Here is a 111,934-nt window from a genome sequence, read left to right as displayed (position 1 = left end):
ATGTTGAGTTCTGTTCTGGAATGCAGTTAATATACTTGGAAACATTTTGATCTTTTCAAGGCTTGTTTTCAAGCTTTGTTAGGCAGGATAAGAGTAGCTTTAGATCTTAGGCTGATTTTTTCCCCTCTACTGAGTACTTTACCTGGAAACCCTGCTTATTCTGGGTTTCCCACTCTGGCTAGTGAAAATGCAAACTATTCTCGACTCCAGTGATTGTTCTCCCTGTCCTCTCTGGTGACTCTCTCCCTGCCTCCTTAGTTCCTCACACACAGGCACTTACATTACTCGGTTGAAGACTTGAGAAAAGCCCTCTGCAGAGCTCTGGCGCTCTCTCTGCCAAGTTCTCTTTTCTCCATTCAGCTCTCTTCTCTCCTGTACTCCTGCCTTATGCATTCCACTTGCATTGGTCTCCCAAAGCTTTCATACCTGTCTCTTCAGCTCAGGGAGATCACCTGTTTGAGTTTCCCTTCTCTGGTTGTGGCCTGAAATTTTATACCAGGAGTAAGTGGGGCTAGTCGTAGCACTCACCTCATTTGTTCCACTTATTTTAGGGATCAGTGTCCTATACTGCTTGTTGTCCAGTGTCTAAAAAATATTGTTTCACATATTTTCTCTAGTTTTTTTAGATATTTAACATGAGAGGGTAAATCTAGTCCCTGTTACTCCATGTAGGCTGGAAGCCATAGTCCTTAAGGAAAGGTTTACCCCATTCTCTGGACTCCCTGGTTTCATCATTGGGAATAGACTGGGTTAGGTAAACAATAGATTGTCTTATAAATTGGACTTGGGGTATCAGACAAAAAGGAGTCAAGAAGTTTCTAAGTTTTTGACTTGAGCACCTGGAAGATAGGAATTAAGTTGTCAGTTATTGAGATACAGAAGGCTGAAAGGAGCAGGGTTTGAGAGAGAAAGTAAGTTTACTTTTCAACATGTTAAGTTGGAGATGCCTATTGGACACACCTAAAGCAAACAAACACATAGTAGAAAAGAAATAAAGAACTCCTAATGGCATTACTACTTGGACAGTCACCTAATCCATTTTACATTCTCTCTAGACAGTATGGGAATACACTGGACCAATGGGACATCTTATGGCCCCTGTAGATAAACAATTGTGAACATCTTTCTCATCTTTCCCTTTATTCAACCTTGTGTTTTGCATGGAATGGCCACATTCTTTCCTCTTGCTTTAAAAGAATCCCGTTTGGGAAACCAGCAAATGGGTTTGATTGGCATTCAAGGTTGATGTATAGTCTTGGCAGAGGTTTAGTGAGAAGCTCCTGTCACAGACAAACGTAATGTACTCATCTCGAAAACGAAGAGTTATAGGACTTACTACTGTTGTGAAGATTAAACAAATAGATACCTATAAAAAACCTCAGACTAACACCTGGACATAAAGAAAATGCTCAATAAATGTTAGCAGCTATTAATCAGTTTTTCCCTCCTATAAAATTTATTCTTCAGTCGTTTTGACATGAGTTGGTTTCCCCTAAATAGGGCCTTTTGATAAAGGCCCGATATCTTGTCTTGAACTAAATCGTTCTTCAAATCATCCTAATGCTTTGCCCAGCGTCTGGCCTTAAATGGTAGCGTAAAACGGAAACTCAACATATTTGCATTTAATTAAATTACTCTTCCCTTATGGATAAAGATCCAAGAATATGAAGATCCCAGCATGGGGACCCATGGCCCACCTCCACCCTCCAGGGCTGGGAGGTGGGCGGGGAGACCAAGCAGGCTACCGGCTCTAATTCACATCACCAGCCCACCGTTCCACTTAACACCTCCCTTTCCTAATATAAGGGGATCTTGGAATGGGGGCCCGAGAAGTCGCTGTTAAGTCTGAAGTAGAGGGAATCTTGAACTAGAAAGACTAACCGTCGTAAATCGTGGGTGGGATTTGGTAGTTCGGAAAAGGAGGTACCAAACCAAGAATGGGGGTGGGGTCATCTGGTTTGGGACGGACCAGAAGCTACGAGAAGGGGTCAAAAAAGACCTGTTGTTGGGATGGTGCGGGGCTGGGGGATCCAAGGTCGCAGAGGGGGATGAGCGAGGAAAAGAGGGAGTCGCGCGGAGGGTCGTCTGCGAAGGGATGGGGGCAAAAGCAGGCGATTGGACGAGGGAGAAGATAGAGTCCCGTTGCCAAGGCAGCGCTGGAGGAGAAGGCCTCCGGAAGGAGGTGGGAGCGCGGGTCCTCCTCCTCCAGGACCCCCTCCATCCCCATCCCGAGGCTGTGCTGACGTGTCGGCCGGGTGCTCCTCCAACCCCCGCGGGCGACGCCCCTCCCCGCCGCGCATCCCCCCGCCCCCCGCGCTCCGCCCCCCGCCCCGCCCGCCGGCGCCCGCCCCGGCTGCCTCCTCCGCGTCACCGGCTCCGCGAGGTGACCACAACATGGCTGCGGCGCCGGGGCTGCTCTTCTGGCTGCTCCTGCTCGGGCCGCCCTGGCGGCTGCCGGGCCAGCCGGACCCGGGCGCCGGTCGGCGCTTCTCGCAGCACAAACTCTGCGCGGACGACGAATGCAGCAGTGAGTGCCCGGCGGGCGGCGGTGGCGGCGGCGGCGCCGGGGCAGTGCGGGGGCGGGAGCTCGGCCGCCGTTCTTGCCGGCCGGGGGTCGCAGGCTGGCCGGGCGGAGCGCCGAGGCGGGAGAGTCCCGGGTCCCTGCGTCTGTCCCCTCCCGCCCTGCCGGCGCCCGGGCCAGCCGGCCCCGGCCGTGGGGAGCTGCACCTCCCACTTGTTGCCAGCGTTTTATTTTTCCTTCGCGGACGGAGGCGGGGGTTGGGGGGTCGGAGGTGGCCCCGGTTTTCCCGGGGGCCGCTCACATCTTCCCCTCCCCCGGCCTGCCCGGGCTCCGTGGGGAGATGGGGTTGCGCGCCGCGCGCCCTGGGCTCCCCAAGCTGCATCCGAGCGCTTTCCTGCCCGCGCCGCGGGGACCTGGGTGGGTGCAGTCCGGGGGCAGATGCGCTAAGGGCTCGGCTGGCGTATTCCTTGCCGCAGGTTGATGGTGGGGCTCGGGAAAGGCTCCCTGGAGCTGCCTCTTCGCCATTCGGTTTCACTCGGATTTGGGGCTCAGACCGCCTTTTGAACAGGGGTTGGAGTTTAGGTTTGGGACGAGCCTGGAGTCCAGGCATGCAGCGTATTCCAAGGTTTCCGCCCCGGCTCTGCCTCAGTCCTGTCATTTCTGTGCTTTGAAGGCTTCTGCAAAAAGCCAGGCAGGGAGGGCACCAGGAAGGCCAAAATCTTTCGCTCTCGAAAGAGATCGAGAATCTGCATCGGCCACCTGGGACCTGCAGCCTCTGCGCAGGAAGCGAAATTGTTCCCCTGCCGCGGATTGGGTGGGCTGTGGACGGTAAGGAGGGCAGAGATCCCCAGACTCAGATGAAGAGGACTGATAAACTAAAAATAATAATCCCAGGGTTTTATAAACCCAGCAAGATCTAGCCTTAGTCGCTTGTGTTGTTGGGCTCTCTTCCTGTGTGTTTGCTGGACCAGTATCGTCCTCCCCGGGCGGTCTCAGATAACCTTGTAACTTACTGATAACCACTTCGGAAAACGGTTGTTCATATATTGTAATCACTTTATGTAGAAAAATATTCTGCAAAAGCCAAAGCCTGCAGCTTAGCTATTTATGTTCAAATTGGAGTTATTAGAAAACAAACTTCATAATTTGTAGCACTGCAATACCATAAAAGGAAACAAAAGAGGGAATCTTTGGTCTGTGTGAAGCCATTCCTAGAGGTAACCCTACGGCAGATGTAAATAAACACTACAAAAGTGGAGCACCTTCCATGATTTTTTCCTTCAGTTTTCTTAGAGTAAATCCGGGTTAATAACAAGCAGGATTGGATATGGCAAAGTGTTTGCTATGCTTTGCTTTCAAGCGCTCTCCTACTTGGGTTCCTCAAAATCAGTTACCTGGAGAATCACATCTCTGATGCATCCTCAGTATGGAGACATCGTGTTAGAAGGGCCTGTGGTTGTCACATAACTTAAGAAATGGCATGTGTCCTAACAGGTGTAACCAAATACAACACCCCGCAGCTGGAGCAGGGTCTGGGTCTGTGTTGTGGTGCATAAAGTATTTATTTAGTAATGTGTATGCGTGTCCTTGTGTGCTTTTTTGATAGCTGTTCCACAGTCTGCATTATGTTGTCATCTGACTTATTATAAATTTGCAGTGATCTCTTCTAAGAGATAATGAGCGAAACATTACCATTTCCAATTCTGATAGAATCCCCAGTCTTAAATTGTCCACCTTCCACTTGGCCTCTCATCTAATTATATCTGACTTAGGATGCTGACAAATATTAAAATAATCAGATTTTAGCTTCAAAATACAAATAATTGCCTTCAGATATGTATGTTTGTCCCTCAAATACGTATTTAAACATCCGTTTTAATGTACTTATTGCTAATTGGCTTTCAGAAAAAGTCTTATTTCCATTTCATACTTCTTTTTCTCTGCTATTTAATTGCATTTACTGTCCATTTCATCTTACATTAGAAACTATATTTGGCCAACGAAAAGAAAAATACTGCTTCTACCAGTCTCTAGATTGCGTGTGCCTTAAGTCCTCCATTTTAAGACTGAAGGTAACTACTGAACAACTCTGATTGTTTTGCTTGTCCCTGCCACACCTGAGGTCCACTTTTGACTTTGTTTATGAAATAAATAAGCCTTAATGTTGGGTGTAGTTAACATTATGTACTTTGAGAAAATTTTACCCTGTCGTGATTGGATCCATGGGAGAGTTTAATTTGTTCAAATGCTTTACAGAGAGAGCAACTTGGCTGCAAATGAAATTGACAGTGTTTACTGTTGCATGGTAGCAGTTACAGCCACTTAAAGGTAGGGCCTTTTAGTAGTTAGTTCAAGTTAATTGACTCCTTGGGGGTTCTTGAGTGCATTCCCCAGTTACCTATTACCTGTACGTGGAGCCATGCTTACACCAGTCAGCATCTGCGCTCAAAATTTACCCAGTTGCAAAATGTAGCTTTTCATGATTATGAAACAGCAAAGATTGAGGATTAGACGTTTGAAGAGGGAACCAAGAGTTTCACTTGAGACCAGCCATGTGCAGTGGTGGACATGTTGCTTTTTGTGTTTTCAACATTATGCATAGAGAAAAACAGGGAAAGTTTCCCTCCCTCCTGTCCACTTGCAGGGGATGTCATGATTTATAAGGATAAAGCTCTGTAGGTGCTTTGAGCACGAGAATTGAAAGTGATTCCGGAGAGTACAGGAGAAACCTGATTGTTGTTTATAGTGGATTCTTACATTTCCTGATAAATCAATATGGACTGTGACAGTTGGATCCTGATGTCTGCTTATTTTTTTCTCTCTCTCTTTATGTACAGTGTTAATGTACCGGGCTGAGGCTCTGGAAGATTTTACAGGCCCGGACTGTCGTTTTGTGAATTTTAAAATTGGTGACCCTGTGTACGTCTACTATAAACTGGCAGGGGGATCGCCCGAGGTTTGGGCTGGAAGTGTAAGTAAAAACTTGACGTACTGTATTTTCTTCCTTTTTATTGGCTTGTTTAACACTCTAGATTTAAATGTTTTCTTGGGGTCTTCGGTAGAGTTAACCTGTCCTCCCTGCTGGACTGTGGGAAGAGAGGGTGGTTCTGTGTTCCTGGCCCGCATCAGGCTTGGCGCAGAGGAGGGGCTCAATAGGGGTTTCTTCAGCAGAACTGACCCGCTTCTGGCCATGCGTCTCAGCACCAGGATCTAGGCCTTACCAGCTACAGATGCTCCACACCTAGTAAAGGCTGAGATGGTGAAACCTGGAGATTCTTAACTTCATTATTTCAAAAAGGAAGGATTCAGGCACATAAGATTTAATCCTGTAAAATATGGGTGAGATAGTGTTTCAGGCGTTCACATTTAAAGTTGATTTTATGTGTATTTCTTTTCTTCTGAATTATTAATATTTGTGAAAAACTCGCAGCTCTGGGAACAGTTCCCTAATCATGGGTGCTGTTTCTGTTAAGAAAGCAAAATGTCATTTTCACCGTGTGCTTTCTGGTTTGTTTGCTTGTTTTGTTTGCACCTTCTGGGGCACCCTTTTCCTGCTTTTCAGACACTTGCCCCGTAGGTTCCCCCAAGCAGCTCTATTCCCAGCCAGTTCTGTGGGTGCCTGGACATCAGACATGGTAATCAATGACCATGTCACAATTTGATGTTTTTAATGGGGAGATGTACCAGGAGTGACCTGATTCAGAGGCGTATGAGCTATTGCCCTTTTGAAAAAGTGTGTTGTGTGGACTGGTTATTTACTGAAAGCAGTAAGAGGCCTGAATGCCCTTAGGATTGTCCAAAGTTAGAGAAATGCCCAGCCCCAAATGTGAAAATGTTCACTCAATAAAACACCAAACAACAAAAAAGAAGGCTTGAGAATCCCCCATCGGGAAAAATGGATTCATTTTGTTGGTGGTCCAGATTCCTAGGGAGGAATCTTGAAAGACCAGCTGGTCACCTACAGCCTTGTATTTATCCCAGTTGAATCACTATGTACAAAGAAGAATCTTTTCATGTCTACTGCATGAGATTTCTTGATAGTCTTGATACTCTTTTGAAACATTTTTTCCAAGTCCCTAGGCTGCATTTTTAATACAGTGGTAAAGCTGGAGCATTTGGATCAGTGAACTTCTTTGCATTTTCCCTCCCCCACACCTTTGCTCATGGCCATATTCACCTCCAGAAAGCCTGCCAGTCTTCCTGGTTCCCAGCTCATCCTGCCTTCATAGGGAAGCACTGTCCTCAGCTACCAGCCTGGAGGGATCTCTGATGTCTGATGATTGTTTAGGTGGCGCTTTGTTTGCACTGCTCACGTGGCATTCCTTTTACTGCTTTATACTGTAGTTGCTGTGTGCACTGCCCCAGCTCCTATAAAGTCAAAAGCTCTGTAAACGCAGGGCCGGCGTCTTACTCATTTTTCTTGTGAATATTTCCTTTCAGGGCAGCAGCACTTAACTTACATTTGTCCTGATCGTAGCTTATGCAGAATTTGTTCTCTAGAAACAATATACTTTTCTTTTCTTTTCTTTTCTTTTTCCTCCTCCAAATCAAATCTACAGTTCCTTGGCAGAGATGATCAATGGAAGCAAAATTAGATATAAAGATTATTTCCAGTCATGAGGGCCCGCGATTTTGCATCTTTTTGTCAGATCGTAAGAAACAGATACCACCTGGCATAAAAATAATGGAGTTGTTTTTATTTTTAATGACCTATGGTCTAATTGACAAAGATTACACAAAGATAAATGTATTTCCTTTCTCCACATGTCTCTGATTTCTTTTTTCCTTTTCCAGATTCTTTTCATAAAATACAATTTTCCTGAGAAGGAATAAAAGGATACTGCCTCCCTTCTCATTTCACGAACCTTATAAAATTAAGGAAACTAAAAACCTTCTCTCCTTAGCTTTCAAAATCGTTCTTACTTCTGGTTCTTAGTTTTCATCCAACAGCTATTTTTGGTTACTTAGAGTTTCAGGCTTTAACTGCCAATGTAGCAATTTTTAATTGCTTTTTCTTATCTAATCTTCACGGCAGTATTCTCCTACAACTGGCTTTCAGATAGTTGCCAGATATAACAAGCACACTCATAATGGGGATATTTTAGGAGTTAGCGATAAGATAGCCTTTTTTTTTTAATTCTTGTGCATTTGATCTGCTTGTCAGTCTCTTTAATGATTGGAATGAAATCTGCTGTTCCCTTTCAGACTGTAGCTGGTAAAAGACAGTGTCTGTTTCTCAAGGGGACACACTTAATACCTTTTAGCTGTTAGTGCTGTGGATAAATGGTGTTTTCTTCTACAGAAGTTTACTTTGCATGAAAATAAAGCTTGCTATGTAGGTTAGTGTGATCGTCCCAAATACTTGAAAATCTAGTTCCTGAAAGAGCCAGCACAGCCCATGATACCAATAAATACCAAATACTGCTGTAGTGGTCATACATTTCAGAGAATTTGTATTCTTTTTACTTATTAATTTTCATGGCTATTGTTTTGGTTTAAGAAAGACTTACAATAACTGGTTCATGAGCAATGCTGTGAGATGTGCAGTAAATTCTTGTCAGAGGTTATTTGGAAGTGTTCCTAACCAGCTTTGATTTGCATAGTTTTAATCGTATAATACACAATAACTTTCTATTATGCAGCTTTTCTGTCTACTTCAGAAATCTAACTCCGTGTGTCATGTGTTTAGAATTAAGCTGAATGTTAAAAGAAAACTTTAGTGGTTTTAGAAAAAGTGGCCTATATAATATTCTTTACTTAATTTTTATTGGAATAATAATCTCTGTAATCGTAACAATAACTATCTCTTGTGGTTGTATCTACCTATCTGTATGTTTCCTGTCACTACAAGGAAGCCTCTCATTTATATATCTCGTACAGAATTTTGATTGGTAACCATTTCTTTTGCTCATTCTTTCGCATAGGTTGGGCGTACTTTTGGATATTTTCCAAAGGATTTAGTCCAGGTAGTCCATGAATATACTAAAGAAGAGTTACAAGTTCCAGCAGATGTAAGTTGTGGATTTTTTGTGGTTGCTCTGTTATGAATCGGCTTATAAATTCATCAGTTGCATTCAATTAACTGGTTTTGAAAGTCTTCGAATGTGTTTCAATTCGAAAAAAACAACTGTGTATCAGATTTTAACTTAGAATCAAACTACCTTGAAAAATGAAATAAAGAAAGAAAAGTTTGAAAAGGATTTATGGGAGACTTTGTATCATAATCTGATAGCTGTACATTGAAGGAGCTGTTCTTATACAAGGCTGTGTAGGCATAGTTAGAGTTTTCCTTTGCTACTTTATGAGAAAAAGAATTCAATAACTTTATATTTAGCTATTAAACTTAAAAGCTAAATAATTTTTTTATAAGCAAAATGAGAAGGTGTTTCAGTCTGAAAACTACTCATTGAATAGCTTTTAGACATTTTAAGTATACAGAAATCAGGTTAAATTAAGCAAACCCTAAATTATATACTAGGCTGTAAGGTTTTCTTACTGACTCTTTAATGATGTAAGGGATTATAGTTACGTGATAGATTTTGGAAAAGGGAACCTGAGTGTTTCAGATGAGGTCCAGCCTCAAATCTGCAAGGTACTGGCTGTCCAGTCTATAAAGCAGTCATCCAGGGTACACTAACTTAAAATAGCTTTGTGATGACAAGGATTTTGTGTTGCGACCCTCGTTCCAGCTCATGATTTTCTGGAGTTTTAAAATTTATAGGAATTGATGTTCACCTTCACTCAGAAATCTTTGAGCAACTCTTTGGAATTGCTGCAGGGCATGCCAGCTGCTGGCCTGGGGCACTTGTCAGCTGAGCTTGGCAGAATGAAGTCTTCAAGCCATGGCTAGTCTTGAAATTTCCTGATACTCTTGAGGGTCATAAAATCAGCCCTACTGCCTGTTAGGTCTCACTCCTAATGAAGATACTGCTGGAGGAGATACACGTGTGAGACAGCAGGTTGTTGGTCACAGAGATGTCACCTGTCAGGGATTCTGCCTTCTCTTTGCACCTCTCCCTGCATGCTTCCCTCAGCATGAAGATTCGGCTTAGAAATGCCTGTGATGAAAAGCGGAAGCCGTTCATCCCTACTACGCTTGTCAGTGTTAGGAGAGCTTAGTTATTAGAAGGAAATTATCTTGGTTGGGTTTTTAACTTTTTCCTCTGTTTATGGTCACTTTCATGTCAATTTTTTTTTAATTTTTATGTAGGTACTGGGGATCGAACCCAGGACCTTGTGCATGCTAAGCATGCACTCTACCCCTGAGCTATACCCACCCCTCCACGTCAGTTTATTTAGTAGCAGAGGAAAGGAAGAATATAAGTTTATGGATAGTCCAAAAGCAGATCTTAATGACACCCAGAACCCTGATCTCAAGTAAAGGATATCCCTTACTGAATCTTGTTTTCAAGCTCTACTTGTGATAATAGTTATTGGGGGGCCCTTTGACACCATGCTTTGTCCCTTAAAATTTTTACTTCCCATGCACCTGTATTTCAGTAAGATGCTTCTTAAGCTGATTTATCTTTCCTGATCCAAGGAAAACATGAGCCCCAAGTCTGCGGTAGACTTAGAGCCTGTCAGCAAGGTGATTCTGCCTGTTTAAAGCCAGTAAGCAGAGAAGGGCAGCCTAGAGGATAGGATGATAGAGAAATCCAGCTTCTCCTGGACAAATTATTATGAGGTTAAATTCCTAGAACATCAGGCGTAGATACTGGAAGTTGGGGGACCCGATAAATAATACCCTATTTTTCTGTACTTGTGCTCAGAACAAGTTGAGAAATCTAGGAGTCAGGCAGATGGAGACCAAAATGTCACCATTACTTACTGATACAGCTTTTTAGAGAACTTGGCTTAAATGTGCAGAAATAATGGGCTTTTGAACATTGCCGACTAGAATAAGACAGACTTACCCAGCCACAGGCAGAGCTAGGCACCTGGGGGGCCTCCCCAAGGGGGACTGTCCCAATAAAACTGCCAGCGGGGAGAAGAGAGGATGTGTGTTCCCTCCGGCCAGTCCCAAGCAGAAAACAGGGGTGGTGCAGAGCAGACTCACCAGGCACATGAATCATTCCTCGCGTGGGGAAAAGAGAATGAAAGGAAGCCAGGAGCAGGAGTCCTTCCTTACGGAAGCAGGAAGCCAAGGAAAAATGGGTTCCATCCCATCTCCTCACTCCCCATGCTTGGCATGAAAGCCGCTCCAGAGCCAAACATGAATTTGAGATCATCTCTGTCACTACCCCTGGGTAAGGGTTTGCTCTTGTTGACGCTTGGTTAGTGACACACTAATGTTTTCCTTTCCCTTGCAGGAGACAGATTTTGTTTGTTTTGATGGGGGAAGAGATGATTTTGATAATTATAATGTCGAAGAACTTTTAGGATTTTTGGAATTGTATAATTCTGCCCCTGGAGATTCTGAGGAAGTTAAAGACAAAACTTCTCAGCATGTGGAGGAGCCTCCTGAAGTGCCTGAGGACAGCACCCCTGAACCTGGCCCAGGAGAACCCACCTCAGAGGAAGGTGAAAGCGTATCCTCAGAAAACACCGAGGAACTCGGGGAAGGCTTCGAGGCTGAGAGCAGCCACCCCCGTGTGGACAGTCAAGCAGATCGTGCTCGGGGAGAGCCACCTTCATCGGAACCTTTTGGAGAAATGCTGCAAGAGAAGTTAAAAGTGCCAGAAAGTGAAGACAACAGAACCAGCAATGGTTCGCAGGTTGCACACGAACAGGAGACAATTGATGCTTATAAACTTTTGAAAACAGAAATGACTCTGGACTTGAAAACCAAGTTCGGCTCAACTGCTGATGCGCTTGTTTCTGACGACGAGACGACCAGACTCGTGACTTCTTTAGAGGATGATTTTGAGGAGGAATTGGATGCTGACTATTACACAGTTGGGAAGGAAGAAGAGGAGAATGAAGAAGACTTTGATGAGCTCCCACTACTAACCTTTACAGACGGAGAAGACATGGAGGCTCCAGTGAAGTCTGGAGTTGAGACACATTCAACAGAGAAAGAGCAGAATTCACACAAAGAGCATAAGGTTGAGGAAACTCAGCCCCCTGACATCCAAAACGATGATGAAAACATGCTAACAGCCTGGGAAGATGCTATCTTGTCTGCTGTTGCAGAAGGAAAAGAAAACAGAGGCATGGATTTAGAGAGTTCTGATTCAAAGGAGGAAAAGGAAGGTGATGATGTTTTAGTCCTTGATAGCAAACTGGGGACACCACGAGCAGCAACAGGTTATATTGACCCGGAAAAGGCAGAAGATGGTCTTTTGAATGTAGACGTTCCCAAAACAAGACCTGGCAAAGACCCAGACGTGGACTCAGAACTTCACAGTAAAGGAAAAGAAAAGAAGGTCGAGGAATCCCAGGGGGACCTGGTGCAGCATGAGGTGGGACTGGAGGATGAGGAGCAAGGAGGCACGGCCGTGCACGGGTCTCCTCAGAGCAGTCCCCCCAGTTCTTCGCCATCTCCTGCAAAGGGTAAAGAGACATTAAAATCAGCCTTTGGTAACAAGGAGAGTGACCTAAAAGGAGCCGCTGTCCATATCTCAAAAAGAATGCTCCATGAAGAAAATCCTGGTGAGATTTTGGAAGATGGTGCAGAGAGTGAATCGGTACCTAAAGCCACAAGGAATCCAGTGGACGAAGAAGAGATTAAACAGGAGTCCAGGGGCACCACACCACTGCTGGGAGAGCATCAGCATAACGCTTCCAGGGGTGCCGTGGAGGAAGCAGATGTTTCAGTAAATGGACCAAAACCACACATGCTTTCCAGGGAGCATCCAAGTGAAGAACTTCAAGAGGAACAGCTTCTTAAAACTCAGAATCAGACTAGATTCTCTTCTCCAGAGGAAATTGCTCTTCCAGGAAAACTCGAAGAAGAGGGTCCTATTCTGGGAAGAAATTTTACCTGGCAACAAGAAAGAGCTGTTTCTGCCGCAGTCAGTAAGCAAGAGAATGAGAATAGAAGGGTCCCTGGGGAAGAGGTCAGAGAGGACGCCTCCGACGAGGGGTCTGCCCATCACCAGCCTGTGCCGACCGCACAGAAGGGAGGAGAAACGGGCCAAACTGATAGCACAGAAGCACCAGGTTTCCACACTGAAGAACCAGAAGCAGAAGATGACGATGACACCCCTGAAGAACTGCTAGAGGATGAAAATGCTGTGAGTGCAAGACAGTCTAAAGAAAAAAGACCTGAGATTGAGGACAGATGGTTAGATGCTAGCCCGCAGGTCCCTGAAAGAGCTATTTTAGGTGCCATTAATACTGATCCAGAGAGTAAAGACAACAAAGAGAAGACTAATAATATTTTGGAAATTGAAAGAAAAAGTGAAACCGTGGGTAAAGGGGTAGACACACTAGGCGGGGAACCAGGTCGTCTGGTGGAGGAAAAAGAAGAAAGCTCTCTCCTGGTTAAGAAAGCGCAGAAACCCTCTGAAGACAGTGACTCTCCTGCCAAGAAAGAAAATCAGACTCCAGAGTTAGGTGAAGTGTCTCAGAATAAAGATCCTGATTACATTAAGGAAGACGACCTTGAGGAACATCTGAAGACAGGGCTCTCAGGGAAGGCTTGGGTAGAACTCTCAAAAGAGGACATAGAGAAACTCACAGACGCGGGAAGCCAGGGGTCTGCTTCTGAGGACCGCGAAGATGACCTGTTCCCCTGGGCTCCACATGCACCTGTCCAGCCGAAGCACAGCGACCGTATGAAGGACCTGCCCATAATAAGCAGCTTCTTTAAAGAGCAGCAGTCTTTGCAGCGGTTCCAGAAGTACTTTGATGTCCACAAGCTGGAAGCCATGTTCCAAGAAATGTCATCCAAGCTGAAGTCGGCACAGCGGGAGAGCCTGCCCTATAACGTGGAGAAAGTCCTAGATAAGGTCTTTCGCGCTTCAGAGTCACACATTCTGAGCATGGCAGAGAGGATGCTCGATACTCGCGTGACCGAAAACCGGGACCTGGGAATGAAGGACAGCAGCATCTTTGAAGAGGCCGCAGTGCTCGATGATATTCAAGACCTGATCTACTTTGTCAGGTACAAACACGCCACGGTGGAGGAGCCCGCACCCCCGGCAGTGGCACCGCCGGCAGAGGAAGGCTGGGGCGGACCAGAGGAAGGTGAAGTACCTGCCTGTGGCCTTGTTGGGCTGGGCTGGAGAAACAGGCACGGGGGGGGGGGGTTGGGGCAGGGTAAGGTGGGCAGAGGAGGTCCCCGCGGAAGTGCCTCGTGCTTAATTTGTAAAGCTCTGTCCGCAGTTCACAGTGTGCCCAAAGGGAGGGACAGCACAGTGACGTCCACATGCCCCTTCCTGCCTTCTTCCTTGTAGGCTGGAGCGTAGATAAGGATTTCATGCCCTGCTTTTTCCCTTAGGACAGTTGAGACTGGTAGCATTCTCAAAAGGAAACTTTAAAGATAAAGATATAAATAAGAAAAATGACTTACAGAGTAGACTTGTTAACAAAGCACAAGTTTCATGTAAAATTATGAAAGGGCTTTTTAAAAAATTTTTTTATTGCAATGTTGCTTTACAGTATTAGTTTTAGGTGTACAACAAAGCAATTCAATTATACATATACATATATATATGTTTTCTTTTCAGATTCTTTTCCATTATATGTTATTACAAGAAATTGAATATAGTTCCCTGTGCTATACAGTAGGTCCTTGTTGTTTATCTATTTTATATGTAGTAGTGTGTATCTGTTAATCCCCAGCCCCTAATTTATCTACTCCCCTAAAAAGGGCTCTTTTTGTCTTGAAAGGATTTTTTTTTAAAAACGTATTTTCTTAATCATAAAGTCACTGCTGTCTGTCCAGGAATTGACTGGCATGACTTTTAAATCAATGCTTGGCCCGAGTTTCTTCATTTCCCTCGTAATTTTCATCTTTTGTGGATGCCATGTTCTTTCCTGCCTCTTTAGGGCAGCCACTTAGGTACAAATTCTTCTGGGCCCCAGGGTTTTTGCATTCACATTAACCAAGGATTGAGCCAGGCTGCAGAGCCTTCTAACACAGCACTTGACATAAAAGCTATTCAGTAAATAGTGATTGAATGGACCCCGAGCCAGCATCCTGTATAAGCCGATTCCTAGCTCTGTGCTCTTTCCTCTGCCCCCATGCTTTTCAAACGGAGGTCTCTGAACTGGGGGTTCATGGTAGACTACCAGGGGGGCAAAAAGCCAAAGAAAAAATGTATCGTCCCAAGAATGCCAATTTTTTCTAAGAGTTTGAAGATGGGAACATTTTCACATTTAATCAAAGCAGCTATATTTTGAATGAGAATGCAAAACTCAAATGAATTTTCAGGGTAAACTATGAGGTTCCAAAGAAATTCATCTTTGCTGTGGGTCCCATTGGGTTATACCCTGAGCCTCTTAGGGACAGCAATATGTTCACTCCTTCTGACTCTTAGAAATACTTCAAAAGTACTCTAAAAGGCACTTCAGCAAGTCGCCTGTGTGTGTACTGCCCTTCTCCACACTGGCTCTGTGACACAAGCATGCTAGTGTGTGAAGGCGCTCTGTTATTTCTGTGTAGAATAGATGTTTCCTATTTCTGCTTTTGCACATTTACCTGTGTGGGCGTATGTTGGTTTACCAAGGGAAGTTAATTTTATTGAAGCCCCTACCATAAATATATTTATTTATGAAATATTTTGGGGTGAGGGTGTCTTTGTAAATTTTACTGTGTAGATAAGTCATCTGTGAAGTGAGATGAAGGCAATTGGAACTCTTCTTTCTTGGAGCAGTTGTGCCCCATGGGGAGCTAGCACACGGAGGAAGGGCAGGGGTGACGTGGCCTGGAGCCATCTGGGGAGGGGGTGACGAAGTGGGGAGTGTTATCAGGCTTTGCCAGCCCTGTGCGTTCTTCCTGCAGACATACAGCCACCGCTGGAGGAGAACTTCCCACAGGAGGACACAGAAGTCCTTAACTCTCAGGTTCCTGAAGAGCCCAGCCCCTCAGATCAACCCATGACCAGTGACATGGGTACCTCAGAAGTGTCCCAGGAGCCAAATACTGAGAAAGACAGAGACCCAGGTAAAGCTTGCTAATTTTTCTCTACAAAGTAGAGGGCTGTCCTAAAGAAGGCCTTCTAGGAGATTTGTTGTTCAAGGAACGGAACTGAGGGAAGAATAACATAGGTGTGCATGCACTTAAAAAATGAGAAGTCCCAGAATTGACAGAGGCAGAAGGTCAGAGACTGACTGCCCTACCAACCAGCGCTCGGCTAGCGGTAGCTGATGTGAGTAATTTAAATCTAAAATACTAAATTTTTGAAAAGCCTTATGCTCAAAAACAGTACTTTTTAGCAAGACCAACAGCATCAGAAACTCTGGGGGTTGGAGACAAGCAATCTGTGTTTAACAAGCCCTCCAGGGAATTCTGATCTGTGAGAAGTTAAAAGTTTGAGAACCACTGCTCTGAAACTCGCACGTTCGGTGCCCCTACCCCCCCCAATAGAGTACATTTTATAGCTCAGTTCTTTTTTTAATTTGCTGCCTGCACATGGTAGAATTTTTTTTTTTTTAAACAGTAAAGGGGCTGTTTATGTCTAGGTGTCCTTATACTATGAGATTAGAGGAAACAGCACAGCACTTTGCAGTGTGTAATAGTCCAGTGTAGATGGACTCCGGTGAATCGTTCTTAATCCCAGAGCACAGTAGACATCCAGTGAGCACAGCAGTTCATTCCATGTGAATTGAGAAAGTTGTTTTAAATACAAAGTTTAGAAAAATGCAACCCCAGTAATAGTATCCACAGCTTTCTAATGTTTGTGCGGCTCATTCATTTTACCAGTGAATCAGAACAGCTGATCGTGTTATTGTGCCCGTCCACATGGTGATGTGACGTTTTGTGGTCTCTAACCATAGGCACAGCATTGCCCTATGACACCACAGGCCTAGTGGCCCTGGGCCACACCCTGCCCCCACCCCCTTCGAAGTATAGGAGAGATCACAGCAGGGAGAGGAATTCAGCTAATTGAGAAACGGCATGTCAGAGGTCTCCCATGTTCCAGGGGATATTGTGTTCATAAACAATATCCTTCGCTTCTGAATTCTCGTAACTCAGAAGGGTTGTGTGTGTTGAAAATGGGTCATATACCAGTAACACTTACTCCTCTCTTGCTCAGAAACTTTCAGGGTTAGGAAAACTCTTGCTTGCAGAATTAAAAACAGATGTTCTGCCATGTCCTTTAAGTTCCACACAAAATGCCATCAACCACCTTTAGAGGCTGGTCTTCCCGGATGTCTGTTCCTGCATCTCAGGTGTTGAGGTGCTGACCTGACCGGGAGGACTTCCCGGGTGGTCAGATTCATAGATAAGCAACGAATGGAGTCTCAGGACCCGAAGAGAGCTGAGCGGCAACTGGTCCAGCTTCTCACTAAATTGCTTCTTGGACTCCTAGCTGTTTATGAGAAGTGCCCCAGAGCCAAATAACTCATACTGAAAAGCCCCTTCCTACCCGCCTGCCCTCCTGTGGAAATCCTCTCAGGAATAGCTGGAATTCTGTCACAGAGCTGTCAGCCAGGCCCCCGCCCTGTAAGTAGTTCCCTTTAGTCTCTCTGGGTGTTTACTGTATTCTCTCTTGTGTAGCTGTAGTTCATCTGTTCAGTAAGCAGTTATCGAGTGCTTGCCAGGTGCCAGATGCCGTGCTAAGGACTGGTGCAAGTCTGCAAAGTGACACTTTTCTACTCATTCTTTGCCTGAAGTTTCTAATACAGTACTTCACCAGCAATAAGTAAATGTTTGTTAAATGTGACCGTGTGTATATGGAAAAAGCATAACATTCTGTTTTTCTCAATTCCCATGAGGCTGCATTGTTCAGAGGACAGCTGCATCTCCAGGGAGGTGGTGGAGGGACTGGGGTAGGTAGCGTGGTTGGAGATGCGTTCATTTTGTAACTGAAGGATGTGATGGCTCTCATGTGGGTTCTGAAATTTTTTTATGTAATTGTTTTCAGGAGAACCAGATATCCAGGCACCGTGACTAATATTTAGTGGGCACTCATAAATATTTAAAATGAAGAGAAACAATTCTTATTCCAAAGCATAAATAAAATATTGCTTTTCTGCCTCAACTTTAGGGCTAATTACAAACGAAGGCACTCCTATGGATGCTGTTGATGCAAAAAAGCAGCTAGAAACATACGCTGAAGAACCAGCAAGTGTCACACCTTTGGAAAACGCAATTCTTTTCATATATTCATTGGTGTTTTATTTAACTAAGACGGTAAGTTTGGCATGTATGGCTTCTTCAAGTAGAATGTTGATGATTAGTTTTTAAGTTGATTTTAAGCAAGAGGTGAAGAACTTTTAAAATGTCTTTATGACGGTTACTCCTGAGCCTTTGAAGAGAGTAGCGTCTGAAACAAGCCATAGGTGTGATTTTGATGGGTTCAATTCAGCACTTGGAGAGGACTTGCTGCCTGCTGAAGCTGGGCATATGCACACCTGTGAAGCATGGTTCCTGTTCTTGGGGACCTTTCAGTCTAGCAGGGAGATAACGACATTCACTTGAAACGTGATATGATACAGGAAGGGAGAGAAGTATTTACCTGATGGTAGAGCAGTATGTTGAATAAATTGTGTCGGGGAGGGATGGTCAGAGAAGGTCAGGAATTAGCTGAGGCATGTTTTGAGCAGAGTGGAAGGACCCATGTGAGTTTGATGTGCAGTTTGTTGCTGAATAGGGCTCGGGGAAGTGGACACATGTAAAAGAAGTTGTATATCATGGTAATTGATGTTATGGATGGAGATCCTTTGAAGGTTTTAAGCAGGAAGTATGGTCATACTTGTTCTTAGAAACAGTCACTTATGGCAGAATATTTATTCAAATTTATCTTTCTAAAGGGAGTCCTGATCCAAATGAGATGTTTAATCTCTCCAGAAGCTGATCTAAGCTTTTTAGGACTTAGTGCCCCCTTGTGGTGTATGTTGAAATTGGATCTTTTCTTGGTAAATTACTAGAATGAGCAAGCTGTCATAATAATTCGGAGGCCAAATTGCCCTTGGAGCTACAGAGAATATATTCCCCTTCAACAGAAATATCTTTCCTCTAGGTTCTATTATTTCAAGGCTTTTGTAGAAAAAATGGTTATTTTTTGTAATGTAAAACATAGAGGTTTTGAGTGAGGATGATCTGTTTCAAATTGCAGGTTGATCATTTAGAAGCTTGGGCACATTACTGAAGTTTGAACCTCAGCTTCCTCGTCTTTAAAATGCATATAGTGCCCACTTCAGTTGTTGTAAGAATTAAATGAATTGATAATGTCAAAAGCCTAGTGCCTGGCATCTTATAGGAACTCATCCCCTGTCTGCTTCTCATTTGGATGGTCAGAGGGCAATATAAAGGCATTAAATACCTTTATACTCAGGAGAAAGGTCACTAGGATGAGAAAGATGGAAGAAAACCAAACCATGTTTCAGTTTTCTCCATGGTAGTGGTAGTGGCAGCCACCCCAGTGAAGGTGTGTATGACCTGTGCAGTTAGAGTAATGAAAATTTCAGTAATTAAGGCAGTCTTAGAATTAGAATTTGGTTATCAGCATGAATCATCATTTCTAAAATGTAACAGCCTCCAGATGTGGGAGGAATTCTTTATTCATGTTATTTGTGGATACGCACAGAGCCCTGTTCTAGGCCTGGGTTGGGGGACACAGTCTCTGGGTAGAGGATGCAGTCTCTGCTTGAGAGATGATGGGAGAAGATGCTGACATAAATGGCAAAAGAAAAGGTCGCATGTTACCAAGTAGCAATGATTTAAAAGATACTGTCGAGAAAGTGTTCTGATGGCCCAATGGGTACAGAGTGTTGTGCTAGGAATAAAAGAGTCTAAGAGGTATAAAGCATAATTCTGATTTCTGAAAGGCTTAATTTAAAAAGGGCATATCAAATACATATGAAAATTGGAAAAACAAAAAACATGACATAGCTTTTGTGAAATATCAAATAAGTAGTATAGATAATTATTTGATAGAGCTGGGGAATAATGGGGTGCTGACTTGTTGGGGAAAACTGGACCAGAAGTCAGATACATAGACTGACAGTTATTGGAATCTCAGGGCTGGAAGAGATCTGAGAGGGCAACTAGTCCAGCTTCTCACTAATTGTAGTCATTTTCTCCACTGCAGCCCTGACTAGTAGTTACCAGGTCTGGGCATCAGCAGTTCCTTGCATGAGCAACCTGCCTTATGAGGCTACACGTTGCTTTGTTGGCTGGTTCATTCTTATATTGACTCCAGGTTTTCCTCCATATGGTTTTTCTCCTAGAATCTAATTGTTTTCTACGTAGTGATCCTTTAAATATTTGACGTTGTGCTTAAATTTTTTTTAGTGTTTTAAAATGGAAAATTTCAAAGTGGTAATAGTAAAGAGAGAGAACAGTAAAGCAGAAAGAATAGTAAAATGAACTCATGGGCCCATCACCCAGCTTAATGGTAATTCCTCATTGTCACCCATTATTTGACACATTCAGAATCCCCTCCCCCCTTTTAAAATTGTTCTTACTCAAATCAGGATCTTGTTGAGGTCCAGAAGTTATGAGGAGTTGATATAAGCCTTAAATTAGCTTTAATCAGATATAAACTACATGTAACAAAGTGTACCCATTTTAGGAATGTGACTCAGGGAGTGTTGACAAATGTATACACCTGTGTAAAAACGACCATAACCAAGCTTGGAACATTCCCTTCATTTGAAAAAGCTCTGTCTGGTACCTCCCCAGTGTATCCCCCTCACCCCATCTCCAGGCAACCACTGACAATACTTTTTCTCACTACAGATTAGTTTTTCCTGTTGTAGAATTATTATTATTATAAATGGACTTATACCTAGGAGTGAAAATGCCTAGTCATATGGTAAGTTTATTTTATCTTAGAAATTGCCAAACAGTGCTTGAAAGTGACTTCCACCAACAACTGTAACACTTCCAGTTGGTCACATATTTGTTAACATCTGGTATTATTAGTGTTAAATTGTAGCCATTCTAGAGGGCATGTCTTTGAGGTTTGAATTGTATTTCCTGGTGCTTTATGGTGTTGAGCCATGTTTCATGTGGCCATACTTTTACGTGTGAGACAGCTCTTCAAATCTTTTGCCCTTTTTGAAGCTGGAGTTTTTTCCTTCTAAATGTTAAGATGTAAGAGTTCTTCATGTTCATGTATCTTAGATACAGCTCCTTTGTCAGGTACGTATTGCAGATAATTTCTTCCAGACTCTGGCTTGGCCTTTCAATCTTAACGTTGTCTTTTGAAGAGCAAATTTTTAACCTTGATGAACACCATTTTATTAACGCTTACTTTTATGGTAAGTGCTTTTTGTTTCCTGCTTAAGGACTCTTAGGCAATTCCAACAATGTGAATATTTTTTCATGTTTTCTTCTAGAAGTTTTATAGTTATGCCTTTCATGGTTAAGTCTGTGTTCCATTTTGAGTTAATGTTTGTGAATGGTGTGAGGTAAAAGGTCAAAAGCTTCGTATTTTCCCCCGTAGGGATATCCATTTGCTCCCATACCATTTCTTTTCTCTTCAGATTACCTCGGCACCTTGAGTTGAAATCATTTGACTATATATGTATCTCTCTTTCTGGACTCTATTCTGTTCCACTGATCTCTATCTCTATCCTAAGACATGACCACACTTTTTGGATTACTATAGCTTTATAGTAGGTCCTGCAGTCAGGTAGTTCTTTTGTGAAATTGTTTTAGCTATTGCAGTTTCTTTGCATTTTCATATAAATTTTAGAATCACCTTATCAGTTTCTACCAAAAAAGTTTCCTGAGAGGTTTATTGCTATTATATTGAATCTATAGATGAGTTTGGGAAGAACTGATAACAGCAAATACTGAAGCTTCTAAGACCCAAGAACTAAGTTCATGTCTACATTCATTTAGTTCTTTAATTTCTCTTAACAGTGTTTTGTAGTTTTCAGGGTACAGGTTTCACACATATTTTGTTCATGTATGCCAGTGTATTTCATGGATTTTGATGTTGTAAATGGTGTCTTTTTAACATGTTGTTTATAATTATTTTTTTTGCTGATATATAGAAATACAATTGATTTTTGTGTATTGACCTTTATATCTTACTAAATTTACTTATTATTTACTTATTATCTTACTAAATTATTGTTTCTAGGAGGTGCTGTAGATTTCATAGGCTTCTCTGTGTAGATAATCACGTCACCTGTGAGTAAACCCACCTTTTAAAAAAGTCAGAAGTAATTAAAGCATAATTTACATCTAGTGCAATTCACCCTTTCTGGGTCTAGTTTTCACATTACTTTTTCAAAACATTTTTGTGTACGCCTTCTCTTGTCTCTCCTTCCAGGACTCTTATGTTAGGTCACCTTATATGGCTCCACAGGTCACTGAGGCTCTGTTCTTTTTTGTTGTTTTTTAGTGTTTTTATGTTTTTGTTTCAGTTTAAGTACTTCCTGTTACTGTCTTCAAGTTCACTGATCTTTTCTTTTATAGTATATAATCTGCTGTTAAGCCCATCAGTTGAATTTTTCATTTCTGATACTTTGCTTTTTAGCTCTAAAAGTTCCACTTAGTCCTATTTTATATCTTCCATTTCTCTCCTCAGTATGGCTATTTAAAAAAATTCTTAAGTATAGTTTAAAATTGTTCTTTTAAAGCCCTTTAAGGTGGTTCTGTTATCTCTTGTAATTTCTCAGTTTTTATAGGTTGATTTACCTCTTAGTTATGGGATACATTTTTCCTGCTTTTTCTTCTTTTTTTTTTTCTTCTTTTTTTGGATGAGAGGCACTGTGAATGTGGTTGAGTGCCTGGATTTTTGTGGCTTCCTTTAAAAAATGTTGAAGTTTGTTTTGCTAGGCTGTTAAGTTACTTGTTAATCAGCTTGATCCTTTCTAGTCTTATTTTTAAGACTTGTTAGGGAGGTGTTGTATATATAGAAGTCTTTAGGGCTAGTGTTGCCCCACTACTGCAGTGTGATTTTTCTGGAATTTACTAAATGCCTTGAGCATTCATTAAGGTCAATTCCTGCTGAGTGGCTGGAATACAAATGTCTCCCAGCCCTGTGTTAACTGGGAGTTGTTCAGCTTCCGGTTCCCATATAGTTGTTCTTTTTGCTTGGAGTTGTTCTTTGTCCATCCTCAAGGAGTCTTACACAGGTGCTGCTTTGAAATCAGCACAAGACTGAAGGAGACATTCTTGCAGATTTCTGGAACTCTTTTTTTTTTCTTTTCTCCCCCTCATCTTTCTGGTAACATTCCTTGCATATTTCAAGCACCTCAGTCTCCCTAAACTCTGATCATTGCCTCCTCGGTGAGATTGGTGTACTGTGCTGGGGTTCTCCCTCCCATTACTGAGGTCTAGAAAGTGCCTCCAGGTAGACAGCTGGGAGATCACAGCGCTCACCTCATTTGTTTCCCTCTGTCAAGAGTCACAGTTGTATGCTGCCTAGTGTTCTCTATCTGAAAAACAGTTTTTTTGTATATTTTGTCCAGCTTTCTATTTATTTTCAGTGGAGGGCAATCACCATACCAATTACTCTCTCTACCGCTGTCTCCTTTTGTTTGTTTGCTGTTGCAGTGTATTCATTGAAGAAACAGGTTTGTTTGGCTTCTAGAGGGTATCAGGGTGTGGATTTTGCTAACTGCATTCCCCTGGTATAACTGAATATGCTTCCCTGGTTCTTTATATTTCTTGGGAGTTGGTTAATCAGAGTGGTAGTCAGATTGAGGTTCAGTTTTGTTTGGCAAGAACACTTAATAGGAGATGTTGTATACTTCTGTCTGATATCTAGGTGTTCTTTTTTTTTTTTTTTTTTTTTGATGTTTACTAGTCATTGGTAACATTGACTACATCTGTATTATAAGCTGCAAAATGGTAATTGTCTGACTATATTGTTCCTACTTCATTTGAAGGCTAGGATACTTCTACAAAGAGAAACTTATTGTCAACTATTCTCTACACTGAGATTTGGTTTGAAACGTTAAAGCAGTATAAACTTTTGATTCTGTTTAAATAGTTTTCAAAGTAATGAGTTGTCTTCCCAGCATTATCCAAAGATGCCCAAAGGGTTTTTTGTGTGTATGTGTGTGTGCATTTCTCCTCTTTTCTAAGAATCATTATAATGTCATGAATTTTAAAATATCTGGTATGTTACAACCCACTTTAGTTATTATTACTATCAGTGCTCAATTTCTCCCATTTTTGGTTAATGGAAGCCTCTTCAGCTTGGCTCCTGGGCCCTTTTGACCCCACCTTGTAGGCATCGACACCTTCCTTGCCTTCTAGTGTAACATGATGTTCCAAGCTCATTTTGTACATTTCCTGCAGATCTTGAAGGAGCTATTTCTCTGAAGAGCCCTGGTTCCTTTTAGTGGGAAATGGTACTCAGAGGCAACATTCTGGGTGCTGAGATTGCTTATTGCTTTTGAGTTGGCAGTCATTTCTAGGCCTTTTCAGAAGACAAAGTGAGGAAATCTGTGGGGATTTTTTATGTGAATATTCATCGTGATGCCATATGGCTACTCCCAATCACAATTCAGCATGCTAGTGGAATTTTACTTAAGCACATCTATCTGACATTGTATTTTCTTTCTCCAGTGTTGGGAATCTCAGTTTTTTCATGACATCAGCATAATGATTTAGTTGCCTTATTTTACAGTATTCACACAATAGTATTAATAATGCCAAAATCAACACTACCACCACCAATATGTTATTGAAAATATTTCAGGGATGTTTTGGAGTTCTTTTTGTCTTTCACTTATATCACACTATGGTATGCTTGAAATAATTCCTTTATGTTGTCCTGCCACCAAGTTGATACACAGTTAGGTTGTTTCATTTTTTGCTTTCAGTTTTTAGGGATTGCTTTTTAAGATTTTGTTGTTTTATAATTATTTACAAGAGCCAAAGTTAATTTGTAAAATAAGGTCTAGTCAGAGAAGCCTAGATTTTGTCCTAGTTCTGTCCAACATATTGATACTCTCTATAAGTAATTTAAAATTAATTTCATTATGTACTCTACCATTAAACACTATTCCTATCTGAAAAATAGATTCATAGGTACCAGCTTTACTTCCTAACTGAAACAGCTGAAAAGAAAAAAATCAGATATAATAAATGAAACAACAGTTTTTAAGTCAGGCAACAAAGGACAGTAACTCCTGAAAGAGAACCGATGCCATGCAGTCTGCAATTGTCACATGTTACGGCACTGAGAGAGTTCCCAGGCTGTGACACAGAAAGGAGGAGCCCTGAGTTGAGGACATGGAGCTCAAAGTCCAGGGAAGGCAAAGCAGCTAGAATTCACAGGGTGGAGTACCGAGAGGAGAGAGCTACAGAGAGAGAACCCTGGGGATCTTTGAAAGGTCCCCTTTGAGTTTTCTTCAGAGTATTGATCAGCACGTGAGTGTGACAAAACTATTCCAGGTCAGAGAAACCATCTAAGTGAGTAGAGGGACAGTTGCTGACACAGGGCCAGGAAGGAAATTGCCAGGAATTCCTAGGGAAGTACTCAGAAGGGGCTTGCCTCAGATTAACGCTGCTCATGTCTTACTTAACGAATCTTAAAAGCAAGACCCAAAAGAATCAAAGTGTTTCCCAGCAATTTACTTGCAGCCCAGAACAAAGCTGAAGAATGTTTGTTGTATTAGTTAGGATTCTCTAGAGAAACAGAACCAATAGGATATACATATAGGTAGAGATTTATTACAAAGAATTGACTTATGCACAAATGGAGGCTGAGAAGTCCCACAGTCTGCAGTCTGCAAGCTGGAGAGCCAGGAAAGCTGGTGGTGTTATCAGTCCAAGTCCAAAGGCTTGAGAAACATGAGCACCAAGAGCAGAAGACTCATGTTCCAGCTCAAGCCATCAGGAAGGAAGGGACAAATTCCTTCTTCTGCATTTTGTCCTATTCAGGCCCTCAATAGATTGGATGATGCCCACCCACACAGGGGAGGGCAATCTGCTTGATTGATTCCATCAATACAAATGCTAATCTTATCTAGAAACACACAGACACATACTCCAAAATAACATTTAATCTAGGTACCCCATGATCAGTCAAACTGACATAAAAATTTCACCATCATATTTATTCATAATGTATGCCATCCAATCAAAGATTATCAGGCATGCAAAGAGGCAAGAATAGACAGCCCATGATGAGGAGAAAAATCAGCCAATCAAACCAACCAAGAACTGCCAGAGATGATAGAATTAGGCAAGGGTATTAAACAGTTATTATTACCATATTTCGGATGTTTAAAAAGTTAAGTAGAGACATGAAAGCTATTTTTTAAAAAAGACCCAAATCAGACTTCTAGAGATGAAGTGTCTGAGGTGATAAATACACTGGTTGGGGTTAATGCTAAACTGGACTTTGCGGATGAAAAGATTTGTGAACTTGAAGACAGCAATAGAAGCTATTCAAAATGAAACCTATAGGAGAAAAAAATTCAAGAAACATGAACAGATCATCAGTGAGCAGTGGGGGCACCTTCAAGCAGTCTAATAAATGTATAACTGGAATCCCTGGAGGAAAGGATGGAAGAGATATTCAGAAAGTTATTTGAAGAAATAATGGGTGAAAAATTTCCAAAATTTGTGAACACTATGGACCCAGAAATCCAAGAAGTTCAAAGAAACCCAAGTATAAGAAACATGAATGAAACTACACCAAGGCATATCAAATCAAAATAAGTGATAAAGAGCAATCTTAAGAGCAGCCAGAGAAAAGAGACATTTTAGGAACTAAGATAAGGTTGACATCTGCTTTCTTGTTGGAAACAAGGCATGGAAGAATACAGTAGAATAATATCTTTTAATATATTTGAAGAAAAATACCATTGATCTACAATATACCCCCCAAAATATTTTTCAAAAACAAAGAATAAATGAGTTTTTTTCCAACATGAAAGAGCTGAAAGAATTCACCAGCATACCTACACCTTAAGAAATGTTAAAGGAAGATCTTTAAGCATAAGGAAGATGACAACAGATGGAAATAATGGAGCTACACAAAAGAGTGAAGAGTACCAGAAATGATAGCCATATGGGTAAATATATAAAACCATTATCTCATTATTTAAATATCTTTAAAAGTGAATTTACTGTTTAAAGAAAAATATTATCAGTGTACTATGAGGTTTAGAAAATATGTAAAAATAAAATATATGATAATATATAGTATAATGGCACAATACATGAAGTAGTATTGTATCATTAATAAGTTAAAGACGTATAGTATAAACTCTAAAGCAACCACTAAAATAATAAAACAAGGAGGTATAGCTAATAAGCCAACAAAAGAGATAAATTAGAATCATTAAAAAGACTTGATCCAAAAGAAGGCAGAGTAAGGGGGAAAAGGGAACAGAGAACAAATGGGACAAATAGGGAAGAAAAAATAGATTCTAGGCTTAAACTTAACCATTATCAAGCCACAGACTAGGAGGGAATCATTGCAAAGTATATATCTGATAAAGGACTTATATCCCAAATACATAAAGAACTCTCAAAACTCATTAATAAGAGAACAAATAGCCCTTTGAAGTAACAGTTTACCAAAGAAGATATGTGGATAGCAAATAAGTACATTTATAGAAAGCTCAACATTATTAATTATGAGGAAAATGCAAATTTAAACCACTACACACTTAATACATTTAATAGAATGACTAAAATTACAAAGACCAAGTGTTGGAGAAGATGTAGGGGAACTGGAAATACACACCGTTGGTGAGGATGTAAAAGTATAACCACCTTAGAAAACAATTTGTCAGTTTCTTAAAAAGATAAACATACACTTGTTAAATGATCCAGCCATCCCTCTGCTAACATTTATCCCAAAGAAAATAAATTATACATCCATAGAAGGCCTTGTATATCAATGTTCATAGCAACTTAATTTGTAAAGTCAAAAACTGGAAACAACCCAAATGCCCATCAGCAGAGGAATAAGTAAGTAAATTGTGGTATATCCATATAATGAAATGCTGCTGAGTAATAAAAATTAATGATCTATTGATGCATGCAGCAACATGGATGAATCTCAAGTTATACTGAGTGAGAGAAGCCAGAGAAAATAGAATACATAATGAATTATTCCATATACGTTAAAGCTTTTACGAAATGCAAATCCATTATGACAGAAATTCTGCCTGGGGCAGGAAGAGGTGACAAGTGGTGGAAGGTAGGATTACCAAAGCAATCAGGAAACTTTTCAAGGTGAAAGATATGTTCATTATCTTGAGTGGGATGATGGTTTCACAGATGTATTCATCTGTCAAAACTTACCAGAATGTTCACTTTAAATATGTGTGGTTTATTGCATGTCAGTTTCACCTCAAAACTGTAAAAAAAATTTCATCTGTCCTTATTTTCTTAGATAAAAATATCTATACTTTTCTCCACCCACTTTAAATACATATATATATATACACACACACACACACATATATATATATATATACACACACATAGATATATATATATATATATATATATATGTATGTATTCTGGAAATCATACCCTAGCAGTATATAGAATTAATTTGATTTCTTTTTTCCCCATTTCATAGTACAGTTGACTGTTAAACAGTATGAGTTTGAATAGCTTGGATCCCTAATTATATGTGGATTTTTCCTCACTTAACGTATACTACAGTACTACACACTCCACAGTTGGTTGAATCCTCATATGTGGAAGGAGGATACTGAGGAACCTCGGATAAGGAGGGCCTATGGACTATAAATTATACAGGGATTTTTGACTGTGCAGAGGATTTGTACCCCTAACCTCCATGTTGTTAGGTGGTCAGTTGTACATTTTAGTGTACTCAACAGCTCTTCCATCGATGGACAGTTTGGTTATTTCTAGTCTTTTATTACTATAAATAGCACTGGAATAACATGGTTTTGTGTATATATCTTTCCAACATTTGTTGTTATATTTTTAGTATCTTTGAGATAGATCTTTAGAAGTGGCATTGTTGGATCAGTAGTAATTACACAGGTAATTTTGGGAGGTGTTGCCAAACTCCCGTTCATAAGAGTTGTATCATTTTGTATAATGATCAGCAACATATGAGAGTACCCGTCTCCTCTGCATTCTTTCACTAGGAGAGTTATGTTGTCAAATGTTTGGATCTTGCCAATGTGAGAAATGGTATCTCAGTATAGGTTTAATTCTTTTATTATGAATGAGACAGAGCATCTTTCCCTGTATTTATGAGCTATTTCTTCTCTACTTCTCTTCCTGAGGACTATCTTTTTTTTTTTTTTTTTTTTTTGAGCAGAGAAAGGTTTATTTGCAGGGCCAAGCAAAGAGGACGGGTGGCTTACGCTGAAAAAACCGGAACTCTCCCTGTTTTTTTGGAAGAACTGTCCCTTTTTTTTCAACCCATTTTTCTGTAGGTTTGCTGGCCATTTTCTTCTCTATCTGTAAAGTTCTTTAAATTTTAGGAATATTAACCATCTGTAATACATTACAAATATTTTTTTCCTCGGGTTTTCATTATCACGTTTTGCTTATTTTGTATTTTTGTGGATGCTGGACAAGTTTCTTTATTTCTCAGTAATCAAGTTTACAAATCTTTTTGGATTTTGAGAGAATTATGAAGGTTTTGCTTACTCATAAGACATCAGGAAATTCAGCCGTATTTTTTCTAGTACTTGTTCGTTCTTTTTTTACATTCAGGTGTCTAATCCATTTGGAATTCATCCTTGTGAACAGTGAAAAAAGGTCCAATTTTTATCATTTTCCATTTGGTTATCTAGTTAAGCCAACACCACCTATTTAAAAGTCAGTTTTTCCTCGAGCTGACTTTTACTGTACCTTAAATTGCCAAAGCAGTTGGGTCTATTTCTAGATTTTCTATTACGTTCCCTGGTCTGTATTCTTGGGTGAGTACCATACTGTGAATTACAGAGCCTTAACCTCCCTCCGCGCCCCCTACCCAGTTGCTCTTTTTCAGGCTTTCCCTGCTTGACTGTTCTTCTGAATTGACTTTATATTCAACTTGTAGACATACCTTTAAAGACCTGCAAACTTTGTTTTTTTTCCCCAGGCTAAACGGCCCAGTTTCCTCAACTTTTGAAGTGATTTCCAGGTTATTTCTTGTTCTTTCCCACAAGTCATAACCATAAAATGCAGGACCCAGAACTGATTCTTTTGGCATAGGTGTGGTAATGCTAGATGCCCTAGAATTAGACTTTTTAAAGGGGCATCAGCAAGAATGTAGGACAGTGTGGACGTCTGGACGCCAGGAAGGGAGAAAGTAAGCGGGGGCGCTGGAGAGGCCCGGGAGGGAACGTGGAGACTGTGGCCGAGGCGAAGGGTGGTCCTTCTGCGGGAGCGGCTTCTCCTCTCTTCTGGGCATTTAGGGCAGGTGCCAGGTGTCTCAGCACGTGGTGACAAAAGGGTCCAGCTCTGGAAAGCTTTGAGTGGCCGGCTTTCCCCCCGCCCCCGCCCATTCTCGAAGCTCCCGGGCCTTCGAATCCCACTTTCCCAGCTCCTGCCGCTGGTGAACCCTTTCATCTCGGCCTCCCGTTACTTGGTTTCTTCCGCGCAGGTCTCGCCCCCGCCCCGCTCGGCTGTTGGTTTTTTCCGCTGAGGCCCCGCCCACCGCAGCCCAGGCGCTTGTAGGCACGTGTACTTCCGCCCGGCGGCCGCGTCTGATGACGTGTTTCACAGGCTGCGTAGGGCGAAAGTGCCAGCGGCGGGGGAAGGCGAAGTTCAGTCTCAGTTTCCGCCCCCTGAGCCGCCGGGTCCCTTCCGAAAGAGGAAACGTTGACAGAGAAGGGGTCCGGTGCCATCCCACGGGGAAGCGTCGCCTCTGCTCCGGTGGCCCCTCGCGATGGACTCAGTGCCTGCCACTGTGCCTTGTGTCACCCCTTCCCCGGGGGACCCGGAGCTTCTGGGACCCCTGTCGGTGCTCTACGCGGCCCTTATAGCCAAGCTCCTGGAGGTGACGTTCCCCCACCCCCAGCTCTGGGAGGAGGGTAGACGAGTTCTGAGCGGAGTGGGTGTTCCCTACTGACGGGGCGACGGAGAAATAGAGCGCGTCAGGCGGGCAGGACGTTTTGGTGCTGTTTTAAGGAGATAGTGGGAGTGTATCTGAGAAGATTTTGTCGTGTGTTCATTTTTTGAGTACTTACGATGTGCCAGGCACTGTGTTACTTTTTGATAGTCACGGTCAAACCAAGTGAGCGTCACGTCCCTGCGAGTCCTTTTCACTTGACTCGGCGCTGTTGGCGGCTGGGGCAGTGAAAACTGCGTAGAAACAGGCAGGTGTTTGATGCACTGTCTTAGAGAAAACATGTACAATGAAAGCATTGAGTTTATAGAAGACAGTTAAATTCAGAGAAGTCTGTCTAGACAAGTTGCCGGGAACTGTTTGAACTTTCTCAGTGTTTGTCTTTAAGTAGAAAACAATTAAAATTTCAGATCTTAGAGGAAAAGCTGATTGTGTTGTCCATTATCACATTTGGAGCCAAAAAACTTATATATAAAATGTTTCAGTTTTTTTGTTTTATGTAATGTGCTAACTCATAAAAATCAACTAAGAAAAATATGATCCAGAGGGATTCTAGATGTGTATGAACATGATGTGGTAAGACCTACTTACTGCAAAATGAAAATACATGCTCAGCTTAAAGGCATTGAGATTCATAATGTTTAAAAACACTCCAAGCCAAACAAGAGCTATGAAGCTGCTAGTATCCTCTGTTTATTGAAGCAGTGGAAACTGTTGAAGAACTTTGAGGGGATAGTTATCTAATGGAGATTGATTTAGGTTTGTGTGTATGATTCTTTGTGACTAAGGCTTTGTTGTAGATTTCTTTCAGGTTTCCCACTATTTCTGATATCTCTATTTCAGCTAGTTGCTACGTTGCCTGATGATGTTCAGCCTGGGCCTGATTTTTATGGACTGCCGTGGAAGCCTGTACTTATCACTGCCTTCTTAGGAATTGTTTCATTTGCCATTTTCTTCTGGAGAACTGTCCTTGTTGTGAGTAAATTAAATTAACTTATACCTTTAGATTCATAAATACAGAAATATTTAAAAAAAATACAGAAACATTTTATGATCGCTGGCCCTTTTGTTTCTTTTTTAGTTGCTAACGTGAACACAAATTAAAGCTTATAATCCAAGCTATCATTGTAAAATAATTCTGTGTAATCTTTGTTGGTAAAGACTTAGGTGAACGAGACGTGTATAATCTCGACGGGAAAATTTCAGTTTCTAAATCAGAAGTCTTAAAAACATTCATTTCCTTTTATATAATATAATACCATGTCTACTAATCTATCCTAAAGAAATAACCAATCATGCGTTAAAGATTATTGTATAGGGTGTTAAAAATGGAAGTGTTTACTAGAGGGAAAATCTGGGAAAACCTAAATGATCCACAGTAGGGAATTGTTAAATTATTGTACATCCACGTAATGGGATATGAGGCAGCTCTTAAAATTCATGTATTCCAAAGACATTGGGGCACAGAAAATGCTCACAATTTAGTATTAAGTGGAGAAAAGTGGAAACCAAGACTTTGTAGATAAATTGTGTATTATATAAATGTATATACACATATAGGAGAAATGCTGCCGGGAAAGACAACAAAATGGTAAAAGTACTTCTCGAGAGGTAATTTTTCAGTCTTTTTTTTAATATATGCATATAAACACACATATATATATATATGTATGTGTGTGTGTGTTTCACAGATTTTCTAATTTGATCATGTACTATTGTGTTCAGAAAATTTCCTTTTATTTGGAAATTCAGATTACGTAGTGTCCAAAGACACACTATCAAAATTTTTATTCTTTAGAGTCTTTTACTGTGCATAAGTTGTCTTTCATGCTTATGTATGTATGGATTCTCATACATAAACATACTGAGGATTGCACTTCATAGTTAACAATTGGGGGAAGAAAATTATTCCGTGTAAATGAGCTTTGCAGATGAAAAGCTTTCAGCTTCTGTTGAAGCTTAACAGTTAAAGTGGCCAGAATCATTGGATACATACCTTTTTTAAATTGAATATTCTGATTTTTAACTTTATCAGATGTATCATTAATAAGCTTTCTCTCCTTAAACAAGTGATTGTAACATCACTTAAAAAGAAGGATCTTTCGCCTGGATTCTTGTGAAGACTCCTATAACCTCATGAGGCTTTTCTTCAGATACAAGGAAAAAAAAAAATAGAAGGGTGAACAGAAGGGGAAAAAGTGAAAACCTTTCCATTTCCCGCTCTTATTTCTCCCATCTCAAAATCCCTGACACAGTTAGATTTTTACAAGGTTATGTAGGCTTTACGTTCTAACTGCTTTCCCACAGCCACAACATTTGGGACCTTGGTCCCTACTCTCATTGCCTCCTCCTTGCTTCTTCCTGATTTCTCTTGCCTGTTGATTTGGGTGAAAGGAGGGTAAAAGAAGCTTACTCTCTGATTAGCAAGGCTGAGGCACTAGAGGAATTGTCATTTCTTTCTGTGTTGGAAGTCTGAAAGTATGTTTCTGTAACAGCATCATTTAAAATGGTGTTAGATACTGTAATAATACTGGGATGTCTGAATAATTTGTGGACTGGTCTGAGTATCTCATTACCATTTATGACATTTGACAAGGGAAATAAGTTCTGGATTACAGAGACATTTAGTAACACTTTTTAAAAAAACTGAGTACTGCTTAGATTTTATTATCCTGTTATTAGTGCTGTTTTTAGGAGATGATTTAGATGTTAGCTGTTGTTTCTCTTGTTGCTTGTGTATTTCCTTTAGCAGTCTTCTTTTCCCTTTTAGATTTATGACCACTATTTTTAGGAGTTTGGGAAAAATCAGATGACTTAGTTGATTAGGTTTCTAAATTCACCCAATAGCCAACTTTGAAATAGGGTTTCTGAGACGTTTTCTGATGAAAGAGGCATACGTTAGTACAATGATTATGCCTTTGATTATGTTTCCTCAGAGTCCTTTTCAATTATCATTGTTTCTAGTTCTCATTCTGGCTATTTGGGGTTGTCAAATAAATGATTTCAGGTAAATGGACTATTAGAATATTATTAATAAGATTATTAATATAAAATATGTGTTTTCTTTTTTTAAATTGAGGTATAATTGACGAGTAACATTAATTTCAGCTGTACAACATAATGATTTGATATCTGTGTGTGTGTGTGTGTGTATGTATTGCAAAATGATTGTCACAGTAAATCTAGTTAACATCCATCACCAGTACATAGTTACAAGATTTTTTTTCTTTTGTGATGAGAACTTTTAAGATCTATTCTCTTAACAACTTTCAAATATGTTATAATCCCTTTCCGTTATGAAAGTTAAATGCCCTTTTAATAAGATTGGTGCTCATTTAAGATACATGAATGTGTCTTTAGTTGCAAAAATAAGATATTTACCTTAGTGCTTTTATCTGTCAGAAACTATTAATGAAGTATCACTACCAATTAAACTTGAAATGCTTTTAGGCCTTTTCTTATTCTTTAATCCTGTGGATCCTTATGCTGAACCAAACCATTATTAAATTCTCATTTGGTTATGATTTGACCGCTGTGCTAAGAACTATAATATTTCTATTAATAAGGTGTCTTGACATCAAATTTAATTTTATTTTTCTCTCTTGTAGGTAAAGGATAGATCATATCAAGGTAAATACTTAGGCTTGCTTTGTTATTTGTACTATTCCCTTGGCATTGGTGTTTGATGCGAGTTTTTGGTAACCTAAAAGTGGATGCAGTGACTTCTGATGTCTGATTGACTTATTAACTCCTGAACATTTCACTAACCCTAGCTTGCTAGAATTGATGGTGATGCTAGCAAATGAGATGGGAGATGAGGTGGAACAAATTGTGGGAGCAGGGAGAAGAGGATTGGTTTTGGGCAGATTGACTTCGAATGTTGATCAGTGTAATTTATTACCTGTGAACAGGGCACCTATGCTAATGTTTTATTCAATACAGTAAAATTTATGTAATTAGGTAATTTAAGGAATAGGGATGTAAGTCAGTAGCTTGAATTTTCTGTTTGTTTCTGTTTACAAGTGACATATATTTGAAGTGATCGTATTTTCTGAGAAGAAAGGTGCCCATGAAGGGAAAAGATACCAAGCTAAAGCATTTCATTGTATTTCCTATCTTTGAAATGAATTTAAATTGGAAATTCATTTACATACAGGTTCTTATATATTTTCTTAAATTTTAATATTTTATATCCTTTTTGCCACTAATTACAGATTGCTTTTTAAAGGCATAATAGTTATGCTAAGTGCATTTCCCTCATGGTGCCGATACATTGGGTAATTCAGCTTTTAGTGATCCAAATAATTTTATGAATTTCCTCTCCCCCCTTTTTAGTCACTGAACAGCAGATTTCTGAGAAAGTGAAGAATATCATGAAAGAAAATGCAGAACTTGTTCAAAAATTGTCAAATTATGAACAGAAGGTATTAATTATTCTTTTAGTTTTTCACCTATAGTTCCAGCTTGAATTATTTCCTCCTGTCTTATAGTTTAGTTATTACGGCATTTTTAAACCGTATTTTTAAATTTCAGTATTTCCTAAAAGCCACCCATGTATGAAGCAATTGTTATATATGTCAAGTACTGTTGTCTCCTCTGAGGGATCTCCTACTGGGAGATAAGTTTTGATGGCACTCTAATTTATATTTCTAAATTCTGAATGCTTTATTTTATATAGATCAAGGAATCAAAGAAACATGCTCAAGAAACCAAGAAACAAAACATGATTCTCTCTGATGAAGCAATTAAATTTAAGGTGAAAAATCCCTTCTCTTTTTGAGATTACATTTTAAAAACAAAAGGAAAATAATGAGTAACTTTTATTAATACCTTTTTTTTGTAGGATAAAATCAAGTCTCTTGAAGAGACTAATGAAATTCTGGATGACACAGCTAAAAGTCTGCGTGCTATGTTAGAATCTGAGAGAGAACAGAATGCCAAGAATGAGGACTTGGTAAGAGTTTTGCTGTTAAGCATTGCTGTCATTTGGCTTTCAGACTATTTTGTAGATTGGGTGAGTTGAACTCTGCGTTTTCTCATGCTGTAACTAGAGTAATATTGGGAGTCAAGGAAGTCAGACCTACTTCTGTGAATTTGGGGGAAATTTTAAATGCTGATACCCCAAGCTATTTTTATGGGCCTCAGAAGTATTTTTGTTCTCAGCCCTGGGTAATTTTCACATTGCTTGGCCCTGCCCTCTGAAACATGTAGAGCAACTACGAAATAGTTGCCCCTTTGGTCTAGTACTTTGTTTTGGTTTATTTTGCATGATTCTCTTTTAAAAAAAAAAACTTTAAATGCCAGAAGAGTTTTCGAATTACACAAAAGTTGCAAAGATGGTAGAAAGGGTTCCCCCGTATTGCACGCCTGGGTAAGCTTGATCACCTGGCTGAAGTAGTATTTGCCAGGTTTATATAAAGTTACCCTTTTCGCAGCCTTTGCATACTGTACTCCGTGGAAGGTAGTTACTATGCACAACCCATAGCTAAAGAGTGAAGAGTTATGCTCCATCTCCTTGAGAAGGCAGAATATCTTCATATATTTTTGGAATTCCATGTGTTAGATGTGGCTCTTCTCCCTCAAGTCCAACCATTTTTAGTCTAGCAAGAGAATTTTTAAGTGATCTTGGAGATTTTTTTCTCTACCACTAGGAAGAATCATTGATTTGAACTGGTTTACTTGATTTTTTTTTTTAATTTGCTTTGAGCTTTTTGTTTGGTCAGTTACCACGTTATCTCATAATTAGGGAAGTTGGAGATGGATGAAATATTTGTGCCTTAAACTATTTTCTTTCCTTGTGTTGTTAATTCTTGACTTCTCTCTAGGCCAAAACTAGATCATCTGCTTTTACCTGATTACCTGGGGGATGGCTCTGGGATGTGTTTTGTTTAATGTTCCTTTTGTTTATCATATATCCCGGTGTTTCTCCTGAAATCTTAATACATTTTTGTGTTCTTTTTCCCCATGGCAGATATCAGAAAACAAGAAATCTATAGAGAAGTTAAAGGATGTTATTTCAATGAATGCCTCAGAATTTTCAGAGGTAAAGATGTCTACCATTCCTGCAAGATACAAATGTGACGTCTTAGTTTTGTTGAGGAGCAAAAACATTGATGTGAGCTAGAAAATGCAAAAAATGAGAGCTATGTGATGTCTGATTGGGAAAGTGTAACTATTTGGGGTTTTTCTTTGATATTTCTGCACTAATAGGAGTGTTTTGCATTAGGTTCAGATTGCCCTTAATGAAGCTAAACTTAGTGAAGAGAAGGTGAAGTCTGAATGCCATCGGGTTCAGGAAGAAAATGCTAGACTTAAGAAGAAGAAAGAGCAGGTAAAGGAAAGTTAACATCATAGACTGTGTACACTAGAAAGCCAAATATCATTACCGCTTGAATATCTTTTCTCAGATCTGTTTTTAAGGAAATGAAGTGTGTATTTCAGGATTCTCTTTTTAGAAGGCACAATTTAAACTGTGCTTCCCACATTGTGTGCATGTAGACATTCTCCATCTGCCCTGGATTTTCTGGTCGTCTGTACAATTCCTTGTAGTTCTCAGGGTGTTCTTAGTTTTTTTTTCCTTGTCCAGAACCAACCAGTTATTAGCTTAAATAGCTTAAAGAGGGCAATGGATTTGCTTCCTTGACAAAAGAATTAGGTATTTATTACCTTCTTTTGAACAATTACTGCTTCTCTGACCAAGTAAGGGTTGCATGATCTGGAGTCTGGACTTGGTAGGCAGTGAGATGTGCCCTTCTATTCCTACTGGAAGTGAATTATTTGAAGTGGCTGTAATTTTCTGATGGAGGCAATACACTGGCTCAACTTCCTTGATAGCTCTTATGTTCTCACTGCAGTGCTGAGGGCTGGAGCCCCTCTCCCCTTTCCCTTAACCAAGGCCGTAGCCCATAGTGACAGGCCAGAGAGGAACATGGCTCTCCTTTCCTGTCTCATTCTGTCTCATAAGCATGCTAATGTCTCTAGTGCAAAACGTAACACTTGGAAACTCACCTGTTTTAACTTTTCAGTTACAACAAGAAATCAAAGACTGGAGTAAATCACATGCTGAGCTCAGTGAACAAATCAAATCATTTGAGAAGTCACAAAAAGATCTGGAATTAGCTCTTACTCACAAAGATGATAATATTAACGTGAGTTCGTTCTCTTGAATACATGCTTAAGTCTCATGAATTCTCGTGAAATCTACTTAATTCAAATTGAGAGGCTCTTTCTAATGTCCTTTTGCTTCTTTTCTAGGCTTTGAGTAACTGCATTACACAGTTGAATCGGTTAGATTGTGAATCTGAGTCTGAGGGTCAAAATAAAGGAGGAAATGAATCAGATGAATTAGCAAATGGAGAAGTGGGAGGTAAGATTGGTTTCAGGGAGGTTGGACCTCTTTTTTGCCATGTCTTTTTGTACACTGCAACTGCTTTTAGCTGACTGAATTTCCTCTTAAGGGTTAGAGTTGTAGACACCTATCACTGGATTTGTACAGTTGACCGTCCGAATCTATGGGTTCACGTCTGTGGATTCAAACAGTTATATATCAAAAATATATGGGGAAAAAAAGTCCAGAAAGTTCAACTGCTTACATAGCATTTGCACTGTATGAGGTATTGTAAGTAAGCTGGAGATGAAGTATGTGGGAGGGTGTGTGTAGGTTATATGCAGATGCTTTGCCATTCTCTGTAACGGACTTGAGCATCTGGATTTTGGTTTCCTGCAGACGGGGGTTGGGGAGGGAGTCGTGGAACCAGTCTCCTGTGGATACCGAGGGACGACTGTACACTTCTGTGTGCATTGGGCAGAGGTGGGCTGCTGGGTTGTGGTATAGCAGTGGGCACGCAGTGAGCCCTGACGTGGCTTTCCCGTTCCATTGAGGGCGAGGTGTGTGCACTGGAGCCGGAGCAGCGGAAGCCCTGTCTCACGCCTCTGAGGACGGGGCACTATTCAGTGGGAGAAACTTACTTCGTAGCTTCATGCTCATCATCAGTGCAGCTCTGGTTTTGAGGGCCACACCAGTTTTAACAGTACTGAGGTGGTGGGAGCCATAAACTAACTAGGCAGTGAGACTGGAGGCTCAAGGGAACAGTGTTTACTGAGGAGGGAAATGTTTCTAGACACTGCATCCTAAATTGGATAATGCTCACAAATAGGGTGTTTTCAACCACACCTGGTTGCACGTTCAAGGGGAGCACAGAAGAATGAATCTTTCTAGATGTGATACTTGACTGGGAGCAGGTAGAAAGGATCTGAGAGAGAAGAAAGAGCTTTACCTCGCATATTCCATCGTGCTCAAGAAAAGCATGGTTGACATTTTTATTGTCCAAACCGGGAATTCATTTTGTCATCTAAATTTGCAATTCTCTTAAAAGCCAAGTAGCTTAGTCAGTTCTTTTGGTTAGTTTGTTTTTTCTTTGAATCTTTGAACATGATAATTGTTTAGTTTGGGGGAAATTAAGAAAATATAGTTGAATAGCAAGAGACGAGGAAACAATGAAATCCTTTCATTTTTTAGGTGACCGGAATGAGAAGGTGAAAAATCAGATTAAGCAGATGATGGACATTTCTCGGGTATAATCCTTTTTATAGAGTACCGTAAGTGCCTGTGAATTCTTACTGTGCCTCACTTTTAAGAATACTTCTCTCTTCTGCAATTTTTAGACACAAACTGCAATATCGGTAGTTGAAGAGGATCTAAAACTTTTACAGTTTAAGCTTAGAGCCTCGATGTCCACTAAGTGTAACCTGGAAGGTAGGTAGTTTCTTGAAAAGAAATTGCCTTTGGAAAGATAAAGAATGCTTTCCTGTTTCCATGTTTCTCACCTCTCTTGGCCCTGCCCCCTCAACAAGTTCTCAGATTCTTGTGCACACACACATGAAGCTCATGTGTTTTATCCCTTACAGACCAGATAAAGAAATTAGAAGAGGATCGCAATTCACTGCAGTCTGCCAAAGCCGAGCTGGAAGATGAGTGCAAAACCCTGCGGCAGAAAGTGGAGATTCTGAATGAGCTCTATCAGCAGAAGGAGATGGCTCTGCAAAAGTAGGATTTCCATGGTTCATTGTTAACAGTATAGCCGTCTAACTAAATGTCTGTACTACTGTAGACACGTTTGTCTTTTTTAAAGATTGTTTATAGTTTTTTCCGTCTGTAATCAATATAGATTTGTCTTTCTTCCTTTCTGCCTTGTTTTGCATAACTTGCATTTTTTTCCCATGTTAACCAGTTGTCAGAAATTGCTGCCTGTAATTTATGTGAGGGATAGTAGTCATTGGTACCAACAGTTGCTGCTCTAGAAGTGCTTCTGTTGACGGTGCTGCCGCTTCCATGGCTCCACCGCCTATTCCACTTTTCTTTCGTTTTTGTCAGTTACGTCATTCTTTCTTGTCTTGCATTTGTTCTACTGGTTCTTAATACGGCCTTTAGAAGTCCTGAGTGATTTGTATGATTTGATTTCTTAACAGAGTAAACACTTCAAAAGGAGTATCTAGATATTGATAGCATCATAAATTTTGGACTTAATGTAGTCAGATATTCAGACTAAACATATAATGGAATTGTGGCAAGGATGTTGGGAGTTTTGAATATAGAAATAGCTATTTGATGTGTATACTTTGAAATTAATCTTTGAAATATACATCTCAAATTTGGAGTTAGGTATCTTTTGAAGGATACGCTTTTGTAGTTCATTTTAAGTTTTCTTCTCTACAGAAATAACTGAATGTGAGTGTTTGGGGTTTTTGTTTGTCTTCTCCTTCCCCTCCCCTTTTTTGCATTTGTGCTGTTTGAGTTTATCAGCACCTCCTGAATTTTGGGGTCATTCTTTGTATATTGATGCTGCTTCATTCTCTCTTTCTCTGAGATTCCATTTAAACCTTTTTTTATTATTTCCCCTATGTTTCCTTCATTCTTACCTTTATTTGCTTCATTCTGGATGCTTTTTTTTTCTGACCTGGCTTCCAGTGTGCTAAAATCTCACTTCAGTTATCAAATCTGCTACTAAAATCATTCACTGAGTTCTTAATTTCCGTTACTGTGTTTCAGTTTTACAGTTTCTAATCCTTTGCTGAAATTCAAAATCTTGACTTTTACTTTCATGAATATATAAGGCACAGCTATTTTAAAGTCTGTGTGATTATTCCATTATATGACCCCTTGGTGGGTCATTTCTCTTGTCGTATAGATTTTAATCACAGTGTCTCATGGGGTGCCTGATCAGTTTTGATTGAGTGGCAAACATTGTAGAGGAACTTGGAAGCCTAGGATGATGTTATTTTCATACAGAAAAGATTTGAGTTTATTTCTAGCAGGTGATCATTACTTTAATCCAGTTAGCAATTTAAATCATTCAGAAATGGCTTAGTTCCTTCAAAGGACACTGCATTGCCTGTTTGGTATTCTGAGTGCATCGCTCTTTCTAGTCTCAACTTAAGGCCCAGGGTTTTTACTGGGGTCCCCCTCATTGGCAGCCCTGAACTCCACTTTGTTTTTCTGTGAACCCAGGAATCTGCTGAAAGCTCTGCTCAGCCTCCTGATATCTCTACACTGTCTTCAGCACATTGGTAAACCTAGGGGAGAAGTGGCTTGAGATGCCAGACTTCCTTGTAATTCTGAGGTTTCCTTTTTTTAACTGGATCTTGGCCTCATATATTAGCTTATTAGCTAATATTAGCTCTCTGATGCATTCAAGCACATTCTTTATATTTTTGTCCAATGTTCTATTTGTTCTCAGACTAACTCATCCATTCCTGGAAACAAAATTCTCTCTGATCTTTATTCAAGACCCAGTTTTCTCACATTTCTTCCTAAGCTAGAGTCAGGATTGTTCTGTGCATCTTTTGTACATTAAACTGTGAACTCTGCAGGGATAGCACTTTTGTTCATATTTTTATCTTCAGCATCTTACTAGGTATATTACAGCCATTTATAAGATACATGCTGGAGTAGTATAAATGGGCAGGTACAAAAGAACACACAAACCTTTTTCTCTCTGATTACTAACTCTTTTTACTGTAGCTCTTCTAATTTTGCTTCTCATTCATAGAAATTAAGTTTCAAGTTTCTTTTGAATCAGAACTGTGCGTAAAGAAGTACAAAGGTAACAAGAAAATAGAATTTTAAAACCATTATCACATGCGCTACCATTGCAGTCTTTGTTATAGTGGATGGATATTTTGAGCTCGAAGGTTAGTAGATTAAAGTCAGTTTCCGGTAGATGATATGCTAATCATGGGACAGTTCAGATTTCTGTCCAACAGACATTGCCAACTGTAGGATTTTTCTCTTTCCTTAGTCGCAATTCTATTGCAATAGGTAGTAGGAGTTCCATATCTGACGTGTGGAGGTGTTCTGTGGTTAACTGCACAATTAGAAGACATGTTCTTAAAGGCTTTTATCATGGTACCAGTCTTGGATTGAGAAACAGTCCTTCTAAGATAGAAATAAGAGAAGTAACTATAGGTCTTTCCATGGTAGAAATAAGAGCAGAAATTACTCCCTGGCTTTCCACATTAAAATAAAGTGAGCTCTCCTCGTCTCAGACACAGGAAACTTGCACACAGTGCCCATGGGCCCGTAGTGTTTTTCCCATTTGTTTCATTTACTCTTGAGAATTATGAGAAGTTAGAAAATGTAGGTGATCTGCCAACAGGCCAAAGTTTGATTTTTTTATCGCTAAATGGCAGGTTTGAATTCCTCCCTATGACTTTGTATGTCTGCATTGTAGAGAGGATGGGGAGTGGTGGCATAGAGACATTCAGACAGACTGCTGGCAGGAAGGAGAAACTTTCATTTGACAACTTTTATTTTAGGAAATTGAGTCAAGAGGAGTATGAGCGGCAAGAAAGAGAGCAGCGGCTGTCAGCTGCAGATGAAAAGGCAGTTTTGGCGGCAGAGGAAGTAAAAACTTACAAGTGAGTTCAGCTTCTAAGGAGCATGTCAGTGGCTGATGAAACTGTTGGGTTGTTTTTTTTTTTTTTTAAACCTGTTTTTACACTGTGTAGAACAAAGTAGCACAGAAGCATAAATAAATGATTAAAACATTTAATTAACGTGAGAAGAAAAAAATTTTAAGTTAACAAAGGGAAAAAAATGTTAAAAATTTCTTTACACCCAAAACTGGTAGGACTGTAGAGAACTTAGCTCATGCCAACATTTCTGAGTGATTTTACATATTGGAGAAGTTCTTTTCAGAAGGCAGTTTACTGTGTGATGTATTTAAAAACCATTTAAATGATTATGCCATTTGGTAGACCCAGTAGTCATAGCTCTGGGAAATTTTCTGCGGATATAATTAAAGGAAGTAAAAGCCTTATGGAGAAAGATATTTATAAAAAGATTATTTGAGAACACATTGAAGAATAGTTAAGGAAATTACAATGTATCAACTCAGAATCTCCAGCTATTAAATAATAAAGAAGAAAATTACTAGCTTTGATCCCGTTGTACTCATTATAACCACGTAAAATATGTTTTTATATGTATGGATGAAGTCTGTAATGGTACAGTTGTTAGAGTAAAAGGAACATGATGAGATTGTTTAAACTTTTATTCAGTTGTACTTTAAGTGATAAAGCAAGTTTAATTCTTAGGCGGAGAATTGAAGAAATGGAGGATGAATTACAGAAAACAGAGCGCTCATTTAAAAACCAGGTAATAATTACACTGTCCTACAGCTGCAGAATTCTTTGCTAACACAGATTATAATAAATCACTCAGTATATTTTTTAATGTGGTGTTTTTCAGATTGCTACTCATGAGAAGAAAGCTCATGATAACTGGGTAAGTTTTTTTTTTCTCTTCTTTATTTTGTGCATAATCTACCACAATTTATTTTGGTTTTTTTTTTTTTCTCCAATAGCTCAAAGCTCGTGCTGCAGAAAGAGCTATAGCTGAAGAGAAAAGAGAAGCTGCCAATTTGAGACACAAGTATGTGATTTTGAAACTTATGTCTTCAGTGTTTTAGGGTTTTTTTTAAGGCTGTGCTGTGTGGTATCTAATAAGGAATCGATTTTCTGTTTCACATTTAAGTCCCTTCTTTCTCTGTATTCAAGATTATTGGAACTAACCCAAAAGATGGCGATGCTGCAAGAAGAGCCTGTGATTGTGAAACCAATGCCAGGAAGACCCAGTGCACAAAACCCTCCGCGGAGAGGTAAGGAGCACTTTTTAAAAGACAGCAATCTAGTTTATGGTGAAAAATGTGTTTAATTACTTTTTAATTCTGTAATACGTGTGTAACATTTATGATGCCCTAGAAATAATTTCAAGAGTTTACTTAAGAAAAAAAACGATTGACAGTGTGGTGACAATTCACCATTGTATTCAGGTCCTCTGAGCCAGAATGGCTCCTTTGGCCCATCTCCTGTGAGTGGCGGAGAATGCTCCCCGCCACCGACGGCAGACCCACCCACAAGACCTCTCTCTGCTACACTCAGTCGAAGAGAGATGCCTCGAAGTGAATATGGTGAGCACTGACATATTACCTTGCAGGAAGCTGTTTCAGAGTTTTTTTCCTCTTTGAGAATTCTAACACAATCAACATTTTTAGAATTTGGGTCTGTCCAGTGTAGAGAAGAAAATTTCTTAGTTTGTCTTGATGAATAAGTAGTCTACTGCAAGATCGAACAAAAAGCACTTATTTATTATTATAACAATACTATTTACCATATATAAACATGTATGTAAAACAAATACTGTAAACATATTTATATATAGTAAACATATAAATATTACTTATTTTTGTTTGTTTCTTTTTAGATTTTTTGCTGTGACGTATAAGCCTTTATCTTTAGACTTCTGTGGATTTCTTTGTGGTTTTTTTTGTATATATATTTTTTTATTGAAGTCTAGTCAGTTTAAATGTGTCAATTTCTGGTATACAGCATAATACTTCAGTCATACATGAACATACGTATGTTCATTTTCATATTCTTTTTCATCATAAGTTATGACAAGATATTGAATACAGTTCCATGTGCTGTACAGTATAAACTTTATCTATTTTATATATATTAGTATTTGCAAATCTTGAACTCCCATTTTATCCTTCCCCACTTCCTTCTCCTGCTGGTAACCATAAGTTTGTTTTCTATGAGTCTGTTTCTGTTTTGTAAATAAGTTTGTCTTTTTTTTTTTTTAATTCCATGTATAAGTGATATCATATGGTATTTTTCTTTTTCTTTTTGGCTTACTTCACTTAGAATGACAATCTCCAGGTCTATCCATGTTGCTGCAGATGGCATTATTTTATTATTTTTTATGGCCGAGTAGTATTCCATTGTATAAATACACCACAGCTTCTTTTTTTCGGTATTTTTTTCTCTTTTGAATATTATAAAAGTATCCTTAACACTTTATTTATGCAGTGTACATCTATTTTTCATTACTATAATATGAAATGCTGTTGTCTATTTCTAAATATAAATATGTTTGTAATGCTTGGTAAGATATGAAAGTCAAATTACATATAGATAGAAAAAAATCAGTTTATTCAATGTATCAAGCCTGTAGCTTGAAGCACCTGACTAGTGCTATTAATGTGCGGGTTTTATTGCTGTTCTTTCAATCCAAGATAGTTCTTATTTTAATTCTTTAAGTCTGTGCATAAATTATAAGTATTTCTTCTCATGTATGGGGAGACCCATTTTAAATCTTGCTTTTTGGGTAGAGTTGAATCCTGACCTGTCCACAATCGGTTTGTTCTGAAAAATTCATGCAAGAGCTTTGTTATTTCTTTTTCAAGGGTCAATGGACGGGCCTCTGCCTCGTCCTCGATGGTCGTCTGAGGCATCTAACAAGCCCCCTGCCTCAGGTAAGGGACCTAAGTGTCATCAAAGGGTCTCCAAGTGTGGAGGAGGTGGGTGAAGGATTTCGTATTCTTCTTCAAAGGGAATACAAGTCAGAATAAGTCTAAATCACGTTCCTGGCCTCCCACAGATCCAGAGTCTGGTGCAGCTCCCATGATGAACAGCAGCTCAAGGAGCTCTTCCCCCTCAAAGGTGACGGATGAGGGCAAGGTAAATTCTGCAGTCGTTTTGAGTTGTAATTAGGTATTTCAGGAAACATTTCGCTTTTTCTACACCACTCTCTTTTTGCCTCATCCATCTCCCTTTCATGTGTTCTGTTATATCTGTACTATCTCATTTATTTTTTGAAAAAGCCAACTGTTCCTCACGAGCCTGAAGGCCCTTCAGTTCCCAGCAGTACATCTTTCGCTGAGCATCCAGTAGCAGTAAGTACTTAAGAGGCTGAGACCTGAACTGGGCTTTTTACTTGGTGTATTTTTGGAAGGATTTGAGGAGCATGACACTAACCTGCTTTGCTTTAAGTTGCATGGCAATACTGATCTTATTATTGACTTGGAAGTGTTGCTGAAGTCTGACTGGTTGCTTGGTTGGTTTTTTTCTCCTTTTTCCTGTTTTGGTTAGGTGACTAATCTGTTTAGAGCATCTGTTGTAATTAACCATAAAATGTGGAAAGTCATCACTCCAAGGTGGTATTCTGTGCTTCAGTGTTGAGTGCTCTGAGGCAAATCAGTTCATTCCATATTGCATACATCCATCATTATTATGTATTTGTTTGAAGCATGCTGTGTAAGAATATCTCCAGGGGTAGACCAGGCCAGCCCTATTTTGAATAATCTGAAGTTACAGGTTGGTAACAGGATGTGTGCTGGAAGTGAAACACTGAGTAGTGGAAATCTGTAATTACTGTTGTGCCAGTTCCCAGCAGGAGCCTTATATTATGTTCACATAAGTGTCTGTTCTTGTGACTTGTGTAGCTGCTGTCACCGGTGAGTCCTCTGATCATACCTTAGTGCTTTACCGTGTAGAAGTCAAAATACACATTTTAATTATTTAGAATTTCCAACCCAATTTGTCATAGGAAAACATAGTCACTATCTCACAATATGAAGGACAGCGTTGCTGGTGAATGAAGGTAGGTACTAGAGCTGTGCCTGCCAACTTGGACACATAACCTTGTTTCTGTCGGGAAGTACCCCTGAGTCCCAGTGCGGGGGCCGGGAGTACACATCTCTTGAGAGCTCTTTTTATCCCAGGGCAGCCTGGGTAAGACCCAAGACTTCTCTGAAGTAGGCACAGGTGGCAGAACACGGGCCTGGGGTCAGACGGAGAGTGAATCCTGGCTCGGCCTCTTCCATGCTGTGTGACCGTTAGCAGGCTGTCTAGTACTCTCTGTACCTCTGTTCCCTCTTATTTAAAACAAGATGAAATCTTATAACATATGGGAGTAAATTGAAGGTACTCTGAATAGTAGCTATTATTACATGTGTAGAAAATGAGTTTTTCATTCCCTTTTGTTCTCTCCATTCCTAATATGAAAATGGCGAGCTGTTGTGATGGGGGCGGGGGGGGGGGGCCTAGAAGTAGATTACAGTGTGTGTGGTTTGGTTTTGGGAATCGCTTCTGTTAATGATAGCCTTTGACAGTCCTCCTGCTTTCCTGTCTGTTTGCACATGCAAGCAATAATACGATTACAGTGAAACTGTTCACTCCTCAGACATTCTGTTTACCCACCTGAGCTGTCAGTGGGAACAGATGGGCGGGGCAGAGTTCGGGCGCACTGTGTGCTCTTTGGACAAGGGCCTGACATCGGCTTCATTGGGTTTTAGCTTTTACTGGTGTTGGTGCTTTTGTCTGTCTTACCAAGTATTTCAAAACTTTCACTACTTCTGCTTTTCAGGTTAATGTGGCTGCAAAAGGGCCCCCTCCTTTTCCAGGGGCGCCCTTCATGAGCCCCCCTGTGGGAGGCCCTCTACCACCAGCCATTCGATATGGACCACCTCCTCAGCTCTGCGGGCCTTTCGGGCCTCGGCCACTGCCGCCACCCTTTGGTACGATAATTAAATGGTAGTAATGGACTTGTAGTGTATTCATCTTTTCACTCTAATCCTCGCTAAGATTTTAACAGTTGCTATTGCAGGGCTGTGCAGTGAAAGGGTAAAGCTGGCTGACCACACTTGAACTTTTCCTCAGGTTTCTTCGGATACTTGGGCGCTGCATAATCTCGCTGTGCTGAGATGGGCAGTAGGTATCTCTTATAGACAAGGAGAAAGGGGCTGTTCTAGAAAGCCAGAAACACTGCTTCTGCCCATGTTTCTTGAACATCTCTGGCTACGTCCCGTGCTCTGTAATGGACAGAACTAACTGTCCTAACTCCGAGAGCTTAAGGTGTCCTGTAGGACACAGATACATACATTATGTAGCATAAAACTTGTCATTACCATAATGGAACCATAAGCATTGGGTCACAGAGTAGAAAAGGAGCAAAGATTAAACCATCATTCCCCACCTTGGGAGTAAATGGGAAGGAAGTGTTAAAGAGAAGGTAGAATTTAATGGCTACTAATGAATGTTGCTGAATCTAATTAGGTGGGGCTGGAGGGCCTTTCCCAGCAGGGCAGACACGTTGATTTTGATGGCATGTGTAGGTCCATGCTGAGCCACTGCATGAATTTTTAACCAATAACAGTGTAACAATGGAATTTCCCTTATCAAAATTTCTTTGTTGCAGTGAAGCCTTTATTTCATAATCTATCATCTTAGTATGATGTATGGTACTTCCAAGTACAAATCAAGCTCTTGTGAGATGGATGGCAGAACTGTGTAGTAGGAAAAAAAAAACCACGAGCTCAGTAGAGCCATGTTTAAATCCTGCCTGTGTTGCTTCATGGCTGGCTGGCTTTAGGCATGTAACACACTTGCTAAGCATTAGTTTGCCTCATCTGTAGAGTGGGGATGCCATCACCTGACTTCCAAGGGTATGAGAAATTAAAGATGAACATGCCTGGAATCATCTACATTTAGATATGTTCGTATGTATTTACATGACTTTAATTTTTCCAGGTCCTGTTTTGCGTCCACCACTAGGCTTAAGGGAATATGCACCAGGAATTCCACCAGGAAAACGGGACCTGCCTCTCGACCCTCGAGAATTTTTACCAGGACACGCACCTTTTAGACCTTTAGGCCCTCTTGGCCCAAGAGAGTACTTTATCCCTGGTACCCGATTACCACCCCCAGCCCACGGCCCCCAGGATTTTCCACCTGCACCAAGAGACTTACCGCCTTCTGGCTCTAGAGATGAGCCCCCACCTGCCTCGCAGAGCACCAGCCAGGACTGTTCACAGGCTTTAAAACAGAGCCCGTAACTATGACCTTGGACATTTTAGTCTGAGAGAAAGTGGACTGTGCACTATTCATTACAGTAAAGGATTTCATTGGCTTCAGAATCCAAAAGCTTATTTTAAAAAGGTTTGTTTTTAGAACTAAGCTGCCCTGGCAGTGTACATTTTTGAGCCAAGCAATTAAAAAAATCACTCCCCCCAAATAAAATTCACCTTGTAAGCTAGAGCCTCCTTACAACTTTGAAATGTGCAATAAAGAATACCTGTGTTTTAGTTGATGTAGCATATGTAACTGTTAAATGATTTAGAATGTCATGAAAAATATGAACATTTCCTGTGGAAATGCTATAAGAACGTGTATTTCCATTTATTATCCTATTTTTAGTGTGTACCAGTTGAATACAGAGCAATGGTATTTATAAGCTTGATTTTTAAAAAAATAATCTGGTCACAAAGACAGTTATGCTAAAAATGTTTACTAAAAGATCACTAAACTTTATCTCCCCTCTTGCTGAAGTCCTTTGTAGTAATAGTTCATAAAAATTTGGTTATTAGTATTTCCCAAGTGTCTGTTGATTCATTGGATTGTTTTCTCATGAGACTTGTACCATTTTGGAAACATGTAAACTCAAGCTCCCAGAACTGCTTGAAGCGGGTGGCCGGGCAGCACGCTCCCCTGGCTCACCGACGTCTTCCTCCCGTGTCACAGAATCTGTCAGCGGGCCGCTCTGCACAGTGTTCCCGGGCTCTCCTGTGACTTCCAGTGACCGAGTATGAGTTTACATGTAGCAAGAGTTGTTTGACTTGATGTTCCATTGCTTTTACCATTCTTGCATTAAGGGTGCATCACAGAAAAATGAAAATGATGTGTTATGACAATGAAAATAAGAAAATTTCTTTAAAAAAATGTTGAGTATTATTTCTCCCGTACCTTGCCAGTGGTTTTCAAGGAAATGTGGCAAAAAAGATCAAAAGAGTCTATGATACTATGAGAAAAAATGATTTAGGATTGTAAGGTGCCCTCAGTCAGCAACATTGAGCTGAACTCACTTCTTTTTGTTGATTAATTACTCCAAAATTAGTATTTGAATGCTAGCACTTATATTAAAAACTCAGTAAATTTGAGAATCTGGGATTGTACCATGCTTATAGCCATTACTACACCATGTCTTTTAAACAGTGTGTCTAAGAACTAACTCATCACATTATAGTAACTTCATAGCATATTTCAAGAAGCTTAAGATTTAGATTAAATCAAAATTACAAAAGGCTGATATTCCTGTTCACGGCTAGATGATACGCTCCCAATGAAGTTCTGTGATACATAGTGATATTACTGAAATCTGGACCACGACATCACTGTCAGGATATTTACCCACTAAAAATACCTTACAAAGAAGCTAACGCTTCACTGTGAAGCAATTTTTTCTTTATACTGAACTACTGAAAGATACCACTTTAGAAAGATACGGCCCTTTGACAGAAGACAACTTGTCCAAAATTCGTAACAAGTATATAAGGAGTTTCTTAAGAAAAGAGAATTCCATCTACATGTCCTAGTTAATACCAAGAATAGAAGAAATGTAAGAGGGAAAACTCCATATCAATAGCATGGGTTATTTTTAACCATGTAAAATAAAAAGCTTGATACACTCAGAAGTTGTATGTGAGACATGAAATAATGGTGAATTTAAGATAACTTTGAATTTTAAATAGTATTTAAATATAGGTTATAGCAGTTAGGAAGATAATGAAGTAGGAAAGGTAAATATTTTAAAAACCAAATCTAGAGCCTCTTTTTTTTTTTTTTTTCAACTTCTCAAGCCTTTTTTGGTGTTTCTCTATTTCATATTATTGAAAAACGAGTAAACTGTAGAGAAATTCCATTGTGGCTTATCTAAGCAGTTCTGAACCCGCCACCATCGCTGCCTCCCAGGGCCCTCTGTCTGCACCACTTCTGCAGCAGAGCCCAGGCAGGCTGCCACTTTGGAGGGGGAGGAGGCTATCACCCCTCAGTTACATCAGACTCAGCCATCTCAAAAATTGTATCATCTATTTCAGAAGGCATCCCAGCTGTGTTTCTGGGCTTGTTCTAAAATCATCTCATTTACAGAGCAGCAATGTTTCAGCCTGAAAGCATTTCTACTATACTCATGGTTATTGTCCAATAACTGACTTTTTCCATTGGAAAGTACATTTAAGTAATTTGTGGGATGTGGAGTATTCTGTGTCTACTGCTTCGAGACAGTCACTTGTTTTGTCATCTCATTCAGGGCTGAATTAAAGCTAAGCAATTCACACTGTTCAATTTAAGCTTCTTTATAATGATGAGAGGCATTTGTAGTTCATCAAAATCTACTTTTGAATGGTAGCAGATGCTTCTTCATGTAAGTTACCACTTTGATATACATGTCTTACGGTCTATGACAAAAAAGAAAACAATATCTCAGTTTTGCTACATTTTAATAGTAGGTTTTTTAAGGGATTATTTTTTCGGTCTTGTCAGCAACATCAAACAAAAGGTACTGAGTACTCCACAGGGTACAGAGTGCTGCCAAGCACCTCAGGAAATGTACATGACAGGAGAAAATGTGCTTCTTGCCCCCTGGGGAGCTCACAGGCTGGGGGTGGAGTGGGTGGGTGCTGACAACTCACAGTCTACGAGTTGAGTGAACAACAAAGAAATTTATTAAGGCAAATTCTTCATCCCCTCAAGCTACTGTGAATGGAATAATTTTGGGATTAATCTAACCAAGGTGGGAGACAAGACTAAATTTGGTTGAGAATTCTTCAGGCTCATACAGTTTTTAACATCCAACATAGTAAAAAGAATTGACCTAACAGACAACTGAAGGTGGAGACTAGATCTTGAAGTGCAAGGGCTAGAACTTAACTGTGGTTATGTATTTTCAAAAGCAAACATACTGAACGGTATGACTAGGCTTAATTACACTAGTTTTAAAAAAAAGGCCAAGTACTGGCACCGCGCTCCCCTCATGCTAGCACTGGTCATTTAAAACAGTGAATATTCAATATGTGGGTTCTACATCTAACCCACAGAAAGCCCACCCCAAATCTTAATGGTCTGTGTATCAAATATTCACCTTCTGTGTACTATGAAAGTTTTATTTATGCCCCATTATTAAGTCAAAAGAATGTAAATAGTCAAATTATAATAAGCTAATGACCTGCATAATTCCATATGGATGAATGTCAATATATCTAAATAGGAAATAAATGGTATCCTATCTACCTATATAAAAAAAAATAGAGTATCTCCAGATTTGCATACTCATCACTGTAAGAAGAGGTGTGCAGGTTTTAAGGTTTCACAATCAGTTGTCAGAAAAACAGCAGTTACTCCTGCAGTATCTTGTTAGCATCTGACTCAAATTATTTTTAGATTACAAGATTTAGAAGACATAAACCCATCAAAAATTTTATGATTATTCTGAGATGGTTGTTCCATCCTTAACCCTAGAATCACTACCAGAAAGACTAACAGTGAGATGTAGAAAAAAGCTAATCAACATGACTGAAAATATGCTCACTTTCAGAAAAACGATCTGGTATTCCGGAAAAATCACAGCTACAACCTGGGAAGAATCCCATGTGGGATACTGATCTGGCCAAGGCACACTCTCTAAGCAGGAAAACCATGAGATCAGGGTGAATTTAGGCCATCTCTGAGGAGCAGCCTATAAATTTCCAGACTGACCTTGGGCAACATAATCGGTCCAATTCCTCTCAAAGCTGTTTCATGCTGTCCTCCCCACATCAACCCAAAGTTTGACATTAACAAAAAACCAAAGAGCATGTTGGAGCAGAAGTGAATGGATGTGTAAACTAGCACATTCTTATTGCTGTATTAAGTTTGAAGACGAGCACATCCCACCCACAACAGTGTTCCAGGAAGCAGGGCAGGAGTAGTGGTCAATTAGAAAAGAGAATCGATTGCACAATTAATAGAAAAGTGGAAAATGTTTCAAGATCTACAATAAGCCTGTATCCAAAGGAGTCTTTTACGTCAGTGATGTGCTGGACTCTGAATTCTGCGGTACAGCTTTGTAATGGGCTCACTCTGGCCTGCTGGCCTGGGGCCGGCTTGCTTCCTGCCTGTTGAAGGGTGAATATGCTACACAGAGCTATGATGGTTTCTACTGAGTGGTAAGATTCACAGAAGTTCCAGGTTATTCATGTCAGGATCACTCCTTGTGCAAAGTTTGATGTAGATGAAGATAAAGTGGTTTCTTGGTCAATAATTGCAATTTCTTTCTTTTAAAGTCAGTGGGTTTCTTGTATCTGTAACCACAACAGAAAAGCCATTGATAATTGATCTATTCGAAGGTCACATACTAAGAAGAGATACTAGTCACCATTTAATTAGCACTAAATCTCTATGCGCATCACTTACAGTTCTATTACAATTGGCCCAGGCTTAATTTCATCCATCTCCATGAAAGCAAAACACTTGGTGCTGGTAAACCTTTTTTTAGGCTTGTAGTGTTTGAATTCAAAGAAAATAGCTGCACCTAAGGAATTAAAACAAAGCACATCAGCCAGACAGCATGTTTACAGTCAATACATTTTCTTTGATCACTGGAAGCCTATGAACAAAGCAACAATGATCATAATTTTACAAAGTACCCTTTGTCAAACAAGCTCTCTGATGATACAAATGGCTGTGGTTGTCACCCCAAACTTCTCTGTACCTGAATGGAGGGGTATGTCTCCGTATCACCCAGTTCTACAAGGCAGAGCAAAACTTCCTGAGCCAGAATGGCTCTGAATGTAAATAAGTTCATATACAGAGTTATAAACTATTGAGAATAGAAAATAATAAATATTACAAAAAAGAACAAAAGATACTTGTTAAGTATTAACATTACTCATAGAAACTCATTAAATAAAAAGACACGTAAAAGAGTTCATCAAAAAATCCAAGCTTAAATCATTTCTCCCCTTGAAAACAATTAACTCAAAAATTCAATTTTGGGGTGTTTTTGAGTTCAAACAGTATGAATCATGTGCTGGTTCAGTTTTTAAATGCTATCTATTCCCTAATACCTTTTTCAGTGCCCAAAGCAGGGTTTTGTTTTTCCTGGAATGACACATGATTTGCGTAAAGACAGCACCATAGAAGACAAGGGTTTAAAGCCTGCCACCCCTCCCTCTCCCCCAGTGAGCAAGTGGTAATGAAAACCTTAGATTTCTCTCCTCAAAGCCCAACAGAGAAGCTCTCTCCATCTCCCCACAGAAAACAGCTAAAAGAACAATAAACTGCCTCATCAACGTTGCCAAGAACAATTCATTTCTAAAGGAGGCCAGGAAAGAGATGCAAGGAAGCCAGGGTCTCACTCTTAACTGGCTACTTACTAACACGGCCTCAACCAGAAGGCTGCTGGGTCTTGCCTTGCTTTTATAATCAATCAACGTACATCTGATACTTTCACTGATGACAAAAGTCACAAGTGACTAAGAGTTTCACAATGTTCAGAAATGTGTGTGCAGTCCTGGCACCTCGGTCCCCACGAGCGCTTCACATGTCAAGGGTGGAAAGAGAATACAATGGCTCAGGAGACAGGGGGGTGTGGGTGAGGGACAGGTGGGCATGTTTGGTATCTACTACACAGACAAAGGGATTACAATTGTTAGGTGACTGGTGACCTCCCGTCCCCAGGTGTATGGCCCTGCCACGTCCACAAAGGGGGAGCTTCTCCACTCACATGGCAACAGCAGAAGCATTTGTTTATTAAAAAACCTCACAGATTTTTTTAAGACAGCAGATCACGTTTCTTAGCCTCTCCAGCTATGGAACCTGTCTCCTTGTCGTCATGACTATTGGAGGTCTGAATAAATGTGAAAATAAAGTCACACTGGAAAACAAGATTAAAGTCCAAATATGATACCATCACTTTAAGGAAGTTAAAAAAGATTATTCATCTGCAGCATTAGTAGGCAATGCATTTCCTGCATTCCTGGTATGCGTAGCTCTGGGCCTTATGGCATTTAGGAGAGCAAAATGTAAAATGAGAACAGCCTGGGCAGATTAACTGAAATGCTTACAAACATGAAGTATACTCCTTAGCGTCAGTCTCAGGTAAAACACAGTTACTGTACATAACACATTCACGGCTGGAGAAAATGAAGAGTCAGATTCTAAATATAGTTCTACTTTTCGCATCACAAACCTTTGGTTAACTTTTCAACATGCTTCTGGAGCTCAATGTCCACGTTAAAATGAACATACGTATCTTCTTTTCTTGAAGCCACAGGAGTATCTTGCACGGGAGTTAAATCTATGCCGTTCAGATCTAGAGTGGAAAAAACAGTGTCTGCCTAGAGCCTCCAAACACAAGAGGCTTAAACCTGCAAAGGAACTGCAGAGGGCTGTGTTTCCTGAAGGGGCAAAAGCTGAGAGGAGACACTCAGGCTGATAGAAACTCACATCTGGTGTGAGCAGGTACCGGAAGGGGCTGGTTTCCAGAGACCACGTGGAGGGAGCCGAGCGGATGGGAGGGGGAAGCCTCCGTACAGACAACAAAGTTGGATCCTCATCGTCAGGAGGTGTCTTCCGAGGGGGTAGGCCAGTACATTTTTGTGAATTGCATTTTGGAATGTGAGTAACAATATCCACAATGGTGCCCCTACCGCTGTTTCCCAAACTTCACAACGACCAGATGGTGTACCATGTGTGATACATGGCTGTAATTTCTGGAGCCAGGAATTATCCAATTTAATCAAATTCAACAGACTCATTTGATGACTGCTCAGTGTTTATGTATTATTCAACAGACCCATCCTAGGGACCTTAAAACAAACTAGAACATTTGATTTTTCAGTTTCTGAAGATATTTACATAAAACATGTTTCAGTTCAAAGTGCATGCAAAGGTAACATAACATCTACCACATTATCACTGCATTTTTTGTATTTTATAGTGTTCATTCCCTAATGAGAGATGCAGTTTTGTGAATGGCCTATCAAACAATGCAGGCTATAAACACTGTCCTGTAGACCATGGATTTGAGAACCAATTAACATCAGAAGTTAAAGTATCCCGGCACTGGTGCTGTGCATCACAATCTCTCCATGTCAAAATTCTTCTCTGTGGCTGAAATCCTTTTTTATTTAAAAAGAAACCCTTTTTATTCATTATTACTAATGAACCCATGGGTCTGAATGTTTCTATGATTGGTAGTTCCCTCCATTTAATTTCAGTCCACATCTGTTTCTTTGATTTGTCTCAAATTGCAGGTTATTAATTGTACATTGGGTTAACTGTGCAGTTACTTCTGAATAATAAATAGTAGGACAACTTCATCCTCAGTCACACAGTGATTATTTTTAAAAGACTGTTGAACGCTTTACAAACAAAATCCTGTATAAAATGCACGGCAACAACAAAAGAATTCAACCACTGTGGTTTCCCTCTCTTAAACCAATGACCAAAAAGGTCATTTTCAAGGAGTAAGCGTTCTGCCACCTTGGATAGTAGAAAATAACAAATCCTAAGTGTAATCCTGCTTAATAATGATGGTAACATAGTTAAGGGTAAGAAATACATTACCTGCCTAATGTCCCACAGGATTACGTTCAGGGTGTGGATGTTTATGGATGCATGCTATTTCCCTGTCTCCACCTGTGGTTCATCAAAGGCCCGATGCTCACCCACCTCTGCAGGGCTCCCCTATGTACAAACCTCTCCTGGTCAGGAACTGGAGGGCCCAAAAGTAGAGGCATGGGGAAACAGGAGGGCTTTGCAAAGAAAACCACACACCCTTGGCAGGTGGGGACATTTTTCCAACCTGTTTCCTGAAGGATGTATCTGCTGCTAAAGTGTGTCTGTCTAGTCAGCACCCTTGATGGAATATTAAGAATAAAAAGACATACTCAGAGAAAAGCCCGAAAGCAAACACAAGTGTAAGTTATAGACAGGAAAATACTGTCAGTAAATCCTCAGAAATGTTCAGTGAAGGAATAACACAGCCTCTTCCCAGGGGTTCGGCCTCACTGTAGAATGAACTAAAATGAGCTGTCACATACAAAACGGCCCCCACTCCCACCAAGAAAAAGTGCCAGATGCGAAGCGACGTAAAATTCGCTAGAAGGAAGACAGGCAGACACAGTGCTTTACCTTTTACACTGACTGTGATGTAGGGATCAATGCACTGCCCGGCGTCTTTCAGGCCGATTTTCTCAATTCTGATAGTGAGTAACGTCATTCCTGGTTCTGACGGCAACCTTGGTAGTAAAGTACCTGGCAACAGAGAAACGACAATAAAAATGAGCTTCACCAGTAAGTCCAGAGCAAATGTTTCAACAACATGGAGAGATACAGCTTTGCTCTTAACCGGCTTAGTAGCTAGCCAGGCATTATTTTGGTTTCCAAAAGTCCCAAACACTTGATGTCATTCTTTTCAGACAAATATTTAATTAGACACACGATACATCTACACTTTCATACTTCATATTCAACACTAAGGCATAAATGACTAATTCAAGTGTGTTAAAAATTTGTGACATGATCCTAAAGTTTGAGAAATTTAATACCAGAATCAATTGACAAATCTTTTAGTTACTATTGATGGGGGAAAACTTATAATTTGATATTTTAATGGAATAATTTTCAGCCTAATTTTCTACTCCTTTCTTTATCCTGTTTTGTATGATCTATTCTCTCAGAAATCAGTCCTGAGAATGCCACATGAAACAACATGGGCAATTATGTTTGAAATCTGTTCCATATAGCAAGTAAATTTTTTAAAACTGAAAACCACCACCCAGACCCACACAAGAGCATCCTCACCAAGAAAATGACATGGAGAATCAATTGTACAGTTTGTTCATTTATATCAAATAATCTATGGAGAACAGATACAAAAACAAGTTGATTTTAATTTAATATGTATATGGTACCACAAACTATAGAGCCTGACATTTATAAAGAACTTTGGTTGACCTTCTTCAAGTTTGTATCCAACACTGTGTTGTCCTACTTTTAATGATGAAGTATTTGAAGTACGTGAATCGACTGACCACGTTCAAAATTGATTACATCTAACTGACTGCCAATCTGCTTGAGGGAAATTCAGAGGGTGATGAAAATGTTTTCAAACTGGATCAAACTGATAGATGCCACAACACTACAGATTTATCAGAAGTCACTGAGTCGTACACTTACAAAGAGTGAGTTTTATGACATGAAAACTAGAAAATCACTTAAGAAATCCAAGAGGCTTAACTAGAGATACTTATCAAAGAAAAGGTAGGCGTATAAAATGTAGAAAAACTAATATGTGGCATTCAAAGCAGTATTCAATACGATTTCAAAAATAAAATTTGAATTTTACACCCAGCACAATTCCCATTGCTCCACATCCTCACTAGCTCTTGGGGTTGCCAAGTTCTTTTTAGCCAATTTAGGTGTGGAGAAATGCCAATCTAGTTTTAAGTGCATTTCTCCAGTGATTAATGAGGCTGAACACCTTTTCATTTTAAAATGAGCATTTGGATTTCCCTTTTTCTGAAGGGTGTGTTCAATTATTTTGCCCATTTTGCTATTGAAATGTTCACCTTTTATCTTACTGATTTGTAAGAGCTCTCTAGTATTTTGAAATAAGCTTTTTGTAGGATAACATGTTCTACAAGTAAGTTTCTCAGCGGCTTTCCTTTTTTAAAAAAATCTTTATATTGAAGGGTAACATTAAAAAGTATACAAATTCTAAGTACAGCTTAATGAATTTTCACAAAACGAACACATCTGTGTGACTACCGCCATATGCAGGAAAGACATTACCAGCATCCTAGGAGCCTGACTTGTGACCCCAACACACACCCAAATCACTCTCTCCCCCAAGAGATAAGAACTATTCTTGACTTTTAACACCAAGATTAGTTTTGCACGTTCAGAATGTCTTTGCTCTGTTTATGGTGTCTTCTGATTTTGATAAAGTCTTAATATATTCAAATTTCTTAATCCACGTAGAATTAATTTTTGGCTGTGTGGTAGGAGTCATTCTTTTTCCACATGGATACTCAGTTGTCCCAGAGCTACTGTTTAATAGACTGTCATTTCACCCATTGATCTGCAGCGCCACCCTGATCGTAAGCCAAGTGTGGGTCTGTCTCTCAGCTCCCTATTCTCTCTCACTGGACTCTATCTTATCCCTGCACCACCACCACAAGTGTCTGGGTTACCAGAGCTTTATAAACAGTCTTCACATTTGGTTACGCAAACTCTCCCGCCTCGACGTTATTCTTCAAGAGTCTTAACTATGTTTAGCCCTTTGCATTTCCATGTTATAACACAACAGCTGTCGAGATGCTACAGCTAATTGTGTAAACCAGGATTTCTCAACCAGGGTTCTGTAAAATCCTAGGGGTGTGCTTGACCAGTGGCTAGGAGCTCCACAAAAGAGGGTGATTCAGAAAGAATAAATGCTGCCTGAGCTTTGTGCACTGAGCAATGCACGTTCCCTGTGATGGACAGAGCCTGGCAGTCCCTACGGCAATTCCGTTCCAGGTCTTTGAGCCTCGTACGGCAGTGGGCAGTAGGACCGTGTTCATTTGGTTGGATCCATTCCTAGTTTTCTAGGTGAGAAAGACACAGCCATTGGTCGCTGGTGAGCTCAACAATGCACAGAGGAAGGCAGCCTAATGATGATGCCAGCATCTCCGATTTAGCTGCCCAACCTCCCCTTTGCACCATCAACAGGAGCAAACATGTCCTACTGCTGTCAAAGAAAACCAGAAGGAATTATTTATTCACTGTGGCTCTTGAAGAACAGGTCTGAGCCAGGAGAGGAGGATTCCAAGCCTAAGTCTCCAGACAATTCTGATTAGGTAACAGCAATGACTCTTAAGCTCCAGGGTCATTTTACTGCACTAGTGCAAAGGGGACAAACCAAAGTCCATCTGGATGATGAAAACTATTTACCAATAGGTTGTATTTGGAGTGGCAATCCAAGTTCTCCTATTCCACAGTGCGTCTACTGTGCAAAACAACGTATGAATGCAGAACAGATTCAGAAAAATTAAAAAGGCACTTAACTACAAATCACAACCACTGACAAGCAAAGGTGCTGGTATTGTGAGATTCTAATAGCCACTTAAACAGAGTAGAGTTTTCTTCTAAAAGTCATTCAGTTTTAAAGGCTTAGAAAGCAAATTACTGAGCAGCAAAATTTAACGTGCAGAAAAAGAAGTCGCAGTGGTGGGAATCTGACGGTGCCAACGTGAAATTACAGTAAGTGTTTAGGACAAGATTCAGCGTAAGAAATGTAAAAGGCTCCGCTCTAATGAGCAGTAAGTGGACACTGGCGACATCTCACATGATGCTGGAGACGTTTTGTGACAAAACTATAAAAATAGCTTCACTATTGAGCCTACAGGTTTAGCCAATAAATGTCACACTGTAGCATTTGCGAGCTCTATAAATGGTGGTGAAAATCAAGAAAACTTTTTCCTGCTGCAAAGGCCCCAAACAAGCCGGGGCCAGGATGGCTTCAGAGTCCAGTCTTCATCCCTGTCTCTGAAGAACCACAGCGGCATCTGCACCGGGGTGTCCAATGACAGCTGGCCCCCTTCTTATAGAAACAGAACATCCTGACACTGTCAACTCATGGCTTTCTTCACAGAGAGATATTATTGTCAACTCTTGCAGATGAAATGAAAAGATGTTCTGGATGGTATCATAAAAATAGCTATGTTTATTTAACAAAGACCAATTCTCTCCAGATTATTATTATTTTTTTTTACATTGTGAAAATGACCGAGCAAGAGCGCAGGCTCTCAGCTGAGTCTATTATAGCCTCTGCCACCGGGGGTGGGGGAGGTGGTGGCACGTGCCGGGCATCTCGTCTCCAGAGTGCCGGTGCAGCATCCAGGATCCACACCACCTCCCTCCTGACCGGCACTGGAAGAAATGGAGGAGCAACTGTGGCCCCTCCCCCTTCACCTACAACTTCTCTGCTCCAAGGGAAGCTGCTAACAATGCAGATCCCAGCATAAGGAGGCTCTCCCCACACTGACTAGTTAGTATGGGGCCAAGACCTCTGGACAAGAGAGACTATGGAGAACCAGACTATGAACAGATCGCCAGCCCAGGGACCAGGAGTCTCTGTTAAGTCCATAGAAGAAAACAGAGGTTACAGGGAAACTGAAGTCAGTGAAATCCTTTAAGACCCTGTCCTCATATGATTTCTCCTTCTGGTCTAAATCAGGAAATAGCACGATAGTCTTTGTTCCAAATAGTCTATCATCACCTAGACTAGAATCCTAAAGAGGTAACACCGTCTTGGAAAACTACCGAGGATTACATCTTTTGAAAACACTCTGATTTGAGTTTACTTATTAAGTAATATTATTTGCTTAATTTTCATGTGCTATTGTGCAGATGTTCCCACAGGCATTGGTTCTACAGTGAGAGGTGAGCTTGTCCTTATTTTGCCTTGGTGCTTTGGAAATTAAATATCACTAACAAGAAGTAAATGATTTTTTTATCCACACTTAGAGCAGAGTTCAATTAGGTGTCTAAAATGTAGACTAAGCAGTATCATGTATGTGTGATAATACATATATTCTTGTTAGTTTTTATTGCTTTAGATTTATCATACTTGTAACTGTATTCACATATCCAGTATGACTGATGCAGATTCTCTTTGTCATCCAACTGTATTTTTTAAAGTGCACATTTCTTTGTGCTGCTAAAGTGTAAAACACAAAAGGACATACATGGTAATGCTTTGCATGTAAGTATCACGTTTTTCTTTCAAGAAAAATACTTGTTATTTGGGGATAATTTTAAACACAATTTAAGATAATGATATTGATCAAACTGGCCACAATATTTGGTTGATAGTAGACAATTCATTAAATGTATCTTCAAATTCTGGCAACAGAGAACCTTGGCAGTTGACATTGCATATAGAGAAAAAGTTATGGAAGGGCCATTTATTTGTTTTGAAATACTGAATTCAATTTAGAGGTAGAAATTGTGGTAAAATATTTGAATATATATACATAATTTCTTTTAGCTAGTAATTTATTGTGTAGCTAATGAGGAACATGGGTTCCTTTCAAGAGAAAGAGTGAAAACTTCTAAGAAGTTTCTTCATTTTAAAAATTGCTTTAAAAGTTTGACAAGAATCTTAGGGGCCATTATCATTTCAGTAATATTTTATCTAGGTCTGTGAAATTAAAAATCATACCTGATTAAAGTTGTTTGCATACGTGAGTGTATTGGTACACTGACTCCTATTTAATTTTCTTTATTAAGAGCTACTAGAAATTTACTTTCATTTTAGTCTTTCTGTTACCAGAAATATGTCATTTAACCCATCACACATGATTGACTTACAAGTGTCACTATATCACATTTTGAAAAAAAGTAATTTAATAAACACACATCCACAGTCTGGAATGAGTCAGTGGGCATATGCTGCATGCAGAAATGCTAGTTTGAAAAGGGCAATCCATCACTCCCCACAGAGGGCAAGGAGGAGTTCCCCACAGGTGTCTGAGTTGAAAGGCTGAGTTGCCAGAGTACTTTCAAGAAAGAACAGGCCGGATGTGGCTGGGTGCTTTGAAGATGAGGGCTGCAGACCACAGTCTATTTAACAGACGTTTCATATGAACCAGTCTCTGCAAAGCTCCGAAGAAAACCCTTTAACTTCAAGTAATAGGATTCTTGGATTTATAAGGAAAAAAAAAATCAGTTGTAAAAGGAAATTTTGAAATGTTTCCAAAACTGTTTAGGCCTGAGAGCGAGGAAAAATATCAGTAAGTCTCAAATCTTACGAAAAACCAGCCTGGAGAACTAGAGGACAAAATCAGCGTATTTTCCTTCCCTTTATACACAAATAAATGCCTGGGTGAGGAAGGCTTTCTCTGATTCTTCTGCCTAGCCTGAGCACTTGACAAATTAGGGAGATGAGAAAAACTTCGGGAGCTGTGGTCTAACTGTACACTTATGATAATATTTACCGCTGGGCCCCTAGACATGCTCTGGATTTCTGTGAAGTATTTCTGTGATATTCAGAGGAAAGCACTGAACATTTCTGTTGCAATTTTCAACTTCTCATATGAATGAGCAAGAAAACATCTCATTTTATCTGAAAAAGAAATACACATTTGCTTATCTCTCAAGTTCAACTCAGAACTGAGTACTTGTGCAGCAAAAACCAAGCACAGGTTTCACATCGAACAGGTAAATTTCATTTTCTTAGTTTCAAAAGTAAACGTTTTTATGCATATTTAAGCCTATGTAAGAGCTCTAGAAACCAACACATTTGTGTAATTTTGAAACTGCTAAGCCTGTGTTTGAGTTTAATTATGTCATTCAGCAAGAAAATCTTGAAATTTGTGTCTTGGGCTATTTTTTAAATTTGTATTTCTTGGGCTTACGATTTTAATACCTTTATAGTGAACACTGCCAATAAATGTTCAGGCCTTAAAAAAAGGTCACGACAAACTTACAATTCAATGAATTATATAAAAACAAAGATAATAAATTAAAAGGAAACAAGTCACAATTCCTAGAACCACCTTGCCACCAAAATGCAGACACAGCCAAGGCATTACTGAAATCTTGGATTCTCTTAGAGTAACAAAGAAAAGAAAATGTTCCCTACTTTACAGTTGTTAAAAGTTCCATGTGATCTTGCTATTTCAATGAACACAATTTTACAAGTTATTTCTTAATGACACTCCTAGGCCCTGGACAGTAATGATCCCAAACTCAATACAGCTGAGTAAACGACATGTGCTCTTCTGGAAGAGAAATTCAGAGAACAGAAGGGTTCAGTAAGCTTTCTGTACCTATGACATGAAATACTGCAGTGTTATATCAGAACACAAAAATCTATTCCGTTTGGGCTTAATCTTATATAGCAAATGGATTTAATTTATGGCAGAAGTTTCTTTTCAGCTCAACAACCTGAACCCGTAAAGACCTCAATCTGTCTGTTTCGTGGTTTACATCATCTGTTTTAGGGATCCTGTTTGCTACGGAAGTACAGCAAGCGAGCAAACAACCAAATCAGATAAAAGTTTACAATCCTGGAAGCTACAGCAACTACAATACAACATGTGGTTTGAAAAGGGAATAACAACTAGTCAGTCAAACAGCAAGATGATTTCTCTCACCATCTCAGCAATTTTGAAATTTCCTACACGTATGACAAAAGAAAAATACACCTCTCTCTTCATAAAGCAAGGAACACCAGGAATAATGCCCTCATACCAAAGAAACATTACTAACAGTAACAGCTCCCATCTGTAGTGCCTGTGATTTCCCCAACGATCCTACAGTGTAGGCACTGTTATCTCCACTGGAAGGTGATGATGATGAGAATAACCACCTCACTAAGATTCAGGATCTGCCAGGGGCTGGGCTAAAAGGTTTATATGCAGTACCCTGTGTAATCTTCACGGAAACCTTGAGTTAGACACTATTATCATCCCATTTTATAGATAAAGAAATGGAGGTTCAGACAGGTTTAAGAATAGGTGCAACCAGTAATAGAGATTAGACCAAGTCTGGTGTCTGTTGGTTCGAGTCTGCTGCTCCTACCCAATAACGCCTCCTCTCCAAGCGGTACTGGAGACACTGCAGTATTAGTATTATTATTGTATTACTTTACTGTGCTTCACTTTATTACACTCTGCACATGGTACATTTTTTACAAATCGAAGGTTTGTGGCAGCCCTGCACTGAGCAAGCCTGTCAGTGCCATTCTCTTCAATAGAGTTTGCTAATTCTGTGTCTCTGTGTTTCCACATTTTGATAATCCTGGCATTATTTCAAACTTTTCACTATTATTATATTTGTTACAGTGATCCGTGGTCAGTGATCTCTGATGTGAGTACTGTAACTGCAGACGTGGTGGAAAAGGCAAGAGGACGAGAATTAGAAGCAGAGGCTGCAATCTCACAGTAAGACTTTAGCAGAGGAGGTGTTGTCTTATGAATGAGCAAAGAAAGTGGTTTTCCTGAGATGGAATCTACTCCTGGTGAAGACGCTATGAAGATTATTGAAATGAGAGCAAAAAAATTAGAATATTACGTTAACTTAGTTGATGCAGCAGTGGCAGGGTTTGAGAGAATTGATTTCAATTTTGAAAGAAGTTCTACTATGAGTAAAATGGTAGCAAACAGCATTGCATGCTACAGAGAAACTGTCTGAGAGAGGAGTCAATTTAGATGGCAAACTTCACTGTTGTCTTATTTTAAGAAGTTGTCACAGCCATCTCAACCATCAGCAGCCACTGCTGATCAGTCAGCAGCCATCAACATCAAGACAAGACCCTCTACCAGCAAAAAGACACGCCTCATTGAAGGCTTAGATGATGGTTAGCTTCTTTTTAGCCATAAAGCATTTTTTAACTAAGGTATGTGCATTTTAGACATCATGCAAACTTAACAGACCACAGTATAGTGCACACATAACTTTTAAATGCACTGGGAAACCAAAAAACTCACAGGACTTGCTTTCTTGCAAAACCTACTTTAAAACTGTGGTGGCCTGGAACCTGCAAAATCTCCAAGGTATGCCTGTATTTTTATTAGCAAGAAAGTTATCTGGATGACACATTAACTGTATATAACTGTACTTTAAAGCTTCTGGAGTCTACTTTAAAATGTATCACAATATTACAGCCCATTACTATACTTCCGAAAGTGAACTAGTTTATCAGAAAAGAAAACTGTGTGCTGTACAAGAACAGAACGGAGCAGAACAGTAACTGGGAGAGGCAGGAAATGTATCCAGGGTGCCTGCCTCGGTCACTCACAGGGAGGCAAGGTCCTCACCCAGATCGTCTGTAAATACAAAAGGCTTGCTGTACATTATTTGCTTTCCTAAAACGAGACGGGAAGGCAAGGGCATCTGCTCAGGACCCGTCCTCCTTGGGTCTAATTGTTAGCAAGCACGACTTGATGAATTAAAGAAGTGCTCACCTCGTGTGCAGAAAAGAGGAGCAAAGCAAGCCTGAGATGGTTATTATTAGAAAGGCCTGATTTCAAGGTTGGCCCCTGACTATAGAGTCTGGGGATCTGGATTTTGGGAGGGTTCTCCCCACCCCCTCCCTGATAAGAATGGTCACTATGCCTAAGCTATTTGGGCAAACAAGATGGTTCATGCTAAACAGCTTCCTTCCTCCTGGGGTCTGGAATTCCGGTCAGTGCTGGGCAGAGGGTGCCTATGTGGTCAGCGCCCAGTAGCAGCTCTGAGCCCCGGAGTCTCCAACATGCTTCCCCAGGGGACGTCTCACATGTGGTGTTAAAATTTGCTGCCAGAGGAATTAAGCACAAGCTATGTGACTCCACTGGGAGAGGACTCCTGACAGCTTGCACTTGGTTTCCTCCAGACTTTGCTCCTGTACCTTTTCCCTTTGCTGACTGTGTTCCTGTATTTTTCCCCTGCAGTAAACCACAGCTGTGAGCACAAGGGCACGCTGAGTCCTGGGAGTCCTCCTAGTGAATCAGGGAACTGAGGGTGGTCTCTGGGACCTCGACACACACAGAAATATACTTTTAGACTGTACTTATAAAACAGCCACTGCCGATAATATGACCATAATTTTATGACCATAAAAATTTACTTAAGATGGCACGAGCCCTGGAGAAGTTTTACTCCCCACTAGCAAGTACCAAACTAAGTTCCAAACACCTGGACCTTGGACTGAGTTAAGTAATGTGTATTTTTAACAAGTGATACCTACCAGGAACTCTAGCAGGAAAGGAATCAGGAGACCCTGCTCCAGCACCACCCTCTTCATCTTCTTCTTCAAATTCCAAATTCTCTTCTTCACCAGGTGCTAAAATTCTTCTACATGCAAAAAGTCAGAAAAAATAGTGAGCTACAAAACTAAATATACTAGAGAAGCCTCATAGCTACTCATTTCCTAGGCAAAATGTTGATATAAAAAAATGCTGACATAAAAATGTTTTTTTAATATATTTTTATTGAAGTATAGTCAGTTTACAATGTTGTGTCAATTAAAAGTGTTAATATATTGCTATCAATGATATTGATGATACCAACATTGATATAAAAAAATCCAGAAATACCTGAAAAATAGGTATAAAATAAGATGATACAATAAGAAAACAAATATTGGTGCTTATCTATTTTACCTTAAGGGGACAGGCTGAACATCAAACGGGAATTCTTTATTATATGTAAGAATATTCTTTAGGACTAGAATTAAAAAGAGAAAGACATGAATTCTTCAAGGAATCAAAATAAAAACTTTTATTACAAATGACTGATTTTTAATCAAGTTTACTTTGCCTATTAATACTTTTTAAAAAAAATTCCTAACTGTGTCACCACCTAGAGCCACAGTACATTTGTCCACTGGAAGTCTTAGCAAAGTGAAAACATCCATCGTGTGCTCCAAACACTAGCAATTTCAGAGTACTGTCAGATCTCCACGGACAGTAACTTCCAGAGTCTCACAGCCCTCAGGAAAACGAACCCCAAAATAATTCTTCTATGTACAAAGTCCAAGGGGAGACACGGGGAACCAGAGAAAACAGACTAACTCCTCCTGGAATACTTTAAAAGATCGGTGTCAAGCCTGGCCAGTGAGAGGTACAGGGGCACATCTTACTCCAGGTCCTGATTTGATTTCCCCTCAACTTCCTAAAAGTGGTAAAATTTGCAGTAGTGAGGTTATCATTCTCATACGTCTTTTATAATCGTTTATTATATATGTAATATATACATGCATATATGTACATATATTCATATGGGTGTACACACACACACACAAAGAGGGATTTATCCTCAAAAGAAGTCTTCAAACAGCATGGTACCACCTCCTGTATTATGGCTGTGGTCAGTGATTATGTCCTGGCATGTACACTTAAAGAGAGATGTTCTACAGCTCTGCCTACATTTGGAGAGGTACTGTATGTAATTCAGTGCTTCACATCTGGCTGTGCGGAGTCCGAGTAACTATCTGAAATTATATGAGGGTGAAGTAATGGCATAAACAGGGCAATCCAAAATGTTCCTGGGATTTCGTACACAACTAATTCAGTCTCTCTAGTTTTGGAGTCTTGCAGTTCAGAGCTAAAGTAGATATGGCACATCGTTGTCCCCAAAAAGGAGATCCCTGTGTTAGTTAGACGTGCTTATCAGACTTCTTCTAAAAGATGCACTCTTATTAAGCCCTGCAGAGAGAGAAGTCTGAGACTTGTGTCTACAGTCTCATTCCTTCTTATTCTCTCTGCCTCTCCCTCCAACTCTTACTGTCATTCTACCTCTCAACAGATGTGCACTGAGTGCTCAGTGACTGTTTCAGGTGCTAAAGATGTGGTGTGACTGAGACAGAGGGCTCCCCCCAGTCAGGAGGAGCAGACAATCATAAGCCGACAAATAAACAAGCTAACGTAAGGCTGTGATTCGTGTTACAAAAGGAACAAAGACGATGCCTGTGTGAGCGGAGTAGAGGGACAACTCCCGCTGAGGTGAACAGGGTAGGCCTCTCACAGATGAGTTATTAGAAGACACTTGACCCATATGACCTGGATGAGTGGAAACGTCCATAAGGAGCCCTGGGGCAAGGGCTCTCCAAGTATCAGAGAACAGGCTAGAGCAACAGCAAGCTCTAGGCAGGAGCTGGCTGGGCTTGTTCAAGGACTGAAACGGACTGTATAGCTGAGGTCTGATAAGTAAGGGGGAAGTGACAAAAGATCTGACACCAGATCTCAGCCCTTCAATGATGTCAATGACTCGAGCATTCACATAACTACTCTGAGTCTGTTTCCCCAGTCCTCAAATCGGAATACCACTTCCTTCACAGACTGTTGAGAGAATGAAATTAAATAACATAGTATATGGAATTGAATAGGAAAAATTTAAATACCATAAAAGTAGAAGCCTACATTACTATACAGTGACTTAGTCTCTCCATAGTTTTCCCTGTCTTGCTGACTAGAATCCTACTATTCCAGATTTCCCTAAGAAGCACTATTTTTAAAATCATAAGCATATCCTTCCTAAACTTGGTGCATGACTGCTGACTGTGAGTAAACTACTCATTCAATTAAAATATCAATTAATCACTTACGTGGTATTGTGCTAGATACTGAGAACAGGAGAATGAGTGACAAAAAAAATGTATATTCATATTAGAAATAATCATATTTTAATAATAAAGGGAAAATCAACCCTTAAAATATGTATAAAACATCAATAAAAAAGCTGAAAATCATGTTAGTTATCAAGAACATCTTGAATTTGTATTATAATACAAGAATTAAATGGTATTTTCTTTTCTTAGGTTTCAATGCTTTGGAAAGGAAATGTTTATTCTGGCCTCATAGCCTCTAATTTATTTTGTATTACAAGCATATATACTGTATCAGATATCAGATATATATACTTTATCAGATATTTAATTTGTGTGAATAATTTTGGAAGAAAAATAACAGGTCCTTTCTCACTTTCTGTAATTGCAGGACAGGCTTCCATTTTCACCAACTATGGAATAACAGGGATTCTAATGTCCTTTTAAAATAGGGTTTTACATAAACTTTACGTAGGATTTTTCCTTGGATACTCATATTGATATTTGAGGAGGATTTAGAAAAGAGGAGAAGCCAGCTACTAATGTCATGGAAGGTGTTATCCTGAGCACGGAGTCCACCACGGGCTGGGGACTAACCGGCTGGTTCAGTAGAACGCACGCACACAGGCCCCCTGAACGGCAGGCGTGATGCGCACTCTACCGGTGAAAACTCAGAACTCCCAGCGCTCTCACGGACCACGGACTGCCACCCTCCTGAAGCTTACACTCTAAAAATCACACACACACAAACATCAAATGTGCCCTTCTTTTGTGGCTGACTTTTTTTGTTTTTGTGGTAGGCAAAATGAGCAAGTGCTTCCCATCTGAAAGATTATTTTTTTTTATTATGGGAGACCATTCCCTGAAGACATTCAACTCTATTCAACTTAAAAGTTTCCCAAGTTCATACTATAGGCAAGGCATTGAATTACGCTCTGTGGGGGAAATACAAAGGTTATTCACAATCTTCTTGAGGAGAGAAATAAATGTGAGACTAATTAATATAGGGAAGACCACGATGGTGGATATAAAAACGCTCCTACAAAGGGCGTGCAGCAGAGTGTAATTACGGCTGGGGAGAGTGGAGAAGCTTTCAGAGAGAGGTCGGGTTTCTCTGGGGCCCTGAAAGATGAATTAATGGAAGGGAACTTTACAGTAATGGAGGGATATGATTAAGAAGTAATATATTACTAAGGATTAACGTAAAAAAATTAAATAACTAGTTACTTTCAAGATCTTAGGTTTAGTATGAATTTCAGACAGGATTATCAAGAGATTTTAAAAACTCTGAAGGAAAAATACAATAGCACAATAAACCAAGTCCAACATATTGAAAGATGCAGTCATTCATTCATTTTCCTTTCCTTACATTCTTAGAAGAGGCAGAGGCCAGCTTGACTAAGAACACAGTCTGAAATATAGTCAAACACCAATCTGTAGAAAATGTTTAATTCTGATAAAATAATTAACTCGTGACAACTGCCTAGATCATATAAATTCAAAATTAATTACAGAGCATATCCTGTATGTATCCTGAGATGCAATATTCACATTTATGTTCCTTTAAGAGGCAACAGCAGATAAAATCATCTAAAAAGATAATTAAGTACCAAGAAGGGAGAAGTCCAAATGAAAAGCATTATATAAATTCAAAATATAACAAAATGATTCCTAATGATAATCTTTCCTTTTTTGGGGGGGGGTGGTGGTAATTAGGTTTGTTTATTTAATTTTCTTTTTAGTGGAGGCACTGGGGATTGAAACCAGGACCCTGTGCATGCTAAGCACACACTCAACCACTGAGCTAACCCTCACCCCCAATACTCTTTCTTTTCCATTCCCACCCCAAATCTTAAAAAAACCAAACAAAAATAGAGGACTAATCCAGATTTTAGTCCAATCTTCCACTAAGACATGGGTCAATAATCTCTCAGGTGCTTGAACTGAAGAACTATGGTGTTTAGGACTGAAGTCAATATTGCACCGTTACAAATATTAATAACAGAGTGCAGTGGTAGGAACACAGGCTTTGAGATCACTTAGAACCCTGGCCAAAACCTGGTTCTGGCATTTACAAGTTGTAAGACAAGTGTAAGACATGGACAAGTGTCAGTTGAGACGATTTATCTGAGGGCTTGGCACATCGCTGCTACTCTAAAAAATGCTAACCATTATTACCAGGGAGAGATTCTATGAGGCAGTAGGAAAAATAACTGAGTGTGTCTATGCAAAAAGATAATTTTGAGTATAAGCCTTTACAATCTTTACAGTTATACTATGTATCTATAATACTGTTAAGTTTTATTTGGAAACAAACTGAAAAGAACTGGAAAACAGTGACTAAATAAGGATCCCAAATCCTAATTATTCTTATCTAAAAAATTGAACACTATAATTTTCTTTAGAAACATCATATAATTCAGACATCCTAACTGTAGCTAAAATCTTTTGTTAAAGCCATCAATGTGCTTTTTTTAAAATAATCTTATATATAGCCAGTCACAAAAGACTATATATTGTATGACTCTATTTATATGAAATGTTCAGAAGAGACAAATTTATAGAGACAAAAGGTAGATTAGTGGTTGCCTAGGGCTGGGAATTGGGGGAAGCTTGGGGGAAATGAGTGGATGCTAATGGACACAGGGTTTCTTTATGGGGTGATAAAAATGTCCTAAAATTGACTGTGGTGATATTCAATACCTGTGCCTTTGCCTACATTGCAAACATTTCCTCTAAGAGAACATTCATTTGAACCAGCAAAAAAGCTTTATCTGGCAGCATCCTAACCACCAAAATATTTGAAGAAATGGTTTACTTCAAAAAAACTTTCAGGAAGGGAAAGGAAAACGAGGACAACAGGGAAAAGTTTTATAGAGCAGATCCAACAGCTGGACGCAGTTTTCAGTGACATGCAGCATAAACAGGCATCAATGACTATAACTTTGTATTCTCCAGCAGACTCTATTGTACATATTTACCAAAATAATTGTAGTCTTACTAAAGTGATTAAAACGAAACAAAGGTTAAAACACACAGATGAAGTACAATCTAGAATCAAATAATTTTTCATATTCTACAGTAAAGATGAACCAAATAATAATTCCTATAAATATTATGGGAATTATAAAGCACAAAAAAAATCACATAGGACTAGATATTAACAGAAATTAATCAGCATCTATGCTAAAGAGTCAATATCTATAATAGCTTAAATATTTATTTTTCTAAAGGAGTATCACTAAAAAATACAAAAATGTAAAATAAACTTACTTGGTTCTAGCTTCTTCAGATCCTCCAGTTTAAATTCTTCTTGGGACTGTGTGGACTAAAATATGCATATTATATCTTGTTATTGCAAAGATTTCACTGCGCCCTATGTCTTTTAAGTGGTTGACTAAGTATTCAAAAAGCAGCCCAAATAAATGAATCTATTTCTTGCTTTCAATAGAAAATAAGAAGTTCCAAATTGATTATTGTTTCTGTAATTTTGGAATGTTTAGGCTAAAAAAACAGAAAAAACTGAAGTCACTTTTTATTTTTACTATGTAAAATATGAACTAAAATTTTTAATATGAGTTTAACCCATGGATTCCTACTGTCATAAAACTTTTCTGAGATAATACTGCTTTTGGCATGAATGCCTAACATTTTATCAGGATAGTTCACAATTTCTTTCCCTTATATTAGAAAGTTGGGGGGAGTACCTATTTACCTGTAAAGCTGCACTTCGTAATTCCAAGCATGTTGCAATTTTGCCTATGGTTTTCTGTAGGAAAAAGAGAAAGCTATAAATACCAAATACATTATAACTGTTAGTTGTCAATATCATCAAGTTAATTTTTATTGATAAGCGACCAATAATTTTAAAAAATAAGTTAAATTTTATTTCTTTATACCATCTTGCAGACTTTGGAAATGAGAAACAGGAGGCAAAGGGCTGGGATCAGGCAGAGAAGGTGAGTATACGTTTGCTCCTGACCTAAAGTGGCACAACCAATTTTTTTTTTATTTAACTTTTTTTTAAATTGAAGTATAGTTAATTTACAATGTTGTGTTAGTTTCAGGTATACAGTGAAGTGGTTCATATATATATATATATTTTCAGATTCTTTTCCTTTATAGGTTATTACAAGATATTGCATACAGCTCCTTGTGCTATACAATAGTCCTTGTTGTTTATCTATTTTATACATGGTAGTATGTGTATGTTAATCCCAAACTCCTAATTTATCCTCTTCCCCTTTCCTCTTTGGTAACCATAAGTTTGTTTTCTATGTCTGTGAGTATATTTCTGTCTTGTAAATAAGTTCACCTGTATCATTAATTTTAAATCAAGTTTGCTTTGATGATAGCTTCAGACACGATTTAAAGGGTGAATATAAGTGATAGGACATAGTCCTTGCTTTTAGTAGCCTCATGTTTCTACTATATAAGACACGTACAGAATCACTGTCATGTAAAGCAGAGGCACTTGATTCTACAGACCTCAGCAAAGTAAGCTGTTACATATGTCCTGGAGAAACAGGACAAGAATCTGTATTAGGAATCAAGCCCCAACGACTGGGAGGATTTCTAAAACTAAAGAACTTAGAAAACTGTCATAGTTCCATTGTCTAAAGTCCCAAACTGAAGCAGGGAGAAACAGGCTTGAAATGTGAAATACGTATGTGTATTGGGTGAGGGGGGTCATTACGAACGGGACCTTCTATGAGTAGCTGGGGAATCTGTTATTACGTTAGCAATAAATTACGCAGATAGTTTTTGGACAGAAGAATGACTATCAGATTCGCCCTGCAATAAGACTGCCATGATAACAGTATCCATAGATTAAAGCAGAAAATGGAAAAGACTAAAGGCAAGATCACTCAGGCTATTTCAACTGTCCCGGTCAATGGTAAGCAGAACCAGAACATGAATGACCAGGGTGAAAAGGAAAAGGAGGAGACCCACAGAAGAAAACGCTGCAAGAGCAGGCAGCTGAATTATGCCCAACGAGACTTTGAAATCCTTCCAAAAAAGACATTAACTCTTTATTAGGAATAAATTCAGACTATAAAAGTGAAGTATGTATGTGCAATATTTGCAATACCTTCACAATAAAATACTCTAAAAAAGATGTTTTTTTACACATACTGATGACCTGCAAAAGTTTAATCCATTAGATTTGGTGGTTTTCTCTTTTGTCAGTTTTCTTTGGATGATAAATGAGGAGCAAAGAGGAATAACAAGTATTATCCTGGTCCCTGGCACTCAGGCTAGCAGGCACTTCGCAATTATCATACGGACAATGGACAGCTAGGACAGCAATTCACAAAATAAACCACTGCTGAGCAAAAGCTATGACTCTTGGCCAAGGAACAAGTAATAATATTTAACTACCTCCAAAATCTTCAAAGATTTCTTTTAATCTTAGTATAAGAGTTTAGAAAATGCCAAATTTTATTCTGAAAATTTACATTTAAATATTACATTTAATATAATTACTGCAGAAGAGTTCAAGATGAGCACCAATTTATTCACCCTCTCAAATAGCTGTTGTAGAGGAACCAGCAACAGTCTTCTCCACATAAAATCTAATACCCCCGAATCACTGTTGTCAAATAAACCACTCAAATCTGACAAAACTAGTTAAAAATTTTAAATATGATTACATGGTAATAGTAATGACTAACAACTATTGAGCACTCACTTACTAAGTGAGAGCCTCTCCTAAGTAATTACACACATTAATTCATTTAATCCTGACTATAATCCTATAAGTTAGATATGATTTCATAGCTGTGAAAACGGAAGACAGGTTAAGCAATTTGCCCTAGACATTAATGCCTTCTATAGAATAGCAATACATACAACAAAGCAATACTCTTATTTTAAAACCACTTGGTCATACTTTTTATGTTATTTTAAAAATGATTTTTAAAAAGGCTTGTCTGTATTAAGGGAAATGTATCAATGAGTAAGTCTTTCAAAATACTAGTTAACGCCCTTGCCTTCTTTACTATGCATTACACTTGATTTGATGTTTCTAACTTTTAAGGTAAAATGTAAACAACTGGGTCCACTAATAACCTATTTTAAATTTAAACATTTCTTCAAGTTAAGCAGAAGCAACAGTTTTTTACACAGAATCTACTGAACTATGGCAAAATACCAACAGGCATTATTCATAACTATTTTAAGGGACCACACCCAACTTCAGTATTAAAAAAGGAGTGAAACACTATCATTTTCAGCTGTAGCAATGACTTTTAAAACATGCAGCATTTATTGACATCAAAATCAAGTGCTTGCTACTGTAATTATTTCACCTTTCTCAGAAAGAAATGGTTCAGAAAACTTATTAAGCACGAGGCCATTTGTGTCAGAATATAAGGATTGACTACTAATACACATTGACTAAGCACTGAAGGTAAGTGAAGTTTAATTTTAGAAAGATTTAAATAATTACCACTTGACTCAAATTAATTGCTTATGCCTAACATGGTATAGAAATGGAAAACGTTCTCGTTTTCAGAATATTGGCTATTTTACTTTGTCATCGCTGGGGAAATCGACAACTCAAAAAGAGCAGTTAAAGGAAAAGGTGGAAGAGACACATACGATTAAAAAGTTAAATTAATTTTGCTGAAACATATTTAATTTACATCAGGAAAAACAGGTTTGAAAAACACGCATAGTTAAAGTCGTACTCCCAATCCAGACTTAATATTTTAGATTTAAACAGCCAGTCATGTACTTTCTAGCTGGGAAGGAGGCCGGGAAGAAAAGGAGGGAGGGGGAGGCAGTGGAAAGGGGGGACCTATAAAATATAAAACAAGCATATAGTGCTGGAATTCTCATTACCACTAGATTTGATTCAAAACAGGGAAAAACTTTCTAAGCATCATGAGACAGGATGTTCTCTTCTGTCCAGAAACTTACATGAGAAAATCTACTACACCAAAGCAGGGAATTTAATGGAATGAATGCTTTTGGCAGCCATTCTTTGGCTACTAAACCCAGTTGTTATAATGACAAAACTATTAAGAGCTGAAATGAAAGCTAAGTCAACTGATCATGAGGGAGGATCAAATAAGAATTATAAACCTTCTTTTTTTTTTTTTTTAGAATTATAAACTTTCTTATTTTCCACCAGAAATCTTTGAGAATATTATGAATAGAAAATCCATATGAAGATTTTTTTTATCACCAGTTAATAAAGCTGAGAGATCACTAGTTCTCTGCTTCAGAGTTCTTTAGATTTAAAATAAATATTGTGAAGATTCACTCAAAAAGTAGGATTCCTCTTTTAAAATAACAATTATATATGAATAAATATCAATAACCTAAGAGCCAACAAAGCATTTATTCATCAAATATTTGTGAAATCTTATTGTGAGAGTAAAAAACCGCATTAAGAAAGCACTTTAGAGACACAGATGGTGTTAAAAACATCTTCTTTCAAAGTTCCACAAATTATTGAATGGTTGGCATAATTCTAAAATTTGTCACTGCCAAAACATTTAAAATGGTAAAAGCATTAAAGAATCTAATTCAAAATAGAAAACATAAAGAACAATTTTGCTTAGAATAATGTAAAGAACATTCTCCATTTTCCTCTTTTAAGGAAAAAAGTCGAGTTTCTTCTCCTTCAGCTCACATGCCAGGTCTGGCATTCAATTCATTCTGCAGACCTAACAGTTGGTTTCAAAATATCCCGTAACATGTTCTTCAGAATACCAGACCCAATGAAACACTATAAGGAGAGGAGGAGGGGGACTTCCAAAAGCAAACAAATTTAAGAAATACTCCATTACTCAAACTCTTTAAAAATCCAACACATACATTAACATATTAACAGCCCTGACAAGTCACAAACTCCATTCAAATAACATCGATGAATTTTTCCGAGTCAATGTTCTCCAGATAATGTCTGGGAAATCTTCTCTGTAGTCACAACTGGCAGCCACACAGGCCTCCTAGGCAGGTATTATAAATGATACCTCAGAAATCAGGCCTCCAGGAGAGGAGGAGGACAGAACACCTCAAAGGCAGAGGTCATTAGAAGATTTAGGGATACCTTTCAAGATGATTTAGGGTTATCTAATCCCTTATTTCACAATAAGGAAGTGAAGGCCAGAGACAGAGCCAGGATTCAAGACCAAGTGTTCTGACTCTAGATCCCAGGCTCCTTCCTCTAAGTCACACTGCCTCCTGGGCCTCGTGGAGGGTAAGAGCTGTATTAGCTGAAAAAAAGGACAGCAGCCAGGTGCCTAGTAAGGAACAGCTGTACATTAAAGATTAAATAAACAGCATTGTCGAACTCTAGCTTTAGCCTTAGAAAGTTAAAGAAAATTAAGAAAAAGCTAATTTTTTCTCATTAGTCTAATCATCATCAGGTAACAACGCTCATTTTCTGATGTCATTTTTTACAATTTTAGTATGTCTTAGGTCAAATCTGCAGGTATTTTAACTCAATTCTGTGATGCCAGCTGATCACTTCCTAATTAATTCTTAGATTTCACCAATCTTAGAGAGGCGACAAAGGGTACAGCCTTTGTTCCCTTCCTTACGCAAAACTAACACTTCTTCTTTGGTAATTATTTTGCAGGGCTAAAATCCTAAATTTCCTAAATCTATGGTGGATATTAGCAATTACTAAGGAAAAAAGAAAAATAAACACTTTCAAATTTTAAATGTGCTATTTCTTTTTAAAATACAAAATAAAGGTATCCTAGATAACACAGACACTAAATATTTTTAAAGTGCAAATATACTAACTTGTGTAAGAAATAGGCCTAACCCTAATCTTTGGGGTTTTTTTTTTTCCCCCGAACTCTTATAAAGAAGAATCAAATGACTACGGGTCTAAGGACTGAAACAAATTTGTTCAGGCTTACTTAAAAGGTGTGCAAAAAAATCACTCCCACTCCCACCCCTTGTACAAAAAAAGAATGAAAGCAGATTAAGTCACCATGGTTTTCACAATGTCTTTCCTTAAGAAATGAGAAGAAAATTGACAATTTTTTTCAATATCTAAGAGTTTAAAATTTGGCTTAACACTCGATACCTTGAGCCAGCAAACAGTGAATTTTTTCACTTCTCACTTTTTTAAAGTAAAGTTTCTTAAAGTATCCCCTTTTTCACAGTCTCTAGCACTACAGGGACTCAACCTGACACATTAAACTTTTAATTCAAGGCAAAAAGAGCACCACTGAAACATTTTGAAACATTATGCATTTATTTTGCTGACGGAGTTTTATGCCAAATTCTTGAACTAATTTTTTTGAGTGGGTTTTTTGTTTGTTTTGGTTTGGTTTGGTTTCATTTTTGTTTGCTTGTTTTGAGAGGAGGTGGAGGAGTTAAGAAAGTTCAGAGTTAAGTAAGCACTGAGGTGGGGTGCAATTACTCACCATCAAACTCCAGTCTCTGGAATCCCCCCTCCCCAACCAAAGTGTGAATGGTTTCCATTAAAGTTTAGCAAAGCTAAATGGCTGAGTAAAGAAATTCAGTAAGTGAGAAATTTATTACATGGTAAATCACGTGGTATCTCCAAGTGATCACCTAATGTTCTGCAAAGCATGATCAGTATCATTCTCTGTACTTAAATATAACGGTTTTCGTTTGTTTTTGCTTAATGGACTCAAAAGACAACCCTTTTCATTTGGAATCTGACGTATCTAGAGATTATTTAATGGTACCTTTTGTTCTTCTGTGAATTCAGAATTATTGTGTTGAGCTTGGGCCTCTTTTTGTAGGTGTCTTGCTAATCTGTAAGAAGAAAAAAACATTCTTTAGAATTGAAGAAAAGCAAATCATCTCAAGGGCAAGGTAAAACAATTTAAATCTTGAAAAACAGACAATAAAGTACAATGATACTGTCTTCTGTTTTCAAACTATAAATCTACGTTATCTTTAGAATCAAACTCTTTATACAATGACAATGAAAATAAGATATAATACTTTTCATACCATTTCACTAGGACAAATTTCAGCTCCAGGCAGTAAAAACAGAATCTTAGAGCTGAAAAGAATCTCAAATGACATCTAGTCCAACTTTCTTTAGTATGCATGAATTTCTTCTAGAACGAGCCAATAAGCAGTTGTCCAGATTCTGCTTAAACACTTCCAGCGAGCATCAACCACAGACACTTTATCAGTCTATCATTAATTTGCTGATAAGATTAGTTCAAATTACAGCTGTGAAAAAGTGAAGACACCATCAAATTATACTTTTGAAAACATTTTTTGTGGAAAATAAAGAAAATCTTCTACAAATCAGACATGGAAATCACTGTTTGCCCACTTATCATCATACTTAAAAATAGCAGCTAGGTATTGGGTAAGTTTTCAAGGATGGATCTGCGTTACAAGTCTAAGCTTACAGTAAGGAACCAAAGCTATTTCTGAGACAGCAAAAACCAAAGGATTGACTCTTACAGCTAAACAATAGAAAGACAAATAACTCTTTAAAAAATTAGTAAATGGTTTGATTGAATAGACACTTCTCCAAAGAAATGGCCAATAATCACATGAATATCATATCATTAGTCATCAGGGAAATATAAATCAAAACCACAAATACCCACTAGGATGGGTATAATTTTTAAAAAGAGGGAGAAAAAAATATAAGGGTGTTGGCAAGGATGTGGAAATTGGAACCCTTATACGTTGACGGTAGGAATGTAAAATGGTATAGTCATTGTGGAAAACAGTTTGGCAGTTTCTCAGAAAGTTAAACATGGAGTTACCACATAACCCAGCAATTCAAAATCCTAGGTATATTCCCAAGAGAACAGAGAATATGTTCATGCAAAAAAACTTACACGAATGTTCACAGGAGCAGCATTATGTGTGACAGCCAAAAAGCAGAACTACACAAAATATCCCTCAACTGATGAATGGATTAACAAAATGTGGTGCACCCATTCGATGGAATATTATTTGGCCATAAAAAGGAATGGAATACTGATACATGCTACAACATGGATGAACTTCAAAAACATTATGTTAAATGAAAAAAGCTAGACGTAAAAGATCATATAGTATATGATTCCATTTACACGAAATATCCAGAATAGGCAAATCACTAGAAATAGAAAGCAGGTTAGTGGTTGCCAGGGACTGGGGAAAGGAGAAAATTGGAAGTGACCAATATCACGTAAAGGGTTTCTTTCAGGGGTGATGGAAACATTCTGGAATTAGATAGTGGTGGTGGTGGCATAACATTGTGAATATACTAAAACCCACCAAACTCTACAACTTTACTATGGGAAATTTCACGTTATGTGCTATTTAATCTCAGTTTTTAAAAATCTGCAGAGGGGGACAAAAACCCAAAGAATTCAAAGGATTTTTTGGTGAAACATGTTAGAACTGGCAGAATTTGAAACTATAATTCCCAAGCATACTATACTATTCTGAGTGGCGAATGGAGGCAGGGATACAAAGGGTAGCAAGTGCTAGATTTCCTCCTAAGCCATTGCAAAAGACAGTTCTCCAAGCTTCCAAAAAGTCTTACATGGAAGTTCTGTTCTATACAATCACGTCTTTAGTGATCAGGTGTAAAGTTCACTTGATGGCTTCCATCCAATCTATGCAACAGTTGACTCCTCCTTATCAAAAAGCAAGAAACTCCTACATAAAATCATTAACATTTGCCAGGATAGCTCCATCATGTTACTTAATCAAATTGCTTCCATTCATTTCTTTCTTTTCCCCCAACACTGAAACCCCCAAAGATATTTTTCCTCAACTATCATTCATAGACCCATTCTTTGTGGATCTTATACAGGGGTGAGTACAATTAGAAACAGAGATAGCCATTGTCCTTGTTCTGTCCCTGGTTTCCTTTCTAACTCTTGCTGGCCTACCATCTACATGGAGTTCTTTTTAGGAATCACAGCCTACACTTAACAATGTCAATTACACATCCCTGAACTCAGGGACGTTACAGTGCGGCACAGTTTCTTTATTTGAATAGTTCTCCACACAACAGACTAATAGTGACAACCTACGCAGGATTACTGTCAGAACAAAAGGTGTAGCTCTAACCTCCTGTTCAAGAGCTAACAGTCAGTAGACAAGGATGTTAGAGTCAAACAGAACGCTCTTTTTCTAAAATTAAGCAACAAGATAGAGAACATAGTGTATGGTTCCATTTCTGTAAGGTTGAGAACAAGCAAAACTGAACTTTGCTCTTGGAAATCTATGCCTATAGGTCTGAGTGTAACTGAAGGAGAGGAATCTTTAGTAATGTTCTTGCCTTTGTTTAGCAGTGTTGTCTTTGTGACGATTCATCGAGTTGTACATTTATGATTGTGCATTTTTTTGGAAGTATGTTGTAGTCAATAAAAGCAACACAAGACAAAACAAACATAACAAATTAGGCAGAAAATGGGAGGAAACATATATCTGATCAAGGATTTATATCCAAATACACAAAGAACCCTTATAACTCAATTGTTAAAAGACAAACAATTCAATTTTAAAATTGGGCAAAAGATTTGAAGAGATGTTTTACAAACAAGATTTACAAGGAAAATGAGCATCACATGAAAAGATGCTCAGCATCATTAGTCATAAGTGAAGGGCAAGTTAAAACCACAGTCAAGTACACTACCTACCCGTTAGAATGGCTAATCAAAGAGACATCCATTAGCAAATGCCATCAATGTGGAGAACAGGAATTCTCATATATGCTTGGTAGAAATGTAAAATGGTACTCAGTTTGGACACCCATTTGGCAATTTCCCTTTAAAAATTACACATTAATTTACCATATGAGCCAGCAATTCCACTCCTAAGTATCTGCCCAAGAATAATGAAAATACATGTGCACACAAAGACTTACACATGAAGGCTCATATCAACATTAATGATAAAAGTCAAAAAGTAGGAACAACTCAAATGTCCATCACCTAGTGAATGGATACAAAATGTGGTATATCCATACAACGTAATGGCATTCAGCAGTAACAAGAAACAAAGCACCCATACACGTCACAACATGCAAAAACCTCAAAAACATTATGCTAAATGAAAGAAGCCACGTACAAAAGAGCACATACTACATGATTCAATTTACATGAAGTGTCCGGACAAGAACACTTCTTTACATCTTTAGAGACAGAATATAGACTGATGGCTGCCTGGGGCTAGAGTGGGAATATGGAATGACTGCAAGTGGGCACAAGGGATCTCTTTTTGATGATGGAAATGGTCTAAAATTTGATTGTAATGATGGTTGCGCAACTTGGTAAATTTACTAAAAATTCACTGAACTGTACAAGTGAAATGGGTGAATTTTATGATGTATAAATTATACCTCAATAAAGTTACCTTTAAAAACTTTTTTAAAACCTAGGCAAAAAAATTATCTAAATGCATAAATGACTACACCATTTTAAGACAAAGTAAGACATAAATCTGTTCACTGAGGGAAAATCCACATGCTCTGGCTATCAGACGAGCGGGTGAAAAGAGTAGACATTCTATTAGTAAAGGTGAGAAACCTATCAAATATTCTTCTCTAGAGAATAACCTCAGCTTACAAGGATGCCCACAGGTAATACAGGACCATCCCCCAGGGGGAGTTTTAAATATACTGACAGCCCTAAACAAGTGACCCACAGAAACCCCACAGCAACCCATGACAAAAAACAGTGCTTCTTCCTCTCTACAGTGAAGGACTAGTTTTTTTCCCCCCCAGTATGTTTCAGGCTGATACTTTTATAAAACACAATAAAAACTATCGTGAAGATGTCAAATTGCTGTAAGTTTCTAAATCTTAAATCTCAATTTCTTCATCTCGTTGCAGACCAGAAACAGTTTGCAGACCGGCAAGGATCTGAGACCCTACCTTGAGAAGCGCTGATATAAAGCATAATAAAGATGATTAACAACAGGGATTGTCCAGTCTTCAAACTCATTGAACAGTGGGTGGACTGTACATGTAAAATGGGTGAATTTCATGGTATGTAAATTATACCTCAATAAAGCTATTGCGGTGCTGGGTTAAAACCTCAGGACTGATCCTGTGACATATCTGATTCTGAGCAGCACAGTCCGTGCCACTGTACCCTAAGTTAGGGGGCAGGTACCCCCAGGTCGCTGAAAGAGGTAGCCTGCTAGATGGAGTTGCTTTGAATTCATCACGTGTATTTTGGATTGCAGTTTTAGTTTTGACATAATTTGTTTAAATCTTCAAACAGTATTTTGGCATCCATTCCTTCATGCCCTCAGAGCATACTCCTGGATCAAGCCATTCACTACAATACAATAATTATATAAGATCTAAATGAATAATTACTTAATAATAGCCTTGTACTACTCTGGACACTAAGTCTACAGTAGTGAACAAACCAGACAGCCCCTCATAAACCCTGCCCTCAAAGGGCTTACATTCAAGTGGGGAGAGAGACAATAAACAAAATGAATACACAAAATATATTGTATTTTAAATGGTAATAAATACTATGGAAAAAAATAAGCAGGACTGCAAAGACTGAAGCAGGGGGAGTGGCAGCGGGCGGCAGGCTCAAACGGGCAATTTTAAATAGGGTGGCTGGAGAGGGCCTCCCAGGGAAGGCAATAGTTGGAAAAGACCTGAAGGAGGGGATCAAGTGACCCAAGCAGACAGTGGGGGAAGAGTGTTCCAGAAAAAGGACAGAGCCCTACAGCAGAAGCAGGCTTCAGGAAACAGCAAGGAGTAGGGTAGCACTTACTCTTTTCAGACGTACACAGCAGCAACACCCAGATACTCTAAAATCCTCGGTTAGACTCATACTCTGAGGGTGGAAATCAAATCTTACCCCTTTTTACATTGCCCAGCTTTCATTCGCTGAGTGATGAAATTGTTTAAGCTGCGACATTCTTACCTTTAGTACAAACATGGTCATTCCCTCCCCCAACATCTCCATCCCATGAATTCATTCCTGCCTCCCCAGTTAGAAAGGCCAGTTCTCCTAGACCCCTCCTCCTTCTCTCCTCAATATCCAGTCAGTGAGTAATCCTGTCAATTCCTTTTTACATCACTGAGTGGCCTCTAAATGGTCTCCTTTTCTACAGCCTTTCCCCCAAACAAATAATTCAAATAAAAGACAACTGACCTTCATTTCTGAATATATTAATTTTAAATTCAACCTCATTTTATGTGTAGTCTGTATGTGTATAAAATTTAAGCCAATCATCACACATTTCCATTCAGATTTGACACTGGTAGTTTTTACCATAAGTTGAGAACTACTCTGAATCGTGAAGTTCAAGGTTAGTATTGAGGTTCAACAATAGATTTGTCCGTGCCTATTACTCCTTTATTGAGATGTTTCTAGAACTCCCAGCTGAACAGCTTGCATATTCAGTTTTCCTTTGTGATTTCAATTGGACATGGTATTCTTCACTTTCCACGGTGAGGTCTGCTGCTGAGTAACAACAGCTGCCAAGTCCCACCACATCACAAGTGAGAGGCAGCTTGAGATTTCAGGATATGCAAGTTTAGTTAACACCCGGAATGAGTTTATGTGGGTGCTGGATGTCTAACTGGCTACAGTGTGGAAGGATACGAAGGAAATCTTCTCATTTGTCCAGTTCATTTACACAATGCATCTTAAATAAAAATGTCATAAGCACTAGATAGTATAGCAGACAGGATCTGGAACTGAAAAAAAAAATTCCAGATTTCAATGGTATAATGTTGTGACCCTACATAATCTGGTTAACCTGAGCTTCAGTTTCCTCCAAGAATAATAATATTTGTAAAATAAGAATAATAATATTCTCACTGAATAGTTGCAAGAGCAGGTGAAATCAAGAGAAAGTGCAAAACAAATGCCAGTAGTTGTTACACACGGCAAAATGGCCCAGAGCATGGCGGTTCTCAGGGATTTTTTAAACTACAGGCAATTCAAAGTCAGTGAGATGAGATATAGAACATCCACACATTTAAATTATCTTCATGGTCAGATCAAAACAAGTAACTACTGAAGAGAAAGAATAAAGGAGTCAGATCTTCCAAGTACCCATCCTGTATTCTTTCCAAAAGACAATGAGGAGAAAGAAAAATTTGTTTTCCTTATACATGGTTTCAAACAATAATTTGCTTTAAACCAAGACTTAATTAATGGCAACAGTTTGCAAACAATAGCATTTTAGCAGGCAGTTCTTACTTTTCAGTAAAATGTGCAAGAAACTATGCAAGATTATATATGTACGCAAATCTTGTCTTTTAATTTTAAAAACATTCCTGAAGTTTTGGGAGGAAACCAGAAAGGGAAAGAAATCGGACTTGGGTTGATCAAAGAACCTGGTACTAACATGTACCCTGCGGCTATACATTATACACAGGAAAAGGAGGAAGAACCCAAGGAGGGAGTGGTGGCTCCTGTGCGTGCTCTATTAATTCACATTTTGCTCTCTTCTGTTCACATCCTGCGCGGACTCCACCCAGAGCAACCGAGCGAGGGGGTGGGTGGGACTCACACAGCCTAGCAAATAACAGTCCCAGAAACCGAAACGGAATCGAGGTGAATAGTGAAAACACGGCTCACTAGAAAGCGGGGTGGAGAAGGGGCGCGAGAGGGGACGCTTCTTTGGGCTGATGAGCCACCTCCGGCCTCGCTGCTTCCTGGGGGCAACTCCTCCCCTCCATTGCCTTCATTTCCCTCCTGTCCTCCACATGGGAGGAGGAAGGCACCGTACACAGAGCAAGGCCACTCATCCCTGGAACGTGGGCGGAGAACACACAAGTATTCCTCAGAGATTCCAAAAGAGAAATTGAGGGGCGGCAACCTGAGAGAGGCGGAGGAAAGGAGGAAAGGAAACTGACTGCAGAGCGGGGGACCCGTGAAACGGTGGAAAGGAACTAAGTAGGTAGCCTGATAGGGCCGGCGCCCAAGGAAAGCAGGGCTACCTGTTGCACGCAACTGGCCCTGCGGAGGCGGAGGGCGAAGGGCGAGAAACCCCAGAGAGCGGACCGTTGTCTACAGGGAAGCCTCTCTGGGGCCAGTGCGATCTCAGCCCCAGTGCCTGCAGGGCCCCACCCTGAGAAGCCTTGGCTGCAGATACAGTGATGAGAGACACCGACAGAAAGAAGGGGGAGGCGGTCGACTGGAGCTGGTCTGGCCCGCTCCCGTGGTTAGTCACTCACATCTGATACTCGTCTATCGCCTCCACCAGCTGGCCCCAAGAATCGAAGTCGGCGCCTCTCCTAAAACTGGCGCCCCAGCGCTGCAGCAGACTCCGGGTCACCTCCGACATGGCCGGTCCCCACCCCGTCCCCTCCCGCCCCTACCCCAGCAAGGCCGGGCTCTAGGGCGCCATCCTCCCCGGGCCTGGCCCCGACATTAACAGGGCCAGGAGGAACCGCTACGGCCACCACCGCCACCCGCCAAGGAGCCGCCCAAGCCCATTTGCCGCCACAGCCAAACTTTGCGGCTCCGAAGCGGCCGCCCCGCCGAGACTCCGCCCCCGAGGCCCCGCCTCGCGTTAGGTTGAGGCCGCCCCGCTCCACCGTGCGGCCGCCATTGCTACTGCGGCATTCTTCCCCGGCTGGGGAGGCCGGGCCAGTTCTGCTCTTCCTCTCTGGAGGAGAAACCCCAGCTGAAGAGGAAACACTATGGAGGAATAGCCAAGAGAGGGCTGATTAACGGAGTGTTGTAACGGGGTGCCACAACGCGGCAGCCCCCGCCCCCGAGCGGCGCGCGCTGCCGCCTCGGTAGCTGTCATGGCCGCCCGGCCCACGTGACTCCGGGTCGCGCAGGCCTGGTTTCCTGTCGCGCTAGTTCGATTGTCCCGGCTCTTCGACTCTTTCCCTTTCTCGTTTGCTAACTCGGACACTGCCTTTCTTCCTTCAGGAGGGCTGCTGTCCAGACTCCGAGAAATCGGGTAAGTATGTCACGAGGATGGGCGTTTCCCAGTACTGTCCCTACCCCTGTCATCTCCCCGGAGTCCCAGTCAATAGAGTCACCTCCCTTTTATATAAGCTCCATAGACTCCCGAATAGTGGTCCCCTGAAGTCTTCTAATGTTTTGAAACAAGCGAGAGAAAGAAAATCCATATTGGCCCCGCGAATCAATGGTATTGATAGGTAGATTTTGCGAATCCCCTTGCTGGCGTCTCCAGTGGCAGTTGGGGGTCTTATAAGCTAAATAGGGGTTGACTTAGCCGCGGTCAGCCGCCCCTGCCAGGTAGATGGTATCGGCTTTCCACAAAAATGCCTGTTCAGGCGGGGCACGCTAGGGTGTGCGCCTGCGCAAGGTCCTACGGCGTTAAACCGGACGGAGCACGGGAGGAAGAGGCTGGGTGGTAAACAGGAAGTGGAAGTTCGGAGCTCGGGGGGCGGCGGTCAGGTAGGTTCCTCGCGGGACCTAGGGCCTCCTCTCCGAGTGAGGGACCCTTGTCAGTAATCGGACTCCTGTGGAGGCGGCTAGGTGGCAGCCTCTATTCGACTTTTGTACTGGGGGCCCTAAAGACATCCTCGCACCTGCAGGTGGGTGTGTTGTCCTTCTGCCCCACCCTCCGAAATCTTGAAACGAGAGTGGGGGTCTCTCTTGGGCACAGATCTGGCAGGGGCAGGGAACGCAGTACTTGCCTTGTTCGTTTCTGAAGTAAAGATATACGGAACTTCAGACATTTTCATCCAGAACGTGGGAGGCCGCCTTAAAAGAGTTTTTGCGGAAATTTTGCTGTCACAATCAAGTGTATTGTGTACCATTACCTCTAGAAGGCTTGGTTTATGTGCCCCGAGATGCTGTGTTAGTTTACTTAGGTTATAAACAAGGTTTACATGCGTGATGTTTAGATTATATATTTTTAAACTAATACAACATTGTAAGTCAACTATTCTTCAATAAAAAATGAAAAATAATACTATATATTTTTGAAGGACTTGTTACATGTTTTGAATTGTAAGTGAACTTGTTCAATTTTTCATTGAGTACACAGTGCATTTTCTCTTCCTTAAATATCTGATGTTCTCCAAAACCAGTTTGCCATGAAAAAGTAAATGTAGTAAGGGTAGGTATTTTACATACTATGCAGCCCACATTTTTTTTTTTCCAGTAAGAAAAGTCTGTGGACGGCATTGTATTGTGCCTTCAAATTAAGTCTTATCAGAATTTCTTGTCTGTTACTTCCTGGAATCTAATTGCCATATTTAATCGCCATTTCTTCCAACCATTTGAACCTGTTCTGGAATTATGTTCTTCTGGTCCTGTGCCCTTCTCATTTGCAGCTGTCCAACCAAAGTCTAGTACCTTGCTTCTCAAAAGTGTAGTCCGGGGACCAGCAGCATCAGGATCTTTGGTCCTATCCCGGACTGTTAAATTAGAACCTGCATTTTAACTCCTATCCCTCACCCCTAGGTGATTTTTGTGCACATTAAAGCTTAAACATTACTGCTCCAGTATGTTTGCATTGCAGTTATTGTGAGCACTTTTCCGAATACTCTTTTATTATAGGCCTGATCTGAACATAGGCTACTATAAATGGACAAAATAAGATTGACTTATGGCAGTGAACCATTTTATTTATTTTTATAAATATATACTGTATATATTTTACATTAAAATGTATATATCCTGTAGTAAATTTCTATTTTAATACTATATATGTTGTTTATTAAATGTTTTATCTTTTATTATTTATTTATTATTTCATTTTCATCTGTAGGAAACACCTGGAGAAAATGACACATTGGTTTCATAGGAATCCGTTAAAGGCCACAGCTCCTGTCTCTTTTAACTACTATGGCGTAGTCACTAGCCCTGCTGCTTCAAAAATTTGCAGGTATGTTTTAGTCAATTTCCGCAAGTATTGAATGAGCCATCCTTGGATACAAGTTACTTTTTTAGGGCCATGCTCGCTGCAAAAGTATGTAACACACTGTCTCTAACCTTAGACTCCTTATAAACTTACAAATGGCATGTGAAGAGTTAAATCATAGATTATTTAAACTGGGTCCATAATTTTATATCAGTAAGGTGAGTTCTAGAGAGGCTAAAGCAATCACAGTTAAGGAGTTAAGCTACATGTTACAACAGTACAAGAGTCTCCCCAAAGTTATACATGAATATTGTGAATTGGCCAGATAGTAAATTAATTGAGTTCTGAGCAGGGAGAGATCCCTGTGACCTGAAGTAGCCTTCAGAGTGTTCAATAGGAGAAAGGACTTTTGAACGGGGGGTTAAATAAATTGTATGGCTTAGACCAGGCGTTGGAAAACTATGTCCTGCAGATTTGGCCTACTGCTTGTTTTTATAACTAAAGTTTTATTAAAACACAGCCCCTCCACTTATTTACATGTTGTTTGTGGCTGCCTTTTCTCTATACGGTAGAGTTGGGTAGTCCCAAGAGAAACTTTATGAACCAAAAGGCCTAATATATTTGTCTTCAGGCTCTTTACAGAAGAAATTTGCTGATCCCTGACTTAGTAAGAAGGGAGAGGAGAAAGTCATTTTTGTTTGGAAAACCTTTGTTCTAAGGATAGTGAGTAGAGCAGTTTAACTGGAACAGAAGTGAGAGATTCAAGAGATACTTCCAAGGAGGAGTCAGCTGGCCAGATTGACTGATTTGGTCTGAGAGGTTGAAAAGGAATCAGTGTGTGAGATACGGAATGCAGATAATCAAGGTACTGAAGGTACCAGTAAAGAAAAATCAAGAGAGTTGCTACTTTTTGTAGAAAGAAGTAATTGGAGCAAAAGGTAGGAAAACTGGCTTATTGATCTAGACCAAGGGTCAGCAAACTTTTTCTGTAAAGGGCCAAATAGTAAATGTTTTAGGCTTTGTGGACTATACACAGTCACTGTTTTATATTCTTCTTTGCTCATTTTTACAAAAATAAGCTGAGGGCCATATACAAACAAGTTACAGGTTGTAGTTTGCCAGTCCCTGATCTTAGACTCCTGGAGGTTGGTCCCAGATTAACTGTTTTATCTGTAGTGTTGGGCAAATCTCTTAACTCCTTTGGATCTAATTACTCATCTATAAAATTAATAACCTAAATTAGATACTTCTAAGGTATACTTTTCTCAAATTCTAGCATTTTAAGATGAATGTAACTTTATGCAAGTTGGTTTGCAGGTGAATGCCTGCTTGGAAATAGCAAACTATTTAAGTCTAGACTAGGCCTTAAGAATTGAAAATTTTTCCTAATCCAGGGATTACTCCCTCCCAGCTTCTAATTAAATAACTCAACAATGACAAATTCATAAGGTGGTCCATCCCATTTTGAGGTCAGCTGTATATAATTGTTGCTATGTACGTTCTTGGAATAAGCCTTCTTAAGGCTAGTACTAATGAATAAACACCCCATCTAGACCATTCAAGACTAAGTTTGTGCTCCCTTCTAAACATTATTGCTATGTTACTGTCCTTCTAAATCTTAAAATATTTGAATGTTAGTATTATTTCACTCAACGAAGATTTTTGCATGCATGCTTTGTCCTAGGCACCCACTAAGTTCTGGGTGTACAATCTCTACTCTTGGTGCTTACAGTTTAAATTTAGTGTGCCTTTAGTCGTTTACACACGATTGTCTTCAGTCATTGTCCAGGTGATAGGATTTCTGGACCCCTCACTGACAAGCTGCCTTCTGAAATTGGATGTGGACCTGGAGCAGGACCAAGTTAGAGCTGATGATGTAGATCTAGGGTGAGATGTAAAGTTGTCCTCAGAGATGAAGCCTCAGAAGAAAGGGGAGCAGAAAGCCGAAGACTAACCGTTTCTAGAGGTGGGAGTAAGAAGGGGACGTGAAGAAAATGTAGAAGGAACTGTTAGAGATAAGAGGAGAATCTGGAAAATTTAGTGTTATTGGAATCAAGGGAGAAAAGAATTTAGAGAAGGAAACAGTGTCTGCAACATTTATTGCTGCAGAGAAGCAAAGGAGAATGGAGACAAGGGAGCAGTTTTAAAATGACTAGTGACCACGTATTTCTCCAGACTTGAGTGTATGTTGTATTATAGAGTGCAGTTTTAAAATACGATATTCTACTTAATAAAGTATATTTTGACCTAATGGCAACTTTTGAAATTTTAAGGAGATACTAAAATCATAAATTTAACACAAAGGTTAAATTTCCATTTTTCAAAAAACTTTTTAACTGGTCAGATTGACTTACTCATTCTTTGCCCCTTTAAATGGACTCAGTTTGTTTTAGTACAACTTTTAAAAAATTGTTACTGGAAATTTCACTTACCTCCAATGTTGGTCTTAATTAAATTCATTCCTGTATACTTACATCTTAGAGTAGGGATATGTGTGTGTATTTTGAAGCTTTCACAATTGAAACTTTTAAGCCACTTTTACGTGGACTGATTGTAATGAAGCTCACTTAACTCTATTGTCTCTGTCTCATGTAAGTGACTTAAGGTCATCTAGAGCACGGCTGCTCGAGCTGTTCACCGATCTGAGCTGTAATCCAGAAATGATGAAGAATGCAGCAGATTCCTATTTTTCACTTTTACAAGGTTAGTTATTTAAGTGAACTTCAGGTTTCTAAAAAAACAACTGTGCAGAAGGTGACATCTGATTCTTATACTTTTCAGATTTGAATCATCTTCTAGGCTGCATTCTGTGGTATCTAGGCTGTATTCTTCAGTATGCTTGAGTTTTAGAAATGTAAGAATGTCAGAGTGGTATGTGGTATTTCTAACATGTTGAAAATCAAATATGTGCCTATTTCATATTATGTTACCCTAGGAGAAGGGGAGAGAGGGGCCGGAAGTTTCATTCAGGTACCTGAAAAAGTCATGATCTAAAAAATATTCTGAACAGAACACTTAATGTTTCCTATAAAACTGAAATATTTTCTACCTTTTTATAGGTTTCATTAATTCATTGGATGAATCTACTCAAGAAAGCAAGTTACGATACATTCAGAATTTCAAGTGGACTGACACATTACAGGGACAGGTTCCAAGGTAAGCAATGCCAACAGCACTAAATTGAAGCCATTTTTGTAAATCTTTAATTTGTAGCCTCTGTGTTAAATAAATTATAGGTCTAATCAGCATTTTCTATTACTAGGAAATTAATGAAAAACTTTTGACCTAAACTGCTAATACAGTCTGTTAAGTGAAAATGTAATTTGTTTCTCCTGGGCCAGATCTATCCTTGAGATAATCAACATACATGTTAACTAGAATTGAGCAGCCTTGACTTTTAATAACACACAAAAAATGGTTTGGGAATTTGGAACTGAAACCTGCTCTTAGGCTTTGCTTTCATTCAAGCAGAGCAGAATTTTGGTTGTTTCCCCACTTTTCTCTTCTGATGGACAGTTCACATGTCTTTGGACCACCTCCTTCTTTCTCTTTATCCACAGTTCCATCTGAACTCCATACGTTTTGATTCGCGGTACTGTATTGGTTTTCTTCCTAATTTCACTGTTTCTGCTCTTTTTGAATACTTATCCTCAGAACTTTCTCATCACTCACTTGAAACTGGTTGGAGCTAATTATAACAAGAAACAGATCTTAATGGTGCTAAATTTTTGTTAAACTACTTTAAAAAATTTTTTATACCATTGGGTTGTTTAAATGGTCATATATCTTTATCTCAATTTGCTTTAGAATTACCATTTTATAAAATTAGAAGGGAGGGACATGGAGATTGTTGAACAGCCAGGGCAGGCATTAGAATGGAAGGAGAATTGGATTCACACTCTGTAGTTGCACCCTCAGGACTTCTACTGTGTGACCATCTGCTTCCTCAGCTGTGTGCTGGGGTTACAGGTATAGGGTTTTTGTGAGGATCAAAATAGGACATTTTATGCTAAGTGACTAATACAGTACCAGGCATTTCATGGACATCCAGTAAATGTTAGTCTCCTTCCTTCCTCAGGAATATTTTATGTAGAATTCATGAATTGGGTAGGAAGTTGGGGACTATGGAGTCTTTCCAAATTTTATGGGATACCAAGGTTTTCCAAGTAAGTCCTCGCTTTCTGTTTTTCTTTATGTATCCCTTGGTACCTCATCTAAAATTAAGGAATGTTTTTCTTTAAAACTTTTTTCAAGACTCAAACTTGTGTCATTATTACATTACAGAACTTTGGCAGATTCTAAAGCATCTTGCATTGCATACATTTGGCACTTTTTCCCACTCTGTTAAATTTTCATTCCTTGTAACAGCATTTCTCAGCATAGTCCTATGAGACAGTGAAGGATTATATGATAAAGGCCTTAAGTTATAATGTTGAACAATATTCAGTACATCTGAGATTTTAAGTTATTTTGTCCTTGATTGCTACTTATTCAGTAGAAAGTGTACTGTGAGTGTGTCTGTGCTGACAAATGTTTTTTCAACTATGCACTCTACTGCTTCATGTGGTACAATAGAAATGGAGTGTTTGGGAGTGAGGCAGATTGAAGTAGACAAAGGATAAAAGGGAGACAGCTGTTCATTAGATTTAGTATAAATTAGCAAAACTATTTTATTTAAAGGTAAAGCTATAAATTAGATATGCCTATTAGCATATCATTACTAGAATTACTCGATTTAATCATTAGATGTAATTAATTTGAAAATTCTCAGTGCTGAAAAGAGTAAGCGAGTGAACTACACATTAAATTGTTTTTCTGCATGGTAAACTGTTAAAAAATTTGTAACTTTAAAAAAAATGTTGTAACTTATATCTTTGTATGTTATAACATGTAGTAAACAGGATAGTTTGTAAGTCATTTTTGAATTGCTATATGTTTTATAACTTTTTTTTTCAAGTGTAAAAAGTTTCCATGTGTCTGTTCCTTTTAAGATGGAGGCAACGGTTATAAAAAATACAAAATAGAATCGATTCTAATGTCTTCCTTTTGGGTAATTTTTATGTATCTTAGAATTACGTGTGTAAAATAAGGGTATTCTGTTTTTTTTTACTGCCTCATTTGTGATAAATGAGATAATGTATAAAGAGTTTTCAGGGTCTTATCAGAATAGTGAATAAAAATACTTGCTTTATAAGCTTTTTGTCATCTTGGTGTTATGTTTAGTAATAGAGTCTAAAGGAAACAAATAAAATATAAAATATACTTATTTTTAAGACCTTTTTCTTTGTAGTATACTGAGTAGCTTGGCATTTAAAATCTTCTTCAGTTTCTTTTTTTAACATTTTTTACTGATTTATAATCATTTTACAATGTTGTGTCAGATTCTAGTGTTTAGCACAATTTTTCAGTCATACATGGACATATACACACTCATTCTCACATTTTTTCCTCTGTGATTCCCTGTGCTATACAGTATAATCTTGTTTATCTATTCTACAATTTTGAAATCCCAGTCTATCGCTTTCCACCCTCTGCCCCCCTGGCAACCACAAGTCTGTATTCTATGTCTGTGAGTCTATTTCTGTCCTGTATTTACACTTTTTTTTGTTTGTTTGTTTTTGTTTTTGTTTTTGTTTTTTAGATTCCACATATGAGCGATCTCATGGTATTTTTCTTTCTCCTTCTGGCTTACTTCACTTAGAATGACATTCTCCAGCAGCATCCATGTTGCTGCAAATGGCGTTATGTTGTCGGTTTTTGTGGCTGAGTAGTATTCCATTGTATAAATATACCACATCTTCTTTATCCAGTCACCTGTTGATGGACATTTAGGCTGTTTCCATGTTTTGGCTATTGTAAATAGAGCTGCTATGAACATTGGGGTGCAGGTGTCATCCTGAAGTAGGGTTCCTTCTGGATATAAGCCCAGGAGTGGGATTCCTGGGTCATATGGTAAGTCTATTCCTAGTCTTTTGAGGAATCTCCATACTGTTTTCCACAGTGGCTGCACCAAACTGCATTCCCACCAGCAGTGTAGGAGGGTTCCCCTTTCTCCACAGCCTCTCCAGCATTTGTCATTTGTGGATTTTTGAATGACGGCCATTCTGAGTGGTGTGAGGTGATACCTCATTGTAGTTTTGATTTGCATTTCTCTGATAACTAGTGATATTAAGCATCTTTTCATGTGCCTTTTGATCATTTGTATGTCTTCCTTGGAGAACTGCTTGTTTAGGTCTTCTGCCCATTTTTGGATTGGGTTGTTTATTTTTTTCTTATTGAGTCGTATGAGCTGCTTATATATTCTGGAGATCAAGCCTTTGTCGGTTCCATTTGCAAAAATTCTCTCCCATTCCATAGGTTGTCTTTTTGTTTTACTTATGGTTTTCTTTGCTGTGCAAAAGGTTGTAAGTTTCATTAGGTCCCATTTGTTTACTCTTGCTTTTATTTCTATTGCTTGGGTAGACTGGCCTAGGAGAACATTTTTGAGATGTATGTCAGATAATGTTTTGCCTATGTTTTCTTCTAGGAGGTTTATTGTATCTTGTCTTATGTTTAAGTCTTTGATCCATTTTGAGTTTATTTTTGTGTATGGTGTAAGGGAATGTTCTAGCTTCACTGATTTACATGCTGCTGTCCAGTTTTCCCAACACCATTTGCTGAAGAGACTGTCTTTATTCCATTGTATATTCTTGCCTCCTTTGTTGAAGATTAGTTGGCCAAAAGTTTGTGGATTCATTTCTGGGCTGTCTGTTCTGTTCCATTGGTCCATATGTCTGTTTTTATACCAATACCGTTCTGTTTTGATTACGGAAGCTCTATAGTATTGTCTGAAGTCTGAGAGAGTTATTCCTCCAGCCTCTTTCTTTTTCTTCAGTAATGCTTTGGAAATTCTAGGTCTTTTGTGGTTCCATATAAATTTTACTATGATTTGTTCTGTGAAATATGTCCTGGGTAATTTGATAGGGATTGCATTAAATCTATAGATTGCTTTGGGCAGTATGACCATTTTAACAGTATTGATTCTTCCAATCCAGGAGCATGGGATATCTTTCCATTTTTTTAAGTCTTCTTTAATTTCCTTAATCAGTGTTTTATAGTTTTCCATGTATAAGTCTTTCACCTCCTTGGTTAGATTTATTCCTAGGTATTTTATTACTTTGGGTGCTATTTTAAAGGAGATTGTTTCTTTACTTTCTTTTTCTGTTGATTCATTGTTAGTGTAAAGAAATGCAACAATTTTTGAACATTAATTTTGTAACCTACTACCTTGCTGAATTCTTCAATTATTTCTAGAAGTTTTTGAGTGGACCTTTTAGGATTATCTATATATAGTATCATGTTATCTGCATATAGTGACACTTTTACCTCTTTGTTTCCAATTTGGATCCCTTTTATTTCTCTCTCTTGCCTGATTGCTGTGGCTAGGACTTCCAAGACTGTTGAATAGGAGTGGTGATAGTGGGCAGCCTTGTCTTGTCCCAGATTTTAGTGGGAAGCTTTTGAGTTTTTCAGTGTTGAGTACTATGCTGGCTGTAGGTTTGTCATATATAACTTTTATTATGTTGAGATATGTTCCCTCTGTACCCACTTTGGTGAGAGTTTTTATCATAAATGGGTGTTTAATTTTATCAAATGCTTTTTCTGCATCTATTGAGATGATCATGTGGTTTTTGTCCCTTCTCTTGTTGATGTGATGTATTACATTGATTGATTTGCATATGTTGAACCATAAAATCTTCAGTTTCACATCAGCTTGGCTGTTTTGCTTTCCTCTTCCTCAATTTCTTTTTACAAACTAACTGCTCCAGTCAAGCTAGTTGAGTCACTGCTGTCAGAAAACTCTGTATACTGTCTTGTGCTTTAACAGCATCGTTCCCTTCTGGGATGTCCTTCTGCTTCCCATCTCGCCATCTTTTCAGGCACAATTCAAATTCTGTATATACTGTTAAGCCTTCTTTAATCATTCTAGACCGAAATGATCTCTCCTGTGAAACTCATTTTCTTAAAATGTGGTGTAAGAACCACTTGCTCCGGAATCACCTGGATACTTGTTACAAATACAGATTCTGGGCCCTTCCCAGACTTTCTGACTTCATGGGGTAAGTCCCAAAAATCTGTACTTTTAAAGCTATTCAGTTTATAGTAACCTTTGGGGAACTACTGTTCTCAAGTTTACTATTATGAAGTACATCCTGGACCATATGTTTAGTCATTTGTTGTTAATTATGTTTGTGTGTGCTTGTGTCTTATCTCCCCAGCTATATTAAACACAAGGACTCTTTTTTCAGCTAGCATTTAGTTCTTTATAATTTTTAGTAAGATGTGTAGTAGGTTTCTTACAGAGATGTCTCAGTAATTGACAGTACTTAATGATCATGTTTATCATTTTAGTGCCCAGCAGGATGCTGTTTTTGAGTTAATTTCCATGGGATTTAACGTAGCTTTATGGTATACCAAATATGCTTCAAGACTGGCTGGAAAAGAAAAGTAAGTTAACAGGGGAGGGTCATATGCATAAATATTATTTTTCAACTATATAGAGCTTCATCATTAAAAAGTCTAGGCTACTGATAAAAAGTACCACTTGTCATAAATGTAAAGTTGCCTGATATTGTTAATACTTTAAGCACTAACAGAATTATGGAGCCCAGTGTTAAAAGTGAAAAAAAATGTAATAATCTTGTCATGGGGATGGTCTTTCTAAATAAAACCCCAAACTAAGAAAAAGAAATATCGAATATTTGACCACATAAAAGTACCATAAACAAAGTTTAAAAAAGCAAATAACATTGGTCAAAAAAATTGTAATGCAGTGACAAATTGCTTTTATAATGTATACTCTTACAAATCAACAAGGGAAAGACCAACAATCAATTGAAAATAAGCAAAGGACATAAATAGGCAGTTCATAGGAAAATACAAAGGCTTATAAGTAGGTGAAAGATCTTTTGAAGGATTAAAGAATTGAAGTAAAATGAGGTACAATTTTTATCATAGTAAAATATGGATATTAGCAATATGAAACTGGAAACTACCAACTGTGGTGCCTCTGAACCTAGGAATAGTGGACAGCCATGTAAAAACGAGGTTGAATTGTATCTGCTGATGTAAAGTTACCACTAAAGTAATTGAGCCAATTAAAACAAGAGCAGAGTGGTGAATGTTGTATATGTATGTTTTTCAAGTATATGCACACATTAAGTGTGTATTCTTTCATGCCTGTTTATGCACAGAAGATTATCTGGAAGGAAAAACAAACAACCTTTGTCCAGACCTCTAGAGAAGATCTTTCTTTTTAATTTTTAATATCTTCTCTTTGGATAGTTTTCATTTGCACTTGTTACTTTTTTAAGTGTTAAATTAGGCTTTTTTAAAAGGAAGAAAACCGAATGAGAGGCTAATTTTTATGGCTTTATGATAATGTATTAGTTGTTGGTTTTAATACCAGAAACGCAGTTTGTCCTCTAACTGATATAACCACTATCGTTAAGCATAACAGAGGATGAAGCAAAAGAAGTCCACCGAAGCTTAAAAGTTGCAGCTGGGATTTTTAAACATCTAAAGGTAAAATCATAATAAAATATATTCTTAATGCTTTAACTGTTGAATAATTTTTCTTTCTTTGTGGAGTGGGGTGAGAGAATTATTTCATCATTTAAAAAGAAGCAGTATGCGTTCTGTGTTCCTTACATTAAGTTCCTTGTTGATGAATGCAGCCAGTTACAGAATATTGCCTCTGCTTTAGAAAGTCATTAGTGAATTTTACAATTAAACAACTCAGGTGATACTTCACTGTTTTCTTTTCCACTTCTTCTGAAAAGACAGGAGAAAACAAAGCACAAAATTAGATGGTTCTTAGCATTTCTCCTTGCTGTCTGCAGCAGTTGTCTGCAGCAGAGCAGTCATGATTCTGCAAAACTGAATTTTCCGGGTATATGTTCTGTATTTCAATGAAAATGTTAGAGGGGCAGTCAGTGCATACTAATTAAATTGCCTGGAGATGAGATGGGAATTAGGAGAAAGACTAATGTATTTTCCAACCAGAATTACTCCCGCCTCATTCTAATTAAACCACTACTTACTGAAGGCTCCTGGAGGCCAGTGTTGCATTTTCTTGTGATAAAATAAGAAGCTTTTACAGTGATGAAAAAGCTGTGCTCCTGAGTTAGCTGCAGAACTGTAGTCTCCTTTATATCTACAGTTATTAATGAGAATGAACAACTCTGGCTATCGTGCAAAAGGGAACTTTGGTCACCATTTCAGTTAACGTTTTCTAAGATGAAAAGAGTATGACTTGCCTATCTAAGTAACTTATTATGACCCAGATTTTACTATTGAATTTCTTATTTTTATGAAAGTTTATAAAAAGCTTTAAAAGTTTAAGTGTACAGGTGCCTTTATTCTCTGTAAGCATAATATTGTTCCTTTTTACACAATTTTTGTTTGTACCCTAAATTTCTGATAAATTCCCAAATTGAATGCCTCATGACTTCCATTTTCTTTATCTCCAACAACTGAGTTAAAATAAAATTTGGCTTGTTTTTCTGTTTTTTTTGTTTTTCTTTCTCTCAGGAAAGTCATATCCCAAAGCTTATTACACCTGCAGAAAAGGGGCGGGATTTGGAGGCACGACTCATAGAAGCTTATGTTATCCAGTGTCAGGCTGAAGCTCAAGAAGGTATCCTAAATATTGTAAGATTTTTTTTTTTTGAAGAAAGTCTATATTGGCATTTAATTCTTTTTTAAAAATCAGAATTAGCTGGAATTGAGTTTCAAGATTTGAGAAATACCTGTTTCTATATTCCTCACTATGAAATGGAGAATAATTTTCTTTAGCATTTGCCTTCATTTTTTGTTAGCAAGAAAAGGCCTTCCCATTTAATGACTCTTTTTAAGAGAATTTTGATTTCATGCCATTTCTGGCAGCATGAAATTAAGTCTGTAACTCATCTTTTGCCCCTCCACCTTGCTCATTCTTTTTCACTTCCACTGTTTGCCTTATCTTGAAATCTTCACCTATCAAGGTCAGGAAATAAATGAAGACTTAACGTGAAAAGAATAAAGTTAGAAACTCTGTAGACTTCTGTTTTTTCTTTATTTCAAACGCCAGTGCCCTGAAAGTATTTGTTTCCTCTTACATCACGCTCTTTTGTAGTAGGGATTTTCTGTGATTAGTAATTAGCTAGTGGTTTATTTAAGGAAATGGTGTCAGAGCCAACAAGCTGTGTGCTTTCTGTTTGTTTAGGTTTGCATCTTCTGTAGCTAGCTTTTCGTGTCAAAACTTTTACCAAGCTGTATTAAAATCCCACATAGATATCAGGCTGTCTTCTGCTATTGTAATTGAACTTAGGGTGTTGCAAGGAGAAGTAATCATCCGCTCACTTCATTGTGTTCTGATTCTAGTAACAATTGCTCGAGCAATTGAGCTGAAACATGCTCCTGGACTCATTGCTGCCCTGGCTTATGAAACAGCCAATTTCTATCAAAAAGCTGGTAAGTTTATAATTCTGTTATATTTTTAGTCTTTAAATGTTTACATTAAGCTCTTGGCTTAGGAAACAAGCCAAACAAAAAGATTCTCAGATTGTTTCATCATTTGCAAAACTGGAAGAATATCTGCATTACTTTGTTACTCTTGGTTAAAAGAATTAGAGCTGCTCACAGTTACTTTGCTCCGTAACTCCTAATGAAAAGGATGATGCTCTCTTTTTTAACCAGCTATATCTAATAGTTAAACAGCTAGGGGTTTTTTTTGAGATTTTTTTTTTTGGTCTTTATGTAACAACCTTATAGTTAATATCCTTATTTAGACAAGAAATTGAAACCTAATATAACTAACCCGTAATTTAACTGCTAGCTGGTGGGAGGCTGGGACTAGAATCCAGGTCTTCTCATTAACCTATCATTCTGTTCAGTCACTTTTTCAGGAAATACGCATATTCTTCTATTTTTGGCATGGTTACTCCTTTAGTTGCTGGGTATACAAAGATCAGTAGAACAGATGACAGTCTAGGGAGGGAGACAAACATGTAACCACATTTTTATCCCATGAAATAAGGTGTTGTCACAGGGGTGAAATAAAAACCTAAAAGATCTGGGACCTTTAGACAGATGCTGTTAGCTGAAACAGGATAAGTGACAGGAGAAAAGGTTAGGGAAGTATGCAGGTGTGAGATTACGAATTGGTTTGTAAGCCTATCTAAAAGTTTTGGCCTTTATTTGGTAGATATTTGGGACCCTTTAAAAGATATATAAAGTATATCTGATTTGATTGGACTTGAGTTTAAGAAAGATCCCTATCATTGCAAGGTGAGAAATGGGCCTGCTGCTGATGGAGTGGTAGACTTACTCTACTTAGACTATAGTCATGTCTTCCTAAGTGCTATGGAGGAAATGGTGAAAGCTTTGACAGTGGCAGCAAAGCAGGAAATGGAGAGGAATAAATATATCTGAGAGTGCTGGGCAAGATATTTGAGCATGTGTGTTTTATACAAGATGCAGGGATGAAGTGACAAATGAAAGTTAGGAGAGTCTCCTTTTTCTGTCTTGGGTGATCGGACTACTCTTTGTGTTGCTATATTCTTTAACTTTTTGAAAAGAGATACCATGATGGTGTAATTCACATTTACCTTTAAGTTCTTAGTCATATCTACTGTTATCGTTATCTCAAGCTTAAATTACAGCACCCGTCAAATCAAAGAGGTGCCATGGTCCTTGATCAGTCTTACTATGTAGTTAAAATACAGTTATGGGAAAATAAATCACTTTAAATAAAGCAAAGTATTTTTTTCAATATGTAAATGCTTGAGTTTGAGACTTGAATGGCATTCTGCTTTTAGCATCTGAACACATGAATTGAAAGTCTTCTAGTGAATCAGGGTGAAATTATGTTTTGCTTTTTAAAATGTAACTTTAGATCATACTTTATCCAGTTTGGAGCCTGCGTACTCTGCTAAATGGAGAAAATATCTTCACTTGAAAATGTGTTTCTACACAGCTTATGTAAGTATTTTCCGCCCAGAAACAATGTAAGTTACTGTGTCTCCAGCCCCTTGAGTGCCAGCACTGTCACCTTGCCAGACTCTTCATTGGCATTTTACAAATAATGGACAGCTCTGAGTAGACGTTTCCTGACTGTCAGTGCAGCCATTGTGGGGTAAAGTGGGCGGAAGGAGATGATGTGGAACTGGATTACAGCAATGGAATTACTGTTGGCTCCAACCCACTTTTAAGCTAGAACCTTGTGCAAACTTAGTGAGAATTCTCTCATTTCATCCTGTACACTGAGAAAGATATTTGCTAATTCTAATCTTAAGGCTTACCATACAATACATCACCTGGGTTGGTAAAGAACCATTAATAAGGTTTCTTACACCTTCTAATCTGTTTTCAAACACACTGCATGAAACCCTGTGCAGTCTCTGCACTGATGTCGACGTTTAAAGAGTGAACTTGTCCTACTCCAGACTGGTAGCATTTTTTCTTAAAATCTGGTTAGTCCTTAGCCTCAAAATGCTCCCTCCCTCTCCCTCTGTACTAGCACAGTGATTTCCCTCCTTTATCCACTATGCCCTTGCGTTAAAAACAGGTTTCAGCAAATACTTTTTGCTCTCAGTCCATGGTTAGAAGGCTACTTTGTCTCGGGGCAGGACGTAATTCCACTTTTATACCAACAGAGATGGAGGAAAGCTTATTCAAGGAAAGAAATGTACGGAATTGCATTGATGCTTTGAACAGTGGACAAAGGCCTTTCTTTATTTGAGGAGAGAATGAATAAAAATTTGTTTCTTTTATCAGGCTTACTGTTATCATGGTCAGACTTTGTTGGCTAGTGATAAATGTGGTGAAGCAATCAGGTCTCTCCAGGAAGCAGAAAAATGTAAGTATTCCTGCCAAGATATTAACCCCCCTTTTAAAAACTAGTGTTTTAGCATAAAGGGGAAATAGGAGGTTAAAAGAGATTTTGGCTGAGTTCATGAAAGGGAATGAGCATCAATGAAGTAATGTAGAAAAGAAAAAAAATATTTAAAAAACCTAGAGCCTGTAGAAAACACCTGCCTGTCCCTTACCCTATTGTTGATGTTGCTGTTATACTAGTTAAAGAGCATCTCTGATTTACAGCCTTTCTAGTATAAATAGTCAATAATTAATTATAATCAAACAACTTTATATCCCTCCACCTGTAGTTTATGCAAAGGCAGAAGCATTATGCAAGGAATATGGAGAAACCAAAGGACCTGGACCAACAGTCAAACCTTCAGGACATTTGTTCTTCAGGAAGCTTGGAAACCTTGTGAAAAATACCCTAGAAAAATGTCAGAGAGAAAATGGATTTATGTGAGTACAGCTCAGTATGATTTTAGTAATATTAATAATAGTACGGTATATACAGTTGGCCTTCTGTGTTCTGTGGGTTCCACATTCATGATTCAGCCAACTGCAGACGGAAAGTATTCAGAGGAAAAAAATTCTGGAAAGTCCCAAAAAGCAAAACTTGAATTTGCCACACACTACCAACTATGTATATAGCATTTACATTGTGTTAGGTATTATAAGTAATCTAGAGATGATTTAAAGTTTATGGGAGACTGTGCATAGGTTATATATGCAAATACTACACCATTTTATATAAGGGAATTGGGCATCTACAGATTTTGGTATCTGCTGGGGGTCCTGGAACCAATCCCCCAAAGATACCAAGGGATGACTATATTTATGTTTAATTTATTAATGTTTAAATATTAATATTGTTTTAGTAATACCATAGTTTGTTAGTCTCTGTTCCTAAAAAATTATCAAATTGCATTTAAGTTTAGCAATTGGTGATAGAATTCACTTGTATTGGATTAACTGTTATTCTGCTTCTGATGATGACGTAAAAGCAGATTTTAAAATTCAAGCATGAATTATTAACATACGGCCCGCTTATTCTGTCCAAATTTTCTTCCTTTGTTTCTCTGCCATTCCTGCTCCATGAGTTTAGTATTATCTCCTCTTGACTCATTCATCTCACCCTGGTCCCAGCTACCCACAAAGTGGGGAAATTAATTTGCCGTCAGTCCTGTCTAGTTCCGTCAGTCACTTTCTTTATTAAATCAGCATTGTTCAAACTGTAGATCAGCCCCTGCAGAGGTTGGTAGAATTAATTTTGTCCCCATTTTTCTCTCCTTACTTTCTTCCCTTTATGTTCTGCATCTGGTCATAGTGAGCTCTTTCGCTTCCTTGAACATACCTCGTTTAACTCTTACCACTTCCTTTGGAAAGCACCCCTGACCCCCCAGTTCTGAGTAAATTGCCCCTCTTCTGTGTTCCCTTGGCACTCTTGGCCTTTGTAGCTTCAGTTACATGCACTGTAGTGGCAAGGTTTCTTGACTTTGTCACCTTCTCATCTGTAATCTTTGTGAGACAGGAAATGCTTTCTGTGCTATCCATCCTTAAATTGTCACTTTCTTGCACAGGGCCTTGGACAGAAATAGACAAAGAGTTAACAAAGAAATGAATGAATTGCTGTTTACATTGCGTTTTGCAGTTACTTTCAGAAAGTCCCAACAGAAGCCCCACAGCTGGAACTCAAAGCAAATTATGGCCTCGTAGAGCCTGTACCTTACGAGTTTCCTCCGATGAGTGCGCACTGGACGCCAGAAACGTTGGCTGCGTTTGATCTCACCAAGAGACCCAAGGATGACAGTGTACGAGACTGGGTTTTTTCTGTTCATTCACAAAAGTTTCAAAAGAGAATTCAGACTTCACAGTTTGATACTGTCCTCTATTTAAGTAGATACATGTGTTTGTCTAAATGTTAAATTAGCTAATTACAGTGCTTGATATAAAATCTGTTGTAGAACTAACTCTCTTAGAAGACCTTGAGGCCTTAAGTGTCTTCTGGTGTTTTACATAATTGAGTGATGTTTTCACCACATTATCTTGCCTTTTTATGAATCATTAGAGCCTCTTTTAAGATGTGTGTGGGAGGACAGGTCTAAAAAGTGTGGCTTACCCATGATTATACTGCTGTCACAGTGCTGTTTTTGATTTAGCATTGTGCATGATATTTGAAGATTTGGCCTAATTTCAGCATTCCATGAAATCATCCAGGAGTAAAATGACTGCTTTTATTCATTTATATCTAAGTACATCTTAGTGTACTAAATCAACTGATCGATTAAGTGGAAATTTTGAGGTTTGGCTACCAAAAGACAAAGGGTCTATGAAGAAGGGAATGGAAATTATTTTGTAGCCATAGCACCTTCCTGGGAATTGAATTTTTTTAAGTAATTTCCTACCCATACTAAAACCATTATTCCTTAAAGTAACTATTTTTATATCCTGTTCAGCCTCTTAAATAACGTCCTCAGAGATAGCCTATTACCATCATGAGTTATTTTCAAATTTAAGGATCCCATGTGCATAGATTGATCACTCAGTTTCTCCTTCCTTAGAAAGAATCAGAGGACCGTTAGCTTGATTTTTGCCTGCCTATGTAGGTTTTCATCTTCACTGAAATGTTGCCTTCTGATTGTGTCTTTAATTGAATTGGTGTGTTGCTGTGTTAATCTTGATGTTGTGTAATTTAATATAACATCTTTATATTAGACTGACATGGAAAGATCGAGTGTTTGTTTTCCAGATCCTATTTTATGTACTCACACTGTATTTTTCTTCCTTCCTAGGCCAAATCCAAACCAGAAGAAGTGGTGAAACCAGTGAAAGAACCAGATATCAAACCTCAGAAGGACACTGGGTGCTCCATCTCCTGAAATCACTGATGCAGTGTCATTTTGAATTTCTCTACCAGTAGATAAGATAAACCATGGAACTTCAGTGCATATTTCTTGAATCGATTTCTCAGAAGTCTGTATTAATTTAGTACATTCAGAGGGAATCTGCCTTCAATTTATTTTTTCTTGATTTTTAATACAGTTGAGATGTTTCATGCTTTGTTTTCAGACTCCTTTGTAATCTGGAAAGCATGTGAAAGATTTTTATTAAATCTCTAAAGGGCATATTTGGGGGTTGGGTTTTTTTCCCCTGAACTCTGGGTGGTAGTAAGTTTCAGGTTAATACATTATAGACCAGAATCATGTGGTTTCAGGTATTTTTTTCCATCTTCACAAGAAAAGTTTATTTTCCTTCCTCTTATTTGATACCAGAAGAATGACAGGAGCCAGGTTTAAACAAAGACAGTTTTTTCTCCTCCCCATTATGTTAATTGTAGCACAGACTTGTTATGTTCTGAGTCAGTTTCTTTTCTGGTGGGAAAAAAAATCATTTTAGATCTTTAAGCAGAAAATCTTCATACCAAATCCCTCACACATGTTAGAATCCATAATTTACTCGAAAATCAGTGTTTATAGGTGTGTTGAGACCATTTAAGAACTTACTCCTATGTTGGTAATCCTGCACTTCATTTCAGTCTCAATAAACAAGCCTACAATATTTTTTAAAGTACCTTTTCTAGTGGATTTTTTTACTTAGACGCTAGAACTTTGTAACAGCTCTTAGTGTTTCTATATGTGAGAAGACAGAATGAAAATGTTTTTGCAGAAGTCAAATATTGCATGATGTAAAGAAATAACTTTAAACCTAAACTTTAAACCTAAGATAGGGTGTCCTGAATTACACCGGTAACTCTTTACTTCTTTGTTACAGGAGTTAGAGTAAAATGCCTTTGTTACTTAATTTCAGTGTATGTGGCTTTTATACGGTGTCCTAATATACATGTACTCTGAGAATTGTATTGCTTTAGGTGGAAGGCCATAACAGAAACTTAGAGAGCCAATAGATTCAGTATATCTTAAAAACAGCTTGTAATACTTGAAATAATTTAGTATATACACAAATCTGGGGTATTGTGGATATATACTACTTTAACAAAATCACACCTATAGGTTTATCTTTTGATTATTCTCCTGAGGCACTAATTTTTCTATTACAAATGTCAGATTGGTTCACTTAATAGAAATAATAATAGTAGTGTACACTGAGCGCTTACTATGTACCAGGCACTGTGCTGAGCACTGATATAGATAAACCATTGATTCCACACAGCAATCCTGTGAGAAATAAGTAAAATCTGCATAAAGTATTGAAATAGGAATAAATATATCATTATGAAGAATAAATAGATTAAGCCTATTGTGTTCAAATAAATGATTATTTAAATCATAGTTTACACTCTTGAAAAAAAGCTACATAGAATCTGAGGGGTTTTTTTTAATATATGGAAATGCTAATTACTCCTTGCTAGGTAACATTTAATATTTGAGGCTGCAGTTTCCAGAATAAGTGGAGTAATAACTAAACAGACATTCTATTTTGCTGTCTGTAGAGAAAATACTTTAATTCAGTTTCACTGTATTTCGTGCGTTCTGTGCCGTTCACTGACAGGACTGTAAACAGCACTTGATGCCGTTTTCTTCCTCTTGGCCTATAGGATCTGTTGATTTTAGGTACTAGTGCTTTTAGCCTAGTTACTAAATTTTCACATTGACATTTTTGTGGGTCATGCTACCATATATAGAAAACCATATATAGAAAACATGTAATATGCTCAGTGCTCTGTAAAATGTAGTAAATACTGGCATTACATTTAATCTATAATTGGCAACTTTGACATAAGCTGATAATAAATACTCTGTTGACTCAGCAAAGGTGGTAACTTTGTGACTAAACTATCCCATTATATATAATATTCTTCGAACGGCTGTTGGAAATTTTGGGAGGTTAACAAGTATAAAGAAGTTGCATGAATGTTATAGAGAGATGTAACTATTTGTTGTTAGCTATCACATACTTAGTTTAATGATAAATAATGACTGGGTAATGACAGCTAACATTCTGCTAAAAGTGTTGTTTGTACAATGAATTACCTTTTTATTTATGGAAATAAAAGTAATTTTACTTACAGTTTCATTGGAATTTTTATGTTTTTCAATAAATATTTTTACACTTACTAAGCCAGCAACAAAAGTAATACAATGTAAAATCATAATTCTTCACAGTTACATTTTAAAATAGGTGCGTGCGCATCAGTTGTTTTATGCAACATGAATTCATTAAAAACTCAACACTCCTTGACCTGTTTGGTTTCTATTTTATGCTTTCTTGGTACTTACCATCTTTCAATCCCAAAGTAGGGTTTCAGTCAGCCTGCATGGAGCTTATTCCTCCTGTTACTCTGCATGATGCAGCGTTGTGTGTGGTGGTGCTCGTACGGTCGCCGTGAGACACTCTGCAGAGCGCTTTGTACTTTGGCAACTTGAGGCGGCATTTTCAGTCCTATATAAACGTACTCAAATCATATTCAGAAATATTTCCTTATTTTTTAGATAATCATCTTCAGAAAATAGGACATTTTTTCTTACTATGTGCATGAAAGATAAACTTGAATCATTTGGTTTGCTGTAATTTTGTGTCTGAAAACAGTATTTGAGTAGTTTGCTTAGAATTTACATTTTTATTTTAAAAAACATTCTAATAGTAAACTAAAGGGATTTAAAATAGTTAATCTGGGGGGGGGGGGGGGAGACTGTAAATTGCAGAACAGAAAACCATATTTGACTCTACTTGTCCGAAAGATCAGAGCTATCACTCAAGCAATTCAGTGTATCTGATGCCAATGAAGTGCTCAAGGTAGGTGTGCGCTCACAGCTCCTTCCTAGAGTGCTTCCCAGAGAAAACGCTAGATCGCCCACTGTCTTGATACTGTCTAGAGCTTCTCAAGTTGTTTGCCTCAAGCTACTGATCTCAGCCTTCTGGGGCTGGTTGGGCAGGGCCTCCAATAACTGGAGCTTCCAGGCTGCTCACCTCCAGAATTCCAAACAATGTATTTCCTCCATCATCTACTATGATGTAGAAAAAGCTGAGGAACACGCCAGCGGAACAGGTGTGTCAGCAGTCACTGTTGCCTGTGCTGATTGGTCCCATGTACATGCTCTAATACTGAAAATAAAGACAGAAAAATTCAGATGACGTTCTGTCAGTGCTTCTCCAGGGGAAGCAGTGGTTTGTTTATACATGTGTGTGTGTTACTCATATTTCACTTTCCCTCCTCAGAATCCCTCACTCTGCCTGCCTGCCCCCAACTAGGGTGAGTCACTGATTGGGGCGGGCCCACCTCCTCAGGAGAAATGTGAGGAGAAACTGGTAGTGAATACCGCCCTGTGAGGTGGGGCTTTTACCAGAGGCTCGACCTCAGGGGAAGCGGGGAAGCGGCCGCGGGCCCAGGTGACCCGGGCTGACGAGTCACCCAGTGCCCAGTCTTCGCTGCACTTGAACCTGGTTCATTTGAAAACTTCTTTTTGAACCATGAAAACTGAAAGAACTCTAGGACATTTGAGGTATTATATATACCTCCCTGAATTTAAATGCCAAGATAGTGTTATTTTGTTGATACAGCTGACGATGCTGTGCTTCAGTGAAGGAGTTAATTAAAATGAAATCATTAGTGTGTAAATGTAATGAAAAAAGTATTAAAAGGTAGCTGTTTAGGGTTTTTTTTTTAAGGCAGCTGTTTTAATATCAGGAAATAAAGACAATTATAAGGCTGTTCTATCTTTATTTTCCCAATCTATTGTGTGGTGCTTTCCCGCAACCATTAAAGTGAACTCAACATATGATTCATTTATTAAACAAGTACTGAGTTCCAGCCATGCTGGGTGTGGCAGGGGCAGTAGATAAAGCCGGGAGTACGCAGGTGAAACCCTTCCGCCCTGGCTGGACGGTGGGGCAGAGAGGGAAGGGAAGAGGGAGACAAACAAGATAAATGCAACAGAGATTATGTTCAGTGTTGAAAAGTGCCAAGGAGACAAAACAAAACAGAATGAGGCAAGATGCTAGTGGTGGAGGCAGGGTGGTGAGGGAAATGAGTAGTTGCCTTGAAAGACAGGAGCTCTGTGCGGACTTTTGAGTCAAAGACCTGAAGGAAGTGATGGAACAAAGTCTAAGGGGGGAAGGGACTAAAAGAGCCAGCACAAGGTCCCTGCCAGGGAGACAGCCTGGGTGGCCAGGGAGCGGCCAGTGGGGCTGAAATGGGACAAGTGAGGGGAAGATTAGTACAAAATGAGCCCAGAAAAGTATTGGGGCCACATCTCCAACCTTGCAGGCCATTGTAAGAACTTCAGCTTTTACTCTGGGTGAGATGGGAAAACTGAGAGTTTTAAGCAGAGGAGTGGCATGACCTGATTCAGGATTTAACAAAGCTGACTGCTTTTTGAGTATAGACTGTAGGAGGCCAATTGGGAGGCCACTGCAATGATCTAGGTGAGAGATGATGGCTTAGACCAGGGTGGTGGCAGTGGGGTGGTGGTATTAAGATTCAGGAAATATCCCAGAGAACTTCCTGATGGATTTAAGGTGAGGCATGATGAAAGGAGAAGAATCAAGAATGTCTCCAAAGTTCATGGTCTGTGGATCTGGCATTTACTGCCACTTATTGAAATGAGAAGACTGCCAGAGCAGTAGCTGTGAGTGTGTGAGGAGGGGGTGGGTGGGAGAGTTTCAGGATGGAAGAGGGTGCACTGAAAGTATGAGCAGAAGATTTAGACATCTTAAGACTGAGGTATCTGTTAGACCTCTAAGAAGAGATGGCAAGTAAACAGTAGGATCTATGAATCTGAGATTCAGGGAGAAAAGAATGTTGTATTTAAAGATAGGATTTAAAGCCACAATGATACAGGAAAATATGGGGCATCAAGGGATGACCATGTCCCAGGTCCCAAGCGAGTCCCTGGGATGTGCCCCATCAAGTGAGGGTCCTTGGCTTTGCGCAGGGAGGAATTTAAGAGTGAACTGTTGTTGAGTAAATACTCAGAGAGATGCACACTCCATAGAGAGGGTGCAGGCCATCTCAGAAGGCAAGAGAGGCCGTGGCTGGGTGGAGGGTGGCGAGGAGTAAAGTAAAACCAGATACACACTCCATAGAGTGCAGGCTGTCTCTGGAGGCAAGAGAGGGACCACTCCCCGTGGGGTTGTTCGTTTTTATGGGCTTAGTAATTTCATATGCTAGTGAGCAGGAGGATTATTCCAACTACCTTTTGGAAGGAGCAGGGACTCCCAGGAACTGGGCCACTGCCCTCTTTTTGACATTTTATGGTCATCCTCGGAACTATCATGGCAACTGTAGGAGTGCCTTTTCGCATGATGATATATTACAATGTGTATAATGAAGCTCAAGGTCCACTGGAAGTCAAATCTCCCACCATTTTGTGTCTCAAGGTCTACTGGGAGTTGACTCTTCCCCCATCTTGGGGCTAATTGCTGTGTCATTCTTTTAGTGGTGGCGCCCTGCCCCCTTCCTGTCTCAATGGGGCCAACAAGGAATAGATAAAAAAACAGGAGAGTCCAATAACTGAGCCCTGGAGTTCTCCAATATTGAAACGTCAGGGAGATTATAGGGTGTGTTAATTACATTATATTCTTGGGCAAAATCCTTGATAAACTAGATTTGGGGTTTTTAAGAAAAAAGTAAAGGTTCTCATAAGAATTAAACAGGTAAAAAAGCATTTATAGGGAATATTTGGCCCTCTGAAATATCACCTACAAAACACCCATGTCTAAGGGCTTGGTGTGAAGTTGGCAATGCTCCCCAAATTTTTGTAAATAAAAGTAAGTAGATTCCAGTGTTCAGTATTGAGCCCCTTTTGTTTAACATTGTTGAGTACAAAGATGAATTTTGTTTAGCAGTTCCTAAAATGTTCATTAGGTGGCAGTAAAACATTCACTAAATCCACCATAAGCTCCATCTCTCTGCATCGCTCGCTCGCTCCACTGCTCTGAGCCCTCTGAATTTAAAGATGAATATGTCTATTTAATGCACAACACTACTAAAACAGAAACTACTGGTTTCTTCAGAGAGCCAACAGATATCATTGTAATAGAACAGGGGTGAGCCAGATGTATGAGGGATGTAGTACTTCATTTGGTTTGAAAACATATGAGTTGGGAGATGGTCTGGAGAGGAATAAACTGACTATAATGAGACAGGCCTTATTCTTTTTTTTTTTTTTTTAATATTTTTTTATTGAGTAATAGTCATTTTACAATGTTGTGTCAAATTCCAGTGTAGAGCACAATTTTTCAGTTATACATGAACATACATATATTCATTGTCACATTTGTTTTTTGCTATGAGCTACCACAAGATCTTGTATATATTCCCCTGTGCTATACAGTATAATCTTGTGTATCTATTCTATATTTAAAAATCCCAGTCTGTCCCTTCCCATCCCTCGCCCCCTTGGCAACCACAAGTTTGTATTCTATGTCTATGAGTCTGTGAGACAGGCCTTATTCTTGAACTTTTGATGTTTAAGCTTTTCCACTTGGGGCGAGGCAAGGAGGAGGGCTTAGAAAACACCTCCCCCCCCAAAATAAACAAGACCCCTTGGTACGAGCCTGCTGTGGGGGCTT

General features: G+C 39.1%; 3 protein-coding genes across 9 annotated transcripts; 2 read left to right on the top strand and 1 right to left on the bottom strand.

Moving 5' to 3' along the window:
- The first annotated feature begins 2,359 nt into the window (after positions 1-2,359).
- Positions 2,360-49,608, top strand: MIA3 (MIA SH3 domain ER export factor 3). Of its 5 annotated transcripts, XM_032466637.1 has the most exons (29): positions 2,395-2,527; positions 5,359-5,492; positions 8,446-8,532; positions 10,831-13,651; positions 15,411-15,572; positions 17,620-17,765; positions 31,393-31,524; positions 34,158-34,179; positions 34,885-34,973; positions 35,228-35,305; positions 35,393-35,503; positions 36,521-36,592; positions 36,776-36,880; positions 37,575-37,697; positions 37,804-37,915; positions 39,068-39,123; positions 39,214-39,304; positions 39,457-39,595; positions 42,364-42,465; positions 43,144-43,204; positions 43,298-43,333; positions 43,413-43,480; positions 43,606-43,706; positions 43,881-44,018; positions 45,297-45,365; positions 45,491-45,570; positions 45,714-45,785; positions 47,258-47,408; positions 48,421-49,608. In XM_032466637.1, exons 1-29 carry the CDS (start codon positions 2,395-2,397, stop codon positions 48,723-48,725), a joined length of 5,796 nt encoding a protein of 1,931 aa, XP_032322528.1. In that variant the 3' UTR covers positions 48,726-49,608. The 5 variants fall into 5 exon arrangements, with proteins under 5 accessions (XP_032322530.1, XP_032322528.1, XP_032322529.1 ...); XM_032466638.1 differs by lacking the exon at positions 45,714-45,785 and having other exon boundaries at positions 48,421-48,974; XM_032466639.1 differs by lacking the exons at positions 45,714-45,785; positions 47,258-47,408 and having other exon boundaries at positions 2,360-2,527; positions 48,421-48,583.
- A 1,539-nt stretch (positions 49,609-51,147) lies between these two features.
- On the bottom strand, positions 51,148-86,232 carry AIDA (axin interactor, dorsalization associated). The gene is made up of 10 exons (XM_032466645.1): positions 85,911-86,232; positions 78,466-78,535; positions 72,498-72,551; positions 72,056-72,110; positions 66,840-66,903; positions 66,425-66,531; positions 56,839-56,961; positions 54,893-55,015; positions 53,116-53,233; positions 51,148-53,003 (listed from the first exon to the last, which is right to left on the bottom strand). The coding sequence occupies exons 1-10, from the start codon at positions 86,018-86,020 to the stop codon at positions 52,907-52,909; spliced, it is 921 nt and encodes a 306-aa protein (XP_032322536.1). The 5' UTR covers positions 86,021-86,232; the 3' UTR covers positions 51,148-52,906.
- Positions 86,233-86,280: 48 nt separating this feature from the next.
- Positions 86,281-107,437, top strand: BROX (BRO1 domain and CAAX motif containing). 3 transcript variants are annotated; one of them, XM_006188139.3, is made up of 13 exons: positions 86,281-86,647; positions 88,433-88,549; positions 91,122-91,228; positions 91,585-91,681; positions 96,917-97,012; positions 98,017-98,089; positions 99,098-99,203; positions 99,929-100,018; positions 101,442-101,527; positions 102,323-102,404; positions 102,712-102,862; positions 104,055-104,214; positions 105,196-107,437. In XM_006188139.3, the coding sequence occupies exons 2-13, from the start codon at positions 88,449-88,451 to the stop codon at positions 105,280-105,282; spliced, it is 1,236 nt and encodes a 411-aa protein (XP_006188201.1). In that variant the 5' UTR covers positions 86,281-86,647; positions 88,433-88,448; the 3' UTR covers positions 105,283-107,437. The 3 variants fall into 3 exon arrangements, with proteins under 3 accessions (XP_006188201.1, XP_006188203.2, XP_014417612.1); XM_006188141.3 differs by lacking the exon at positions 86,281-86,647 and adding an exon at positions 86,998-87,111; XM_014562126.2 differs by lacking the exon at positions 86,281-86,647 and adding an exon at positions 87,061-87,251.
- Positions 107,438-111,934: the final 4,497 nt, after the last annotated feature.

Source organism: Camelus ferus, chromosome 23, assembly GCF_009834535.1.
Source record: "Camelus ferus isolate YT-003-E chromosome 23, BCGSAC_Cfer_1.0, whole genome shotgun sequence".
In the NCBI taxonomy this organism is placed as follows: Eukaryota; Metazoa; Chordata; class Mammalia; order Artiodactyla; family Camelidae; genus Camelus; species Camelus ferus.
The sequence above is the reverse complement of the archived record's forward strand: the minus strand, read 5'-3'. Positions and strand labels throughout refer to the sequence as shown.

Excerpts from the sequence above, each read along its gene's own strand:
- MIA3 (XM_032466637.1), top strand. The coding sequence starts at position 2,395 with ATGGCTGCGGCGCCGGGGCTGCTCTTCTGGCTGCTCCTGCTCGGGCCG. Across the intron at positions 42,466-43,143 it reads GAGGAAGTAAAAACTTACAA|GCGGAGAATTGAAGAAATGG; the intron begins GTGAGTTCAGCT and ends TTTAATTCTTAG. Across the intron at positions 43,334-43,412 it reads AGAAAGCTCATGATAACTGG|CTCAAAGCTCGTGCTGCAGA; the intron begins GTAAGTTTTTTT and ends TTTCTCCAATAG.
- AIDA (XM_032466645.1), bottom strand. The coding sequence starts at position 86,020 with ATGTCGGAGGTGACCCGGAGTCTGCTGCAGCGCTGGGGCGCCAGTTTT. Across the intron at positions 72,111-72,497 it reads TACGAAGTGCAGCTTTACAG|TCCACACAGTCCCAAGAAGA; the intron begins GTAAATAGGTAC and ends TGCATATTTTAG. Across the intron at positions 66,532-66,839 it reads GTTCAGCCTGTCCCCTTAAG|AAGAATTTTAGCACCTGGTG; the intron begins GTAAAATAGATA and ends TTTTGCATGTAG.
- BROX (XM_006188139.3), top strand. The coding sequence starts at position 88,449 with ATGACACATTGGTTTCATAGGAATCCGTTAAAGGCCACAGCTCCTGTC. Across the intron at positions 102,405-102,711 it reads TCTCCAGGAAGCAGAAAAAT|TTTATGCAAAGGCAGAAGCA; the intron begins GTAAGTATTCCT and ends CTCCACCTGTAG. Across the intron at positions 104,215-105,195 it reads AGAGACCCAAGGATGACAGT|GCCAAATCCAAACCAGAAGA; the intron begins GTACGAGACTGG and ends CTTCCTTCCTAG.